This window comes from Mobula hypostoma, chromosome 3 (genome assembly GCF_963921235.1).
Source record: "Mobula hypostoma chromosome 3, sMobHyp1.1, whole genome shotgun sequence".
Lineage (NCBI taxonomy): Eukaryota > Metazoa > Chordata > Chondrichthyes > Myliobatiformes > Myliobatidae > Mobula > Mobula hypostoma.
In genome coordinates this window covers 100,062,901-100,207,079 of record NC_086099.1, presented here as the reverse complement: position 1 = coordinate 100,207,079, position 144,179 = coordinate 100,062,901, and the positions used below count along the sequence as shown (strand labels likewise).

At 40.2% G+C, this 144,179-nt stretch overlaps 1 protein-coding gene across 2 annotated transcripts; it reads right to left on the bottom strand.

Moving 5' to 3' along the window:
- Nucleotides 1–24,633: 24,633 nt before the first annotated feature.
- rasgef1ba (RasGEF domain family, member 1Ba) lies at nucleotides 24,634–134,619 on the bottom strand. 2 transcript variants are annotated; one of them, XM_063042201.1, is made up of 14 exons: nucleotides 134,329–134,619; nucleotides 111,981–112,163; nucleotides 104,642–104,764; nucleotides 103,644–103,781; nucleotides 83,106–83,318; nucleotides 81,634–81,708; nucleotides 73,155–73,250; nucleotides 72,897–72,999; nucleotides 69,574–69,653; nucleotides 64,484–64,579; nucleotides 53,449–53,544; nucleotides 43,829–43,952; nucleotides 32,039–32,111; nucleotides 24,634–29,549 (listed from the first exon to the last, which is right to left on the bottom strand). In XM_063042201.1, the coding sequence occupies exons 2-14, from the start codon at nucleotides 112,155–112,157 to the stop codon at nucleotides 29,525–29,527; spliced, it is 1,419 nt and encodes a 472-aa protein (XP_062898271.1). In that variant the 5' UTR covers nucleotides 112,158–112,163; nucleotides 134,329–134,619; the 3' UTR covers nucleotides 24,634–29,524. The 2 variants fall into 2 exon arrangements, with proteins under 2 accessions (XP_062898271.1, XP_062898272.1); XM_063042202.1 differs by lacking the exons at nucleotides 111,981–112,163; nucleotides 134,329–134,619 and adding an exon at nucleotides 110,861–110,961.
- Between the last annotated feature and the right edge of the window lie 9,560 nt (nucleotides 134,620–144,179).

The window sequence follows — 144,179 nt, the reverse complement described above, 5'->3', positions numbered from 1 at the left end:
TTTATTGCACTGCAACTCATCCCAATGGCTACAAATTTGCCCTATCACCTGCCTGTTTTTCCTGACATCTTTACTGCTCACTATCTTAGATTTATTCCTGTTTTCCCCTGTCTCCGCTCTATCATTCCGGTTCCCATCCCCCTGCCAAATTAGTTTAAACCCTCCCTAACAGCTCTATTAAACTTTCCCGCCAGGATATTGGTCCCCTTCGGGTTCAGGTGTAACCTGTCCATTTTGAACAGGTCATACTTCCCCCAGAAGAGATCCCAATTATCCAAGAATCTGAAGCCCTGCCCCTGCACTAGTCTCTCAGCCACGCTGATCATCTGCCTGATCCTACTATTCTTGCCCTCGTTAGCACATGGCACAGGTAGCAATTCCGAGATTACTACCCTGAAGGTCCTGCTTCTCAGCTTCCTCCCTAACTCCTGGAAATCTCTCTTCAGGACCTCCTCCTTTGTCCTATCTATGTCATTGGTACCAACATGTACCAAGACAACTGGATGCTCACCCTCCCACTTCAGAGTATTCTGGACCCAATCCAAGACATCCCATACCTTGGCACCTGGGAGGCAACACACCATGCGGGTATCTCTATCAGGCTCACAGAATCTCCTGTCCGTTCCCCTGACTATGGAATCCCTTAAGACTACTGCATTCCTCTTCTCCCTCCTTCTCTCCTGCACAACAGCGCCAGGCTCAGTGCCTGAGACTCGGTCACCATGGGCGTCCCCTGTCAGGTCATCCCCCTCAACAGCATCCAGATCAAGATATTTGTTGCTGAGGGGGGCAGCCACAGGTGTGCTCTCCACTATCCGGGCATTTACCTTCCCTCTCCTGACAGTGACCCAGTTTTCTGACCCCTGTAGCCTAGGGATGACTACCTCCCTGTAGCTCCTGTCTATCACCTCTTCACTTTCCCTGATAAGCAGTAGGTCATCAAGCTGCAGCTCCAGATCCCTAACATGGTCTCTGAGGAGCTGCATCTCGGTGCACCTGGCGCAGATGTGGCCATCAGGGAGGCTGGAGGTCTCCCAGGATTCCCACATCTGACACCCTGAACAAAGCACTAACCCTGCAGGCATGCTATCTAATTCTACAGGAATGAAACAGAAAAAATAAGTCTACTCACCCACTTACCTGGCCAAGCAGACAAACTTTTTAAACCGTTAGCTCATACCGTTAGCTGTGAGAGCCCTGCTGTTCCTGTCTGTCCGGGCCGATTCGCGAAAAGCCGGGGGGGGGGGGGAGAAAAAAAGAATTGGTGCTTGCTCTCGCCTCTTCCCGTTTGCCGCTGAAGTCCGTTATAGCCAAAGCCCTACACTCTGCTACCACTCACTCCACTGCCCGCTCCGACAGCTGCCTGCTGTATAGGGTGGTCTCCTTTTTAAACTCTCCGCGCTGTCCTGTTACGTCACACGCCTGAGCAGTCCCGTCCTTCTTGCACTCAAAGAAATTTTTCAAAAACTGCCTTTAAGGCAGAGAATGATAGGTATATGAGTAGCCAGGGCATCAAAGGTTATTGTGAGAAGGTGGGGGAGTGGGACTAAATGGGAGAATGGATCAGCTCATGATAAAATGGTGGAGCAGACTCGATGGGCTGAATGGCTGACTTCTGCTCCTTTGTCTTATGGTCTTATGAATCCCATGCCTCCTTACTTTCTCAATAAGCCTTGCATGAGGTACTTTATCAAGTGCTTGCTAAAATCCATATACGCTACATCTATGGCTCTACCTTCATCAATGTGTTTAGTCACATCCTCAAAAAATTCACTCAGGCTCGTAAGGCGTGACCTGCCTTTGACAAAGCCATGCTGACTATTCCTAATCATATTATGCCTCTCCAAATGTTCATAAATCCTGCCTTTCAGGATCTTCTCCATCAACTTACCAACCACTGAAGTAAGACTCTCTGGTCTATAGTTTCCTGGGCTATCCCTACTCCCTTTCTTGAATAAAGGAACAATATTCGCAACCCTCCAATCCTCCGAAACCTCTCCTGTCGTCATCGATGATGCAAAGGTCATTACCAGAGGCTCAGCAATCTCCTCCCTCGCTTCCCACAGTAGCCTGGGGTACATCCCGTCCGGTCCCGGTGACTTATCCAACTTGATGCTTTCCAAAAGCTCCAGCACATCCTCTTCATTAATATCTACATGCTCAAGCTTTTCAGTCCACTGCAAGTCATCCCTACAATCTCCAAGATCCTTTTCCGTAATTAATACTGAAGCAAAGTATTCAGTAAGTACCTCTGCCATCTCCTCTGGTTCCATACACATTTTTCCACTGTCACACTTGATTAATCCTATTCTTTTATGTCTTATCCTCTTACTCTTCACATACTTGTAGAATGCCTTGGGGTTGTCCTTAATCCTGTCCACCAAGGCTTTCTCATGGCCCCTTCTAGCTCTCCTAATTTCATTCTTAAGGTCCTTCCTGCTAGCCTTATAATCTTGTAGATCTATATCATTGCCTAGTTTTTCAAACCTTTCGTAAGCTCTTCTTTTCTTCTTGTCTAGATTTGCAGCAGCCATGTTGCTCTGGATTTCCAGCATCTGCAGGCTCTCTTGTGTTTGTAGAGGCTCCATGTGATGTGGGGTTTGCTGCCTTTGCGCTGCCCAACTCAACCCAGGCCTTTTGAGGGGCCTAAATGCCAGTGGTGGCTGTTGATGCTGCTGATGCTCTAGTTCCATCTAATGGAAAGAAGCAAGAATGCCATGCCCTATGAGTAGAGATATCTGTTAGACAACGGAAGTATCAGAGTCACAATCTAGATCAGGGATTGCCAACTTTCTTTATGCCACTGATCCTTACCATTAACCGAGGAGTCTGGGAGACCTCAGGTTGGGAACTCCCCATCTAGATGCTGCAATTAATTCTGTACTACATTACATTCCTTCAGTCACTCATATGCAACAAATTCCACTTGATATTGTTCGGATCAAAAAATATCACTGCTAATCAGTTTGAATCTGGCCAGGTCCCAACCTGGGCAGTATCTGCATGGAACAAAGGCCTGGCAATCCACTTCTGAATTTTGCCACAAAAACGCTATGGACAACTGCTCTATCCATAGGGTCGCCATCAGTCGTCGACGATTTTACGGCGCTCAACAATAATCAGAGTTAAAGAAAAAAATAATCAAAGAACAAATGTTTATTTCAGACCTGTCTTGTAGCAAAAAGGAAACTCAGTCATGCTGTGGGTGTGGGATGTGGGACAGATCACAGGAAAGCTGTAGACAGTCCATTTATAAATTTTACTACAGGCACAAGCAGAGATAGGAGCTTAAAGTTGACCTTTATAAAATTGAGCATTATACTTTTTGCATTCTATTCATTAAGTTCTATATTGGTTGGGAAAAAACCTTCTGAATTACTAATGGTATGAGAGTATAGGTGTGATGCTGTTGCATCTGGTCTCTTCACTCGATCCTGGAGAAAGCACAGGATGATAAATTTACAACTTCTTAGTGGCAAGTTGTAGAATGACCCTCAAGTATTATCACTGAAGCACTTTCAAAGTGACAGAAAAGGAGATAGTATACTGCTTCTATATTAATTTCCCTTCCTGTTAAAGCATAATGTATCTCAAAAATAGCTAATCTTTCACTTCCATTCAGATCGCGGGAAAGAAGGTTAATTTCTTTATGGACTGTTTTGTAGAGGATGGATATTGGCCAGTGACAATTTTTTTATTTATAAACAAAATGCATTGTGATTAAAAGCTGCTGCCTGTCAGAGGAGTTTCGATATTTACATTTTTTAAAAAAAACTTATTTACGGAATGTGGGTGTCACCAGCAAAGCCAGCATTTATTGCCCTTGAGAAAGAGATGATGAGCTGCCTTCTTGTACCGTTGCAGTCCTGACATGTAGATATACCCACAGTGCTGTTAGGAAGGGAATTCCATGATCTTGACCCAGCAACAATGAATTGATGGCGATATGTTTCCAAGTCAGGATGGTGAGTGACTTGGAGGGAGATTTCCAAGTGGTGGTGTTCCCAGGTATCTGCTGTTTGTGTCTTTCACAATGGTAGTGGTCGTGGGTCTGAAAGGAGCTGCCTTAGGAATGTTGGTGTGTTGTTGCAGTGCATCTTGTAGATAGTACACACTGCTGCAACTGTTCGTCAAAGGTGGAAGGATTGGATGCTTGTGGAAGGGGTACCAATCAAGTGGGCTGCCTGGCACTGGATGATGTCAATCTTCTTGAGGGTTGATGGAGCTGCACTCATCTAGGCGAGTGGCAAGTATTCCATTACACTCCTGACCAGAGCCTTGTAGATGGTGGACAGGCTTTGGGGAGTCAGGAGGTGAATTACATGTCACAGGATTTGACCTGCTCTGGTAGACCAGTTCAGTTTCTTGTCAATGGCAAACCCCAGGATGTTGATAGTAGGGGATTCAGTGATGGTGATGCCACTGAATGTCAAGGGATGATGGTTAGAGCCTCTCTTGGTGGAGATGGTCATTGCCTGGCACTTGCATGGCTCGAATATTACTTGCTACTTGTCAGCACAAGCCTGGATATTGTCCAAGTCCTGCTACATTTGGGTATGACCTTCTTCACTATCTGAGGAGTCACGAATGGTGCAGAACATTGTGCAGTCTTCTGCGAACATCCCCACTTCTGACCTGATAATGGAAGGAAGGTCATTGATGAAGCAGCTGAAGATGGTTGGTCCTAGGACACTTCCCTGAGGATCTCCTGCAGTGATTCCAGAGGATGAGATGATTGACCTCCAACCACCACAACCACCTTTCTTTGTGTCAGGTATGATTCCAGCCAGTGGAGTGTTTTCTCCCTAATTCCCATTGACTCCATTTTAGCTAGGGCAGCTTGATGCCATACTCGGTCAAATGATGCCTTGATGTCAAAGGCTATCGCTCTCACCTTACCTCTGGTTTTTAATTCTTTGGTCCATGTTTGGACCAAGGAGATGATGAGTGGCCTTGACAGAACCCAAACTGGGCATCCATAAGCAGGTTATTGCCGAGCAGGGGCTGCATGATAGCACTGTTGATGACCCCTTCCATTACTTTGCTGATGTTTGAGAGTAGGCTGATGGGGCGGTAATTGGTTGGGTTGGACGTCCTGCTTCTTCTGTACAGGACATACCCGGGCAATTTTCCACATTGCTGGATAGATGCTGGTGTTGTAGCTGTAGTGGAACAGCAAGTGGTGCAGCAAGTTCTGGAGCACAAGTCTAAAGGCCTATTGCCAGGATTTTGTCTGGGCCCATAGCGTTCGCAGTATCCCGTGCTTTCAGCCGTTTCTTGATATCGTGTGGAATGAATCGAATTGGCTGCATACTGACTGACATCTGGGAAGCTGGGGACTTCTGGAGGAGGCCGAGCTGGATTATCTTCTCGGCACTTCTGACTGAAGATTGTTGCAAATGCCTCAGCCTTATCTTTTGCACAGGTGTGCTGGGCTCCTCTATCACTGAGGATGAGGATATTTGTGGAGCCTCCTTCTCCAGTGAGTTGTTTGATTGTTCATCACCATTCACAGCTGGACGGGACAAGACTGCAGAGCTTAGCTCTGATCTGTTGGTTGTGGAATCACTTAGCTCTGTCTATTACTTGCTGTTTATGGTGTTTGGCAGGCAAGTAGTCCTGTATTGTGGCTTCACCAGGGTGACGTCTCATAATGAGGTATGCCTGCTGCTGTTCTTGGCATGCCCTCCTGCACTCTTCATTGAACCAGGGTTAATCGTCTGGCCTGGTGGTAATGTTAATGTGGGGGATATGCCGAGCCATGGTAGCCCACAGCGCTTCATAGATGCCCAGTATTGGGCTGCCAAATCTGTTTGGTCTATCCCATTTAGCACGGTGGTAGTGCCACACAACATGGTGGAGGGTTTCTTCAATGTGGAGAAGGGATTTGGTCTCCACAAATACTATGCGGTGGTCAATTCTACCAATGCTGTCATGGACAGAATCTTCCATGGCAGGCAGGTTGGTAAGAATGAGGTCAAGTATGTTTTTCTCTCTTGTTGGTTGCCTCACCACCTGCAGTAGTCCCAGTTTAGTAGCTATGCCCAGTAGGATCCAACCATCTCAGTCTGTGGTGGTACTACCAAGCCACTCTTGGTGATGGAGATTGAAGTCCCCCACCCAGAGTACATTCTGTGCCCTTGCCATCCTCAATGCCTCCTCCAAGTGATGCCCAACATGGAGAAGTACTGATTCATCAGCTGCGGGAGGACAGTACGTGGTAATCAGCAGGAGGTTTCCTTGCCCATGTTTAACCTGGTGCCATCCATGGTACTTCATGGAGACCAGAGTTGATGTTCAGAGTTGCCAGGGCAACTCCCCCTCTATTGTAAACCACTGTGCCACCACCTCCGCTAGGTCTGTCCTGCCAGTGAGACAGTCCATACCCAGGAATGGTGATGGTGGAGTCCAGAATGATTCTGTCAGTACAACTATGTCAAGCTGTTGCTTGACTAGTCTGTGAGATAGTTCCCCCAACTTTGGCACAAGTCCCCAGATGTTAGTAAGGAGGACTTTGCAGGGTCGACAGGCCTAGTTTTGCCATTGTTATATCCAGTGCCTAGATCGATGTAAAGCGTCTGATAAGGTTTCCTTTTTTTCCTCTCTTACTGTACCATTTAAATGTTTGTGGTGTGTTCCTCTTGCCGGATATTGGAGAACTGGGAGACCCAGAGTCTCCTGGGAAACTACATCTGTATAAGTACATCTGGCTGCAGCTCCTTGAGGACCATGTTAGGGATCTGGAGCAGCAACTGGATGACCTTCAGCTTGTACAGGAGAGTGAAGAGATAATCGATCAGAGATACAGGGAAGTAGTCACCCTGAAGTTGCAGGAGGCAAGTAGCTGGGTGACTGTCAGGAGAAATGGAAATAGGCAGTTAGAGCAGAGCACACCTATGGCCATTTCCCTCAAAAACAAGTATACCGCCTTGGATACTTTTGTGGGGATGACCTCCTGGGAGAATGCCATGGCGACTGGGGATGGGTCCATGTGCAGAAGGGAAAGAGAGAGAAGAAAGGAGCGGTAGTAATAGGGGACTCAATGCAGAAGGATTTAGACAGATTAGAAGAATGGACAAGAAAGTGGCAAATGAAATACAATGTTGGAAAATGCACGGTCATGCACTTTGGTAGTAGAAATAAATGTGCGGACTATTTTCTAAATGGGAAGAAAATCCAAAAATTTGAGATGCAAGGGGACTTGGGAGTCCTTGTGCAGAACACCCTGAAGGTTAACTTGCAGGTCACGTCAGTGGTGAGGAAGGCAAATGCCATGTTAGCATTTATTTCAAGAGACCTAGAATGCAAGAGTAAGGATGTGATGCTGAAGCTTTATAAGGCACTGGTGAGGTCTTACCTTCCGTATTGTGAATGGTTTTGGGCCCCTCATCTTAGAAAAGATGTGCTGGCGTTGGAGAGGTTCCAGAGGAGGTTCACAAGGATGATTCCAGGAATGAAAGGGTTATCATACGCGGAACGTTTGATGGCTCTGGGTCTTTACTTGCTGGAATTCAGAAGGACGAGGGGGGATCTCATTGAAACCTTTCCAATGTTGAAAGGCCTAGGTAGAGTAGATGTGGAAAGGATGTTTCCCATGGTGGGAGAGTCTAGGACAAGAGGGCACAGCCTCAGGATAGAGAGATGCCCTTTCAAAACAGAGATGTGGAGAAATTTCTTCAGTCAAAGGGTGGTGAATTTGTGGAATTTGTTGCTACATGTAGCTGTGGAGACCAGGTTGTTGGGTGTATTTAAGGCAGCGATTAATTGGTTCTTGATTGAACATGACATCAAAGATTATGAGGAGAAGGCCGGGAACTGCGCTTGAAGAGGAGATATGAGAAAAGGATCAGCCATGATTCAGTGGTGGAGCAGACTCGATGGGCCAGATGGCCTAATTCTGCTCCTATGTCTTATGGTCTTTGGTCTTATCCATTTGGGTTCATTCCTTATTGTTTTCTTTTTAGCCGTTGGATACAACCGAATGGCTTGTTAGGCCAGTTTCAGAGGGCATTTAAGGATCAACCACATTCTTGTGGGTCTGGAGTAACATATAGACCAGACTAGGTAAGGAAAGCAGGATTCCTCCCCTAAAGGACATTAGTAAGGGAAATTATTGCTGATCAAACTATTTCAAAGTATAACCTTTGAATCTGCAATCATATAGGCTGTACAAAGTGTTATAAAATACAATTCTCCATAATAAAGCACAGACATCTACCTATAGCTTTTGTTTAAACACCAGAAGCACCTGATAGAGATGCTAGTATTTGCCTGTATCTGTATTGAGTCAAATATGGCACTCTTGAACCTATTGACAGATTTTGGAAAACTGAATCTATCAATTCATGACTTATGTAGAGTCCAGCAAAAGAGCTCCAACTTGCTGAGGTTACCCACTACTTACGCAGGAGAATCTACCTTGTATTTTGTGACAAGAATAGGATCCTAATGCCCAAAATATGGATGCAGAAATGACAGGTAAGGAAAGAGTGAATTACAATTTTGAAATTATTTTGGTTGAATTTAAAATTTTAATTACTTGCGTGTTTTCAAATGCTTTACCAGAATTTATAGATTTAACACATTTTTGTACACCTATATTTGTTAAAAAATGTTTAATTTGAGCATCATTGGGAAGATTTTCGCCCGCGTGGTCCTGAACAGACTGCAGAAAATAGCTGAAAGGGTATATCCCAAGTCTCAGTGCGGTTTCAGGTCAAAACGCTCCACAATCGACATGACCTTCTCCCTTCGACAGCTACAAGAGAAATGCAGAGAGCAAAGACAACCACGCTACGTTGCTTTCATTGACCTTACGAAGGCCTTCGACCTTGTGAGCAGACATGGCCTGTTCAAAATCCTCACCAGGATTGGTTGTCCCCCAAGGCTCCTCAGGATAGTTCAGTCATTCCACACAGACATGAAGGGTGTCGTTCAGTTTGATGGCTCTTCTTCGGAGGCCTTCAACATCCGCAGTGGTGTGAAGCAGGACTATGTGCTTGCCCCAACCCTGTTTGGCATCTCCTTCGCAGTCATGCTGAAGCACGCCTTTGGAACATCAACTGATAGTGTTTACCTCCATACCAGATCAGACGGGAGGCTGTTCAGTCTGTCCCGGCTGAGGGGAAAAACCAAGGTTCGTGAAGTACTCATCAGGGACATGTTGTTTGCAGATGATGCAGCACTGGCAACACACTCTGAAGAGCAACTGCAACGCCTCATGGACAGCTTCTCAAGAGCCTGTCAGGACTTCAGCTTGACCATCAGCCTGAAGAAAACCAATGTGTTGGGCCAAGGCGTTGAGCACCCCCCTGCCATTACCATCAACAACTACGAGCTGGAGATAGTTCACGAGTTTACATACCTTGGCTCCACCATCAAGGACAGCCTCTCCCTAGACCCCAAGATCAACAGACGGATCAGATGAGCAGCCACAACATTTGCCAGGTTGACAAAGAGAGTCTGGGAGAAAAGAAAGCTGACGACGCACACCAAAGTTGCAGTCTACAGGGCCTGCGTCCTCAGCACACTGCTTTACGGCAGCGAGACCTGGAGCCTCTACTACAGACAAGAGCGGCGTCTCAACGCCATCTACCTTCGCAGTCTGAGACGCATCCTGGACATCACATGGACTGACCGAGTCACCAACAATGAGGTCCTGGCCCACGCCCAGATACCCAGGCTCTTCACCCTGCTCCAACAACACCGTCTCCGCTAGCTGGGCCATGTACACTGCATGTCAGATGGGAGGATCCCGAAAGACCTGCTGTACGGGGAACTGGCCTCCGGCAAGAGAGCACAAGGACAGCCCCATCTTCATTTCAAAGACGTTTGCAAGAGAGACATGAAGTTACTGAAAATGAACGTCGAGAGGTGGGAGGACATTGCAAGCAATCGCTCTCACCGGAGGCTGGAACTAGGCAGAGGTCTAAAAGAGGAGAAGAGAAGCTGAGGCTTGCTGCTGAAGAAAAGCGCACTCGTCGGAAAAACAGCACCAAGATAGCAATGGAGGACAGCGCCTTCAAGTGTAGTCGATGCAGCCGAGACTGTCACTCCCGTTTGGGCCTCTACAGCCACAACTGACGCTGCTCTAACACAGACTGAAGCAAGACTTTCCAGGCGCAGATCCATGGTCTCGCAAGACTAATGGATGCCACAAATATTTGTTTAAAAATGTTTATTTTTTACTTGCTGTTGAATGTTAGTAACTTCGCAGAAGTATTGAATGACCCCCTTCCTTAACAACTGGCAAAGGTGGGGATGATATTTTGACCTGCTGTCAAAGTTTTCAAGAATCTTTTAGACTTCCTTTTAAATTGCTGGAATCTAGGACACTTTGGGTCAGCAAAGCAGGCCTTAATGTTCAGATTTGATAACTAACAGGCATGCAGAGAACACCAACAATGATTTGAGATAGTTAGCCAATGCCAATAAAATTCCACTTACTTTTACATTTAACATCAGTTCAAATATGTATATTCCCACTTGAATGGTTAGAGTTACTTGTATTTTTGCTGTACTTTGTAAACACTTGGTGGCATGAGAGAACTCAATATCATCTCCTACAATTGAACCAACACAGGAATAGTCTAAAATATATTCTCATTATTATTGCTAATGGTAAAATTTTCTTTTCCCCACAAACTGTTCTGAAACATCCTTGTGATATCAACATAATTTCATCATGTTAATTTGTTTGATCCAGATAGACACATTATACAGGAAAAAATGTACATTATGTTTTTGGAGTATATACTTTTGTAGAATTGAATGGTCAGAATCTTTTATGGATTTTATAAATTTAGTAGGTAATCATGTAAGGTTCTGGAATGTGGCCTTCTTAAAATTCTCAAGTATTCCAAGTTCTAAACTCCACACTATAGCATCACAACGCCTAGAAATGGGTGCATTGCAACTATACTGCTCTTACAGGAAAGATACAAGCACGAATAGAAAATTTGCTCACTGGCAGGAATCAAAAAGCGGGAATAAAAAGGACCTTGTCTAGTTGGCTGCCAGTGACTAGTGGTGTTCCACAGAGATTAATGTTGGGACCGCTTGTTTTCACATTTAATATCAATGACTTGCATTACGGAATTGATGGTTTTGTGACCAAGTTTGTGGACGATAGGTGGAGGAAGAAGTGAGTCTGTAAGAAGGACTTAGATTGGGAGAATGGACAAAGAGTTGGCAGATGGAATGCAGTGTAGGGAAGTATATGGTCATGTACTTTGATAGAAGGAATAAAGGCACAAACTATTTGCTAAATGGGAAGAAAATTCAGAAATGGGAGGTACAAAGGATCTTTCAAGTCCTCGTGCAGGATTCCCTAAAGGTTAACTTGCAGGTTGAGTTGGTAGCAAGGAAGGCAAATGGGATGTTAGCATTCATTTTGAGAGAACTAGAATATGAAAACAAGGATATAATGCTAAGGCTTTGTAAGGCATTTAGCAGACAACACTTGGAATGCCGTGAGCAGTTTGGGCCTCTCATCTGTCTTTGGAGAGGTTCCAGAGGAGGTTCACAAGAATTCCAGGAATGAAAGTGTTAATATACAGTATGAGGAGCATTTGATGCCTTTAGGCTTGAACTCTGGAGCTAAGAAGAATCTAATTGAAATGTATCAAATATTGAAAGGCCTAAACAGAATGGATGTGGAGAGAATGTTTTCTGCAGTGGGTGAATCAAGGACCAGAGGGCACAGCCTCAGAATACAAGGATGTCCCTTTAGAATGGAGATGATGAGGAATTTCTTTAGCCAGAGTATGGCGAATCTGGAATTCATTGCCACAGATAGCTGTGCAGGCCCAGTCTTTGGGTATTTTTAAAAAGAAGTTGATAGGTTCTTGATTGGTAAGGGCATCAAAAGTTACAGGGAGAAGACAGGAGAATGGAGGCCCGTGACAAGTGGAGTGCCACAGTGATCGGTGCTAGGTCTGTTATTGTTTGTCATCTATATTAATGATCTGATGATAATGTGGTTACCTGGATCAACAATTTGACACCATGATTGGGGGTGTAGTGGACAGCAAGGAAGACTATTGGAGGTTGCAGCAGGGTGTAGACCAGCTGTGAAAATAGGCTTAGCATGTCTAGCCCGATTGGATTTATACCCGCTGTAGTATGTTCCTTCTGATTGGTTAGACCTCATCCAATCAGGTTTCCACTCTCTCACTTTGTTGCAATCAAGTTTCAGTTCTTACTTAGAGAGAGAAGGTCATTTTTGTTAAAAATCTTTCCCTCTAGTTTTATTTCAATGGCTTTGTTTACCAGGCGATCCCAGAAGTTTTGTGCAGTTGGAAGTCAATCCTACGGCCATTGCAAAAGCAATATTCTGCTACCGCCAATTTCTCCAGGAAACTCAAACGAATACACCTGCTGTGCTCCTTGATATGGGTTTCCACTGTCTGACTGATAGGCACTGCTCTGCATTCACAGGGAATCCTGTAAGCGCCAGCCAACCTAATTCCAGATCATCTTTGACCCGCATAAACTGTGATTTGAGCTTCTTTACAGGTTTGTGGATGGTATTAATCTGGTATTTCTTCAGGATCCTGGAGATCCTTCTAGAAACCATGGAAATATAAGGAAGATGGGCAGTGGTGACAGGTTCCTCCTCATTGTTAGGTTTCCTGGTTTTTCTGCCAGCCCTTTTAAGGGCCTGGTTGATTTCCTTCACCTTGTAGCCATTCTGTAGGAACACCATGTGAAATCATTGCATGATGTTTATGCAAGGAGCATAAGTTGCATGCTGTGGGTAAAGTGATTTGAATCGCTCAATTTCAGGGACTATAATCTCAATGCAGTTCTATGGACAAGTAGTACTTAACTATTTCTTTTTTTCAAGAAGGGGAGATGTGCTGGTGTTATTCCTTTGTCACTTAATTAGCCACTCCCATGGGGGAGAGGTTCCCTTCCCGTACAAGTAGTATTACTGATAAAGCTCAATTGAATATACTGCAAGCTGACACCTTGGAGTGCTCTGCACTATCCTTCAATATCAGACACAACTGGTGGAATAGTTAAGAACTTGAGAACTCTCTTTTAAAATAAATGGCCATAATTAAATGAAGAAATATATTTTTACACATTTGTTATGACTGGAAACGAACTCCTTGAAATGATGAAGAAAGCAGATTTTGTAGTAAATTTCAAAAGAGAATTGATAAGAAAATAATTATGCATGACAGTTTTGGTCAGGGAATGAAGAGAACAGGTCTGATTGGATACCAACCTCAATGAGTCTATGACTAAAAATTCTATGAATATGATGGGACAATTCTGAAAAACTAGTAGCTTTATTTCTAATCCGAATCAATGTTTTTAATGGCTCGTAGAGAGGAACGATGTTTGTGCGTGAGCTATTTCAAGTGCAACTCTATTGTGAGGAGTTGAATAGAGATTGGTCAATGTAAATGTGTTCTATTGTCACATTATTAAAAAATTCATCTAACAGCATAAGAAATAATAAATTGACAATCAAAAGCATAAAGTTCTGTGTAATTTAAGAGAGTTGTAGGGCTACTGAGTAAGAGCAAAGCCGCTCCAAAAGCATGCTCAGAATACTAGGAATTGTGTCAGTACGCTCTGCACTAAATCCAACCAAGTACAATGTGGCAATAAAAGTATAGTTGTTTTCTCTGAGCTTGGGGCATCAGACTTGTTTCTTCTTGTGTTTACTGCATTGCATTAAGTTTTTATACAAGGAGTATAGCTGTATTTTGCTTGGGTATAAATAAGATCACAGCATTGTGGCAACTTTCATTGCCATGCCACAGGGTATTAACATTTAAACTGAAAGAATTTTTCGTTATACGTGCAGTTGTAGTGCAGCCACCTAAACATTATTGATACTACTAGCCAAGAAATTGATTCAACATATGAATATCAAAGTCACGTTGGAAGTGTCAAAGACTTGGCTCACTATGAGAGGCAGGAGAAGGTGGTCCTGGGATGAGATCGGCAGCAGGCCCATGTGGTGCACTAGATACCATGAAAAATAAAAAATCTGAGTCTTAGTTGAGACTTTCATATGAGTTTATGGGTGTTAGCTTTCATAAGTCGAGGGATAGAGTTTAAGAGTCACGAGGTAATGATGCAGCTCTATAAAACTCTGGTTAGGTTACACTTGGAGTACTGTGTCCAGTTCTGGTCGCCTCACTATAGGAAGGATGTGGAAGCATTGGAAAGGGTACAGAGGAGACTTAACAGGATGCTGCCTGGTTTAGAAAGTATGCATTATGATCAGAGATTAAGAGAGCTAGGCTTTACTCTTTGGAGAGAAGGAGGATGAGAGAAGACATGATAGAGGTGTACAAGATAATAAGAGGAATAGATAGAGTGGACAGCCAGCGCCTCTTCCCCAGGGCACCACTGCTCAATACAAGAGGACATGGCTTTAAGGTAAGGGGTGGGAAGTTCAAGGGGGATATTAGAGGAAGGTTTTTTACTCGGAGAGTGGTTGGTGCGTGGAATGCACTGCCTGAGTCAGCGGTGGAGGCAGGTACACTAGTGAAGTTTAAGAGACTACTAGACAGGTATATGGAGGAATTTAAGGCGGGGGCTTATATGGGAGGCAAGGTTTGAGGGTTGGCACAACATTATGGGCTGAAGGGCCTGTACTGTGCTGTACTATTCTATGTTCTATGTTCTATGTATGTTTACAGCAATCATCATTTCAAAGCTTCTTGACTGGAGTGCTTAAGATTTGTCTTTACCTTGCTATCAAAACTTGTGTGCAGTATCTGCTCAAGTGTATTTGTATCTCAGCTTCAGAAGTTTATATATCCTAACAGCTTCTGTGGGACACCACGAATGAATAAAGGACACACAGCCACAATGATGATCATTGGCCCGTATTAAGCTCAATGAATTGCTGTGTGAAGTTCGGAAATCTACTGTATTATCTGTTTTCCCCAATCATATTTTTTCCAATGTTCTGCCTTTTTTTTACTACTTTATATTCTTCTCTATCCTACAAAATTGGTTTCTCTGGCATGTCTTTAATCTCTAACTCAGACCAAATTCACCTTTCTTAGTTCTATTCCTTAACGTAACTTTCTGTAAGGAGTGCTTCAGAGTGCCTAAAAGATGTCACTTCATCTGTATGAGCAACATGGCAAAGGCCAGTGATGTTGTAGGGATGGAACTGGACTCTCTCACGGTGATGTCTGGAAAGAGGATGCTGTCTAAGTTGCATGCCATCTTGGACAATGTCTCCCATCCACTACATAATGTACTGGTTGGGCACAGGAGTACATTCAGCCAGAGACTCATTCCACTGTGATGCAACACAGAGCGTCATAGGAAGTCATTCCTGCCTGTGGCCATCAAACTTTACAACTCCTCCCTTGGAGGGTCAGACACCCTGAGCCAATAGGCTGGTCCTGGACTTATTTCATAATTTACATATTACTATTTAACTATTTATGGTTTTATTACTATTTATTATTTATGGTGCAACTGTAATGAAAACCAATTTCCCCCGGGATCAATAAAGTATGACTATGACTATGACTATTAATAGAAAACACACATAAAGTCCTAGTCGGCATAGAATAGCAAAATGAAAATTCTCTGCTTTGAATAAATTGGAAGGCAACTTTTGCATTTCAAAGTGCATCAAGTTCTCAATGTGCTTTCTAAAGTATTGGCCAAGATAAGTGGGAGCCCCACAATTGTGATTTCAGCCTATTCAAATAACTTTTTCCTGAAAGTATCCATTAGCAAAGAATAATTAATTGATTTTAACCTTTTTTGAAGAGTCTCAACTGTAGTTAGTAATGTCAAAAGTAAGGCAAACTGTTCTTGTTGAATTTTTCTGAAACATTGAGAGCCCTTATCCAATTAAACTCTAGGTCAAAATATTTAGAAAATATACCTGATGCCTATCAGAATGGAACATATACAGTGGCAAAGAAATTAAAAGAGAGTATTTTCTCAGGTGATTTTCTTGTTTCTGACAGACACACAGCTTTCTTGCAGTAATAAGTATAAAATCCTGTCTTCAGTGTCCCCTGAATTTATACAATATCTGCATATGTAAAGTTTTTAGAGGGGGATCTTGACGACTGGGCACCCCAGGATCTCCATACCTTCCACCCAGGCTTGTGCCACCCATAGAGCACAGCCCATTGTCCTTCAAGACAGATGGATGCCACCAAAGATTTTAGCACCTTTAATCTTTATGTCTGGAGTTCCTTTCAGATAACGGGGAGGCACACATGGTAACTCTTATATGGTATCGTGGACCTCGGGTAGCAATTGCTATTGTTACGAGAACAGTGATCAGGCCAACAGAGACCACATGTCAAAAATGATTTTGGACAGGGAAAATTATGGCACATTGCTTTAAAACTATCTATTCAGATCTTCATTCAAGAAAATAATTCAGTGGATTAAATCTTGAGAATTTTGCTTTGCCTAAACTCAAAGTTCACAGTAAATTTATTATTGAAGTGCATATATGTTGCAGTGTACTACTCTGAGATATATTTTCTTGGCAGTCATTCACAGTTGAACAAAGTACTGCAATAGAATCAATGAAAACCCACACACAAACAAGCAATGTGCAAAAGAAGATAAACCCAGCAAATACAAATAATATAATAAATAAGTGAATACATACTACTAAGAACATAAGTTGTAGAATCCTCGAAAGTGAGTCCACAGCTTATGGAGTCCGTTCAGTGTTGAGGTGAGTGAATTTATCCACACTGGTTCAGGAGTCTGATGGTTGAAAGGTGATAAATGCTCCAGAATCTGGTGGTGTGGGACCTAAGGCTCCTGTACTTCCTTCCTGATGACAGCAGTGAGAAGAGAGCATGGTCTAGACAGTGGTGGTCCTTGATGAAGGCTGCTGCTTTTTTGTGGCAGTACTCCTTGTAGATGTACTCCGTAATTGAGGGGAGGGATTTTCCTGACAATGACTGGGCTGTATCAGCTAAATTTTTGTAGGCTTTTCTGTTCTTCAGCATGTTATATCCACAGGAGGCTGTGATGTAATCAGTCAGGATATCTTCCACTGTGCATCTATAGAAGTTTATAAAAGTTTGAGATGGCATGCCAAATTGGCACAAAGTAGAGGCACTACTGTGCCTTTTTTGTAATGGCACTTCCAGGACAGATCCTCTGAAATGATAATGCTAAGGAATTTAAAGTTACTGACCATATCAACCTTCAATTCCCTATGAGAGCTGGCTCATAGACCACCAGTTTGTCCCTCCTATACTCAATTATCAGCTTTTTTGTTTTTTCTGACATTGAGTGAGAGGTTGTTGTTCACCATTCAACCGGATTTTCAATCTCCTGCCTATATGCACCTCCCATACGTATAACTCTGCAATGTGATAACAGTTTTGACTGAATCCCAAATGGAAGGACAAAGTAAGAATTATTTTTGGTAAATTGATATGGGAAAGAAACATAAGCCTTGGCAAAATAGATCACCTGGACCCAACTATTTGCATCCTACAATCTTCAAAGAAATGACTTCAGAGATTTTAGATGCATTTGTTGCAGACTTCCAAATCAAACTTTAGATCTTGGAGAGCTACCAAAGGATTGAAGAAATGTCAGTGTGATGACCTTGTTCAAATGGATAGAACCTGACACACAGGTAACTGGAGTCAGTTACCTGAATGTCTAATAATAGGAAAATATTACCATCAATTATTAAAGAGTAAATAGCAGAAAATGTAAACTGAGTTGAATCTATTCAATCTAATGTACTTTATACTTTATTGTCGCCAAACAACTGATACTAGAACGTACAATCATCACAGTGATATTTCATTCTGCGCTTCCCGCTCCCTGGATTACAAATTGATAGTAAATATTAAAAAATTTAAATTATAAATCATAAATAGAAAATAGAAAAATGGAAAGTAAGGTAGTGCAAAAAATCCAAGGGGCAGGTCCAGATATTTGTGATGCGCTGCACTGTGTTCATGATCTTCTGCAGCTTCTTCTGGTCTTGGACAGGACAACTTCCATAACAGGTTGTGATGCACCCTAGAAGAATGCTTTCTATGGTGTATCTATAAAAATTAGTGATGGTTTTAGGGGACAAGCCAAATTTCTTCAGTTTCGTGGAATCATGTCTGACAAGTTTATTAAAGTTCTTTGAGAAAGCATCAGGCAATGTGGATGGAGAAAAACCAGTAGATGTGCATTTGAGTTTTCAAAAGATATTTGACAAAGTGAGTACAGGAGTTAAGATGTTATGTTGAATTTGTATAATTTATATGAGACCTAATGTGGAGTATTGTGTGCAGTTCTGGCCACCTACCTGCAGGAAAGATAGCAATATGATTGAAATAGTACAGAGAAAGTTTACAAGGATATTGCTGAAACTTGAGGAACTGAGTTATTGTGAAAGGTTGAATTCATTAGGACATCATTCTCTGGAGCCGAGGGGAATCAGGGAACATTTGATAGAGGTATACAAAACTATGAGGGGTAAATGAAAGCAGGCTTTTTCTGCTGAGATTGGGTAAAACCAGAACTAGAGGTCAGGTGTTAAGTGTGAAAGGTGAAATTTTTCAGGGGAACATGTGGGGCAAGGTTCTCAGCCTAAAACATCAATTGTTTATTCCTTTCCACAGATGTTGCCTGACCTGTTGAGATCCCTCAATATTCTGTGTGTGTTACATGAGGGGGAACTTCTTCACTCAGAAGATGGTGAGAGTGTGAGACAAGCTACCCGCAAAAGTGGTGTATGCAGGTTCGATTTCAACATTTAAGCGAAGTTTAAATGTGTGGATGGGTTATGGAGGACTATATTCCAGGTGCAGGTCGATGGGACTAGACAGAATAATAGTTTGTCACAGACTAAGTGGGATGAAGGGCCTCTTTCTATGTTGTACTGTTCTATAACTTTATGAAATATTACTTTGTAAGATAAGATTTTATGGTATTGGATGCAATATATTAGAATATACACAGGATTGGCTAGCTTCCAAAAAGTAACAAGTAGGGATATAGGGGACATTTTTAAGTGGCATTGCAAAGATTATTGTTGAGACTTCAGTTGTTTCTAATACATACTAACTATCTAGAATAAGGAAGTGAATGAACTGTACTCAGATATATGGATGACAAAAAGTAGGTGGGAATATAAATCATGAGAAAGATGCAAATAGCATAGAGAGTGACATTGAAGAGTCAAGTGAGTGGAAAAAGTCAGCAATGGGATGCTAATGTGAGATCATGCGAAGAATTTGGTTTGGAAGAAAGAGAAAGTCAGTATTGACTGCCTTTGCTCTTCAATAAAACATTTCTTAACAATATAACAATCACATTAATACTCTGCAAAGAATCTATCACACCAATGTATTTCATCACAGAAAACTTAATGCTGGCCATAATCTGGAACTAAGTTTTGGATCTTCTGCAATGAGTGTCCTACCCAGGAAGATTTCATCTCCTTAAGGGCCTTCATTCAGATGTTTACGTGGGACTGTTTATGTTCTTCGAGTGTGTACTGGGAATTATTTGTCAGAATACATCCAAAGCTTTGAAAGTTTAAGGAAATGGTTAATGATTGCTGCTCCTTCTCTTCTACAGCATGTGCAATTGCCACGTTTTACCCGGTTCCAAGTAATGAGTTCATCATTTTAGTCTTCATTTTCTCTCTGCTCACTGGAAGTGCCAACACCCTTCAGGGTGTTGTTAGCTTTGAGTGGGAGATATTAGCACAATGAGATTGAAGTAACTTTATTTGTTTCTCATTTATTATTTCTTAAGAAATGTCAGTAGTATTATCACTGAGTGTCTTTAAATGTTCAATAGAAATGTTTATTCTTAATAGCTAGCCCAGAAGTATGGGAATGTTTAATGGCAAAGCACACAATTACAACCTCTTTAAGTTGATCTGGGAAGCACCAAGTTTAATGCATATCAAGAGAGATGGTTTAGAATTTTGTGGATAGAAAAAACATGACCAGATTAGTAAAATAATTGAACACAACACAGTTTTTTAGATTTACATTTAGATTATGAGAACACTCAATCCTCTTTTATTGTCATTTAGAAATGCATACATGCATTAAGAAATGATACAATGTTTCTCTGGAGTGATATCACAGAAAACAGGACAAACCAAAGACTAACACTGACAGAACCACATAATTATAACATATAGTTACAGCAGTGCAAAGCAATACCATAATTTGATGAAGAACTAACCATGGCACAGTAAATAAAGTCTCAAAAGTCCCTGAGTCGATCGACTCCCGAGTCCCCGACAGCAGGCAGCCAAAGGGAGAAGCTCCCTGCCATAAACCTCCAGGCCCGTCAACTTGCCGATGCCTTGGAAGCAGCCGATCACAGCCGACACTGAGTCCATCCGTCAGAAAACTTCTAGCTTCCGACCAGCCTCTCCGATACAGCCTCACGAGCGCCATCCTCTGCCAAGCGCCTTCGACCTCGCCCCGGCTGCTGAAACACGTAAAGCTAAGGATTTCGGGGCCTTCAGCTCCGGAGGTTCCGGTTACAACACAGTAGCAGCGACAGCGAAGCGGGCATTTCAGAAGTTTTCCAGATGTTCCTCTGTGCTCTCACGTCTGTCTCCATCAAATCAGTATTGTGCACAGTCCCCTACTTGACAGATAACAGACATCAACACTGAAGTGGCTACGCGCGCTGCCGTGGCGTCGCCATCTTCTCCTCCCTCCAAATTACGGAAGAATTACAGTTAAAATTATCTTCAAGGACTGGCAAAAGTCACAATCTTCAACCCAATAAAAACAACTATTTCTGATGATGCCTCTTTTATTACCTTCAACATGTAGCTTTTTGACTTATTCTATCATTTCTTCTTACTTGCAAGCAAGCTTTTCCTTCTTCTCCGGTTTCCTTCCAGGGGTCAGTGTGAACATGGTGGAGGATTACAAATACCTGGGGATACGAGTTGACAATAAACTGGACTGGTCAAAGAACACTGAGGCTGTCTACAAGAAGGGTCAGAGCCGTCTCTATTTCCTGAGGAGACTGGGGTCCTTTAACATCTGCCGGACGATGCTGAGGAGGTTCTACGAGTCTGTGGTGGCCAGTGCTATCATGTTTGCTGTTGTGTGCTGGGGCAGCAGGCTGAGGATAGCAGACATCAACAGAATCAACAAACTCATTCGTAAGGCCAGTGATGTTGTAGGGATGGAACTGGACTCTCTCACGGTGGTGTCTGAAAAGAGGATGCTGTCTAAGTTGCATGCCATCTTGGTCAATGTCTCCCATCCACTACATAATGTACTGGGTGGGCACAGGAGTACATTCAGCCAGAGACTCATTCCTCCGAGATGCAGCACAGAGCGTCATAGGAAGTCATTCCTGCTGTGGCCATCAAACTTTACAACTCCTCCCTTGGAGGGTCAGACACCCTGAGCCAATAGGCTGGTCCTGGACTTAATTCATAATTTACTGGCATAATTTACATATTACTATTTAACTACTTATGGTTCTATTACTATTTATTATTTATGGTGCAACTGTAACGAAAACCTGTTTCCCCCGGGATCAATAAAGTATGACTATGACTTTTAGTTTACATTCACCTCATCTCTTGGATTTCCCTTTAAACAATCTACTTTTTAAATTCTCAGCCTTTGACACCACATCTGAGATCATCACTTTGATTCTTCAATTTAGCTATTCCAGTTGTCACTTGTTGCCTCTAGCCCTCTTCTCTGAAACCACCCTGGGGGAAATATAGTTGACATATATCTGGACATTTGAGGTTATGAGATTGTGTTCAGGGCAGAACTGTCTGGCAGCATCTTGTGGGACTATTATATTCTAGTTGGGGACAAGTATCTGTAATGAGTGAGCGAGAGGAGCAATTAAGTCTTAAAATCCTTGGCCTCATAAAAAGATGGTGACCATGTCAAAATTTACAAATATTTCTGATTCAGAACTCTAAAAGGTAAACCATAAAGCGTAAACCATATATTTGCCATATTTCCACACTTTTTAAGGACTCTTTTAATAATGCCTTCAATTCTGTTAGGAAAATTATTAATGCATCCCTTGAAAATGGAGCTTTTCCAGATACCTTCAAAACTGTGGCTGTCAAACCCCTGCATAGAAAGCCAGAACTTGATAGTGAGCAACGAGAGGAGTGCAGACCTATATTAAATCTTCCCTTCCTGAGTAAGATTCTTGAGAAAGAAATTTCCGACCAACTCAACAACTTTCCCAATGAGAACAATATTCTAGAAAAATTTCAGTCAGGTTTTAGAGCAAACCACAGCACGGAGATGACCCCTACCAAAATTGCCAGTGACCTTAAGCTAAAAAAAAGGATAAACAACAATTTCCTAAAACTAAATGAAGATAAACCTGAAATATTTTGATTTCTCTTTAAGCCAAAAGACATAAACTTCTTGATAAACTGGGAAACTTGTCTCTGCTTGTAAAATCAGAAGTAATGTTTCTGGGTGTTACCTTTGATTCAGATTTGAATTTAAAATCCCATTTAAAGAAAGTGATTAGAGCCCCATTTCTACACTTAAGAAATATTGCAAAGGCATGCCCGTTTCTGTCATGATGCTGAAAAGCTAATTAATGCCTTTATATTAGAGACTAGATTACTGCAATCCACTTTTTACTGAGCTTCCAATGCAATCTATTGACAAACTTGAACTTATTCAGAATGTTATTGCTGGACTTCTAACTAAAACCAGGATGAGGGAACGTTTCACTCTTGTCCTAGCTGTTCTTTATTGGTTTCCTGTATCTTTTAGATTTTAGGGTATTACTTGTTTTTAAAGCTCTCAATTGGCTGGGACAGAAGTACATCACAGAAAGCTCATTTATTTTATAACTCTGCTTGAGTTCTCAGGTCTTCTGCAGGCTTCTTAAATTTAAAGTCTCCCCTCCCTTAAAAGATAATTGGCATGTCAGCTTTTTTTGAACTATGCTCCTAAACTGTGGAACTCGATACTTAAAACTACAAGAAGTACAGACTCAGTAGGCACTTTTAAATGCCAGCTCAAAACCTATTTATTTAGCCTTGCTTTTAACTTACATTTTTGCTTTTTATTTTTGTTTGCACTTCATTTTAAACTCCCTAATTTATATGAAAGTGCTGTATTATTAAGTTATTATTATTATAACGCACATCACTAGGAGTTGAATTTATCACCTAATCTATTGTTCATCTACTCATTTCATCTATTCCTCAACCAATTCTGAATGTTCTATTATAAACAATTCTATTTTAGATGTAACAGTTCTTCTCAGATTATGTTCTCTACATTAATTACTTCCAGTTCTTTCTCATGGCAGAATGTTAACTCTAAGCTTCCTCATTTTTTTCAAGAGTGGTAATGAAAATCAAAGTTTGAATTAAATTTATTATCGAAGTACCTGTATGTCAGCATATACAACCCTGTGATTCGTTTTCTTCTGGGCATACTCAGTAAATCTGAGAACTATAATAGAATCAACAAAAGACTGCACCGAACAGTGTGGACCACCAACCAGTATGCAATGTGCTCCTTGCTTAGTTATAGACATTGGGGTGATTATCTTTAGCAAACCGAGCACTAAGCACTAATTAAGCATAGAGTACAGTAGGACAACTTGTGAAGAGAATGTGATATCCATTAGAGTATAGGGAAGAATTCTCCTGTTACTTTCAATTGATGTAAGTCAGTTTGTAGAAGCATTATTCATCTAGATGGCAAATTTTCCTTTGCTCCATCCTCTACTGATGTCTAAACACACCTAGTGAATCTGAACATTTAACCCTATGCATTACTCTTGCTTCACAATTATTTATCCTTTATGTTTTTCTTATTTTAATCACTGGTATTTGTTAACATCCGTTGGTCAAGTCCTGCTCTAATTTCAATAGAAATGCCTACTGCTTTATCTCTGCAATTACTTTCTTCACGCCACTTCTTTACTTCATAACTTTTAAAACTCTCAAGACCAGTCAACCCCATCTCTTTTTTTTCTGCCTACAGTCCTGTTACACCTGCTTAATCTTTGTGATGCTCAACAATATGAAGGCTGGCTTTCCCCTCATTTCTTGGTTTTGAAAAAAAAACATTGGTCTTTCATAGTATTGCAGTATTTTCTTAATACTGGTTTTAGCTTTTGATGGAAATTTGGGGCTTGTATATTCTACTCCATTAACGAATTGGATTTTTCTCTCACTGCACAACTGTCCAATATGTTTGCAGTTGCTCTTTGAAATTTGGCATTGGATGTTCCAATCTGCCAATAGGTGAAGTGGCCTCAACAGAGAGCCTGTTAACTGCTGTCTCACGCTAAGCAGCTATATATCTGGATCAGTATACATTGTATTAGTACTAACCCCAATAAAGCAGGCAAAGCAGGTAAACTCAGTTAGCATAAGCTATTCAACTGGAAACCAAGTACAGAAATAAATGAAGTGGGAAGTAAGGAATGGATTCAGAAACAAATTAAACAAAAACAAAAAATATTTAATTCCCATTGATAGAATAAGCCATAATATTTTCTGCTAGATTTCGTGGATGTGTATCAAGAGGCTACAAGAATTAGACAATATTCCATGCACTTCTATAGCCATTCTCTCAACAGGGAATGTTTCCATAAAGTTGGTGAAGGAGTAAGGCTTCACCAGAAGCTGCTGAATAACTGTTACCAACTAACAGTTCATCAAGCTCATTGTGTTCAGATGTATTATGCTTCAAAAAAACATGCAGGACCAGGAAAATTGAGTAAAATTCTATCAATGATTTATTTCATTGTTTTTAATTATGTCCTATAGACATACTGCTGTTCCCTCTATTTTCAACATCTCTCCTAGCAGAACATGGCCATCCTTGCATGGGAGACATCTCTGCATAATTAGACAATTAACAGCATGAGTAGCAAATGAACATTCATTACAGAATTTTTAAAAGGTAGCTAAGTTTATAGAAAAATCTTCTTGAAGTGAATTGGTATTTGGCGATAGTCAAGAAAAGTGTGCTAACAAACCATAGATCCCAAAAACAAACCTGTAAGTTTCTTTTATTAAAACTGATTTCTGAAAGCTGGGAATCTCAAAGCCCTTCTTGAAATAAAAAAAAATCCAGTTTGGAGCACTGGTTGACCTATGCATAAATTATTCTCCCAAATACAACATCAATCTTTACCTTTTGCAAATCCAAAATTTGGGTTCCCAAAATCACTTCAGAATTAAATGTGGTTTCCCTAGTTTTGGTGGTTCCTTAGGGTTGTTATAGCCGGGGGTGGTAATGGGGACAAGCCCCCACTACCTATTAAATGCTCCCAGTAGCATGTACCTCAAATAGTCTTTAACAACCAAGTCCAGCTCCTGGCCTTTACATGTGGCTTAGCTACTAAACCCAGTGGGACCTTTTCTACTGACAGGAGAAGGAGTAAAGGTCGGTTACTGGCGCCTTAAAACCAGTCGCTTTGGGCAGATGGGGCTCGTTAGACATGGCTGGCAGCTCAGCTAGGAGAAGGAAAAAACATCTCAAACCTCTGCTGCCTTGTAGCTATACCCACTCATGGGGAAGTCTTCCGTAGTAACCCCAAGGGAAAAAGTCCAGAGCTGGAGTCCCTAAGGCAGTCCTACATTGAGTTCAATGCTGACTGGCAACTCCTGCGACGCAGCTGGTACCAAACTGTATCAGTCTGTGCTGTTCCTCTGGGTTCATCAGTTGCGTGGAGAGGGGGAGCTTGCTACATGGGCAATAGCACGGTCTCCGTATCGTACTGCCCAGGCTTGTGTATCTAGACAGCTAGGATGCAATATTCATGGTCAACTCTGACTGACAGCGGACTCCGATGGCTTTGGTGAGAAATAAGAATAAATCTACAATTCAAATATTCTTTTCAAATGGGCCATTTTCAGCCTCTTCCTTGGATTATTCAGGCATAAAGGCATATATCCCATCTCAGCAAATGACCACAAGCCAGTTTGTATATGCTACTTTGTTCCCCTTTCTCTAATGTATAAGCTTGGGTAAATACCATTTCAAATAAAAACCTACCAGTTGTAAAACAAGATTCAAACCTCTTTGTTGTTGCCAGTCTAACAAGACACTCTGAACCAGCAAGACTAAGTGGATCATTTTGGGTAGATACTGAACTCGTGCTACCTTATATGCTCTTTCCACTTCAGGAATCATGATATTTTTTTAAAAGCAAGCAAAATTCCATCTAAGCACTGTGACTCACACTGACACATTTCAGCGCAGAACACGGTATAATTTACTTGAGGATTCACTGGTAAACCCCAAATCACTTCAGTTCAAGTTAATTGTTTGCATTTTGTGTCAGCATTGCCTGTTTTCTCCTGCAGTAAATATAATATGTGTGATCAAATCAGCATAAACTCAGATTACTATTTTCCACACATTTATAAATATTTACCATATTTATCTAATGTAATTAGAGTGTAAATATCTCTCTCTATGCACTACTCACAAATGATCGACACACTATTGAGCAAATCTCTGTGGAGGTTCTCCCATCTCGTGTGTTTGAAGGTGCAGTGTTTCATCACTATACAGTGTCTATAAAAAAAAGTATTCAACCCCCTTGTAAGTTTTCATGTTTTATTGTTTTATAACATTGAATCGCAGTGGATTTAATTTGGCTTTTGACACTGATCAACAGAAAAGATTCTTTCGTGTCAAACTGTAAACAGATCTCTGCAAAGTGATCTAAGTTAATTACAAATATAAAATGCAAAATAATTGATTGCTCAAGTATCCACCTCATTTAATATGACACACCAAATCATCACTGGTACAGCCAAGTGGTTTTAGAAGTCACATAATTAGTTAAATGGAAATCACCTGTGTGCAGTCAAAGTGGTTCAATTGACTGTAGTAAACATACACCTGTATCTGTAGAGTCCAGTTGCTGGTGTATCAGCACCCTGGCATAAACTACACCATGAAGACAAAAGAACACTTCCAGCAATTCTGCAGAAGGGTTATTGAAAAGCACAAGTCAGGAGATGGATACAAGAACATTCCCAAGTTGCCGAATATCCCTTGCAGTACAGTTAAGGCAATCATCAGGAAATGTTAATTTGCCTAGAGCAGGGCATCCTCAAAAATTGAGTGACCATGCAGGAAGGGGACTAGTGTGGGAGACCACCAAGAAACCTTTGACAACTCTGGAGGAGTTACAAGCTTCAGTGGCTGAGATAGGGGAGATTGCATACAACAACTGTTGACCAGGTGCTTCACCAGTTGCAGCTTTATGAGAGAGTGACAAAGAGAAAGCCACTGTTGGCAAAAAAACCACAAGAAATCCAGGCTAGAGTTTGCCAAAAGGCATTTGAGGAAACTCTGAAATCAGCTGGAAGAAGGTTCTATGGTCTGATGAAACCAAAATCGAGTTTTTTGGCCATCAGACTAAACGCTATGCTTGGCGTAAAAACCACGCATTATCAAAAACACACTGTCCCTACCGTGAAGCATGGTGGTGTCTGCATCATGCTGTGGGGATGCTTCACTGCAGCAGGCCCTGAAAGGCTTGTGAAGGTAGAGGGTAAAATGAATGCAGCAAAATACAGGGAAATCCTGGAGGAAAACCTGATGCTGTCTGCAAGAGAACTGCAACTTCGGACAAGATTTGTCTTCCAGCAAGACAGTGACCCCAAGCATAAAGCCAAAGCTGCACAGAAATGGTTTAAAAATAACAAAGATAAGGTCCTGGAGTGGCCAAGTCAGAGTACAGACCTCAATCCAGTTCAGTATTTGTGTCTGGACTTGAAAAGGACAGTTCAATTACAAGCCTCATGCAATCTGACAGAGCTTGAGCAGTTTTGTAAAGAAGAATGAGGAAAAATTGCAGATGTGCAAAGCTGATAAGAGACCTATCCACACAGACTCAAGGCTGTAATTGCTACCAAAGGTGCATCCACTAAATACTGACTTGAAGTGGGCGAATACTTACGCAATCAATTATTTTGTGTTTTATATTTGTAATTAATTGAGGTCACTTGGAGATCTACTTTCACTTTTTCTGTTAATCAGTGTCAAAAAAAAAACAAATTAAATCCACTGCGGTTCAATGTTGTAAAAGATGAAAACTTCTAAGGGTGGAAGTGGGATCATTCCTGCTACATAGTTGTAATGCTGTCATTTGATCTTTGATCCCACTATTGTGATGCACAGAAATATTGAACTTGCATAGATAGATTCACTAATACTTGCTGACACAAAACACATCTGCTGCATAACATTGTTGAACTGGTAATGCATGACTAGAATTACATCTCTAATGCATCAGTAATTTGAAGACTGAACTATGCCAAAATTTAATACGAAATTAGTCTTGCAAGGTAAAAGAAGATCCATAATTTACAAAATCGCCACCACATTTCTTTTAAATTCCTTTCTAAGCAATCTAAGCATTTAAAGTACATTCTGATGTACACAAAAGATATATACAGATAAGTTAACCACAATATTATGACTGCTTCTTAAAAAAAAACTTAATGGCAGGAAAAAGAAACTTACAAAATTCAGCCATCATTCACATGCTTTATAGAAACAAATATATTATATTGACAGCTCCATTAATGAATCACTGGCACTTTAACTTCTTGGAGCTATGTTCTTTTGTTTTCCTTTAAATAGTTCATGTGTCTTTCGTAATAGATCTAGAATAAATATTTCTAAATGCTTACAGCTACTGCAAGCAGGTCATGGATATAGGATATAGTCTTCCAATGTAGGATACTCTACAATCCTAATGCTGATGCAACTCACAGAATGCAGAATGTTGAATTCTGCGGGTTAAGTGATGGGTTACAGTTTTATCAACAAATTTGCAAGTATCCCTGTACAAAATGTCATTGTTTTTTGTGTCACTATTTGAGTATGTGGTGATTACTAAACATATTATAAAAGAATTAAAATGTTTTTTTTAAATTCTTACAAATACGAAAATAACATTCTAACATTTCCATTCTCAGTGTTACTTTAAATCTCTGGAGTATCTTAAAACCTACCTAGTAACTCATACTTAAACATAAAATATTTACATTATGTACTATGTAAACGATTTGCTCATGGATTTAACTAACTTGCCATATCATACAAATCTATTGCATTCCAGTAATGTAAATGCGTGAACATTGTCATGAACATTATTATATTAGTATTTGTTTTCCATTACACTGACCAGCAGCCATTCAGAGTTCATTTTAATCCCAATATTTATAAGGCCAGGTGGAGACCAGCACCTAGTTCTGAGGTTCTATCTGAAACAGCAGAGAATAACCAGCTGGAAATGCTGAGGATCAATCCACAACACCAGTTAAATGACCTTCAACTTGCAATAAATTTGCCAGCATCAAGCAGAACCAAAACAAAAACACACATTCACATATAGTTCTGTGACCAGTGAAACTGGTGTCTATTTATGCTTTAGTCTCATTGAGATTCATTGTCCTTAGTGCATGAATTCTACTCCACTGATGTCCAAGTCTCCTGCTCTTGAAGGTCAGTTATTGCAAAGCATCGCACATTTGTGGCCCACTATAAAGCATTTTATGTCTGGGCTAAACCCTAGTTAGAAGTGTTGATCTGCAAGGAAAAGAAATACATTACTTCAAGCGCATACATAAGCAACCAATTAGTAAAACAGGAAAATGAAAAAAAGTACTATCAAAGGTTGGATTGAGTTGTTCTCTGATCTTGGCAATTTACTTGCGAATGTTTCATCACTATGCGAGGAGACGTTGTCAGTGTGCTGTTGATGGTGGTGTGTCCTCCAAATATCTGACCTTTCTATACTTTTCAATCAGCTGAATCGACATAATTGTCGATGCCACAAAGCTGGGTGGCAGTGTGAAATTTGAGGAGGATGTGAGGAGGATGTTATGAGAATGCAGGGTGACTTGGACAGGCTGGGTGAGTGGGCAGATGCATGGCAGATGCAGTTTTATGTGGATAAATGTGAGGTTATCCACTTTGGTGGTAAGAACGGGAAGGCAGATTATTATCTAAATGGAGTCAAGTTAGGAAAAGGGGAAGCACAGCAAGATCTAGGTGTTCTTGTACGTCAGTCACTGAAAGCAAGCATGCAAGTACAGCAGGCAGTGAAGAAAGCTAATGGCATGCTGGCCTTCATAACAAGGGGAATTGAGTATAAGAGCAAAGAGGTCCTTCTGCAGCTGTACAGGGCCCTGGTGAGACCACACCTGGAGTACTGTGTGCAGTTTTGGTCTCCAAATTTGAGGAAAGACATTCTTGCTATTGAGGGAGTGCAGCGTAGGTTCACAAGGTTAATTCCCGGGATGGCGGGAGTGTCATATGTCGAAAGATTGGAGCAACTGGGCTTGTATACTCTGGAATTTAGAAGGCTAAGAGGGGATCTTATTGAAACATATAAGATTATTAAGGGATTAGACACGCTGGAGGCAGGAAGCATGTTCCCGCTGATGGGTGAGTCCAGAACCAAAGGCCACAGTTTAAGAATAGGGGGTAGGCCATTTCGAATGGAGTTGAGGAAAAACTCTTTCACCCAGAGAGTGGTGGATATATGGAATGCTCTGCCCCAGAAGGCTGTGGAGGCCAAGTCTCTGGATGCTTTCAAAGAAGAGGTGGATAGAGCTCTTAAAGATAGCGGAATCAAAGGTTATGGGGATAAGGCAGGAACTGGATACTGATTGTGGATGATCAGCCATGATCACAGTGAATGGCGGTGTTGGCTTGATGGGCCGAATGGCCTGCTCCTGCACCTATTGTCTATTGTCTAATTCAAAACTCAGTTGCGATGTGGGGAGGAAATCTCATCGCTGATTGTGTGGCAAATATCATGTGTTGTGGTCTGGAATTTTGATCGCATCGGCTTACAAGTATGATCAAGGATCAAAATCAGCCCGAGTAAACTGGCAAGATCGGAGAGCAATTCAACCCAACCATCAATCACCCCAGCTACACATCTTGCAAATTATTTCCAGTACTATCAATTTTAAGTTTTATGACAAAAATAATGGCAGAATAACACTATCATTCAAAGACTTTTCTCAGTTGAATTATTACTTCAATTACTTCCAAACCACTCATTACTGAATGCCAACATGTGTAAATTACAATGGCCCTCTTCGGCATTAAGCTGGCTAATTCACGCAATCCTGCTCAGTCTCTCAATTTTCATTCCCCACAAACTTCAGATCATCCATAATTCTGAGTTCTATTCATGCCCTTTTACCCAGTACTTCTCTCACTATCCCATAATTAAGTTCCCGTTCTCATGGTCTCCATATTTATCCAGAATCTTGCTCCTCCCCATCTGCCATCTCATCCAGTATAATGATACTGCTCGATTTCTGGACTCTTGTCTATCTAATAATGTATTTGCTCCAAATTTGGTTGCGAAGGCTTTGCCTCCCAAGATGAATACTATGATATTTCCTTCAAAATTCTGCACCTGCTTCCCTGCTATCCTCCCTTCACCCCACTCTCAACCACCATCCTCCTCAAAACCTACCATTGCTTGTCAGTTACGTTGTCATATACTTCAGAAGGTAGATAAATATTGTATCTTGAAATTGCAAAGTATGAGCTGAATTTATTTTAATGTTAAAACACTTAGCACACAGTGAATTTCAGAATAGGTATGAGGCTAATTTAAATCATCAGTCATCAGACCTCTACTTATGCTATTATTAATCCTAATACCTGAGCTCCTGAGGAAGTTCTATAGCTACCTGTCTTGCAGGCGAGCCTACACTCAAACGGGTCAAGGCAAGCAGAACACTTTACAGAAGTTCCACAGCCCACCACTTTTTATAAAGGGATGAGTGTGGGTTTATGCCATTTTTAAAGCAATTACAGGAATTCCCTTTGCCTTCTTTTGTTTTTCCAGTCTCAAGCATCTGTTATGGTTTGGCAGAAGTTCAATGGAGAATTAGCATGAAAGCTTACAATCACTAATAGATCAAAACATGCTTATCCCATCGATCCTCAAACAAAAGCATATGAAATGAAAAATATAATTATTTTGTGATTTAAGTATATGGATAACTGTGTAATAACTTGTTCATGAGGATTGGAGTTTTGATGTTTACCTTAGAGTCTTCCACCTCTCTTTTTCAACATGATTCTCTGGGCTTTCACTTTCATAGGATGCCAAGTAAAGTGCTAAGGAATAAAAGAAGAACAAGCAGCATTATATTATTGTGATTGTTATAATCCAATTCTACTTTATAAAGCTCCTGCTTATTTCAGACACATTGAGATATAGATGAGAATCTCAAAGGAGGTAAGAATCATCTCCTTTTGTATGGAAACACCAATGCCTTTGAATGGAAAATCCTACAAAAAGTCGTGGATTTGGCCTAGCATGTCACAGTCAAGTCCTTCCAACCATTGAGCACATTCATATGAAACGATGTCTCAGGAAAGCAGCATCCATTGTCACGGATATCTGCCACCCAGGCCATGCTCTCTTCCCACTGCTGCCATCAGGTAGAAGGTACAAGAGCCTCAGGACTCACACCACCAGGTTCAAGAACAGTTACTACTCCTCAGCCATCAGGTTCTTGAACAAAAGGTGGATAACTACACTCAACTTCATTTGCCCTGTCATTGACATGTTCCCTCATCCTATAGACTCACTTTCATTGACTCTTTGTCTCATGTTCTTGTTATTTATTGCTATTGATTTGTATTTGCATTTGCACTCTGATCTTTCATTGATCCTGTGATAGTTGCTATTCAATAGGTTTGTTGAGTATGCCTGCAAAATAACAGCTCAGGGTAGTATACGGTGACATATACAGTGGATAATACAATTTATTTTGAGCTTTGAAGGATGTCGGGAAAACAACATGGGATTACTTTGGGATTGGTGTAAATAAATACTGCTCAGCTGATGGGCCGAACGACCATCTCTGTGCTGGATATCTTGTAACTCTAAGACTAAGAGTACAGGATGCGCATTTGGCTCTGATGTCTCTGCCAGTGCAAGTCTTCAACCTGCAACCCTTTTTTTCATTTCATTTAATCCAACCTTTCCACAGATTTAAGTACCACAAATCGCCAGAAAGATCTTCCAAGCTTTTAATTTAAGAAATCTGGTTCTGTGGGCTCTCGGTTGGATAGATCTCCCTGTGAGCTCTATTGAAAGAGATGATTAGAAAACAAGAGTAATATTCTATAGACTTTCATCAGCCTACAGCACAGTCTAAAGAAAGGACACTTGCTCTCAAGCTGCCAACTGTTATTGTGAAGATCAACACCTGCAATGATGATCACATCCCATCAAAGCACTGATTCCAGGTGCATTTCAGTGAGGATTTTAGTCAGCAGCACAGAAGACAAATGCAATGTCAATCACTGTCATGAGAAATTCTGTAGATGCTGGAAACCCAAAGCAACACACACAAAATGCTGGAGGAACTCAGCAGGCCAGGCAGCATCTATGGAAATGAACAGTCAAAGTTTCATGCCAAGGCCTTCTTCAGGTCTGAGGAGGAAGGGGGAAGGTGCCAGAATAAAAAGGTGGGGAAGGCAGGGGAAAGAAGCTAGTTGGAAGGTGATAGGTGAAGGCAGGAGGGTAGGAAAAGTTGAGAGCTGGAGAAGAAAGAACCTGATAGGAGAGGAGAGTGGACTATGGGAGTGAGGGTACCCACGGGGAAGTAATAGGCAGGTGAGAAGTGAAAGGTCAGAGAGGGGAATACAGGAAGTGGGGAGGGTAAATTTGTTCACCAGAAGGAGAAATGCATTCTCAGCATTCATCTCAAGAGGACTGGAACATAAAAATGTACTGCTGAGGCTTCATCAGGTGTTGGTCAGACTGCGTTTGGAATACCGTGGACAACATTGGGCCACGTTTCTAAGGAAGGATGTGCTGGCCCTCGGGACAGTCTCAAGCAGGGTACGAGATTGATCCTAGAAATGAAAGGCTTGATGTATGAGTAGTGTCTGATAACGCTGGGTCTCTACTCAGTGTAGATCAAAACGATGAGGGGAATCTCATTGAAACCTATCAGGTACTAAAAGGACTCATTAGAGTGGATGTGGAGAGGACATTTCCATTAGTAGGAGCATCTAGGATGAGGACACAGCCTCGAAATGGGACACCCCTTTAAAACTGAGATGAGGAGGAATTTCTTCAGTTAGGAGGTGGAAAATCTGTGATTTGTTGCCACAGAGTGCTGTGGAGGCAAGTCACTGGGCATATTCAAGACAGAGACTGATAGATTCTTAAATGGTAAGGGGGTTAAAGGTTACAGGAGAAGACAGTAAAATGGGTAGCCATGATTGAATGGCAGTTCAAGTAGACTGAATGGGCTGAATAGCTTTATTCTTCTCCTATATTTTAAGGTGTAATAAACACTGCTAAATACTAAATAATAAAACCATAAGGCATATGAGCAGAATTAGGCCATTTGGCCCATTGAGTCTGCTCCACCATTCAATCATGGCCGATCCTTTTCTTCCCTATTCAACCCCACTCCTGGCCTCCTCCCCTTAACCTTTGATGCATGTCCAATCAAGAGCCCATCAAGCTCTGCCTTAAACACACCCAACGACCGGGCCTCCACAGCTGCCTGCGGTAATAAATTCTTCAAATTCACCACCCTCTGGTAAAGAGATTTCTCCACATCTCTGCCTTAATTGGGTGTCCCTCTATCCTGAGGCTGTGCCCTCTTGTCCATGACTCCCCCACCATGGGCAACATCCTTTCCACATCTACACTGTGTAGGCCTTTCAACATTTGAAGGGTTTCTGTGAGATCCCCACCATCCCTCTAAATTCCAGCAAGTCCAGACCCAGAGCTATCAAACGTTTCTCGTATGATAACCTTTCATTTCTGGAATCATCCTTGTGAACTTCCTCTGAACTTTCGCCAATGCCAGCACATATTTTCTTAGATGAGGAGCCCAAAACTGTTCACAATACTCAAGGTGAGTTCTCACCGGTGCCTTACAAAGCCTCTTAGATGAGGACCCTGACAAGTGCTTATAAAGACTCCACATCACAACCCTCCTCTTGTACTCTAGACCTCTTGAAATGAATGCTAACATTACATTTTCCTTCCTTATCACTGACTCTACCTGCAAGTTAACCTTTAGGGTGTTCTGCACAAGGACTTCCCAGTCCCTTTCCACATCAGAGTTTTGGACTTTCTCCCTGTTTAGAAAATAGCCTGCACATTTATTTCTACTACCTAAGTGCTTGACTATGCATTTTCCAACATTGTATTTCATTTGCCACTCTCTTGCCCATTCTCCTAATCTGTCTAAGTCCTTCTGCAGCCTAGCTGTTTCTTCAACATTTCCTGCCCCTCCATAATGGTCTCTCCTTTATGCCTGTTCTTTCTCTTTTAGACTTGTATCCCAGCAATAACTTGCCATATTATGTTAGTCACTTGAGTAAACATTCAAGTCAGCCTGGAAGATTGCTTCCAGATTTGGAGCTTGAAATCTTAATCTTAATAAAAGGTACATTTTCTATTCCGTCTCAACAACTCTTAGGTCAATATAGTGCTAACTGCTCAGTTAAACTAAAGACAAATCGGCGGTGGGGGGGGGAGTGGAATTCAAGTGTGTGAAACATGTCATTTTTGATCATAAAAAGGAGACAAAATAGGTAACACTCAATGGCCTTATAGCTATGGTAAGTCAAACCTTTGTTTCAATTTGCCCAGCCTTGTTACGGATGTTCAACAGGCATATAGTTTTAATCTGACAGTTTTGTATAATTGAGAAAGATACTCTTTTTAATCTCTTTTGTTACAATTTGAATTTCAAAGGCAGCAGGAGATATATCTCAACTCAAGCTGCAGCTGTGGTTCAGCTTCCCTCTTTTAGAATCCAATAAAGGGACCATGTTTTATTGCTTAAAATCATTTGATTCAGGAAACAATTAAACATTACAACATTTACAGCTGTAAATCAGGATACTTCCGGCAACTACCAGACAATCCAATAAAATACTATTCCTCTGTCTTTGAAGTTATTGATTAATATTTTTAGTGGAAAAATTCTTAGTACTATATCACTGAATTACTTTCTCATTTTAACATATCATTGCATTTAAGAAGTTAAAATCTCACTATTGGCAGCCTTAATCTCAGTGCTCAGAATGTGAACAGATAATTAAACTAATTGGAGCTTATTCCAATTTGTGTAATATATTCATGACTTCTAAAAATGCTAAGATAAATACAAGATATATTTTTAATTTTATTAATCCTAACTATCAAATTATGTTTTCTGCACCATACAAATTAACTGCAAGCTATCGATACCATTGGTTCAAGTGGGATAAAAGCATTATTATAATGGGAGTAACATGTTCAAGTTTAATTACGAACAGCAATTAAATTAGTATGTTTGTGGGTTTTAGTTTTAGGAAACTGATAAAAACCTTTGATTAGGTCAATTTGAAGTTCAAGTTTATTGTTATCTGACTGTACATATATACAACCAAACGAAACAATGTTCCTTTAGACCACAGTGCACCTATAATATATATCTCATGCATAGCACATAAAACAAAATATTATCAGAAATATAATTCAAAATGCATGTGAAGGGGAAAAGGGAGAAGCTCCCAGAACCTGAGATTGTTTTACAGCCTCAAGTCTTACCTGCCAGCAGAGTGACCACACCCCACCGCCCTCTTCAAGGAAGATGTTATCCCAGACGAGGAAGAAATCCTCCGCAGTGATTAAATCTTTAGGCCTCAATGGGACAATTTGAAATTTACTATGCTCTGGATGTCTATATAGTAGTACATTATAATATGTAGTACACTATATACCTAAGACGGCTGGAGAACAATGCATTACATATTTGAGTTGAGATGCATTCTATATTGAGCTGAGCAGGGAAGAGTGTAATGCATTTAATATTTCAGCAAATTTCGAGTAATATAGTAAATCTTTACTGTTTGATTAATTATTCTTTATTTGTGAGCGCTTCACCTAACAAAAAAAGGGGAAAAAATAAGCAGGCAAGTATCCTGGCTCCTCTGTTTTTCTTTCAATTGTTTTCTGGAGTCACAAAACATAACAAAAACATGATGAATATTACTGGAAGAATGAATGCTTAACAGATGCTCCTCTGGAAACTAAACATTTAAATGCAATTTGTCAGAATTATTGTTCCTGAGCAATTATAATTCAATCAAGTTACATCATTGCCACGAATAATGTCTCACACAGTGCAGCTTATGATCTGTGCCTCAAACATAACGCAAGTACTGAACATGAGCAGAAGTGCAGTGACATATTCCAAAAGAAATCAAAATGCAATATCAGTGTTTTAAAGTATCTTGCAATGAGAAATTAACTATTTTGTTCAAGGAATTCGAAGATAAATGTGTGAACAATTCACAATATATCCATCCTTAGAACAAACTCATTATCCATTTCAGTCATCACTATGGACTACAGTAGCAGAATTGTAGTTTTTTAAACTCTGTCCCTTGACAAGTCCAGTAAACACTATTAACTGTCAAATTGAAGCATTGATGAATACCACACACTTCTAAAATAAATTGCCATAAACTAATGAGATGAAGTTACTTACCAAGCCTGGTAACAGTTTTTATTTTTATATATTTATTGTTATACAGCACAGAATAGGCTCTTCCAGCCCTTCGAGCCACAACCGCTGCTTTAATCCTAGGCAACTGACAGGGCAATTTACAATGGCCAATTATCTACCAACTGGTACGCCTTTGGTCTGTGGGAGGAAACAGGAGCACACAGAGGAAACCCACACAGGCACAGGGAGAACTTACAAACTGCTTGCAGAGAGTGGCGGGAATTGAACCCAGCTTGTTTGTACTGCAGAGTGCTTTGCTAACCACTATGCTACCGTGCCACCCATCAGCCATATAATAAAAATACTTGAGCAGCATAGTAGTGTTAAAAGGTACAAAGAAATCTAAGGCAATGTGATTTAATTTTATTGGAAAAGCAATCACTTATAAAATATGTTCAAAAATGTTTTTAGTTAGTGAAGTTGAAAGTTAACATTTGGACATCAATAGCCTACCTGATCCAAGCATGTAGATGTCATGGCCAAGAAAGGTCGCTCAACAACACCTCCTCTTCTTTAGAAGGCTAAAGAAATTTGGCACGTCTCCAATTTTTAATTTTTAATCATTGCACCATGAAAAGCATCCTATCTGGATGCATAATGGTTCGGTATAGCAACTGCACTGGATGTGACTGCGAGAAACTGCGGATTTGTGACACAGCTCAGCAAATCCTCTCCATGGCCTCTGTCTATCTTTCTCACTGCCTCAGTAAAGCAGGCAAAATAATCAAAGACCTTTCAATGCACTATGTAAAGAATTGATCCGTTTGAACAGTATGCAAGACAAGCTTCTCACTGTATCTTGGTACATATGACAATAATAAACCAACTCCACTCTCCATTTCCAATACAGCAAATGGAAGTCTAATATTGGAAGTGATGTACTCACAAACATCCTACTCATTAAATCTCAGTTTCCATTCCACCGGAGATACTCAGCTCCAGATCGTATTTAATACTTGCCCTAAACATGGATAAAAATTCTGACTTCTAGAGGCAAAATCCCTGACATGTAGGCAACATTTGAGCAAGTGAAGCAACATGGAGTAAAGGATGGATGGAAAGGCTTCCACCGGCTGTGATTTTGGGAAGTTAATCTCTGCACCAAGACATCACAGTAGCTCCACCATGCGGTGTGCTAGATCCAAAACGTCTCAGCAACTTCATAAATTGGCACACTCCATCACTTCAATAGAGAATGTTGAGGACTGCACAGCAGACCACAGTACGTGTGCTTGCAACACTGTGTGTCCGACAGAGTGATCAGCAGCACTGGGGCTCCACAGGGAACTGTCTTGTCTCCCTTTCTCTTCACCATTTACACCTCGGACTTCAACTACTGCACAGAGTCTTGTCATCTTTAGAAGTTTTCGGATGACTCTGCCATAGTTGGATGCATCAGCAAGGGAGATGAGGCTGAGTACAGGGCTACAGTAGAAAACTTTGTTACATGGTGTGAGCAGAATTATCTGCAGCTTAATGTGAAAAAGACTAAGGAGCTGGTTGTAGACCTGAGGAGAGCTAAGGTACCAGTGACCCCTGTTTCCATCCAGGGGGTCAGTGTGGACATGGTGGAGGATTACAAATACCTGGGGATACGAATTGACAATAAACTGGACTGGTCTAAGAACACCGAGGCTGTCTACAAGAAGGGTCAGAGCCGTCTCTATTTCCTGAGGAGACTGAGGTCCTTTAACATCTGATGGACGATGCTGAGGATGTTCTACGAGTCTGTGGTGGCCAGTGCTATCACGTTTGCTGTTGTGTGCTGGGGCAGCAGGCTGAGGGTAGCAGACACCAACAGAATCAACAAACTCATTCGTAAGGTCAGTGATGTTGTAGGGATGGAACTGAACTCTCTCACGGTGGTGTCTGAAAAGAGGATGCTGTCTAAGTTGCATGCCATCTTGGTCAATGTCTCCCATCCACTACATAATGTACTGGGTGGGTACAGGAGTACATTCAGGCAGAGACTCATTCCTCCAAGATGCAGCACAGAGCGTCATAGGAAGTCATTCCTGCCTGTGGCCATCAAACTTTACAACTCCTCCCTTGGAGGGTCAGACACCCTGAGCCAATAGGCTGGTCCTGGACTTATTTCATAATTTACTGGCATAATTTACATATTACTATTTAACTACTTATGGTTCTATTGCTATTTATTATTTATGGTGCAACTGTAACGAAAACCAATTTCCCCGGGGATCAATAAAGTATGACTATGACTATGACTATTTAACTCACGACTATTTATGCTTTTGAAGGGATGGAGGGGGATGATGTTACCACTGACCAGAAAATTACTGATAGCAGTCATATAGATACAGTAAATCCAAGACCATTTAAGTAGTCTTGTACTTTGTAACATGATATGTTACTAAAGTTCCAACCATTCAAAGGCACAAATGATTAAAGAATTCCAAGAATGAAAGGGTTAACGTGTGAGAGCATTTGATGGCTCTGGGCCTGTAATCACCGGAGTTTAGAAGACTGAGGGAGGAAACTTATTGAAATCTATCAAATATATAAAAGCTTAGATAGAGCAGATCTGGAGAGGAGGCTTCTTATCGTGGCTGAGTCAAGGCCCAGAGGGCACAGCTTGAGAATAGAGGGATGTCCATTCAGAACAGAGATGAGGAGGAATTTCTTTAGCCAGATGGTAGTGAATCTGTGGAATTCATTAACAAAGACAGCTGTGGAGGCCAAGTTATTGGGTCTATTTAAAACAGAGGTTGGCAGATGCGTGATTTGTCAGGGTGTCAAATATTACTGGGAGAAGGCAGGAGAATAGGGTTGAGAGAGATAATAAATCAGCCATGATGGAACAGTGCAGCAGACTCGATGGGCTGAACTGCCTAATTCTGCTCCTATGTCTTATGGTCTTATGGATTGAACGTTCTCTATTTGTTCATAGGAGTACAGGTACAGCAATATTCAAACTCAGTATCATACAGTGCCCACTGTAGTTACAGCAGACATAAGAACATAAGAAATAGGAGCAGGAGTAGGCAATCTAGCCCATCGAGCCTGCTCTGCCATTCAATAAGATCATGGCTGATTTGACCATGGACTCATCTCCATCTACCTGCCTTTTCCCCATAACCCTTAATTAACCCCACTATGCATAAATCTATCCAACCTTGTCTTAAATATATTTACTCAGGTAACCTCCACTGCTTCATTGGGCAAAGAATTCGACAGATTCACCACATTCTGGGAAAAGCAGTTCCTCCTCATCCTAAATCTACTCCCCCAGATATGAGGCTATGTCCCCTAGTTCTAGTTTCACTTACCAGTGGAAACAACTTTCCTGCCTCTTTCTTATTTTCATAATTCTATATGCCTCTACAATATCTCCTCTCATTCTTTTGAATTCCAGTGAGTACAATCCCAGGGGACTCAATCTCTCCTCATAGTCTAATCCTCTCGTCTCTAGAATCAACCTAGTTAACCTCCTCTGCACTGCCTCCAAAGCCAGTATATCCTTTCTCAAGTAAGGAGACCAGAACTGCACGCAGTACTCCAGGTGTGGCCTCACCAGTACCCTGTACAGTTGCAGCATAACCTCCCTGCTCTTAAATTCAATCCCTCTAGCAATGAAGGCCAACATCCCATTTGCCTTCTTGATAGCCTGCTGCACCTGCAAACCGGTCTTTGTGATTCATGCACAAGCACTCCCAAGTCCCTCTGCACAGCAGCATGCTGCAATATTTTACTATTTAAATAATCATCTGCTCTTTCATTTTTCCTTCCAAAGTGGATGACCTCACATTTACCAACATTACTCCATCTTCCAGATCCTTGCCCACTCACTTAACCTATCTATGCCTCTCTGCAGACTCTCTGTATCTTCTGCACAATTTGCTTTTCCACTCAATTTAGTATCATCAGCAAACTTAGATACACTACACTTGGTTCCCTCTTCCAGATCATTAATGTATATCGTGAACAGTTGCTGACCCAGCACCAACCCCACCACTGATTGCTAACTAGAGTGACACCCATATATGCCAGCTGTCTGCTTTCTATTAGTTAATCAATCCACTATCCATGCTAATACATCACTCGCAACTCTATGCATCTTTATCTTATAGATAAGTCTTTTATGTAGCACCTTATCAAATGCCTTCTGGAAATCCAAGTTAATAATGTCCATCTGTTCCCCTCTATCCACTGCACTCATTATATCCTCAAAGAACTCCAGTAAGTTTGTCAAGCAGGACCTGCCTTTGCTGAATCCCTGCTGCATCTGCCTGATGGATCGACTTATTTTCAGATGACTTGCTATTTCTTCTTTAATGATAGCTACAACCATTTTCTCAACTACAGATGTTAAAATAACTGGCCTACAGTTACTTGCCTTTTGCCTACATCCTTTTTTGAACAGTGGCATGACATTTGTTGTCTTCCAATCTGCTGGGACTTGTCAGAGTGAGTTATCACTAAAGCCTCTACTATAACTTCCGCCATTTCTTTCAGTACCCTGAGATGCATTCCATCAGCACCAGGGGACTTATCTATCTTCAGCCCACAAGTTTGCTCAACTCTACCTCTTCAGTGATAGTTATTGTATCAAGGTCCTCACCTCCCACTGCATCCATAACATTTCTTTTTATCATGTTGGATGCGTCCTCCACAATGAAGACCAACACAAAATAGTCATTCAAAGCCCCTGCCATTTCCTCATTACCCAATACCAATTCCCCCTTCTCATCCTCCCAGGGACCTACATTCTCTTTAGCCACCCTTTTCTGCTTTATATAATTATAAAAACTTTTACTATCCATTTTTATACTTTGTGCTAGTTTATTTTCATAATCTATCTTCCCTTTCTTTGCTTGCTTTGCAGTTCTTTGTTGCTTTTCAAAGATTTCCCAATCTTCCAGTTTCCCACTACTCTTGGCGACTTTGTATGCACGAGCTTTTAGTTTGATGCCTTCCTTTATTTCCTTAGTTATCCGAGGCTGGATCTCCCCACCCTTACCGTCATTGCTTTTAATTGGAATATACTTTTGTTGAGCACCGTGAAATATCTCTTTGAAAGTCTTCCACTGTTCCTCAACGGTCCCACCATATAGCCTGTCTTCCCCGTCTACACTAGCCAAACCCTCCCTCATCCCATTGTAGTGTCCTTTGTTTAGTCAGAATACACTGGTTTTAGATTGAACTATTGTACCCTCCATTTGTATGAGAAACTCAGTCATACTATGATTATACTTTTCCAAGAGTGGTTATCAGCGAGGCATTCCAAGTCATCTTTCAGCAACTCACAAATGCATAACAACACCTTATATACCGTCTGGGTAGCCTCCAATCTGATGGCATGAACATTGACTTCTCAAACTTCCGCTAATGCCCCACCTCCCCCTCGTACCCCATCCGTTATTTATTTATATACACGCATTCTTTCTCTCTCTCTCCTTTTCCTCCCTCTGTCCCTCTTACTATACCCCTTGCACATCCTCTGGGTTTTCCCCCCTCCCCCTTTTCTTTCTCCCTGGGCCTCCTGTCTCCTGATCCTCTCATATCCCTTTTACCAATCAACTGCCCAGCTCTTGGCTCCATCCTCCCCCTCCTGTCTTCTCCTATCATTTTGGATCTCCCCCTCCCACTTTCAAATCTCTTACTAGCTCTTCTTTCAGTTAGTCCTGACGAAGGGACCTGGCCCAAAATGTCGACTGTGCGTCTTCCTAGAGACGCTGCCTGGCCTGCTGCGTTCACCAGCAACTTTGATGTGTGTTGTTTGACACCACCTTCCAAGTCCAGCACCTCTAATGCTGAAAGGACAAGGGGAGCAAGGATACAGGTCATCCATCCCCTCCATGATCTCATATAACCTCAAATTGGAATATTTCCATTCCCCCTCAGTCACCGGATCAAAATGAAGCTCCTCATCTAACAATACTGAGCAGACACCTTTACATTCTCCTGGCTCAAGAAGGCCGCTGACCTTCCAGCACAATCAAAAATGGGCAAAAAAAAACAGTCACGCAAGTGTGAATGAATATAACTATAAGCTTGCAATCATTGTAGGGCTGCTTACATAATGATGTTATTTGAATTTTACACATTAAATTTATAAGCAGCATCAAAATCTACATGTTGTAATAATAACATATGTAGATAAAATTACCATGAGAAAAATATTTTTGATTGGCCTAAACCCTACAGAAAATGAATTAGTCATTTTCATTATATATCTCAGTTTGCTAGAGGTTCTTTCTCTTTGTGTTCAATAAAATGTATGGATTTCATCATCTTAACAGCACAATTCAATTTCAGATGTATCTAATAACTTACTATCTTCAGAGAAGACAGGAGCTGTGAGAAGATATTGAAGGATTTTACGATCACGCTCAAAGGGACATTCCACCTGCTTCCAAGTCATAAACTCACTGACTTGCTTTGCCAGCTCCCAGAATTTCTAAAAGAAGCAGAAACATTAAGTCAAAACTGTTTAAATCATGCAACACACATCAAAGTTGCTGGTGAACGCAGCAGGCCAGGCAGCAGCTGTAGGAAGAGGCGCAGTCGACGTTTCAGGCCGAGATCCTTCGTCAGGACTAACTGAAGGAAGAGTGAGTAAGGGATTTGAAAGCTGGAGGGGGAGGGGGAGATCCAAAATGATAGGAGAAGACAGGAGGGGGAGGGATAGAGCCAAGAGCTGGACAGGTGATAGGCAAAAGGGATATGAGAGGATCATGGGACAAGAGGTCCGGGAAGAAAGACAACGGGGGGGGGGTGGACCCAGAGGATGGGCAAGGGGTATATTCAGAGGGACAAAGGGAGAAAAAGGAGAGTGAGAGAAAGAATGTGTGCATAAAAATAAGTAACAGATGGGGTATGAGGGGGGAGGTGGGGCCTAGCGGAAGTTAGAGAAGTCGATGTTCATGCAATCATGTTGGGACTATGATCTTGGAGGATATTAAAGAACATCAATCGTGCTCATTGGCAATAAATATTAAATAATTCACCAAATTGATGCATTTGGATCAAAAATATACCACTGGTCAGAGTCACAAACAAAAGAACAGTGTGAGTAAATTATCTATAGCTGAGCATACACATATCTTAGTATTACTGATTGCATTTCCTATCTTACAATCTTTCTTTGAGGGATTCAGTTTAAGAAGTCCAAACGACGTGGTAGTTGATATGTTAATGGATTTAAGGTAGGTGGACTTGAGGACATCAGAGTGGAGTTGATAGGCATGTGAGAGAGAATAGGTTCCCGAAGAAACGTGGGAGAATGGGATTGGTAAAATAGTTCTGAAAACGGGCATGAAATTGATGGGCCCAATGGCTTCCTTCAAAGTCAAAATAAAATTTACTAATAACTACACATTCAGTCCTATTATTAGAAGGTGCAATTCCAGTGTAACTCCTTCGCACACTTTCAGTCTCTCTTGTACAGGGGTGGAATCTGCTGAACTGACAATAACAAACCCTGTAATCTGGAGATATGTTAAATGAGTCCCACAAATGGTAGCAATTGTCTTGCCAGGAGCTTCTCTGAGCAGTTATTTCTGAAGCAGCACCAGTGGCACCCTTTTACGCCAGTAAGCAACCTTTTTTAAAAGAGTAAATCTCAACCCCAAAATGAATTCTGTCATATATTAACAACAGGAATTCTGCAGATGCTGGAAATTCAAGCAACATACATCAAAGTTGCTGGTGAACGCAGCAGGCCAAGCAGCATCTATAGGAAGAGGTGCAGTCGACGTTTCAGGCCGAGACCCTTCGTCAGGACTAACTGAAGGAAGAGTGAGTAAGGGATTTGAAAGTTGGAGGGGGAGGGGGAGATCCAAAATGATAGGAGAAGACAGGAGGGGGAGGGATAGAGCCGAGAGCTGGACAGGTGATAGGCAAAAGGGGATACGAGAGGATCATGGGACAGGAGGTCCGGGAAGAAAGACAAGTGGGGGGGTGACCCAGAGGATGGGCAAGAGGTATATTCAGAGGGACAGAGGGAGAAAAAGGAGAGTGAGAGAAAGAATGTGTGCATAAAAATGAGTAACAGATGGGGTACGAGGGGGAGGTGGGGCCTTAGCGGAAGTTAGAGAAGTCGATGTTCATGCCATCAGGTTGGAGGCTACCCAGACGGAATATAAGGTGTTGTTCCTCCAACCTGAGTGTGGCTTCATCTCCACAGTAGAGGAGGCCGTGGACAGACATGTCAGAATGGGAATGGGATGTGGAATTGTGGCCTTTTATATATTGGTGAGACCCGACGCAGACTGGGAGACCGCTTTGCTGAACATCTACGCTCTGTCCGCCAGAGAAAGCAGGATCTCCCAGTGGCCACACATTTTAATTCCACATCCCATTCCCATTCTGACATGTCTGTCCATGGCCTCCTCTACTGTGGAGATGAAGCCACACTCAGGTTGGAGGAACAACACCTTATATTCCGTCTGGGTAGCCTCCAACCTGATGGCATGAACATCGACTTCTCTAACTTCCGCTAAGGCCCCACCTCTCCCTCGTACCCCATCTGTTACTCATTTTTATGCACACATTCTTTCTCTCACTCTCCTTTTTCTCCCTCTGTCCCTCTGAATATACCTCTTGCCCATCCTCTGGGTCACCCCCCCCTTGTCTTTCTTCCCGGCCCTCCTGTCCCATGATCCTCTCGTATCCCCTTTTGCCTATCACCTGTCCAGCTCTCGGCTCTATCCCTCCCCCTCCTGTCTTCTCCTATCATTTTGGATCTCCCCCTCCCCCTCCAACTTTCAAATCCCTCACTCACTCTTCCTTCAGTTAGTCCTGACGAAGGGTCTCGGCCTGAAACGTCAACTGCACCTCTTCCTACAGATGCTGCTTGGCCTGCTGCGTTCACCAGCAACTCTGTCATATATTAATTTCCTTTATCCTCATCAAATGAGAACCATGGAAAAATGGAAACAACCTCTCAAATATAACAAATCTGGCTCTGTGAGCTATCTATAGATATACTAAGCATCTCCTTTATTTAATTACTGACTTAATTTCTTATGTTACAAAGGAAACAACATCACATTGTTTATCTTGTATTTTTTCATCAAATGTGCCACGTAACTCATCTATTTTAGAAAAATCTCTCACGTCAGCATTGTGTTTTTAACACCTGTTCTGTTTGGAGGTGGAATTTTCAAAGCTGATCATGTTTACATATCTGACATATTCACACATCCTTGGAATTACACATATTGGCCCGATTATCACTTTTAAAATATTTATTTTAGCCTTGCCCTTTTACTCTAGCATTTTCTATAAATGTTTAAAAAATTAATTTTTTGATTTTACAGCTTAGTATTCTCACTGCCTATCAATTTGATTGTGTCTTTCATGTTCCACCAAATCACGCTACACAGGCCAATCACTGTTCTTCATTAAGACCCTAAGACAGAGGAGCAGAAATAGGCCATTTGGCCCATCGAGTCTGCTCTGCCATTCAATTATGGCTGATTCTTCCCCCCTCCTCAGCCCCACTCTCCAGCCTTCTCACTGTAACCTTTGATGCCGCGTCCAATCAAGAACCTATCAATATCTGCTTTCAATACAGCCAACAAACAGGCCTCCACAGCTGTCTGTGGTAACAAACTCCACAAATTCACCACCAACTGGCTGAAGAGATTTCTCCACATCTCTGTTTTAAATGAACGCCCCTTTATCCTGAGACAGTGCTATCTTGTCCTAGATGCCCACACCATAGGAAATATCTTTTCCACATCTACTCTGTCAAGGCCTTTCAACATTTGAAAGATTTCAAAGAGATCTTCTCTCGTCCTTCTAAATTCCAGTGAGTACAGACCCAGAGCCATCAAACATTCCTCGTATGATAACCCTTTCATTCACGGAATCACCCTTGTGAACCTCCTCTGAACCCTCTCCAATGCCAGCACATCTTTTCTTAGTTGAGGACCCTGACAAGTGTTTATAAAGCCTCAGTATCACATCCCTGCTCTTGTACTCCAGACCTCTTGAAAAGAATGCCAACATTACATTTGCCTTCCTCAGCATTGACTCAACCTGCCAGTTAACCTTCAGTGCGTTCTGCACAAGGACTCCCAAGACCCTTTGCATCTCAGATTTTTCGATATTCTCCCTGTTTAGAAAATAGTCCGCACATTTATTTCTACTACTAAGGTGCATGACCATGCATTTTCCAACGTTGTATTTCATTTCCCACCTTCTTGCCCATTCTCCTAACCTGTCTAAGTCCTTCTGCAGCCTACCTGTTTCCTCAACACTACCTGCCCCTCCATCAATCTTCGTATCATCTGCAAACTTGGCAACAAAGTCAGTTATTCCATCATCTGTCATTGATATACAGCATACCACAAAGCAGTTCCATAACCAACCCCTGCGGAACATCACTAGTCACTGGCAGCCAACTAGAAAGGAATCCTTTTATTCCCACTCGCTGCCTCCTACCAATCAGCCAATGCTCTAACCATGCCAATAACTTTCCTGTAATACCATGGGCTCTTAACTTGGTAAGCAGCCTCATGTGTGGCACCTTGTCAAAGGCCTCCTGAAAGTCCAAATATTCAACATCCACTGCATCCCCTTTATCTATCCTACTTGTAATCTCCTCAAAGAGTTCCAAAAGGTCCATCAGGCAGGATTTTCCCTTCAGGAAACTATGCTGACTTTGTCCTATCCTGTCCTGTGTCACCAAGTACTCCATAATCTCGACGTTAACAATTGATTCCAACATCTTCATAACCACTGAGGTCAGCTTAACTGATCTATAACTTCCTTTCTGCTGCCTTCCTCCTTTATTAAAGAGTGGAGTGACATTTGCAATTTTCAAGTCCTCAAGCACCATGCCAGTCCAATGATTCTTGAAAGATTATTTCTAATGCTTCCACAAACTCTTTCAGAACCCTAAGGTGCAGATCATCGGGTCTGGTTGACTTAAGTACCCTTAAGCCTTTCAGCTTTTTGAGCAGCTTCTCTTTTGTAATAGTAATTGCACTCACTTCTCTTCCTTCACACCTTTCAACACCTGACACATAGTTGTACTATTTTGCCATTTGAGTATTTCTTCGTTTTTGAAATAACTCTATCCTGCAGCTTCCTCACTTTCCCACAAACTCATGCCATTACTGTTCTGCTGTCATCTCTGCCAGCATCTCCTTCCAATTTACTTTGGCCAACTCCTCTCTCATACCGCAGTAATTTCTGTTACTTCACTGAAATACTGCAATGTCAGACTATACTTACTCCCTATCAAATTTTAGTAAATTACTAAATTACTAAAATTAGTAAAATAACTTGTAGTTTTGAGACTGAATTCTGTTTTGCTTTTATTCAATATTTCTCCTGATGATTTTCCCATATTTAATTTTTGAACTTTCTGATTTGTCTCATATTTTCAGACCTACCATAAAATTGCTTTCAAATTTGAAGTTTTCATAATTTAACTATCCTGCATCACCATTTACGAATATTTCTTCTTCTTTTTCGTCTTGTTTTACGGCGGTTGGCACCCAGCCTAATGGTGCAATGCCATCACCTTCTGCTCCAGAGTGTACAATAGACTTACATTCTAAATCCCTTCACCCAATCACACACACACACATACCCTAACCTACACCTTATCCTCCCATCTCTGGCCATCCTAGTACTCTATTCCTGCTTATCCGTCATATCCTATAAAAAACCCCTGTACCCCTTAAGAAAGCTAAAAATACCCTGACCTTTGCTCTCTCACCTATGCCCAGCAACTCTTTTAATGTGAATTCCTGCACCCCCAGTTCCCTGAGATTAATTCTCATCATCTCTCTCTGTATCCCACTCTTCCTGCAACTCAGAACTACATGTTCTACTGACTCCTCTTCCTGACATTCCTCACACAATCCTGTCTGGTGTTTCCCTATCATTTTCAATGTTTTGTTTAATGCACGGTGCCCCAGCCTTAACCTAGTCCACACAGTTTCCTCTCTTCTGTATCCACTACCTACCCTAGTACCTGCAACACTTTTTTGTATTTGATATAAATGCCTCCCTTTCCCCGTCCTGTCCCACCTTTCTTGTCACATTTGGTTGATTTTTTCCCAGATTACACACTTAACCTCTGCTTTACTGATACTAATGTGCATTTCTATATTTTCTTTTTTAACATTCTCCTTGACAACTCATCCACCCTCTCATTCCCCTTCACCCCTACATGTGCTGGAATCCAGAGGAATTTTACCTGACCTCCCTGATTTGCAATTCTTGTGACTGACTGAAGGATTTCATAAAGTACATCTTGCCGACTGTTTGAGTGAAAAGACCTTAAACTTGCTAGGACTGAGGATGAATCTGAGCATATCAACACTTTGACTTGTCTAGCTTTCTCCACCCATTGCAACGCAACCAACACTGCTAGCATCTCCACTGTATACACCCCTAAGTTATTAGATGTTCTTCTGCTGATTCCAATTTCTTTTGCTGGTATAGCCACCCCGAACCCTGTCACTCCTGTTTCAGGTTCCTTAGCACCATCCGTATAAATCTGAGTATAATCACTATACTTTTCCATCACATGACAGTTAAATGCACTTACCAAATGAGTTTTATATTTTCCTATCCTTTTTACCTCTAACAAATGCCAGTCTACGTCAGGCCATAGAAGCTTCCATGGAGCTACAACCGGATAAACTACTGAAGGACTTATCCTTAGATCAAACACTCCACATTCTTTAGCAATATCATTCCCTACCCGACTAAAGTTATCCCTTTGAAACCTCCCATTTTCCTAGCATTCCTGCAACACTCCTTTAGCAGGGTGAGAATCATTATGCCCCTGCAAATTAGCCCAGTAGTTTGCCATCAATTGCATCTTTCTTATTTCCAAAGGTATTACTCCCATTTCTACCTGTAAGGCTGATGCTGGTGATGTTTTAAAAGCCCCACTGCACAATCTCAAAGCCTGAGCCTGAATCACATCCAGTTTCCTTATAAGAGACCTAGCTGCTGATCCATATGCTATATTTCTATAGTCCAACACAGATCTTACTAAAGCCACATACATTCTCTTCAACACTGAACAACTTGCTCCCCATTCCCTACCAGTCAAACATCTCATCATATTTATTACTTTTTTACATTTCTCCTCAACTTTCCTGATATGGTCTTCCCATGTTAATTGTGAATCAAATATTTCTAATATTTTGAAACTCTTATTGAAATGCTTCATTTTTATCTTAGCAGGAGTTCAGCTTAGCTGCTGAGGCTGTCTTCCTTCAGGCCAAAAGAGCCCAGTTCCAACTTCTTCGCCTCTGATGGCACTCAATACCCTATTGCTTCATCTTCTACTACTGATTCTAATCTGCATTCTGAAGTGACTCCTGCATCTTACCCACAGTTTCCTCTAAAATATGCCAAGATATGAAATTGATGCACTATCAATAACTCCAAAAGACTGGAAGTAGAGTAAATACTGAAAGGCTTTTATTAGCAGTAAAATGTGACCTCCACCATGCTGAGTGGAGTGAGGGGAGGAGCAGTGACACAATCGCCTTTATTCAGGGGTCTGTGGGAGGAGCCACAGGAGCAGTCAGCAGAGGGGTGTGTCCAGACAGGTAACCCAGTTACAACATATATACATGGTTTACCACAGAAATATATCTGAGTGCTGATGAAGGTCCTGGCCTGAAACATTGACTGTTCACTCTTTTCCGTAAGTGCTGCCTGGCCTGCTGATTTCCTCCAGAATTTTGTGTGTGTTGCTTTGGATTTCTGCAGATTTTCTCATGTTTATAAAATGTATTTAGGGGCTCTTGTTGTCAGTGATAGGGCAACATTTTGATCAAGTCTCAAGATGTGTGGGATCGGACTATGTCTAAGCTCAGGAAAGCAGAAAATGCACCGGCTTTTGACAGTTAAATAAAGAACTGTTGTTGGGCAAAACCTGACAGACAGAGAGTGACAGGTCACCGATGACCTGAAATGGAAGGGGAATGTAATGGCCAAAAATGCACTTAAATGAAGGATGTATGAAGTTTATTCAAAAGTACCGATGGTTTATTCAGAAGACCGCATGGTTAATTATTTATGTTGAGCTTTTAACGTGCCTTCAAGAATGTTTATTGTTGCAAAGCAGGGACAGCACACGATTCTCTTGCCCAATGGGATAAAAACATGGATATTAAGAGAAGAGGATTTCCCTGCCTAAGGATGGACTGCAGGAGGAGATACTCGAGTAGTAATTCGAATATGAATGACAAGATGTAATTAAAATATCAGGAGAAAGACATATCAAAGAAACCTGAATGCCAGAAAGCTTAAGAGTGGTGCAGAAGACAATGGAAGAGGACCTTAGTAGGACATCAGATGTGGGAAAATTGAATATATGATGTCATAGAGATAATTTCAAGACAAATAATTAATTCTCAGGATATTGGCATTTATTAACCACCCCTAATTGCTTTTGAGATGGTGGTGGTCATTCCAATTTTAATGGTTTGGGGGCTTTATCATGGACACGTATATGGCCTAATACCTTTACTTGATACTTATGGTGTTTGCTTGTTTGAAGTCAGATGGCAAAGACCAGGCATATCTCATGGTATACCACTGAGATCCTGCCTGCAGAATACTCCTAATATTATTTGTTGGAGGATAATGTTGGGGTGTGGCTTCATCTCATGTCAAAGTTACCACTGATTTTATAATTTCTTAAGATATTTCTGACATTCAGAGCCATTTAAAATATACCGACATTGAAGTAATAGACAATATAGCTAATGTATACAAAAATATCTAAAGTTAAAATAATTATAAAAATTAATTGGCATAAGACCTGAGAGGTGATTCTCCAGTGATGAAATTCCATTTGTTACTTGGTAAGTCCTGGAACACCAACACAACTCCGAGACTTATTAAAAATTTATAGAATTTAGTGCCTGATGTTTCTGATTAGAATGGCCAACACAAGCTAGCTGGACTTACTTAGGTATCTGTTCCGGCTCAGAAGGTCTTTCAGCCCCTCTTGGCCAGGCGAATTCCAGCAGCACAATTTGTTTTGTTCTCTTTAGCCCTCACTTTATTTCCCTGTAGCACGGCAATTCATCATTTTACACTTGCCCAGCATCTCCCCCTTTTAAGGAAATTTGACTATTTGGCGAAAGGCAAAAGTAGAACATGCAAACTCCACAGAATGAATCTGTATTCCAGAAGCTGTGAGATAGCAGGACTGCCTTCCTAGTGCCCCTTTGTATTGTAAGATGATAGTCTGATATAGTTGAGTGGATTGTTAGGCCACCAGGAAGACAGTTCTGGATCAACCATATCAACTGTGGTGTCAGGGACTTCGAGTGGTACTATAGGGCAAACAGAGCAAGGAAAACAGATTTCTTTCCCTGGGGGACATTACTCAACCACATGATTAAGTGTCTCTGCTTGAAACGCCGACTGTTTACTTTTTCCCATAGATGCTGCCTGCCTTGCTAAGTTCCTCTAGCATTTTGTGTTTATTGCTTTGATTTCCAGCATCTAGAGACTTTTTTGTGTTTGGGATTAATCGACCAGGTGGGTTCTTACAATGATCTGGCAGATATGCATCACTATTACTAAAAGTAACCTATTAATTCAAGCTTACTTATGTATTTCAGTGAATTTACAGTGTCTGACCAACAAAATATGAATCAAATACACTTCCACATTTTTAGTCCAGGCTTCTGTCCAGTCACATTAACACAATGCTACATTCTCTTTGACATCATTTTGTATTTCAAAAGTGAAAGTTTTGTGTTTTTATTAAGTTAGATAGATTAATTAAAAGGAATATGTGTAGGTATCAAATGGCAACTAAATGCAATTTCGTAATGTACAACTATTCCTTTCTTCAAAACGTTTGATTGCTTGCAATTTTTTATTTGCAGTTGCTTCTACTTTTTTTTGCAAGACTGCTTTATAAATGGGAAAGGAGCATCAGATTTTCTTACCTCAAAATTGACGTGTCCATTCATTAAACGATTCGCACAGCCCTCATTTAAGAAGTAAATATCCTTGATCAATAAACTGCAGAATGGAATCACAATCTGTCAAAAATGTAAGTGGATACTGTTAATTAAATACTTCATTTTCATGGTAAACTTCAGCTAAAGAATTCATTCAATTAATTATGGTATTAAATACAGATATTGACAAGCCTTAAAGGACAATCTTATCTAACTGAAAATGCAGCAGGTTACAATGTAATTGAGAAAAAGCATGTTTCTTCTAACACCATGCATATTAATTAGCAACTCTAATGTCTTGTGTGAAATTCTGTTTGCATGTTAGTAGAGGAATTTTGATAAGGATCTTCATTAGGGAGCTTAATGTAAAGGAACCCTTTGGAGGTAGTGATCGTAATAAGATTGAATTAATATTGTAATATGAGGGGGAGAAGCATAAGTCACATGCATCCGCATCGCAATGGAATAGAGGGAATTACAGAGGCATGAGAGGGGTGCTTGCCCAGGTGGATTGGAGGAACAGCAAAGCAGAGATAGCTGAATTTTCTGGGATAGTTCATAAGACGCAGGATAGATATGCCTTATAGAAGAAATTACATAGAACCATAGAAAATAGGTGCAGGAGTAGGCCATTCAGCCCTTCGAGCCATTCAGTATGATCATGGCTGATCATCCAACTCAGAACCCTGTACCTGCCTTCTCTCCATAACCCCTGATCCCTTTAGCCACAAGGGCCATATCTAACTCCCTCTTAAATATAGCCAATGAACTGGCCTCAACTGTTTCCTGTGGCAGAGAATTCCACAGTTTCACCACTCTCTGTGTGAAGAAGTTTTACCTTATCTCGGTCCTAAAAGACTTCCCCTTTATCCTCAAACTGTGACCCCTCGTTCTGGACCTCCCCAACATCGGGAACAATCTTCCTACATCTAACCTGTCCAATCCCTTTAGAGTTTTCTACGTCTCAATAAGATCCCCCCTCAATCTTCTAAATTCCAGAGAGTATAAGCCTAGTCGATTCAGTCTTTCATCATATGAAAGACCTGTCATCCCAGAAATCAATCTGGTGAACCTCCTTTGTACTCCCTCTATGGCAAGAATGTCTTTCCTCAGATTAGGGGACCATAACTGCACACAATACTCCAGGTGTGGTCTCACCAAGGCCTTGTACAACTGTAGTAGTAACTCCCTGCTCCTGTACTCGAATCGTCTTGCAATGAATGCCAGCATACCATTCACCTTTTTCACCACCTGCTGTACCTGAGTGCCAACTTTCAATGACTGGTGTACAATGACACCCAGGTCTCGTTGCATCTCCCCTTTTCCTAACCGGCCACCATTCAGATAATAAAGCAACATACATCAAAGTTGCTGGTGAACGCAGCAGGCCAAGCAGCATCTATAGGAAGAGGCGCAGTCGACGTTTCAGGCCGAGACCCTTCGTCAGGACTAACTGAAGGAAGAGTGACTCTTACTCACTCTTCCTTCAGTTAGTCCTGACGAAGGGTCTCGGCCTGAAACGTCGACTGTGCCTCTTCCTATAGATGCTGCTTGGCCTGCTGCGTTCACCAGCAACTTTGATGTATGTTGCTTGAATTTCCAGCATCTGCAGAATTCCTGTTGTTTGCGTTTAGATTCAGATAATAATCTGTTTTCCTGTTCTTGCCACCAAAGTGGATAACCTCACATTTATCCGCATTAAATTGCATCTGCCATGAATTTGCCCACTCACCTAACCTATCCAAGTCACCCTGCATCCTCTTTGCATCCTCCTCACAGCTAACACTGCCACCCAGCTTCGTGTCATCCACAAACTTGGAGATGCTGCATTTAATTCCCTCATCCAAGTCATTAATATATACTGTAAACAACTGGGGTCCCAGCACTGAGCCTTGCGGAACCCCACTAGTCACTGCCTGCTATTCTGAAAAGGTCCCGTTTATTCGAACTCTTTGCTTCCTGTCTGCCAACCAATTCTCCATCCACATCAATAACTTACCCCCAATACCGTGTGCTTTAAGTTTGCACACTAATCTCCTGTGTGGGACCTTGTCAAAAGCCTTTTGAAAATCGAAGTATACCACATCCACTGGTTCTCCCTTATCCACTCTACTAGTTACATCCTCAAAAAATTCTATGAGATTCGTCAGACATGATTTTCCTTTCACAAATCCATGCTGACTTTGTCCGATGATTTCACCGCTTTCCAAATGTGCTGTTATCACATCTTTGAAAACTGATTCTAGCATTTTCCCCACCACCGATGTCAGGCTTACCGGTCTATAATTCCCTAGTATTTCTCTCCCTCCTTTTTTAAAAAGCAGGGTTACATTAGCCACCCTCCAATCCTCAGGAGCTAATTCAGAACCTAAAGAGTTTTGAAAAATTATCACTAATGCATCCACTATTTCTTAGGCTACTTCCTTAAGCACTCTGGGATGCAGACCATCTGGCCCTGGGGATTTATCTGCCTTTAATCCCTTCAGTTTACCTAACACCACTTCCCTACTAACATGTATTTCCCTCAGTTCCTCCATTTGACTAGACACTCGGTCCCCTACTATTTCCGGAAGTTTATTTATGTCCTCCTTAGTGAAGACAGAACCAAAGTAGTTATTCAATTGGTCTGCCATGTCCGTGTTCCCCATGATCAATTCACCTGTTTCTGACTGTAAGGGACCTATATTTGTCTTAACCAATGTTTTTCTTTTCACATATCTATAAAAGCTTTTACTGTCAGTTTTTATGTTCCCTGCCAGCTTTCTCTCATAATCTTTTTTCCCTTTCCTAATTAAGCCCTTTGTCCTCCTCTTCTGGACTCTGGATTTCTCCCAGTCCTCAGGTGAGCTGCTTTTTCTGGCTAATTTTTATGTTTTTTCTTTGGAATTGATACTATCCCTAATTTCACTTGTCAGCCATGGGGGCACTACCTTCCCTGGTTTATTCTTTTGCCAAACTGGGATGAACAATTGTTGTAGTTCATCCATGCGATCTTTAAATGCTTGTCATTTCATATCCACTGTCAACTCTTTAAGTATCACTTGCCAGTCTATCTTAGCTAATTCACGTCTCATACCTTCAAAGTTACCCTTCTTTAAGTTCAGAACCTTTGTTATTGAATTAACTATATCACTCTCCATCTTAATGAAGAATTCCACCATATTATGGTCACTCTTACCCAAAGGGCCTCGCACGACAAGATTGCTAACTAACCCTTCCTTATTGCTCAATATCCAGTCTAGAATAGCCTGCTCTCTAGTTGGTTCCTCGGCATGTTGGTTCAGAAAACTATCCCGCATACATTCCAAGAAATCCTCTTCCTCAGTACGCTTACCAATTTGGTTCACCCAATCTACATGTAGATTGAAGTCACCCATTATAACTGCTGTTCCTTTATTACACGCATTTCTAATTTCCTGTTTAATGCCATCCCCAACCTCACTACTACTGTTAGGTGGCCTGTAAACAACTCCCACCAGCGTTTTCTGCCCCTTAGTGTTATACAGCTCTACCCATATCGATTCCACATGCTCCTAGCTAATGTCCTTCCTTTCTATTGCATTAATCTCCTCTCTAACCAGCAATGCTACCCCACCTCCTTTTCTTTCATGTCTATCCCTCCTGAATATTGAATATCCCTGAATGCTGAGCTCCCATCCCTGGTCACCCTGGAGCCATGTCACTGTGATCCCAACTATATCATATTCATTAATAACTATCTGCACATTCAATTCCTCCATCTTGTTATGAATGCTCCTTGCACTGACGCACAAAGCTTTCAGGCTTGCTTTTACAACACTCTTAGCTCTTATACAATTATGTTAAAAAGTGGCCCTTTTTGATTTTTGCCCTGGATTTGCTGGCAAGTTGTTCTCAAATGGCAGGGCGAGGCAACCATGGCTGACAAGGGAAGTTTAGGAAAGGGTATATAAGGTTGCAAAAGTGAGTGGGAAGTTGGATGATTGGGAAGCTTTTAAAATCCAACAAAAGGCAACTGAAAAGCTATAAGAAGGGAAAAGATGAAATATAAGGGCAAACTAGCCAATAATATAAAGCAGAATACTACAAGTTTTTCAGTTATATAAAGAGTAAAAGGGAGGTGGGACTTGATATTGGACCACTGGAAAATTATGCTGGTGAAGTAGTAAAGCAGGAAAAAGAAATGGCAGATGAACTTAATGGGCACTTTGCATCAGTCGTCACTGTGGAAGCCACTAGCAGTGTGCCAAAGGTCCGTGAGTGTCAGGAAGCAGGAATGAATCCCATTACTATTACAAAGGAAAAAGTGCCAGGCAAACTGAAAGGTCTTAACGTGGTTAAGTCACCTGGACCAGATGGACTACATCCCAGAGTCCTGAGAGAGGTTCCTAATAAGATAACAAATGTATTGGTCATGATCTTTCAAGAAACACTTGATTCTGGTATGGTTCCAGAGGACTGGAAGATTGCAAATGTCACTCCCTCTTTAAAAAAGGAAAGTGAAAAAAAGTAAATTATAGGCCAGTTAGCCTAACCTCATGATTGGGAAAGTGTTGGAATCTACTATTAAGAATGTGGTTTCAGGGTACTTGGAGACTAATGATAAACTAAGTCAAAGTCAGCATGCTTTCTGTAGAGGGAAACCTTGCCTGACAAATCTGTTCGGATTCTTCAAGGAAGTGACAAGCAGGGTGGACAAAGAAGAGTCAGTTGATGTCATTTACTTGGATTTTCAGAAGACACTTGATGAGGTGCCATGCATGAGGCTGGTTAACAGTATAAAACCCTACTGTGTTACAAGAAATATACTGGCATGGACAGAGGAATGGCTGACAGGCAGGAAGCAGTGACTGGGAACAAAGAGGGCCTTTTCTGGTTGGCTGCCGGTGACTAGTGGTGTTCCTCAGGTATTGAGACTGCTACTTTTCACATTGTTTATCAATGATTTGGATAATGGAATTGATGGTTTTGTGGCAAGGTTTGTGGATGATACAAAGATAGGTGTAGGGGTAGGTAGTGCTGAGGAAGCAATGTGATTACAGCAGGGCTCAGACAATTGGGAAGAATGGGCAAAAAAGTGTCAGATGGAATACAGTGTTGGGAAATGTATGATAATGCATTTTGGTAAAAGGAGAAATAGTGAGGAATATTATCTAAATGGGGAGAAGGTTCAAACATCAGAGGTGCAGAGGGACTTAGGAATCCTCGTGCAAGACTCCCAGAATGTTAATTTACAGGTTGAGACTGTGGTAAAGAAGGAAAATGCAATGCTGGCATTTATTTTGAGGGGAATAGAGAATCGAATATCAAAGCAAGGAGATTATACTGAGGCTTTATAAGACCCTTGTCAGGCTGCATTTGGAATATTGTCAGCAGTTTTGGGCCCCATATCTCAGAAAGGATATGTTGTCGTTGGTAAGAGTCCAGAGGAGGTTCACAAGGATAATTCCGGGAATGAAGGGGTTAATCTACATAGAACATAGAAATTTATAGCACATTACAGGCCCTTGGGCTCACAATGTTGTGCCGACCATGTAGCCTACTCTACAGACTGCCTAGTATTTCCCTGGCACATAGCCATCTATTTTTCTAAGCTCCATGTACCTATCTAAGAGACTCTTAAAAGCCCCTGTTGCCGCCAGTGCATTTCACACACTCACCACTCCCTGTGTGAAAAGGTTATCCCTGACATCTCCTTGGTACCTATTTCCAAACACCTTAACACTATGCCCCCTCGTGTTAGCCCTTTCAGCCCTGGGAAAAAGCCTCTGACTATCCACAGGATCAATGCCCCTCATCAACTTATACACCTCTATCAGGTCACCTCTCATCCTCCGTTGCTCCAAGGAGGAAAGGCCAAGTACACTCAATTTATTCTCATAAGGTATGCCCTCCAATCCAGACTACAACCTTGTAAATCTCCTCTGCACTCTCTCTATAGTAGTCACATCCTTCCTGTAGTGAGGTGACCAGAAATGAACATGATACTCCAAGTAGGGTCTGACCAAGGTCTTACATAGCTGTAACATTACCTCACAGCTCTTGAACTCAATCCCACAGTTGATGAATGCCGACACACCTTACGCCTTCTTAACAACACTGTCAACCTATGCAGCAGCTTTGAGTGTCCTACTGACACGGACCCCAAGATCTCTCAGATCTTCCACACTGCCAAGAGTCTTACCATTTATATTATATTCTGTCTTCAAATTGGACCTACCAAAATGAACCACTTCACAATTATCTGGGATGATCTCCATCTGCCACTTCTCAGCTCAGTTTTGCATCTTATCGATGTCCCGCTGTAACCTCTGACAGCCCTCCACACTATCCACAACACCTCCAACCTTTGTGTCATCAGCAAATTTACTAACCCATCCCTCCACTTCCTCATCCAGGTCATTTATAAAAGTCACAAAGAGCAGGGGTCCCAGAACAGATCCCTGAGGCACACCACTGGTAACCGACCTCCATGCAGAATATGACCCGTCTACAACCACCCTTTGCCTTCTGTGGGCAAGCCAGTTCTGGATCCACAGAGTAAGGTCCTCTTGAGTCCCAAGCCTCCTTACTTTCTCAAAAAGCCTTGCATGGGGTACTTTGTCAAATGCCTTGCTGAAATCCATGTAAACTACATCTACTGCTCTACCTTCGTCAATGAGTTTAGTCACATCCTCAAAAAATTCAATCAGGCTTGTAGGGAACGACCTGCCTTTGACAAAGCCATGCTGACTATTCCTAATCATATTATGCCTCTCCAAATGTTCATAAATCCTGCCTCTCAAGATATTCCTCAACAGCTTGCCCAGCACTGAAGTCAGACTTACTGGTGTGTAATTTCTTGGGTTATCTCTATTCCTTTTCTTGAACAAGCGAGCAACATTTGCAACCTACCAATCCTCTGGTACCTCTCCAGTCCCTATTGATGATGCAAAGTTCATCGCAAGACGCTCAGCAATCTCCTACCTCAGCTCCCACAGCAGGCGGGGGTATATCTCATCCGGTCCAGGAGACTTAACTAATTTGCTGCTTTTCAAAAGCTCCAGCACATCTTCTTTCTTAATGTCTATATGCTCAAGTGTTTCAGTCCACTGTAAGTCATCTCCACAATTGCCAATGTCTTTTTCCCTGGTGAATACTGATGCAAAGTATTCATAAAGTACCTCAACTACCTCCTCCAGCTCCATGTGTATGTTTCCACTATTGCTCCTGATTAGTCCTATTCTCACATGGCTCATCTTCTTGCTCTTCACAATCTGTAGAATACCTTGGGGCGTTCCTTAATCCTGCTCACCAAGGCCTCCCCATGGCTCCTTCTGGCTCTCCTAATTTCATTCTTAGGCTCTTTCCTAGCAACCCTGTAATTTTCTAGAGCTCTACCAGTACCTCATTTCTTGAACCTTTCATAAACTTTTCTTCTTAACTAGATTTTCTACATACTTTGTACACCATGGTTATTTAACTCTACCATCCTTCCCCTGCCTCAATGGGACATACCTATGCAGAACTCCATGCTAATGTTCCCTGAATGTTTGCAATATTTCTGCCATGCATTACCCTGACAGCATCTACTCCCAAGCTCCTGCCTAATAGCATCATATTTCTCCCTATCCCAATTAAATGTTTTCCCAAATTGTCTGCTCCTATCCCTCTCCAGCACTATGGTGAAGGAGATAGATTTGTTGTCACTACTGCCAAAATGCTCTCCTACCAAGAGATCTGACACCTAACCAAATCCATTTCCCAATACCAGATCAAGTACAGCCTCTCCTCTAGTTGGCTTATCTACATATTGCATTAGCAAACCTTCCTGAACATACCTAACAAACTCCACTCCATCTAGATCCCCTTACGTTAAGGAGAAGAATATTAGGACAGTTAAAACATATGATGAGTGTTTGGCAGCTTTGGACCTATACTCACTGGAATTTAGAAGAATGTGGGGCAATCTCATTGAAACCTACCAAATGTTGAAAGGACTAGATAAGGTGGATATATAGAGGATGTTTCCTATGGTTTGGGTATCCAGAACTAGAGGGAACAGCCTCAAAATTGAAGGGTGACCTTTTAGTACAGAAGTAAGGAAGAATTTTTTAGCCTGAGTGGTGAATCTGTGGTGTGCTCTGCCACAGACTGCAGTGGAGGCTAAGTTTGTGGGTAGACTTAAAGTGAAAGTTGATAGTTTTTTGATTGATCAGGGCATCAAAGGATATGGCGAGAGGCAGGTGCATGGGGTTGAGTGGATCCAGGATCAGCCATGATGGAATGGCAGAGCAGAATCGATAGGCTGAATAGCCTAATTCTGTTCCTATGTTTTATGGTCTTAATTTCTCTGGTTTGACATTAATTTTCATGTGGTATTATTTCAAAGTGATAGACTTGTGCATTTTCCCTAAATATTTTATACCTGAGAAAAATTAGCAACCAAGCTGGTATATTTCATAATTATCTTACAAGATATGGAGCTTCACATATCATTATAGAACAGTTTCTCACAGAGTTATTTCAGTTAAATTAGTAGAAGCTGCAATGTATTCCATTCCAAAAGACTCTAAGATATAGGAGCAGAATTAGGCCATTTGGCTCATCGAGTCTGCTCTGCCATTTCATAATGATAGGTCCGTTTCCCCCTCAGCCCCAATCTCCTGCCTTCTCCCTGTATCCCTTCATGCCCTGACTAATCAAGAATTTATCAACCTCTGCCTTAAATATACCTAATGACTTGGCCTCCACAGCTGCCTGTGGCAATGAATTTCACAGATTTACCACCCTCTGGCTAAAGAAATTCCTTTTCATCTCCGTTCTGAATTGGCGTCCCTCTATTCTGGGGCTGTATCCTCTGTCTTAGACTCCTCCACCACAGAAAGCACCCTTTCCAAATTGACCCTATCAGAGCCTTTCAACATTTGATAGGTTTCAATGAGATCCTCCGTCATTCTTCTGAATTCCAGTGAGTACAGGCCCAGAACCATCAATCGCTCCTCATATGACAAGTCTTTCAATCCCAGAATCATTTCCTTGAGCGTCCTTTGAACCCTCTGCAATGTGAGTGCATCCTTTCTAAGATAGGGGCCCAAAACTGTTCACAATACTCCAGGTGAATGTGTTATAAGGCCTAACATTCTAATCCTCACGAAATGAGTGCTAAGATTGCACTTGCCTACATCACCACCAACTCAGTTTTTTAAGTTTTAGTTTCTCATGCTTTACAATTTTCCCAGTTTTTGAGCTCTACTGTGAAAAAAGGAGCATGTGATTCACAAATATAAATTCTCAGTGAAATAGATCAAATCCTATTTGTAATATTCATGTATGTAAACAAACAGTTGTGGGCTGAATACTTTTACAAGGCACTATATCCGAATAATATCAGTATTATTTTGACAACAACATTTATCATCTGCCTAGCCTTTAAGAAAGTTGACTAAAACACCCTTAATGCCTTTCCTTTATTATCAAATAGGCTGGGCAGCTTTCATTTGACTTGTTTTTTGTCAATTACAACCAGGTAATTAGAACAGCCCTGTACTTCATTATTACCTCTGGCATTCTCCAAAGGTTCATACTCACTCTCCTCTGATATTTTATCTATTTTCTGCTCCTCAGCAACATATTTAAAAACATAACATATGGTTTCTTAAGCATTCATTCCTGAATGCACCTGACCCAATTTTCTCAGCCGTATGTAATGTGAAACAAGGAGATTAAACAAGCCATTGTAGTTATTTCAGTGCTAACTCTATTCATGAGGGTTTTGACAGCACATCATATTAAAGAAAGGTGAGTTTGATTTCTACGCATGACTATGTATGAGTATACTCTGGAAGTTGTTGTCAGCAATGAAAGGCTTCTCATTATTGTCATCACAAGTTCTGGGCCATTATCTATCAGGGATCTCTAAATTAGGACATAAAGACAGGATAAGTAATAAACCCAATCAGCATGTTTACATCTCACTCAATGATAAAAATTGGTGCTGGTTACTTGCCCTAAACATAAATGGACCGTCATGGCTGTTTTCAAATTCTGTTCCACCTACAAGAAGTGGTGGCTACAGCCCAGTCCCTCACAGGAAGAGCCTTCCCCAGCCAGAGCACAAATACAAAGTGCGCTGCCACAAGAAAGCAGCATCGATCATCAAGCACTCTCACCTTCTCCGTTACTGTCGGGAAGGTGGTCGAGGAGCCTTTGGTCCCATACCACCAGATTCAAGAACAGTTATTACCTTTCATCCAGGAGGCTGCTGAACCAGTGTGGATAACTTCACTCAGCACAACACTGAATTGATCACTGAACACAACCTATGAACTCACTGTCAAGGTCTCTGCAACTTGAATTCTCAGTGTGATTTATTATTATTATTGTTGTATTTGCAGAGTGCATCTTCTTTTGCATATTGGTTGCTTGTCAGTCTTTGTGTGCACTCTTTCATTGATTATATTGTATTTCTTTGTTTTCCTGTGAAAATGAATCTCAGGGTAGTATATGTTGATAATTAAGTACTCCAATAATAAATTTACTTAGAACTTTGAACCTTTAACCTCAATTGTTCTGTTTTGGAAATTGGTTCTATATGTTTCTATATTGAGAAAAAAAAACAGGTTATACTAAGGGTTGGGTTGAAAGAATGGGAAAGGTGGTGGTGAGATAGAACTAGGTGTCATCAGCTGTTCTATGAACACATACGTTGCTGCTTTTGAATATGCTACAAAGGAGCAACATGTAGATATAGGATCTGCGTGTCTCAGTGAGGAGTCTTCAGTCTAATTTTCAAACAGCTTCACAATCATGTTGACCCCTGCTTCACGGATGCGTAGAAATCGCATTTTGCTTGAAAGAAAGGTTTTGTGGGGAACCGTCAGCTGAGATGATTGTAACAAATCCTTGAGAAGTTGTTAATAAGTCATCAGTAAGAGCAAAATACAAAACATCAAACTGAAGAAGCCTCGATTTTATTTGTCTTTTTTTCATGTTGAGGCTTATCAGAAGTCACATGACCAAGAATTTTTAAATGCTTTTATTGTGCATGATCAACCCTTACCTTTTCTCTGGTGCTATGGGCTGTTGTTGATCTCTGGGCTGCTCCTCGCAAAGCCGTCCTGTAATTGTAGAAATTACTAGAAGGATCCATTTGGTGCTTAGAAGGAAAGCAAAATCAGTGATTATTTTAAAGTTGAAAAGTATACATGTTAGAATTATTTTCTACAATATGAATTTAATTGACTAACTTGAAAAAAAGTTTCTATGATTAATCACACTCCTATAATATTTATTTCAATAAACTTCAGATCTTATAGACAAACAAAGAACATTCAAATTCCATTAATATTTAATTTAACAACACAGTGGAATGGATTTTCTGTTTTTCCTAACTATGATTTAATGTAACCTGATCTCAATTAGATTTGTTGCTTGAATATAACGTGAAACATAAAGGAAAGCTACCAAATGATACACTAACAAACAAAGAAGTCAAGGAGAGTTCTGCCAAAGGCAAACAAGGAAATACAATTGAAAATAATGTCCATTAATCAATATGATATTTTACCTGTTCAATCAACAGAAATAAATAAAGTGACTTGTGTATCAGCAAATCAATCAAAGTATGAAATGATTTGATATTACACATTACAAAATATAAGAGCAAAGATTTGGAAAATAATAATGTCAATAATTTATTCTAAATGTACCAAATACAGTCCTTTGGCTCATCAAGGCTGTACCATCTCAGCGACAGAGCTATCCAAATAGTCCAGTCCCTTGCCTGCTACTAGAGTCCTGTCAATACTACTCTTTCAGACATGTATCATAAGAACATAAAAAATAGGAACAGGAGTAGACCATCTGGCATGTTGAACCTGTTCACCCATTCAATATGATCACAGCTGATCTGGCTGTGAACTCTGCTCCACCTACCTGCCTTCAAGTTTAAGTTCAAGAATAATTATCATTCAACCATACATAAATACCCATGAATAAAGCCAAACGAAACAGCATTACTCCAGGGCCAAAGTGCAAAACATAGCACTAACAGTCAGACACATACAAAATATCAATAAAATCCAGTCACACAAAAATGTATATAGTCCAAGACCCTGAGTCCATGAATGTTTCAGCAGAATGCAATCAAACACAATACAGCTTGACTTCCTGCCGAACGAACACTGGGGGGCCACACTGACTCTAGCATGGACGCTATGCCACACTGTCCCCGACACTCCGGTGGAGCACACCGACTCCAACGCCTCTCTCCTGGGTGATTATAACCAGGCATCGCTGCGACTTGATGCCTAATCCTCACTACAACCGTGGCCATGCAGCTCCCCACCGCCCACCGCTCACCGCTCCCACTGCCCGTCAATAAATCAGCGAATCAGACTTCCAGCATTCCACATTAACAATGTCCAACAGGGTCTTGCGATCACAAGAGAAGTGACTAAGATTATCACTCGCTGCTAACTGCACACCGACTCCTCCCCCACTTCTCGGACACAGGCAGCAGCACAGTCTGTACCAAGTCCAACTCCTTCAGTTTCTCTGCCAATGAGCAACTTGTGGATGGGGTATACCTGCAGTACTTTAAGTTCCTAATGTCCAGCAGGGTCTTGCAGTCGTATCACATGTGTATAAAAGACAATAGCAACTCTGGTTGACCCTGTAGAAGCCGCTGCAATTGAATGTCTTTTCCACAATTATCAAGGATTCATTTAACTACGCTTAAACATATCTTAATGTTGAGGTAGCATCTATTGCTTACTTGGGTAGAGTAGTATCCCTGCTCCTAAATTCAATTCCTCTAGCAACAGGCCAGCATCCCATTTGCTTCTTGCTAACCTGTTGCACCTGCAAACTTCTACGATTCAAGCACAAGCACTCCCAAGTTCCTCTGCACAACACCTTTTGTCATTTAAATAACAATTTTATCTTCTATTTTTCCTTCTGAAGTGTAAGACCTTACATTTATAGCATTGTACTCCATCTCCCAGACCCTTCCTACTCAAAACATATATTTTCTTTCTGACCCTCTGCATCTTCCTTTTAAATATGACCATATTTCTTCATAGAATGATTTTTGTTCGATCAGTTGTCCCTTGTTTTCCGACTATACCATAAATAGTAAGTTTTTTCTCTCTCTCTCTCTCCCATATTTCTATGTGTTTTATGACTTTACCTATGTCAGACATGTTAGGAATCGCCTTTGTTCCATTGAAAATAGCACCACATTTTATAGTCTGTTCAGATACCTAAGGTCTTTTTTTCCTGTAACCCTTTCAGCAAAACTCTTATGTATCCTCTCTGAAACTTTTACACATTGTATTTGCTGAGCTATGGTTATAATACCACAAGACACAGGAACGGAATTAGGCCAAACAGCCAATCCAGACTGATCCGACATCCAATCATGTCTGAATCATTTTCCCTCTCAACCCCATTCTCCTGGCCTCTTCTCGTAATCTTTGATACCTTTACTAATCCAGAACCTCTCAATCTCTGCTTTAAATATACCAGTGACTTGACCTCCATGACTTTCTTGAGGTAATGAATTCCACAGATTACAGAACCCCTGGCTTAAAGAAATTCTTCTTCACTTCTGTTCTAAGGGGAAGTCCTTTATATTCTGAGGCTATACCTTCTGGTCCTAGACTCTCCCACTAATGGGAATATTCTGTCTACATCCACATTGTCTAAGCCTTCCTTCTAAATTCCAACGAGTACAGGCCCAGAGCTAAACAATACTGCCTAAAATCTATCACGTATTTACATGTATTGTGTTGTTTTATTACTGCATTCTTTATCTCACTGTACATTTCTTTGTGCTGTATCAGATGGGAAGTAACAATTCATTCTCCTTTACACTTTTGTACTGGAAATGATATTAAACAATCTTGAATAAAACACTCCTCGTGTTAACCCTTTCATTCCCTGGAGAATTTTTGTAAACCTCCTCTGGACCCTCTCGAATACTACCACATGCTTTCTTAGACATGGGGCCTAAAACTGCTCACCATGCCACAAATGTGGTCTGTAGGATTGCCAACTTTCTCATTTCCAAATAAGGGACAAAGGTAGCAGTCAAATATGGGACACTCGTGTTTACCACGAGAAAGACTACCATGACCATGAAGCCTTGCGCGGGCACCTGTGTGTGCATACGTGACATGCGCATATGTGTACGTGCAGATTTTTTTCTACAAATCGGTTTTGGCTTAATCTTCCCGATACTGATACACTGTACATACATTATTTCTACTTTATATAGGCTATGTATTTATCATATCATTCCTGCTTTTACTATATGTTGGTGTTATTTTAGGTTTTATGTGCTATTGGTATGATTTGGTAGGTTATTTTTTGGGTTTGGGAATGCTCAAAAAATTTTCCCATACAAATTAAGGGTAATTGCTTCTGTGCTTTATGCCATTTCGGCTTACGAATGGTTTCAAAGAAACGCTCTACCTTAGCGGGGGAAATACAGGACAAGGGCGGTCCCGTATGGGACAAGCCAACTTAGCCCAATATACGGGATGTCCTGGCTAATACGAGACAGTTGGCAACCCTAGTGGTCTGACCAGTGCCATATAACATCTCAGCATGTACGGTATCATCCCCAGTACTGGAAATACCATACTGGTTGTGATCAAACCAGTCTACCTTTTATAAAGGTTCACTGCAACACCTCCATCTTATGGATTATTTGCAAAATTGGAAATGGATCTCTGTTAATCCAAGTCTAAAGTATTAATAAATGTTAAGTAAAGCAGTCTTCCCAGTACTGACCCTCGGGAATTCTACCGTTCACTTTCCTCCTGTCTGGAAAACAACATTTCACTGCTCTTCATTTCCTGTTATTCAGCTAATTTCCTATCCATGCTGCTAGAGCCAGTTTTAATTCATGGGCTTCAGTCTTGATGACAACCGTAATTTAATGACACATTACCAAGTGTCCTATGAAAATACTTGTACGCCAAGTCAACTACTTTTCCTTATCAACTCATCATTACCTTACAAACAAAACTCCGATTTTCCCCATCTTAAGCTCACTTTGTTGCGCAGATTTTTGAAGATCAGATATAGCCGACTGATGTTCCGCAATGGATGTTTGCATCTTATCGATTGAATCGGCAATTTTCTGGAGATTAATTGAGATCTCCGTATGAATCAGGTCCTTAACAGAACCTGCAATTTCCGTACGAATCATCTCCCTAACAGAGGTTGAAATTTCCCTCTGAATTAACTCCGATATCGCTTTCAAAGTCACCAGTGATTCAGTCGGAGGAAAATCCATGCCTTTCGGTTTAACCGGAGGTTTACCATCCTTGCCGTTTTTCCCGTTCTTAGACATAGCAGATCTAAGTTTCATCCAGTTATCAGAGAGTTCAATTTAATTCAAAGTATTGTAAGAGTTGATACCTTAATGGTTAATTAAAGTATAGCTGATCATAGAAAAAAAAACTCAGAGGTAATGGAGCGAGTCAAGAACGCGACTTCACTCCATGAGCGCTACCGGAAGTCCCCCTACAAACAAAACTCTACCGAGTTAATCAGTCAGAAATTGCCCCTAATAAATGTATATTTAATTCCTCTAAGAAACTATCATTTCTGTGCTGATGATTGTTTTTAAAACTTCCATTACCTAATTTAAATTGGCTGATACGGGCTTGCTCAATTTATCCTTACACACTGACTTAAACAAGTGAACAACACTTGCAATTTCCAATCATCAGACATCTAGATTTATCTGGGAAATTATAGCCATAATCTCAGCAATTTCCTCATTTACTTTCCTCACCAAATTAGGATGCATTCCATCTCAACCAAGTGATTTATTGTCTCCAACTTGCTTGTTCAAACCTCCTCTAGTCTGACCAAGTCCTCAATTACATCTTCCTTTCCTTAAGCTCCAGTAGCATATCTGTCCTTGGTGAAAGCTCAAAGTACCTCAGTCTAGCACATCAATCATGTCTACTTCCTCCATAATCAGATTTCTTTTTTAAGTATAATTAACCAATACAAGATATTTCTATTTTGAAAATGAATACACCATTGTCTTGCCCATTGTAGTACACTCTGTATCATCAGGATTCAGGATAGCTGAATCACAATAATTAATTTTGTGTTGGTTGTACTCACCTCAAGGATATGAAATTTGGCTGTTTTGATTTTGGCCCATGTTTTCTTTAGCCTGGAAACTGGGCTCATGTTCATGCCAGCTGAAAACAGACAAATTGAGATTACTCTGTTTATGTAATGCACTGCAGAGTAAAACATGGTGACTTAACTTAGCTCTTAGAAACCCCAGCTACGAGTGCCAAAGTTGATCTGGGTTTTGAATAAGTATTCAGATTCAGTTCGGATCAACCTAGCTGTGTATTTATCCAGATCAGAGTAATTCTATTTAGTATTATTCTCTTGTTTGATCAATAATGGTTCAGGTTGGCATAGCATGTCTTTTCTACAGGTCTTCCACAAATGCTTCTGGATCTGGTTGAGTCAGGTATGGGAAAGAACAGTCTCATTGCTGTCAGACTGTGGTGGTTGGTTTATACCAAAATTATTCTCTGTAGATCTCAACTGCAGAGACCAAGCTTCTTCAGTGATATTTCCCATGACTCTTGTGAAATAGAAAGAAGGAATAAATAAGTAGTTCTACAAATAATTGAGATATACTCTTCTGATAAAGGCTAGTCCAATAATATGAGTGAGAACACTACAGTGGCTACTAAGCTTAACAACACCCATATGAGTACAGTTCATCCAACAGAGTAAAGCATTCACTGGAGAATTATCAAACAAAAATCAGTATGAATTGCATATTAGACCAAAATCTCAACCAATGAAGTCAATTTTAAGAACTCTATTACAAAAGAAAAGTGAATCAAAAACTATTGGTGGAGAGAATTCAGAGCATAGGACCTTGGAAACCCAAAGGCATAGCCACCAATGTTAGAATAATTACATTTGGGAATGATGAAGAGATTATAAACAGAGACAGTTATCTGGAGGATAATAAGTTTGAAGGAGCTTAGAGATAGGCTGAGGAAAGACCTTGGAAGGACTTGAAAACAAGATAGGAATTTTAAAGCTAAGTAGGGCATATACATAAGACAATGCAGGTGAGCAAAATCCAGGGCTGTAATTGAATAGAATTTGGATTCTCAGGAATGTTCAAGAGCATTGTTGAACTCATGGATGAGCCATGGATGAAATGACCTGAGAAGAAAGTAGAATCTCATGATTTTATAGATATGGGAACACATGGTCTTACTGAGGGCACATGATGCTCACTTCTGGTTAAATATAAAAAACCTGGTCTGTTGCCAATGAGAGTCATGATTAAGGAGTGGAAATTGAGACTGAGATAAAGGACAATAGCTTCAGTCCAGAGGGGATTTCTTCCCATCCAGTACAGTGTGTCAGACAAGCAATCAAACAACATAGAGACCGCATGGGCATGGCCAAGCTGGTGGCCATTAAATTGGCCAAGCCATTATTAGGGTTTGCCAAACAATGCTGACAAGAAGTAGCAAGAAGTTGAGAAGGGCAGATTCTCGGGAGATAATGGTGTGGATATGAGAAGAGAAACTTATTATTTTTTAACAGATTATTGTGTATGGTTCTTTGTACATTTTTTACATTTAAAACAAATGCTCATTGCTGTTTTTCTATGACCTTTGATAAGAATAAGCAAGCTGACTACAAGGATCCTTGACTAGTGCTTTAGTTTCACTTGTAGCATATGCTGTATATCCTGCAGGTTACTGTGTGCGTGTGTGTGTGTGTATCCAAAATGACACAAGATGATTAGAAATTATTCATACATTTATCAATGTTGGATAGAGCCATGAACAGAGACCTGCTATGATGTACTATTGTTCAGAAATGTATTTTTATAATAAAAGATAATTTAGTCAAACTTGTAAGCTGTTCAATATTACTTTAGTGATTTCTGGTTGTAAATACAATTATGCTTGATTCAATGAATTTAGGTTGCATCAGCAAACCCATTTGTCAGCACATGGTTGCTGAACATTTCTCTTTGACCATTTGCAGATTGAATATGAAAGCAGAGATGTTGCTGTTGTGCACATACTGCAGAATCGCTTATAGCATTGCCCATAAGTACATCTTTGATTTTCATCTACTAACAGCAATTGCGTCTGTAACAAACATCATTTAAACGCACCCTGATTGGAAATGCTAACAATAAGCTTAGGGGTTCATGCAGGCATACAGGCTTCAACTTTAAACATGCAATAAAATGTGTGGTAACTTTATATTTAACCAGGCATTGTAAGGAGACAAGTTAAAAAGTGATATATCATAAAAATCCTACATGGACATTTGACAAAGCTACAGAAACATTTTAAATAAGAAATCACCAAACAGGACAAAAACACTTGCTTCTCCAGATTCCTTACAATTTGTATGTCAACCTAATCTCTATTTATTGCCTTAAAAAATATTTTCAATGCTTTTTCCTGTTTATACACAAGTCAGATATAGAGATCCTAAAATATTTTTATTTACTGTACCTTTGACCTGGTTGGACTGGTACTCCTACCAGTCTCAGGAACAAATTGTTCAATAATATAGCATTTATAATCCTCATTCACAGTTCTAATCAGACATGTCTTTATCAGCCCTTTCATGGACATTAAAGAGAGTCATTTGTATAGGCTTGTCTTCTAATTCATGCAAAATTTATTCTGCTGGGGAAAACATTTATTTCATTGCCTTTGAGATTGTTCATTTTATAATGTGCAACTTGAACCACAAATAAATAAAACAAGATATCTACAATGGCATTTATTTCAATGTTTTGAAACTTGGATTGAGTCTACATTTTTTCTATTTTGCAATGAAATCATTTTTCCAATGAAAATAATCAGTCCATTGAATCTGGCTTCATATCAGAACCCCCTGAAGCCCCAATCACGCCTGCCACTCATTTCTTGGACTGTTTCCAACGCACCAATGTCATTTTGAAGGTAAGGTCTAACAATCTCCAAATGTTGTTTCATTTGTGGTTAAATCAATGATCTCTAAAATTTAGTACAATTTGTTTTGACTGATACGCAAATGTCCTTGAGAGTCAGTCTAGTAAATAGTTAGCATTGCTAATAACATTATATTAACATTTTTCAAAAGACATAAACGGTAATGGGGCATTTTGTTTACGGTCTGCAATACCAACGTGACAACTTAAATCTAATAAGGTTACACAAAGTTTTTTTTCCATTTATCCTCTGGATATTAAACTCCTAAATCAATAGCTTATCTACAACTGGGAAATAGGACTGCCATGTCTAGGGACCAGTGCTGCTGACTGAATAAAATTTAAAGGTAATATGGATATGTTTTACAAACAATATTGTTTGAATTTAATGAGAAGCTACTAACATGATTGATCTGTCCTGTATCTCATTAAATCTCATTTTATGAGCAATACTCACAAATAATTGCCATCAAGGAATTGAAGTTGCCGATGTTAAAGCACTCGCGAGCAACATCTATGAAATATTCTATTACCCGTGCTCTGTGTTTCTTCTTTACTGGCTGTGAATGACAGGTGAGAAAATTAGACTTTAGGTGGAAACAGCGCCTTTCACTAAAAGGAACTGACAGTTGAAATGCATAATAATGAGAAACAATTATTGTGATAGACATAATGAAAGGATTCCAGTGTCGGAACCTGGTAGGTTCTGACTCACCATACAGATTTCTGTTGCTACGAGATAGCTCAGCCTGTTAAACCACTCTACATAGGCTTCCAGGTTGCTTGTTTTCTTCATATCATTAAAGCAGGTCTGAAAGAAGAAAAATGGGAAAACAAACATGAAGTACTAACTCATTTCAAGAATAATGAATTCAAAAAATAACAGATAAAAACCACAATTATGTGATGTTTTGTTTGAAAACATAAGGCTGACAATTCAAAGCTAGGTTACGGTCTTTACAGAAAATAAGACACTTACATTATACGATTGCCAATGGCATATTTCACTGTAATCGCTGTTGGTTATTTTTAATTAAACTGCAGAGAAGCAAAGCATGTGTGTCTAGAAAGTGAATTTATTGTGGCCTGGGCTCAGTTCTCATAAAATATTTCCCATGTGTTTCAAGTAACATCATCTAGTGCACGGTGGTCATTGTTGTGGATGTAATATTAAAGTAATATCCAAGTAATATTGTAAATATATTCTTTGATTAAACATTTTTTGTTTGTTTAAATAATTCATTATGGTTATATGTTTGAAACTATACGTAATGTGAAAGCTTTCAAAGGTTCATTTATTATCAAACTATGTATCCATATACAACTCTGAAATTTGTCTTCTCCAGATAGCCACAAAGAAAGAACATGAAAGTCATTCAGAGAGAAACATCAAACCCCTCCTTGTACAAAAAGAACGGCATCCCGATCATCAACCCCCTCCTAAAAACACAAGCCTTTCCCAGCACAAAACCTAACAGAATACAACAGAACATCAACCCCCAAATAAGCTTTGCTGAAATCATGAAAGTAAGGCACATCTTGCTTGAAGTAAAAAGAAAATTAGACCCGCATTCCGGACTCCCTTTTCTTCCAATTAGTTTTATATTTTAAGGGTTACAAGACACACAGTTATTTCCATCTTTGCCATCAGATACAGTAACCTACCACCTGGGTACAACTCTGCAGCTATAAACAATGGCAGATCTCAGCCAGTCATGCAGCATCTGTGGGGGGGGGGGAAGGAATTGTCAACTTTTCAAATTGAAACCTTGCACCAAGACCCTGCATTCGTCCTGATGCAGGTTTTTGACTTGAAACATTGAAAATTCATTTCCTTTTCCTTTCCTGATTCTGCTCAATCCATTAAATCCCTCTAGCATATTGTTTGTTGCTCTAAATTCCAGCATCTGCAGGTTCTTGTGTCTCTACTCTAAAACTCTGTAGTGTTGGTAAAGAGACAAAAGCTAAAAGTCTTCTACTGGAACATTAATGCTCTGCCCATAGCAAATGCCAGACTCATTTTTCTCTACTCCATTACCTGGAATGACTACTGAACCTCCATATTTAGCACCTAAAATAAAGAGGCTTCAATCAATGGCCCATTTTGATCTGCTCTTTTTTTTTTGCAAAACTACTAAAGTTTACTCACAATAAAAATACATGAAATACGAACAGCAAGTATTTAGGAGACAGTAAACACATTCAAATTAAATGATTATTACTGTCTATAGACAGTCAATTCCCTGGGGAGGGCCTATCATTCCTTGAAATCCCCCACCGTATATATGGTGACAGCACACCCCTCTACAGGGACAGCTGGGCACAAAAGCACCCCTAGAAGAGGGGTAGGCAGTCAGCACAGGCAAGGCCATCGTCTGCCCGCCGCTTGGACCTGTGAATAGCCATCCCGGCCCAGCTCAGGAGCTAGCTCGACAACAGATCCTTTGAGTGACCAACTCCGTTCCATACTGTGTGTCTGCCTATAAATCAGAAACACAGGGCTGAAGTGCAACAAAAATCTGGGGAGCGACCCCTTCAGGTTTTCAAACGGGGGCTTTAATGTACTCCTATCTCACAGTGGCTTGTAGCACAATTCAAAGAGGGGAATGGTATCAGTCAGGGCCAGCAATCATGGCAGCTCATCACATGTGAGTGGCCTGATGTACAAGAGGTCACATGATGGGTGGTGGGAATGCTGATACGTTCTGCTAGAATAATTTGTGGGAAGTGGAGGAGAGAGGGTTGATGCTACTTGCGCATGGGTAGGGGCAGGGGGCTTTGGGGTTCTTATGTTTTTTTCCATCATACTTTGTTTGGGTTTTTTTTTTCTGTTTCAAGGATGTCTGCGCTGCGTAAGAACTTCAGGTTGTGTACTGTATACATTCTCTGATATTAATTGGAACTATTGAACTTTTGAACCACCTCTCTATTTCTCCACATCAAAATGACTATCATTGATACTGGTGTATCCTGTCTGCCATGAAGGCTTCTAGTGCCTGACTCACATTCCAGCATACAGCACTGCAATGGTGTGGTAGCCACAATGAATAGGTAGCCACAATCAAGACTCCGCAGGTAAAGGTTTAGCACATCGTTTGAGTAAAACCAACCTAAACATCCTTGAACTTTTTTTTCATCAATTTCCTTTTTTGTTTGAGAGTCATCAAAGTGTATGCCAGCACTACATTTACACAGCAGCCCCACCCAATATCACGCAGTCAGTGAACTCTGCTTCCTAGCCGTTACCTTGTACCACCAAAGTAAATCTATAGTGCTTTCTGATTTTTTTTACATTATAATATTATGCCTATAAAAATTATAAATTTGCTCTGGTAGTTTTCCATAAAACTGTTCTAAAAATTGCACAACTATAGATTAAAGATGTATTTATTCAACAGTTGCCGACTTTTCTTTAAGAAAACACCACTTTGGAATTTCATGTACAAAGCAATGAGTGGTTTAAGCATTCTATTGAAAATGCATATGTTTGCATATCATTAAGTAATCTCATTACATAACAGGTGAGCTTTGCTCTGCAAAGAAAATTAACATAGCGACTGAATGTCAGAAGACCAGAAAACTAATCAAGAATCCAGAAAATGTGAGCACACACCTGAGAAAAAGAACTCTGGCCCTGAAACAGCTGCAGTAATTGAAAAACAAATGAATTAAACAGACAAGTGATCCTGGCACATCCGTGAAAAGCATGAAGAAAGATCCCTTATAGCTCAAAGCTAACAGGAAGAGAATCAAAGTGTGCCAAAAGCAGCAAGTGAGCAAGGAACATTTTCTGCAATTCCCATTCATAGGGCAAGACCTTGAGAACTCTCAGGATGGCACTGAAACCTTCAAATATTTCATAAAACGAATAAGATGTTTCAGAAAATGACACTGCAAATTTCATCAGTTGAATACATTCTCTTTCCTTCTCTTGTTTGGGACATGACAATAATACTTGGTACTATTCCATATTCAGCAGTCCAATAAATTACCCTCATTTTCCCTCTGTAAAAGAGCTTCAGTGCTTTTGACTAGTTAGGTACCATATTAGATGTCACGCACCCTTCTGGTTTGGAAGTATAATGATCTTTCACCGTCACATGATCCAAATCCTCAATTAATCAACAAGCTCCAAAACCCGGGCCTCTGTAGCTCCCTCTGCAACTGGATCCTTGACCTCCTCATCGGGAGACCATAGTCAGTGTGGATCAGAAATATCATCTCCACCTCACTTGCAGTCAACACTGGTGCACCTCAATGATGTGTGCTTAGCCCACAGCTCTACTTTCTACACCCATGACTGTGTGGCTAGGAAAAGCTAAAATGTCATCTATATTGGTATGAGCGATTGGCTATGGCACACATCAACCACAGCCTACCGGTCAACCTCGACGCTTTGCAATTCGCCTACTGAAGCAACAGGTCAACGGCAGATGCAATCTCTCTGGCCCTACATTCCTCCATAGAACACCTGGAAAATAAAGATGCATGCGTAAGGCTCCTTTTCATTTACTACAGCTCTGCCTTTAATACCATCATTCCAAATAAACTGATTCCTAAGCTCCAGAACCTGGGCCTTAGCAGATCTGCAGCTGGATCTTCAACTTCCTCACAGACAGGACCCAGCCTGTAAAAATAGGGGACAAGCTCTCCTTTACAATCATTCTGAGCACCGGTGCCCCACAAAGCTGTGTACTCAGCCCCTTGCTGTACTCACTGTACACCCATGATTGTGTAGCCAAGTTTCCATCAAACTCAATATATAAGTTTGCTGATGACACAACAATTGTAGGCCATATCTCGGGTAATGATGAGTTTGAGTACAGAGAGGAAATTAAGAACCTGGTGGCATGGTGCAAAGACAATAACCTATCCCTCAACGTCAGCAAGACGAAGGAATTGGTTGTTGACTTCAGAAGGAGTAGCGGACCGCACAACCCAAATTACATCAGTGGTGCACAAGTGGAACAGGTCAAAAGCTTTAAGTTCCTCGGGGTCAATATCACAAATGACCTGACTTGGTCCAACCAAGCAGAGTCCACTGCCAAGAAGGCCCACCAGCGCCTTTACTTCCTGAGAAAACTAAAGAAATTTGGCCTGACTCCTAAAACCCTCACTAATTTTTATAGAAGCACCATAGAAAGCATTCTTCTAGGGTGCATCACAACCTGGTATGGAAGTTGCCCTGTCCAAGACTGGAAGAAGCTGCAGAAGATCGTGAACACGGTGCAGCACATCACACAAACCAATCTTCCATCACTCACTTGACACTGCACGCTGTCGGAGCAGTGCTGCCAGGATAATCAAGCACACGACCCACCCAGTCAACACACTTTTCATCCCTCTTCCCTCCGGGAGAAGGCTCAAGAGCTTGAAGACTCCTACAGCTAGATTTGGGAACAGCTTCTTTCCAACTGTGATAAGACTGCTGAATGGATCCTGACCCAGATCTGGGACGTACCCTCCAAATATCTGGACCTGCATCTCGGTTTTTTTTGCACTACCTTACTTTCCATTTTTCTATTTTTCTATTTATGATTTATGATTTAAATTTTTAATATTTACTATGGATTTGTAATCCAGGGAGCGGGATTACAGAATCAAATATCGCTATGATGAATGTATGTTCCAGTATCAATTGTTTGGCGACAATAAAGTATAAAGTATATATTTGCTGATGACTCAACTCTGATCATACTGGAAGGACACTTTAAACAGATGCACAATACCAGATATATATTATTTAATTGAACAATAGTTAATTGGGTATTATTCATGTCACAAATGCCAAGCAGTGACTATCACTAATAAAAATATTTAGCTGCCTTTTCTTGCAGTTACATAATTGATTCTCCCACCATCGATATTCTGGGTGGACTAGTTACACTGACCGGACACTTAAATACTATTGCTACAAGAACAGATTGGAAACATAGTATCTTTACCAAATGATCCACTTTCTGGAGTCTCCACAGCCTTTTCACATTTCATACTGAATAGTCTGGGGGGAGGGGATGTGATTGGACTCATTTTCCTTACCAGATAAGTACAACTCTGACAATAACTGAGAAACTGGAAGCCATCCAGAATAAAGCAACCTGTTTGATTGGCACACACTATACCACTCTAAACACCCTCTGACTATCCCACTACCAATAATGTCCAGTTTACAAAAGGCAGTGCAGCAAACCAACAGGATTTCTCACAACTACAACCCCTGGAGTCAGGAAAGCAAGAGCAGTAAATGTATCAGAATGCTACCATCAACATGCTCCCATTCAAAACACATGTAATTATGACGACTACATACATCAGTGTTCTTTCATCATCACAAAGTCCAACCCTGACAGTCCTTATTAATAGACCCGTGGAGCTATCCTCAGCATAGAGGATAATCAGGGATGGGCAGCAAATGTTTACCTTGTCAGCCATACTCACATCACATGAGAGACCGAGAAAAGAACTGTCAATTTTGCCGCAGTAAAGCAACATACTAATTTAATTTATTTGATCATTTTTGCACATTATGGGAGTTTTAAGAGTTGTTTTTATCTAATTACCAATCTAATGCTCAATAAATCTTTTAATATTCTCTTTACTCAATTAAAAAAAATGTACAGAACAGCCTGGGCTTGGTAAGCACAAACTGTGGTATGGACAGGCCAGAGCTAAATAATCCAAAAACTTTCTGTTCCGGCCTCTATCTGAAATTAGTACAAGTTTCTATGATAGCACAGCTTGTTGTGAAGACTATTTGTTTACATTCAGGAGCATCTATTCACCTAACATTAGATAAGAGGACACAGATGCAAGAGAATTGGAAATTTTTGGATGAAAGTTTGATAAACAGAGGCATAAGACCCCAGTCAGGTTAAATGCACATCCTTGTGTGTCCTAGACAAAGACATTCACTGGAGATATCAACAACCCATGCTCTGGATGGCTGAGGAGTAGTAGAAGCTATATTTTGGGCAGAGATTACCCCACAGCTGAATGCTTTGCAGTAGGAGAAAGAGTGGGTGACTACTGAACTGACAAGGAGAGCCAGAAGGTGATGCAGGAATTTCCCCAATGCATCTTAGTCATGACCTGACATTCTTTTCTGAACACAGATGAGGGTGAGGGTCATGGTTTCTCTGGGAAGTACAATCAAAATCATAGCTACATAGATACCTCAGGGTGTGGAGAAAGTGAAGTGGTAGTGATATTGGTGGGGTGGGGTACGGTTTGCTGTTCACTGACATTGCGAGAGACAGCACAGCAAGAGATAGAATTAAAATGATACCCACTTTCCAATAACAACTCAGTGAAATAAAAATGTACATAGTAATACTTCAAAGGGCAAACAGGAAACTATCTCTAATGCAAAGAAATGTCTTGGCCATTACACTTCCTGTCCATGAAATGAGGAAGGTACGTTGCTGGATCCAGTTCTATAGGATCAGTTAGTACCAGTCCAAGAACATTAAGGGAACAGAGATCGTGTACTCATAAGGTTTATATTAATGAAGGAAAAGAAAGAGGAACAATTTAAAGTAAAAATGCTTAATTGGCAGTGGATCAATTTCAGCGTTTTGAAAATGGATATGGCTACAGTAAAATGCAACCAAAAATTGGCAGAAAATGCTATAATTAAACAATGGGTAGTCTATAAGGAAAGACTGGTTTGAATATAATTTAAGAATATTCCCATGAAGGCAAAATGTATAGCAATGAAAACAAGAGCATCCAATATGATAAAAGGTGGGCATCTTGCCAAAGAAGGCATTTCAATTATTTGAGCTTCCATTAAGTATTTTGCAGCAGCTCAGATCCTTTCACACGATACTCCACCTAGATGTATCTTCATTAAGTGTTACTGGATAACAAGCTGGAGTCAGAATCAAGGCTGATTTCTTTCCCTCCCCAGCTTACGGACAAACAGTATCCCTTGTACCAAGATCAATTAACAACAGGGATTGAACATTTGACATATTGGATTTTGTATTTAGTTTCAGCTTGCGTCTTTTTTTCATTATCCATATCAAAAAGCTTTTACAAATAAATAAAACATTTATTATATAAACCGTCTAGCAATAAGGTGAACATTGACTATAATTGTTGTCATAATTTCTCAGTCTTTATCATTTTAAGAAATAAAATGCAACTCTTAATTGACCACCTTTTTTGTTGCCCTCTTCTCACTGCTACCATCAGGAAGGAGGTACAAGAGCCTTGAGGCAAAATGTCAACAATTCAAGGATTGCTCCTTCCCTCCGCAATCAGATATTCTAAATAGACACTGAACCCATGAACACTACCTCACTACTTTTCGTGCACTACTTACTTAACTACTTTTCTCACCCCTTATTGGTGGTGTGAATGTGTATTTTTCCCTCAATCTTGGGTCCTCTATAAGAGGCCAGGGAGCCTGAGGGTTCAGCATGGTATTCTTGCTGTCCCTAGTAGTGTGCTCTTCTGGACTGTGATCTCAGATGTTGTTCCTGGGATTTGTTGGAGCCACTCTCCCAGTCCAGGTTTCACAGCTCCAAGTGCTCCTATCACCAGCGGGACTGCCCTGGCTTTAACCTTCCACAGCCTTTCTATCTGCTCTTTCAAGTCCTGGTATCTCTCCAGCTTCTCACATTCTTTCTTCCTGATGTTACTGTCATTGGGGTTACCATATCTATTACTATTGCTTTCTTCTGTTCCTCGCTACACATACATACATAAATATATATATATTTACTGTAATTCAGTTTTTATTATTAAATATTGAAATGTACTGCTGCCACAAAAACAAGCTTCACAAAAATTCTGGTGATATTAAACCTGATTCTGATTCTTATTATTGGATAGACTCCTGAGACTTTATGTCAAGTACATTTTAAAACTTGCCTTCAGGCAGTTGCCTTTCTGAGCAAAGCCTGTCACTTGTGTGACAATGGTGATTTGAATTCCTGACCTCAGGGACAATTAGACTGTGGTAACAGTAGATGAGAATTTATGCAAAATTTCTGTTTTATCACATCTCTTTTGAAGTTAATAAGCTCTAAAGTTTGTCTGGCAAGCGCTGATTTCCTTGTATATTAATGTGTGTGAATTGAAGTATTGTTGAAATGTTAAAAATCAAAAGAAATTTTAAAAATAGAGCCTGCATTTTAGGTGACAAACATTAAAACCAACATTAATTTGTAACTGGAAACAAAGCATACCTTGTTATTGTCTAAAGGGTCTTTGTGAACAAAGGTCTGGACAAATTCTTCAGGTCCAATATGACTGAGCCGTTCCTGCAGAAAACAAAAAGAACAAGTCAAACTTAAATTATAAGTCTACTTATAATTAAGGCACTATCATTGAGGAAGGAAATTCGCTCTTCAATCTATTATAGCTTTGAATATTATGTGCATGTGCATGAGCAGAGTTCACAAATCTTATCTGAAAAGCAACATTCCCGATGGTTCAGCAGTTCTTAAGGACTGAAGTGTCCTTGAATTATCTGCTCTTCCTACTGGAGAAGATCTTGAATGACAACAAGGCAATGTTAGCAGAGCTGACAAAACTCATAAGAATTACTGTTCTGTACAGGGGTAATTAGGAACAGATAGTAAATGTGACAATGCTAGTAATGCCAACATCCAATAAACTATTGAAGGACTTCTCCTCAGGTACTAACTTTATAGCAAAACACTAAAAAAGCTTTCATAATTACTTTTTCTGTGAAGTGATTGTTTGCTAATTTGTGAATATAATAACTTATTTCTAATTTATACCTATTATTTGTCCATTGTATCTTGGAGTGAATCCAGCCACCATACTTTCAATGTTATCTCAACCATTAGATCGGAAAAAAATCTAAACTTTACAAAAGAATCTACTCAACTGGAATCTCAATGAAGAGAAAATATTACAGAGTACTCAGTACATCAGTTACAAGTCCTAGTGCTTACTGGAGAGACTTCTGTAAATTTATTTTGAGAAATTATGAGGATTAGGAATGTTGCTTGTTTGGTGGCACAACCAATCAACGAGGCAGCTGTGTGGATGTGGTTCTTGCAAGGACTAGGCCTCAAGCCGAGGGCTTGCCTGCTGCTGCAATCCAGGCAAAGAGAATCCAGAGGCGGTGTAGCTTGGCGTCCATGCTCAGTTGGGGGCTCGCCTCTTCCAGTGGTGCTGCCCTCCAGTGCTCGATCGGTGGAGTGACAGGCTGGATTGTGTGTGTCTGTGCACTGCAAAGAACTGTACCAGCAATTTGCGGGACATGTCAGTTTGTCAGTCAGGGACTTGGGCGCTATATACCTGGGTGCTGATCAAGTGGAAAGAAATCGGGATTATTTATTTTAGATTGGACATGGTGATAATCTGCAAAAGTTCCTTATCTTCTACCACTCACACTCCAAAGCCAAATTAACTCCTGAGGTTGCAAGTCCAGCTGCTCTGGATGGCATTTCAACAATAATTAACATAATGTGCATTTTCCCTCGCTAAAAAATTTAAACAATGTAACTGGTATCATTAACTGTTACACCAGCACCATGAAATCCCAAACATAAACTTCTAACACTTGGGAAATGAGTACCTTCCAAATTGAGTGAGTCATAAAGAGCATCATCACAATAAAATTTAAAAATGCATAGAAAGCGCTATAAATAAGCCATAGATATCATGCTAAATATAAGATACTAACCAGTTCAATGTGTGTTAGTTGCTGAGCTAAAGTGTATGGATCATTGCAGATGATCACTATGTCCCTCTGGATGGACTGTGGTTTGGTCCTTAGCACTGTCAACCGGTCGCTGACTGATGTATTTAATTTTGTAAGAACTTCTTCGTACTGGTTAAGAGTAGCGAGCTTCCTGATCAACTTCTGAGTCAATTGCTGCACGGGTTTCTGATGTAGCTGTCAGGGAGGAGGAAGGGAAAAAAACACATGTAAAGATAATGTCCGGACAAATCCCGATATGTGTATCAAATACTTCTTTCAGAACTCCTGTCAATTAAATTACAGGAAATGTGCCTTCTCAATTCAAGTGTTTTCTGCCCACATGTGAACAGCCAGTTACAATTTGTCCACTTCCGAAAATGGAAGGTTCTGTAAACTCCAAAGCCAGAGGATAGCACACGTTGCTATGCAGCAGACAGCAAGGCAAATTATCACCACAAACCTCTGAGGAGCTGTTCAGGAAATATATCAAATACAATAGCCAATGTTATGGTCACAAAAAGAGCCAGGGATTAATATTTCAACCTCTATTGTAAACTGGATGATGTTTTACAATAACTTGCAACTATATAATCCTACATGCTTTAAACTTAGTATCTGCCATATAACCATTCAGATAAAGCATTGAGCTTTCACTACAGCATTTAATCACTACACTACATATAGTGAGCAATAAACAAAATTAGATGAATGAAGCAAATTTAGAGACCTAAAAACTGCACGTGCCTCTCAAAGTCCAACCCCACTTCCCTTCGTGAGAGTGGAAATGACTAAAGCCAGCCAACAGGGCTCTGGTGAATTGAATAAGCCAATCCCATGTACACTGGATGCAATGGATTGCAAAAGCATTGAAGAACTCCAACCATACCATGGACTTCAGAGGGCAATGGAGGTGGGAGGTCATCGATGGCCTATGCTCTACCTGGAGCTAAGGGCCCAAGTGAGTAAATAAGTAAAGACTGCATGTAGATTACAGAGTCATTCACATAACTGTGATGTTAAACCCACAGACAAGTTGAATCCTATCTGCACTGTCAGCAATGCAGTGGTAATTCTGACTTGGAGCAATAACATATTGGCCAATCATTATACAGATAGCTAAAGTTTGGATTACGTGAAAATTAATGGTATTTATAATACTGGAAATCTGGCGCAAAACAAAAAAATGCTGGAGATATTCAGCAGGTCAGGAAGCGACAGACCTAATGTTTCTGGTTAATGAAAACTGAGAACTGAGACAAGTTAAAAACCATACACATTTTGAGTCGTAAAGAAGGGGAAGGGATGGGAAGAACAAAGGAACTATCCATAATACAGTGGGGAACAAGAGACATTAGTGGTGATGGCACCAGCTGAGAGACAGTCATTAGGATTTTTGATCATTGCTGATCTCTGGAGGACATATAAGAGAAATGATTTGACTGAAAACAGAACAAGAAAGAGAATACAGTGCTGGAAATGTGAAGCACAAAACACTGATGACACCAGAAATCAGAAATAAAACAGAACATTCTGGAAATACTTGGCAGACCAGGCAGCTTTTGTAGAGGGACAGAGAAAAACATAGTGAGCATTAAAAGTTGATGCCTGCCATCGGAACTAGTCTGCTCTGATACAATCTGCTTAACTAAAATTGTTGAATTCTGCGTGAATTCCTTTGTGTGGTTACATGCCTAGTCAGACCATGTGATGATACTTCTTGAGTTTGCATTGAGCTTTGTGGGGGCAAACGTCAAAGGCATAGAGGTCAGAGTGGGAGTGGAATAGACAACAATGGAAGCAATCACAGGACATGCAGCAGCTGCCTGTTTAGCTTTTATCTTCCCATCTTTGAGGGACACAGATAAAGCAATGACTCACGCGCACTCTGGTGGGGAATGTACTGCATTCAGTGCTCACAATGTGGTCCCCTCCACCCTGGAGAAACCAAATGCAGATTGCTACCCAGAATGCCTCTGGTCGGTGCACACGAATAACCGAATACTTCTGGTTGCCTTTTCCACACGGCAGCCGCCTTGCCAAGATTGCTTAATTATTTTTCTGGTTATTCAATGGTCAGACATATAAATTGGAGCAGAAGACAGATTCTGCATTGCTTAGAGTTAGGAGCACTGAGCCTCAGGAGTGGATCTCCTGTCAGCTATGTTTTGTTCCAAGATCTTCTAAAACTGTGTTCACTTCTATCTAAATCTTACTCACACATCACCCTTGCTGCACTTGTCACTTAGATCGCACTTTAATTTGCCACCCCCTCCCCACACCACTACCATTCCCTCCCCATCATTAGATCCAGCACTTGTGTGTCTTCAAACTGCTCCCACCCAATACATCACTTTGAGACAAGTTCTTTGTATGTGTTTGTAAAAGCAAGGCTACTTCCTTCACAATGTTTTGACTATGTGGAGAACAAAATATTGCTGACAGGGCTGTGCACAAAGCAACAAAGCCCCTCAGTGCAACTAATTAATGCCCTTCTGAGGCACAGGAGCATTTCTGAGGCTATTACTCATTAAAGTCTTTCAAAATACCTCAAATTATGGTGGTACCTATGGACAAAGCATCACCGACAGTCTAACAGTATCTTTAGAAAAACTTGAGCCTCTTGTTTGCTTTTGTTTCATTGCAAACAGCAGCTATAGATGTATTGCTTTCATAATAAGGAAACAAATGTTATTGATAATTTTACAGAAATGCTGACACAGTGAACAGATAAGTATTTCTATTCCTGGATAGTTTTCCAAGATCATCAACAGTATCCAAAAGGACCACATGGCTAATTTTGCACTGTGATCAAACTGCCCGTGAGGCTTTGTTAACTTCTGCTTGCTGCACCTGAAAGAGCTAACTAAAGCTGCTTTAGTTGACTTCTAAGCACAAGAGGTAGGAATCAGTCACCATTCAGTAGAACCCCTCAGTATGAAAGGAAATAGACGTGTACAAAACAGGATGAGGTGAGAATAAGGCAACAAAACTTAATCAAAATGGATAAATGATAATACAAGTCAAACATCATCACTAACCAATACAGTATAAAGTTCAAGGGTAGCATATTTAGCACTTCCAGTGGCCTGACCTCAATGCTGTGTGGACTGTGTCTGTGTATTCTGTAACCATGTGAGTTTTCCCCAGAGGGCCCCAGTTTCCAACCACAGCCCTCTCCCGTCAGGAATAAGATACAAAACTCTGAAAGGATGTATTAAAGGCTCAAGAACAGCTTTTATCCTGCTTAGACCATTGAATAGTTCTCCAGTATTAAAGATCAGCTTTATTTGTCAGAAATACAAACCTCATTTCCAGAAAAGTTGGGATATTTTCCAAAATGCAATAAAAACAAAAATCTGTGATATGTTAATTCACGTGAACCTTTATTTAACTGACAAAAGTACAAAGAAAAGATTTTCAATAGTTTTACTGACCAACTTAATTGTATTTTGTAAACATACACAAACTTAGAATTTGATGGCTGCAACACACTCAACAAAAGTTGGGACAGAGTTAAAATAAGATTGAAAAGTGCACAGAATATTCAAGTATCAGTTCAAACGGAACATTTCTCAATGCAAGATTGCAGAGAATTTAGGTCTTTCAACATCTATTGTACATAATATTGTGAAAAGATTTGGAGAATTCAGAGACATCTCAGTGCATAAAGGGCAAGGTCGGAAACCACTGTTGAATGCACGTGATCTTCGAGCCCTCAGACGGCACTGCCTAAGAAACCATCATGCTACCGTGACAGTTATAGCCACCTGGGCTTGGGAGTACTTCGGAAAACCATTGTCACTCAACACAGTCTGTCACTGCATCCAGAAATGCAACTTGAAACTGTATCATGCAAGGAGGGAGCCATACATCAACTCTATGCAGAAACACTGACGAGTTCTTTGGGCCCGAGCTCATCTCAGATGGACCGAAAGACTGTGGAACTGTGTGCTGTGGTCAGATGAGTCCACATTTCAGCCAGTTTTCGGAAAAAACGGGCATCGAGTTCTCCGTGCCAAAGATGAAAACGACCATCAAGGTTGTTATCAGCGAAAGGTGCAAAAGCCAGCATCTGTGATGGTATGGGGGTGCATCAGTGCCCAAGGCATGGGTGAGTTGCATGTATGTGAAGGTACCATTGACTCTGAGGCGTTTATTAGGATTTTAGAGAGACATATGTTGCCATCAAGGCGATGTCTCTTCCCGGGACGTCCATGCTTATTTCAGCAGGACAATGCCAGACCACATTCTGCACGGGCTACAACAGCGTGGCTTTGTAGACACAGAGTGCGTGTGCTTGACTGGCCTGCTGCCAGTCCAGATCTATCTCCTATTGAAAATGTATGGCACATCATGAAGAGGAGAATCAGACAACGGAGACCACGGACTGTTGAGCAGCTGAAGTCTTATATCAAGCAAGAATGGACAAAATTTCCAATTGCAAATCTACTACAATTAGTATCCTTAGTTCCAAAACAATTAAAAAGTGTTATTAAAAGGTGATGTAACACAATGGTAAACATGCCTCTGTCCCAGCTTTTGTTGAGTGTGTTGCAGCCATCAAATTCTAAATTTGTGTATGTTTACAAAATACAATTAAGTTAGTCGGTAAAACTATTGAACATCTCTCTTTTGTACTTTTGTCAGTTAAATAAAGGTTCACGTGAATTAACATATCATAGATTTTTGTTTTTATTGCATTTTGGAAAATATCCCAATTTTTCCAGAAATGGGGTTTGTACATTGAAGCATACAGTGAAACCAACAAAGATTGTTCTGGGGGCAAAACTGTCACCACACTTTTGGCACCAACATAGCATGCTATCAGCTCACTAAGCCTAACCCTCTTTGGAATAGGTAACCAGTGCTGAGTACCACATGGCTGTTGCCCTCAATAATAAGTATACCAAGTTAGATACCATTGAGGTTGAGGGGGAACGACCTACAAGAAGAAGCCACAGTGACACTAAGTCTGGCTCTGTAGCTCAGAAGGAAAGGGTGGAGAAGAGGTGTCCGATAGTGATAGGGAATTCGATAGTTAGAGGAGCAGACAGGAGATTCTGTGGACGTGAAGGAGGCACCCAGATGGTATTTTGTCTCCCAGGTGCCCAGATTAGGGAAGTCTCAGAATGGGTCAATGGCATTCCAGGGGGGAAAGTTAGCAGCCAGAAGTTGTGGAACATATTGGCACAATGGCGTGGGTAGGAAAAGGGAGGACGTCCTGGAAAGAGAACGTAGTAAGTTAGATAGAAAGATAAAATGCAGGACCTCTGGGTGTGTAATCTCTGGATTGCTGTCTGTGCCATGCACCAGTGAGGTAAAAATACGATGATTAGGCAGATGAATATGTGGATAAGGAATTGGTGCAGGGGTCAGGGTTTCAGATTTCTGGCTCATTGGGATCTCTTCTGGGGAAGGGATGACCTATACAAAATTAATGAGTTATGGTTGAACTTGAAGGGAACCAATATCCCTGCAGGCAGGTTTGCTAGAGCTATTGGGGAGGGTTTAAACTAATTTGGCAGGGAGATAGGAACCACAGCTGCGGGCAGAGCAGTTGATATACAAGGAGAAGCATTGTGTAATGAGACTGTGAGGTAAAACAGGCAGATGATAGGGCAAAATTGCAGTTAGTGGGATGAGTTGAAGTATAACATGGGGGCAAAGCTGAAAAGGGTGATGAATACAGGCCTGAAGGTGATATATTTGAATGCACGCAGTTTATGGAATAAGGTAGATAACCTTTTAGCGCAGTTAGAGAATGGCTGGTATGATGTTATGGGCATCACTGAAAGATTATAGTGGGGAGCTTAACATCTAAGGATATACATTGTATCAAAAGGACAGGCAGGTAGTCAGAGGAGTTGGGGTAGCTCTGTTGGTGAAAAATGAAATCAAATCCTTTAGAAAGGACCAGAAGATGTAGAATCTTTGTGGGTAGTTAAGAAACTACAAGGGTAAAGAGATCCTAATGGGTGTTATGTACAGGCCTCCAAACAGTAGCTAAGATGTGGAATAAAATGAGAGATAGAAAAGGCATGTAAAAAGGGCAATGTTACGTTAGTCATGTGAGATTTCAATATGCAGGTAGATTGGGAAAATCAGGTTGGTGCCTGATCCCAATAGAGGGAATTCGTAGAATGCCTATGAGATGGATTTTTAAAGGTTTTAAAGTATTCTGGAGACTTAAAGCACATGTTCTATTTTTATAAGAGACCAATGTGCAGAGGGGGGACAGATTACGTTTTTTCAAATTCTGGAAGGGTCAACACTTCCATTCAAATTCCAATGCTAAGATTTGTGGGGGGGTTACTATTTTTATAGATCCCTCAATCACTTTTGTACAACAGGATATTATTTTTGATCCGAATGGTAGATTTCTATTGGTTAATGGTTTGCTCTTTAATAAAAAGGTAGTTTTGGTTAATGTTTACGCTCCTAACATGGACTGTCCGGAATTTTATAAATCATTATTTAATTTGTTCCCGAATTTGAATGAATTCTCACTAATTTGGGGCAGGGATTTTAATACTTGTTTATCTCCATCTTTGGATCGTTCAGCTCCTTTACGGACCTTACCCAATAAATCTGCAACCTTGATTAACTCATTCCTTTCAGATTCCGGGTCGATGGACATTTGGCGTTTTTTGCACCCTCAGGAAAAAGATTTTTCTTTTTTTTCACATGTTCATCATTCCTATTCAAGAATTGATTTTTTTTTATTGACTCTTGTCTTATTCCTTCAGTGGTTAAATGTGAATATGACTCTATAACCATTTCGGATCATGCTCCACTTAAGCTTTCCAGTAAAATATCGGCCAACACACAAAATAATAGACAATGGTGTTTTAATTCGATGTTGCTTCAGGACTTGGATTTTGTTAACTTTATGAATGAACAGATTGATCTTTTTTTTTACAATCAACTATACAGAAGATATTTCTATGAATATCTTTTGGGACACTTTTAAAGCTTATATTCGTGGTCAGATATCTTGTATTCTGTTGCTTTGAGGAAGAGGTTGAAGGATGAGGAATTGGTTATTGTAGACAAGATTAAGGAAATTGATAAGATACACGCTACAGCTCCCTCTGAGAACTTGTATAAACAAAGAACTGAACTCCAAATGGAACATAGTTTATTACTTTCGTCCTCGATTGCAAATCAATTAATGAAAACAAGAAGTGAATTTTATATACATAGTGACAAAGTTGGTAAACTGTTGGCTAACCAGTTGAAGACTAACTATTCCAAATTTCAAACTAATCAGATTCATAATCAAAATGGTCAACTGGTATCTGCTCAAGCTGAGATTAATCAATCCTTTTTTGATTTTTATTCCTCCTTATATCAATCAGAGTCTCCACGAGACTCTAAACATATGTATGACTTTTTAGATAATCTAGATTTCCCTAAGATTTCACATGATATATCTTCTATGCTTGACACATCCTTTACTACTGATGAGATTAAGAAGGCTATTTTCTCTATGAGTCCAGGGAAAGCTCCTGGTCCTGATGGGTTTACCGTGGAACTTTATAAATGTTTTGCATCTTCATTAATTCTTTGGTTATTCAGGGTTCTGGAGGCCTCATTAAAACTTGGTAAACTTCCTGAATCTTTCTATAGAGCTTCGATCTCTTTAATATTAAAGAAGGATAAAGATCCTACTCAATGTGCGTCTTATAGACCGATATCCTTATTAAATGTTGATTCTAAAATCTTTTCTAAATTATTAGCAAACAGATTAGAAAAAGCACTTCCTTATATTATTTCTGAAGACCAAACGGGTTTTATTAAAGGTCGTTACTCTTTTTATAATATTCGTACACCGTTAAATATTGTTTATACTTCCTCGCAAAATGATCCTGAATGCGTCATTTCTTTAGGCGCTGCAAAAGCCTTCGACAGAGTCGAATGGCCTTATTTATTTAAGGTGCTTGATATGTTCAATTTCAGCCCGAAATTTATATCCTGGATCAAATTGTTATATCATTCTCCTATGGCCTCAGTCCATACCAACTCTTTAAGCTCACCTTTTTTTCCTCTTTTCCGAGGTAGCAGACAAGGTTGTGCTCTTAGTTCTTTATTATTTGATATTGCATTAGAACCTCTTGCAATTGCTATCCGAGAATCTCCAAATATTATTGGGATAACTCGGGGCTTAAAGTCTCATAAAGTATCACTTTATGCTGATGATTTACTTTTATATATTTCTAATCTTCAAAAATCTATTCCTGCTGCTTTAGATTTATTAGCACAATTTAGTCTTTTTTCAGGTTATAAGTTAAATCTCGGTAAGAGTGAACTTTTTCCGATTAATAAGCAACTTCCCTTCTATCAGAATCTTCCATTTAAATTGGTTAATAATCATTTTTCATATCTTGGGATTAAAGTTACCTGTAAGCATAAAGATTTATTTAAGACTAATTTCCTACCCTTAATCGATCACATTACTCAACTTTCATTTAAATAGTCTCCATTTTATTTAACTTTGATTGGTCGTATTAATGCTGTTAAGATGTTTATTCTTCCAAAATTTTTATATGTATTTCAGGCATTACCGATTTTTGTTCCCAAATCCTTTTTTGATAAAGTTGACTCTAAACTTTCTTCATTTATTTGGCAAAATAAAAACCCGAGATTGGGTAAAATACATCTACAGAAAGCTAAGAGAGATGGAGGTTTTGAATTACCTAACTTTAGATTCTATTATTGGGCAATTAATATTCGACATATGAAATTTTGGTTATTTGATCAAGATACACTATCCATTCCTAAATGGGTAGTATTGGAATTACAATCTGCTCAAGGTTATGCACTTGGCTCCATTTTAGGTTCTTCTCTTCCTTTTGATTTGAAACGCTGTAAACTGGTTTGTAACCCGATAGTTAAATATACCTTACGTATTTGGTTTCAATTCCCAAAATTTTTCGATCTCAGTCAATTTGGGCTTGCGATTCCTATTTTAGGTAACATATTTTTCCCTCCATCTTCCACTGACCGTGCCTTTTAAATTTGGAAGACTAATGGTATTTCACGGTTTTTGGATTTATTTTTAGATGGTTCCCTTATGTCTTTTGAGCAATTATCTAATAAATATAACTTACCAAGAATACATTTTTTTAGATATCTCCAAGTTAGAAATTTCCTAAGTACTATACTCTCTTCCTTTCCAACATTACCTTCTACGTATATTTTAGATACTATAATTAACCTTAATCCATGTCAGAAAGGTGTAACGGCTATTATTTATAATACTATTATGAAATTTAGGAAAGCACCATTTGATAAGATTAGGTCAGATTGGGAAAAGGAATTGGGTCTTACTATTCCGGTGGATGACTGGGCGCGTATTTTACAACTGGTTAATACTTCCTCTATTTGTTCTAAACACTCCCTAATTCAATTTAAAGTTGTTCATAGAGCACATATGTCTAAAGATAAATTAGCTTGTTTTCATTCTCATATTAACCCTTTATGTGACAGATGTCACGGGGAGATAACTTCCTTAACTCATATGTTTTGGGCCTGTCCTACTCGGAAACTTTTTGGAAAGATATTTTTAATATTATTTCAAAGGTATTGAACATAGATATTTCTCCCCATCCTATTACTGCTATCTTTGGATTACCTAAAATTTCCAGTAATCTTTCCCCTTCAGGCTGTAGATTGATTGCATTTCTTACTTTAATGGTGAAAAGATGTATTTTACAACATTGGAAGGAGATTAATGCTCCAACTACATTCTTTTGGTTTTCCCAGACGATACTATGCTTAAATCTGGAGAAAATTAGAAGTAATCTTTATGATTCTTCAGTTAAATTTGAACAGACTTGGAGATCTTTTATTCAACATTTTCATTTAATGTAACTTTTTTTTCTTTCTCTGGCCATATCTACATTCCCTTCTTGCTTTTTAACTGTTTTTGATGGAGGTCGGGTTTGAGGACGTGATTGTTTTAAGTTGTTTAACTCTACTTGATACCTAGTTAGCCCATTGCTTTGCTTTGCTTTTTAGTTTAGTTGCACGGTGGGTTTTTTTGGGGTTTTTTTTTTCTCTTATTGACATGTTTGAAAATTAGTATACTATTATATTACTTGGTTATTTTATATTTAAACTGTACTGTCTGTACTAATTTTTTTTGTATTAGTATCTCTTGTAAATTTATATTGTAACTGTGTATCAGTGCTTATATGGTTTACCTTTTGTGTACTAATTCAATTAAAAGTTTTAAAAAGAAAGAGATGGATTTTTGGAAGAGTGTGCAGTTGAGCCCACTTGCACAAATGCAGTTCTGAATTGGGTGCTGTGTAATGAACTAGATTTGATCAGGGAGCTTAAGGTAAATGCACCTTAAAGAGGCAGTGGTCATAATATGATAGAAATCACCCTGCAGTTTGGGAGGGAGAAGCTAAAGTCAGATGTTTCAGTGTTACAAATTCAGTTCTATGAAATTATGAGTGTAATAGATAGGGTAAATGTAAGCAGACTTTTCCCACTAAGGTTGGGTGAGACTACAACCAGAGGTCAAGGGCTAAGTGTAAAAGGTGATGTTAGAGTGATTTTTGTCCTTAGGACATACACATTTAGCAATTGACTTTGGCTACCAGTCTTCACATCTGAATATGGATTGTACATTTAATTTGGAGTACAGCTCTGAACAATGGGTTCCTAAAAGCTGTGAATCTCAGACCAGACAATGCTGATTAAAATTCACTTAGATGTCTGTGGTATGGATGCGAATCAGGAGGTGTGAAGGTTGTACGTAGTTTTAAATATGGAATTGTCCTTTGATGTTTGGCACATAAAATATCGAGCCCCATGTTGGGCCAGCAGACCTTTCCACCGAAAGCGTCTCCATATGATGCCTGTGGTACCTGGTTTTGTTGAATAAAGAAACTGCTTTGATCCACCAGTAATTTCCTCTGGTGACTTCAATCACACAACAGGTGACATGCTTAAGGGGAACACGAGGAGAAACTTCACTCAGAGCGTGGTGAGGGTGAGGAACAAACTGTCAGCACGAGTGGTGGATGTGATTTTGATCTCAGCATTTAAGAGAAGCTTGGATCGGCACATGGGTAGTAGGGCTATAGAGGGCTATAGTCCAGGTTCAGGTCAATGGAAGTAGACAGTTTACGTGATTCAGCATGGACTGGATAGGCTGAAAGGCCTGTTTCTGTGTCATAGCTTTCCACGACTCGACAGTGGAGTAAAGGGAGTTACAGAGGCATGAGAGAGGAGTCGGCCAAAGTTGATCTGAAGGGGACACTAGCAGAGATGACGGCAGAACAGTAGTGGCTGGAGTTTCCCAGGGTAATTCAGAAGAAGCAGGATAGATACATCCTAAAGATGAAGAAGTGTTCTAAAGGGAGGATGATGCAACCATGGCTGACAAGGGTAGTTAAAGGCCACATTAAAAGGGAAGAGAGAGCATATACTATAGCAAAAATTAGTGGGAAGTTAAAAAATCGAGAAGCTTTCATAACCAACAGAAGGCAACTAAAAAGCCATAAGGAGAGAAATGATGAAATACTGAGGTTAGCTAGCCAATAATATAAAAGAGGATACCAAATTTTTTCAGATATATAGAGTAAAAGAAAGGTGAGAGCGGAAATCAAATCACTGGAAATTGACACTGGGAAGGAAGTTATGGAGGACAAAGAAATGGCAGACATACAGTATTTAATAGGTATTTTGAGCCAGTATAATGTCACTAGCATAATGCTGAAAACCATGTCATGGGACAGAAGTGAGAGTAGTTGCTATTACTAGGGAGGAGATGCTTGGGAAGCTGAAAGGTTCAAAGGTCGATAAGTCACCTGAACTACATGGACTACACCCCAGGGTTCTGAAAGAGGTAGTTAAAGAGATTGTGGAGGCATTCGTAATGATCTTTTAAGAATCACTAGATTCTGGAATGGTTCCAGAGGACTGAAAAACTGCAGAAGTCACTCCACTCCTTAAGAAGTGAGAGGCGGGGAGGCAGTTGAAGTTAGCCTGACCTCTGAGGTTGGGAAGATGCAGCAGCCTATTACTAAGGATGAGGTTTTGGGGTACTTGGAGAAAATGGGCTAAAGTCAGCATGGTTTTGCAAAAGGCAAATCTTGTCTGAGAAATCTGTTGGAATTCTTCAAAGAAATCAGAGGCAGGATAGACAAAGGAGAATGTGTGAATGTTGTTTACTTGGATGTTCAGAAGGCCTTTGACATACATAAGGCTGCTGAACAAGATAAAGGTTCATGGTATTGCAGGAAAGATACTAGAACAGATATAAGATTGGCTGATTGGCAGAAGGCAAAGACGCAGAATAAAGGTTTTTTTTTCTAATTGGCTGCCGGTGACTGGTGATACTCCAAAGGGTTCTGTGTTGGTTCCACCTCTTTTCATGTGATATGTCAACAATTTGCATTACGGAATTGACAGTTTTCTGACCAAGTTTGCAGATGATAGAAAGACAGGTGGGTGGGCAGGTAGTGCTGAGGAAGGAGGGACTCTAGAAAACAGTTTGGGAGAACAGGCAAAAAAGTGGAAGAAGGAATTTATTGTAGGGAAGTGTATGGTCATAAATTTTGGTAGAAGGAATAAAGGCATAAATTATTTTCTAAACGCAGAGAAAATTCAAAAAACAGGGGTGGAAAGGGACTTGGGAGTCCTTGTACAGATTCCCTAAATGCTAACTTGTAGGTTGAGTTGGTGGTGAGGAAGGCAAATGTAATGTTAGCATTCGTTTCAAGAGGAGTAGAATATAGGAACAAGGATGTAATGCTGAGGCTTTATAAAGCATTTGTGAGGCCACACATGGAGTATTGTGAGCAGATTTGGTCCCCTTACCTAAGAAAAGATGTGCTGGCATTGGAGTGGGTCCAGAGGATGTTCGCAAGAGTGATCCTGGGAATGAAAGGGTTAATATATATGGAGAATTTGATGACTTTGGGCCTGTACTCACTGGAGCATAGAAGAATGAGGAAGAATCTCATTGAAAATTACTGAATACTGAAAGGCCTAGATAGAATGGATGTGGAGAGGATGTTTCTTATAGTGGGGGAGTCTAGGACCAGAGGGGACTGCCTCAGAACAGAAGGACCATCCACATACAACAGAGATTAGGAGGAATTTATTTCACCAGAGGGTACAGATTCTGTGGAATTTATTGCCACAGATGACTGAGGATGACAAGTCTTTGAGTGTATTTGCAGTAGGGGTTGCTAGGTTCTTGATTAGTAGGTGTCAAAAGTTACAGGGAGAAGGCAGGAAAATGGGGTTGGCATAGATAATAAATCAACCACGATGAAATGGTAGAGCAGATTCAATGGGTTGAAGGGCATAATTCTGCTCCTATCTCTTAAGTTCTACAATTCTGTGGATCTTTTTCGGGTCTCTCCACAGCCTCCTCCACTACAAGAAAAGTATATCTTCATTTCAATTCTTAGCAGTGGTTAATAATTACATTTGTTTCTTTTAGAGATTTGAACAGTTCTTCTAATGTAAGCAATATTTATGTGAATACTGCTTGTTCCCTTAGCTATAAATTCACCATTAACAGTTCATTATGGCCATTTTATTTATTGGTTCTAAGTGTGTGTTTTAAAACCTTAGCTGAGTAAGAATGTATGGAAGATGAACAAGGTGAGGCAATCCAGTTCAGATGAAATAAAACTACATTTTAGCTACCTTAGGGTGGATTTTATGAACATTTGTAAAGAAATATTCCATATTCGAAACAAATGGAATAATACCTGGTTCAATGGAGTTACTTTAATTACTTTGAAGGATTCTGTGCATACAATTATATAATTTGTGCTTTAAAATGCAGTACCATTATTCATCATGTGCAACTTTCTCCAAACATAAAGTATTAAGGTTCTGCTTTTATTGATACAATGTATAATCAATAAGTGGCATAAGTTTCTTGTAACTTCACTTTTGATCCAATTTCCATCTCAATTTGGATTACACATTTAACAGAGAGTCTGAGATGATCAAATTCTACTGTTGTTCTGGCATTGCCCAATTCTTTTGCTAGAATATTTCACTGATTAAGGAATCTTGACATTAACCCAAATCTATCAGTAACATGGAGCAGCTCTCTGGATTGTATTTAAAATCAGGATAATCTAATTGCCAGTTAGCCTTATAATTGAATGATGTCAACTCTGTGATCATCCACCCAACAACTCTGTGATAAGAGTTTATCAAAATTAAGACCTGATTCTCAGTAGGCAATATATTGCTTATGGTTATTCAGAATGGCATAAGGAGTACTGTATTACGAGACTAAGCCAGATTCCTTTTGTTTTGATAAATGTCCAGTGACCCCTGCTGGAATGGGACAGTGTCTTTGTGAAGGACCTGGTCCCACTAACCGATTGTCCATACTCAAAAGATCAGGTAGCTTGGATTTTAACTCTTGTTCCATAGCACCATAACCCAACAAGAACCGATGCTTTAAAAGTCATGGGTGACAGGTGGGGAGAGATGGCAAAGAAGATGTGCCACTCAAATGCTGCTCCAATGCAGGAATACTCATGAAGCAGTACACCACTGCTGAATGCTTAACCATGATAATCTCATGGCATTTGTATGAACTATTAGAGAAAGTGAATTCATAGCATGTCAAGTGCATAAAACTCAAAGTAAAACAAATTACATGAAGCAAAGTAGAAGCATAATCTGCATTGTTGAAGAAACTCTTCAAAGAATGCCTAATTAAATTTAATTTAATCTGAATTGGATGTTGAGGTATTCATAAAGTGGAGACCAAAAAAAATGCAATCTATTCCTGAGAATATTCAAATTCTGCCCTCCTCGTGGCAGCAGAATTAAAAAAAACTGGACTAAACAATCAGGAGAATTTTCAACTACTGCAGGAAGATTTAACACGTACATAACAGATGGGAGTAGGTGTATGTGATATACAATGGGAAGCCAATCCAATTTCATCCATTCTACATCCCTGCATAATTGAGAGTTTCAGTCACTAAATGGCTTTTTTAAAACGGACAGAAAACTGCAAAATAATGATATGACATACCAACATTACTGTTGAACCCAGGGTCATCCATTACAACCTCCGTCATTCTGTATCACAACTTACATCAGTTTTCAGTTTACACTTTCACTTCATTTACTGGCTGCACTTTCACTGGTGTCAGCAATTTGAAAATAAGGAGGAAAATAGGCGAGGAGAGTATTTTCAATAAAGGAATTGATGCATGAAACTTCAGTTAATGCCAAGGTCACTGAATAATAGCCAGTTTTCTTTTGAACATCTTTAATAGTCTGATTTCTGAACACACCGGTTTGGTTGTACAGTTTAGGAATTAGTGTTCCAAACAACTTCATGCATAGAAGATGCATATATTGTAAATTTTATATCCAACAAAATGAATAAAATTCTATGAAATTCAGCCTCAAATTATTTAATCCATTTATTTTAAACAGAATAGTTATTACAAATTATGATGGAAAAATCTGTTCTAATTCTGATCCTGCCTTTTGTTCATTTTGGACTTGACAATTGAGGCTTTATGTGAGCAGTCAACCCAGCCCGAGGTCTCTTCTCTGTGTGCCTGCTTTTCATCAGCCCATGTCATGCCAGAGGAATCAGCTGACAGAGAATTAAGGACAACAGTTGTAAACTCCAGGACAGGACAAAGAAAATGCTCATGAAGCTATTCCATCATCTCAGGGCTCCACTGTCATTAGGTTCTGTTTGAACTCGACAACATTTCGTGGCTGCCAAAAGGTCAACAGTATAGCAAAATTCATATTGGAGGAACATGCCTAAGATTAGCCAATTGCTCCAGGAGATTTAAAGACTTATTTTTTGAAGTTTTGACACTTGCTTCTCCCCTGTCCTTTTCTGTGGAATGCTCTGCCTCAGAAGGCAGTGGAGGCTAATTCTCTGGATTCTTTCAAAAAAGAGTTAGATAGAGCTCTTAAAGATAATGGAGTGAAGGGATACGGGGAGATGGCAGGAAAAGGGTACTGATTGTGAATGATCAGCCATGTTCACAGTGAATGGTGGTGCTGGCTCGAAGGGCTGAATAGACTACTCCTGCAGCTATTGTCTATTGTCTATTGCCCAAGCAATTAACCCAGAATCTGTGTCTATTAGAATTCAACCAAAGTTATAATGACAACAACACAATGGAATCAGCTGGTGTCATGTCCAAAGGCCAAGTGCAGGCAGAAGCCCTATCCCATCAAGTTGTAAAATAATGGTGATACTAATCACCAGAATATGTCATTATATATTATAATCATCCTATTTAGTATACTAATAATTATAATCCATTTTTAGAGTCATGGGATCCTACACAGAAGCAGGCCTTTTTGGCACAACATGTCTACAGTAACATCAAGTAGCCATCAATACTAATCTCACTTCCCTGTACTTGTTCCACAGCCTTCATGCCTTATTGATTCAAGTGCTCATCAAGATACTTGTCAAATATCATGCAAGTACCTGCCTCTGACACCTCAGGCAGTGCATTCTAGACTGCAACTACTCTCTGGGTGAAAACACTGTTTTTTTTATCTCAGATCTCTTTCTTTCTTTTTAAATCTTTTTATTGAGTAAGTATACAAAAAAGGTAAGCCATATAAACATTAATACAATGTTAAAGTATAATAAAATTCCAAAAGATAACAATACCAAAAAGAAAATACTACAAACAATGTAATTTAAGCATAAGAAACCAAGATAACATAATAGTATACTAAATTTTATATATATCAATGGAAAAAAAAAGAAAAAAAAAACCCCAAAAAAAAAACCCACCGTGCAACTAACTAAAAGCAAAGCAAAGCAATGGGCTAACTTGAAACCAAACAGAGTTAAACTTAAAATCACGTCCTCAATCCCGACCTCCATTAAAACAGTGAAGAAAAAACAAGAAGGGTAAATATTACATTAAATGAAAATATCGAATAAAAGGTCCCCAAATCTGTTCAAATTTAAATGAAGAATCATAAAGGTTACTTCTAATTTTCTCCAGATTCAAACATAAAATCGTCTGAGAAAACCAAAAAAAGGTAGTTGGAGCATTAAGCTCTTTCCAATGTTGTAAAATACATCTTTTCGCCATTAAAGTAAGAAATGCAATCATTCTACGGGCTGAAGGGGAAAGATTACTAGAAATTTTAGGTAGTCCAAAGATAGCAGTAATAGGGTGAGGAGAGATATCTATATTTAATACCTTAGAAATAATATTGAAAATATCTCTCCAAAAAGTTTCCAAAGTAGGGCAAGACCAAAACATATGAGTTAAAGAGGCTATCTGCCCCGAACATCTATCACAGAAAGGATTAATATGCGAGTAAAAACGCGCTAACTTATCTTTGGACATATGTGCTCTATGAACCACTTTAAATTGAATTAGGGAATGTTTAGCACAAATAGAGGAAGTATTAACTAATTGTAAAATCTGCCCCCAATCATCCACAGAAATGGTAAGCCCCAATTCCTGTTCCCAATCTACCCTAATCTTATCAAATGGAGCTTTCCTAAGTTTCATAATAATATTATAAATCATAGCCGATGCACCTTTCTGACATGGATTAAGGTTAATTATCGAATCTAAAATATATATAGGAGGAAGCATTGGAAAGGAAGTAAGTATAGTACTTAGGAAATTTCTAACTTGTAAATATCTAAAAAAATGTATTCTTGATAAGTTATATTTATTAGATAATTGTTCAAAAGACATAAGGGAACCATCTAAAAATAAATCCAAAAACCGTAAAATACCCTTAGTCTTCCAAGTTTGAAAAGCGCGATCCGTAAAAGAGGGAGGAAAAAATATGTTACCTAAAATAGGAATCGCTAACCCGAATTGATTAAGATCAAAAAATTTTCTGAATTGAAACCAAATGCGCAAAGCATATTTAACTATCGGGTTAGAGACCTGCTTAAGACGTTTCGAATCAAAAGGAAGAGAGGAACCTAAAATAGAACCAAGTGTATAACCCTGAACAGATTGTAATTCCAATGCTACCCATTTAGGAATAAATAGTATGTCCCGGTCAAGTAACCAAAATTTCATATGTCGAATATTAATAGCCCAATAATAAAATCTAAAGTTAGGTAATGCTAAACCTCCATCTCTCTTAGCTTTCTGTAAATGTATTTTACCCAGTCTCGGATTCTTGTTCTGCCAAATAAATGAAGAAATTTTAGAGTCAACTTTATCAAAAAAAGATTTAGGAACGAAAATTGGTAATGCCTGAAACACATATAAAAATTTTGGCAAAAAAAACATCTTAACTGCATTAATACGACCAATCAAAGTTAAATATAAGGGAAACCATTTAGATGAAAGTTGAGTAATATGGTCTATTAATGGTAAAAAGTTAGTCTTAAATAAATCTTTATGTTTACAAGTAATTTTAATCCCAAGATATGAAAAGTAATTATTAATCAATTTAAATGGAAATTTATAATATAAGGGAAGATGTTTATTAATCGGAAAAAGTTCACTCTTACTAAGATTTAATTTATAACCTGAGAAAAGACCAAATTGTGCTAATAACTCTAAAACAGCAGATCTCCTCTAACCTCTTACTCCTCACCTTACAGTACTTCGTTGTAGGGGTCCTCGAGAGAGGGATTTTAACATATTTAAAAACCTGACCTTGTTCACAAATATCTAACCAACTTCAACTCTGAAAGATACTACCTTGTTCTGTTTAAGATAGGTGGGATCCTGTAATTTTAGATGGCCACAGTCGGGGTTAAAGAATTAGACTGTTGTTCATTGTTGTTCTTCCAGGCCCAGAGGAGGTTACAAGAAGATCTGATAAAAATATTCAAAGCTACAGTGGGTTTGGACAGAGTAGATGGAGAGAAATGATTGTATGGTGCCACAACAACAACCTCTCACCCAGCATCATTAAAACTAAAGAGCTGCTTGTTGATTTCAGGAAGTGGAAGGAGGGCAAACATGTGCCAGTCTAGACTGGGAGATCAGCAGTGGAGAGTGTCAGTGCCTTTAATTTTCTGGGCATTGACATTGGGTGATCTATCCTACAGATACATCACACGTAAAGGGTATCAGAATCATTACTTTTCGAGTTTATGGTGGTTCGGTTTGTCACTGAACACTCTAACAAACATCTACCGATGTACTGTTGAAAGCATTCTGACTGGTTGCATCATCGTCTGGTACAGCAATTCAAATGTGCAGAATCATTAAAAACTGCAGAGTGTAAAGGACTCTGGACATGGCATCAAAGGTAATGGGGAGAAGGCTGGGAACTGGGGTTGAGGAGGAGACAAAAAAAATGATCAGCCGTGATTGAATGGCGGAGCAGACTCGATGGGCCAGATGGCCTAATTCTGCTCCTATGTCTTATGGTCTTCATATATCATGGGCACATCTCTCCCCACCACCTGTAGTATATACAGTTGGTGCTGCCTCAAGAAGGCAATATGTGTCGTCAAAGAACCCTGCCAGCTGGGCCAAGCCATCTTTTCCACAACCCCCATCAGGCAGGAAGTAGGGAAACCTGAAGGCTCACACTACCAGGTTCAAGAACAACTATTTCCCTCCAATCATTGAACCAACTGGCAAAACCCTAATCATTGAAGTAACACTATCACCAGTTTGACCACTTTGCACTAAAACGGACTTTTTCCTGTTTGAATTGTATTCTTTCTTGTAAAAATAGTATTGGTTTTTCTTGTGCTTGCTGCTTATATGATACTCTCTTCCTGTGATGGTGCTGACAGTAAGCTTTTTTTTGCATACATATATTTGTAATTATAACAATAAACATGACATTAACTTTGTAATAATAATTTCCATCACAAATTATATGAAGTGGAATCATATCCTCAATTTAGAGTGATTTTATAGTTTTCCAATCATAATGCCATAATTCTCACCTCAACACCTCCAACCTGCCTCTCTGACCCAATGGTCTGCACCTATGCAGTCAACATATCAAGTCGGGAGCACAAAAGTTACATCTGAAATCTGTATTGTAGAAATTATACCAATGCATATTTTTCCCAAAATGGTGACTGAAAGAATTTTGAATAATAAAAATGTAATTGTTCTCTAAGTTATACATTAAAGTTTATACAAATGAATGCCACATATTAAAATTGCACAATAAACTAATTACATTTGTGAACAAATTACAGAATTTTTAATAGACTGTGTCCATTGTGGCATTTAAGAGGCATTTAAAAATGCCAATGTATATGCAGGAAATGGAGGGATATGCATTGTTTACAGGCAAAAGAGATTTTGTTTAATTTGACTCTGTGTTCTGCACAGACTTTGTGGGCCAAATGGCCTGTTTCTGTGCTGTGCTGTACTGTTCTATGTTCTGTATTGGACAAGAGATAAAATACTGTATCTAAGTTGGATTCAACTCCCATTTCATGTCTCTTTTTAATTCCTTGTATGAGTTTTCTTTTACTCTTCTCCAGAAGTATTATTCAATCAAAATTAATTATTTTTAGGTAGATAAGCAGAAGAGAGTTGCTGTTTTAAAATAACTGACCTCATCCATTGTCACAATCTTGTGGGTCATGTCATTTAAATTTCTCATCATCCGCTCATCTCGAAAATCATAGGGAAATGTTTCAGTCCAATCAGACAACAGCTGTACTATTTTAGCTGCAAATTTCCCGATCTTGGCCTGGAATTAGTCAGAAAATTGCATTAGTTATCAAATACTACAGTAGTAATAGATCTGAAGTAAAATATGTAACATCTACTTAACCTAAAGTACAACGTGTGAGGCCATGTGAATGTGTAGACATCCGAACAGGCCTTCTTCCAATTATTAAGATTAACAAGGGAAAAGAAAACAGTTTGTGTTAATAATGCAGCATCCATCACAACAGGACTTCCCAGTGGCCAAACATTTTAATTCCGATTCCCATTGCTGTTCCAATGTGTCAGTCCATGGCTTCGTCTTGTGCCACAGTGAGGCCACCGTCAGGGCGTCAGGGTGGAAGAGCAACACATTGTATTCCATCTGGGTAGCCTCCAACCTAATGTCATGAATATCTATTTCTCCTTCTGGTGAACAAATTCTCCTTCTGCTCCCCCCCCCGCCCCACTTTTCCCTACTCTGACCTTTTACCTCTTCTCGCCTGCCTATTACTTCTCCCAGGACCCTTCCTCCTTCCCTTTCTCATTCCTTTTCTTCAATGGTCCACTCTCCACTCCTGTCAGATTCTGTCTTCTCCAGCCCTCGTCCTGTCCCACACACCTGAGTTCACCTATCACCCTCCTGCTATCCTCCTTCCCCTCCCCCAACCTTCTTATTCAGGTACCTTCCCCCTTCCTTCTCAGTCCTGAAGAAGGATTTCGGCCCAAAACATCAAATACCTATTCATTTCCATAGATGCTGCCAGACCTGCTGAGTTCATCCAGCATTTTGTGTGTGTTACTTCACATAACACAAAGCTGCAGTTGCTCTAATTATGAATGCCTCAAAAATTGTTCCTTTATTGATATCTGCAAAATCATTTGGCTCAAGATCAACCTTACCTTATCTAAAATGGTCTCGTTCAATCTCTGTTGTTCAATGCACATAAGGCAAACCTTTGCTAGAAGCTCATAAGGCCGAATGAAAATTCGGGAGCTTAGCAGAAAGGTAAATATGTAGGTCCTCTGTAAAAGAAAAACAAGACCTCATAAAAATTGTCACCTCAATTACTTTTAAATATTTACACCTACAACTGGTCTCTTTTAGAGACTCCGATTCACAGAGCTTGCTGCTCTAAATATTCTTTCACAAAAATAGTATGAATGAAAAATCCTTATCAAAAAGACCAGAAGAGCTAAAAGCTCAATTTTTAAAGGAATTTTGTTTATTTTTATTCCTTCCCATCTCCTTCTTTGGTCTTTTTACAATGTTCACCTGAAATGATGGGCATGTCTACTCCCACATTCCAAGCCTCTTTCCATATTTCCACTGAATTTTATTGGGAAGCATGTTACTATTAACTTGTCCCATTCAACAGTGTTATGATGTGCAACTCCAGAAACTAATCAAAAAAACACAGGAGCCAGGATGAATTTGTCTACTCAGTTTCTTATTAGTAAGGCACACATATATGACATGGTGATGTAATAACACATGCCATTCACGTACTTATTACATAAACTCATAATGTATTATGAAAACAAACAAGGAATGCTTAATCAAACAATATTTTTACCGTATTATTCAAATATTGCTGAATTAGTAAATATATTACACTTTATGCTGCTTAGCTATAAATTCCAACTAATATAGAATCCATAAAACTCAAATATTTAATGTTTTCCTCTTTACTCATTTTATACACACACATACACACACACACCAATGAACAGCATAGCTGATGAGTTGTCAGCTGTGGAGTGTTCTGCTTTGCAATATGCAAGGGGGAAATTCACAAGCTTCTGATTCAATGTTCTGCTGACAATGCTCAGAGTGAATTCTTCAGACTCTGGACCAACCCTTCTGCCAAGATGTTTGTAGCTGGGGTGGTACAATGCAGATGTAATACATCTTATTCATTTTCAGGAATGACAAACTGTTTTGTAACAAACTGTGGTCTATTGTCACCAAGTGCTGTGGAACATCAGTCCTTGAGAAGAGGCTTCTCAACACACCAGCAGAGTGCAGGGCTGAAGAGGAGGCTATTGGGAACACTTCTGGTCACTTTGTAGCGGCATCCACTACGACTAAAAGATTTGTGTCTGGCAAAATCCACATCAATCCTCTACCAGAGCAATGCAAGCCATTCCCAGGGAAGGAGAGGCACTGCTCTCAACATGTTCCGGACATGTTGGCAACCCAAACAGTGCATGGCTTCACACAAAGAGTTTCATTTCGACCACACCCAGCTGACTGGCATGTACTGTAGCTCCTCTAACACTCTAGCTCTCAGCTTGGATGTCACAATAACTCTCAACCCCCACATACGGCAACCCCTGTCAGGGGCAAATTCATCCCGGTGCTGGTAAAAACGGGGGAACGAGGAATTCTGCTGCACATTCCAGCCATTTTGGGTGGCCATGTAGATCTGAGACAGCATGGGGTCTTTTCTGAGTTTCCTCTAGGTCATTTTTGCCCTAGTGGAGATACTTTTGATTCGCTTTAGGAAGAATACATCAAGAGAAATGTCCTCTTTTGTAACTTTTTCAGGCATTTCCTTTCCAAAGAATAGACGGGACAATCCATCAGTATTTCTGTGATTAGCTGTTCTCTTTAATGTGTATTTACTTATTAAGATACAGCATGGATTAGGCCTTTGTGGGCATTCGAGGCGTGCCACTCAGCAACCCCTCAATGTAATCCTAATCCTAGTCTAATCATGGGACAATTTACAGTGACAAATTAACCTACTGACCAGTACACCTTCGGACTATGGGAGGAAACCCACATGGTCATAGAGAGAACGTAGAAACTCTATACAGGTGGCAGCAGGAATTGAAAGCGGGTGACCTATACTGTAAAGCATTGTGCTAGCCACTATGCTACTGTGTCTGTCCCTCCATGGGTTTCTCTATCAATCCTCCACGGAGCCCATCTCTGCATTTGAGCTGCTGCTGTTAGTGGAACACCAGTCTGTGGACCAAAAGTAGACACTACTGGTTGATGATCAGTAGGGAGGGTAAACATTCTCCCGTACAAGTAGTGGTTGAAACGCTTTACACCCCAAACCAGACTCAAAGCCTCTCTATCAATCTGTGCATAATTTTCCTCTGTAGCAGTAAGGGATGTGATTCAAAGGCTATGGGGCGATCACTTCCATCACTCATGACATGTGACGTGACTTGCACCTATACCATAAGGTGAGGCATCACAGGCAAGCTTCACTGGATAATGTGGATTATCATGTGTGAGTAATGTCTGATATTGCCATTTTCTCTGCCCTTTGCAAAGTCATCTAACACCACTCTGTCCATTCCCATTTCTTCCCGAACTGTGGTAATGAGTTCAATGGGTGGAGCACAGTGTCCAGGTTTAGCAGGAGCTTGTTACAGTAACTGACAAATCCTAAAGAACTGTGACACATCCTCTAGCTTTGGGGCATCCGCCAATGCTTGAATTTTCTCAGTGCACTGTGTAATCCTTGTGCATCAATGGTGCGACCACAATAAGTAATGCTTCATTTAAAGAACTTACATTTGTTGTGCATTGTTCTGAACCCATAATCTTCTAATCTTTTTAACACTCTCTTGCGATTTTGGAGATGTTCTTTGTCATCCTCACTGGTAACAATGATGTCATCCAGGTAACACTGAGTGCCTGGGCAGCCTTGTTCCACAGATTTCTGCCAGAATGCAGGTGCAGATGCTACTCCAAAAACAAGCTTATTATTGCAATAAAGCCGTTTGAGAGAGATGATGGTGAAAAACACTTTGGACTCTTCTTCCATCTCCACCTCTAGGTACGCCTCAGCTAAGTCCACTTTTCTGAAGTGTTTTCCTCCAGAAAGGTTTGCAAAGATATTCTCTCTGTCCTGGGCAGAGGCCGTTGATGGTTACCACAGATCCTGACAGACCCATGGTTCTTGGCTACAGGGACCACTGGCATTGCCCAGGGGCTCCACAACCGTAGAAAGAATTCTGTCAGCCTACACGTGATCTAGCTCATACGCTACTTAATCACAGATGGTATAAGGAACCAGATGGACCTTGTAAAACTTGGGTGTGGAATTTTCATTGAACTCTATTTTACTCTCGATATGTTTTGAGTTTTACAATGTTATCCTTGAACACTGCTGTGGCATCATCCAGAACTGTTCCTAATTCACTCTCAGTTGAATCTATGGCAGCGGATGTGGCATGTAAGTGGTGGATGGAACTCCAATCAAGTTGTAGTTGTCTCAGTCAACCACACCCCACAATGGTGGCTCTCCTGTTTTTACCACATACAAACCCAACGTGACTTGTTGATTGTTTTATTTTACTGTTATGAATGTCATTTTCAGTATCTTTTTTTCAGTACAAGTTCTTAGTTGGATACCTGCAGCTCAGTATCTTTGAAATGCCATTCAAACTCATTTTGTGGAATGACTGAAGCAGCCGAGCCAGTATCCAATTCCATTTTAATTAATTCGTCATTCACTTCTGGTATAAGCCATATTACTTGTCCATTGTTAGTTTTCACATTGTAAATCTCAAGGTTACGCAGTTCTATGTCTCTCTCATCATTATCAGGTTTTTCATCAACAACATGCAGATTAGTGCCCTTTTTGAAACTGCGACTAGATTTTTTATCTTTTTCTCTTCCCTGTGCAGTCCATCTATTTTTTCTACCCAACATGCTCTTTACATGTATCCTAATTTGTTCAATTTTTGCAAGTTTCACCTTTAGACCTGTGTGAGACCTCCTGCAAACAGTAACACAATATATTGGGCCTGGTATTTTTGTTCATGCTCACTTTTGTTTCTGCCTTCAACTCAATTGTGGCTCTAGCTGTTGTTTCCATTGATACAGCAATCTCAACTGATGTTTTAAATGTGAGTTGTGCTTCAGTTAGGAGCAGTTTTTGAATGCTTTCTTGTAAGATTCCACAAACTAAGTGATCTCTCAGTGCATCATTAAACCCATCACTGAACTGACAATGTTTGAACATTTTTTTCAATTCAGCCATGTAAGCTGAAACGGACTTCCCTTCCTTTTGATTCCACTTATGAAACTTAAAGTGTTCTACAATCAACAATGGTTTTGGTTCAAATTGTTCCTCCATTACTTTCAAGATATCAGCATAACTCGTTCTGGCTGATTTGGCTAGAACAGTCAAACTTCGAAGCAAACTGTAAGATTTTCCACCAATTGCACTCAGTAACGCTGGCACTCGCTTATCTTTGGCCATTTCTTTTGCTTCAAAATTAGATAATGAGGACACTCAGTCCTCGTTTATTGTCATTTAGGAATGCATGCATTAAGAAATGATAACGATGTTTCTCCCGAATGATATCACAAAAAAACAGGACAAACCAAGACTAAAACTGACAAAACCACATAATTATAACATATAGTTACAACAGTGCAAAGCAATACCATAATTTGACAAAGAGCAGACCATGGGCACGGTAAAAAAGTCTCAAAGTCCCGATCGACTCATCATCTAACGCAGGCCGCAGAAGGAAGAAACTCTTCCTGCCATGAACCTCCAAGCTCCAACAACTTGCCAATGCATTGGAAGCACCCGACCGCAGCTGACTCCGAGTCCGTCCGAAAATTTCGAGCCTCCGACCAGCCCCTCCAAGCACTATCCTCTGACAAGTGCTTCAACCCCGCCCTGGCCGCCAAGCAACAAGCAAAGCCGAGGACTTGGGGCCTTCTCCTCTGGAGGTTCTGGACCACACAGTAGCAGCAGCAGCGAAGCAGGTTTTTGAGAAGTTTCTCCAGATGTTCCTCTGTGCTCTCACGTCCGTCTCCATCAAATCAGGATTGTGCATGGCACCCTATTTGACAAATAACAGACATCACCACCAGAGTGGCCGCTGCGAGCTGCGTCGCATCACCACCTTCTCCTCCCTTCAAATACTGCTCAATTCATTCAGCGTATATCATCCAGTTATCTATTGTGCAATTGAACGCATTGAACTTTCCGATGTAGCCAGCTTTTTATTTATTATTGTTATCACCAAGTCCTCACTGTTTAAGAACCCATGAATTTTGTCCATTTTCTGCCTTTTTTTTCAACTCTAATGTCTATCTCTCCTTCTAAAAAAACATGCTGCACTTCAGCAGATAGGTAGTCGTCTCAGGTTCATTTTAAAACTACTTCATCACCACTGTTATGTTTTGTAACTGCAGAATCTGATCAAAAGAAAAATACAGGAACCGGGATGAACTTGTCTACTCGGTTTCTTTTTAGTGAGGCAGCACACACGACATGGTTGCTTAATGACGTATGTCATTCATGTACTTTTTACGTAAAACCCATAATGGATCATGTAAACAAGTGAAAAATGCTTAATCAAGCAATATATTTACAATATTATTCAAATATTACTGAAATATTAAATAGATTGCAAACAATTGGCTTGGTAACTCTTTCTTTGTAGAATTTCCAATGTAAGCTTAGCGTTCATCATTCAGTGGAGTTTTGAAACAGCAAACTTTTGTTTTGGTGAACTTGGTGTCTCCATTTGTCATTTTGTCCATGTACTGTCTTCTTTAACCTCTGCAAACAATGGTATGACTATACTTCCACAGTGTTGTCAGTGTTGTCCAAGATACTAGCCCAGTGATGAAGAGGTGATGGCAGTAAATTTCCATATGCTAGGAAAGTACATCTTCAAACTGAATTTTAAGGAGGCTGTATTTTCATGTGACTGCTACATTTGGTCCTTTTTATTTGGCAGAACTCTCAGGGTTGGGAGGTGCTATTATAGTGACCTTGGTGAGAAGCAGACATGCACATGGGGAGGGAGAAGGGAGTGAATCTCCACAGACAACACTCTGAGGTAAACGAGATGACAATCAAAAAAATGCCTTGGTCCTGGAAGACACTGAGTTGACTGACTGCATTTGGGGCTTAAGTCATTAAAGTAACTGGAATGTAATCCATCATCTTCCTGAATCGCAGGTAGAAAAATGCCTTCAAGAGGCCCAGAAAAGTAACGTATATCTTGCTTTTGTTGTTACAGAATTTATGCTCTGTTAGCACCGTTTCTGCTCAGTTGTAACTTCTATAAAAACCCATTATCATCCACCCAGAACTGTGATTGAATGGAAGACTGCAATGCACTCACTGAATGTTAACAGGAGTTGTCTTGAGTGTCTCCAGTAAGAGACAGCGTGAGCCTTCACACATATGTGCTACATCTTTTACCTCTGTATCATTGCATTTTCTCCAGAATCTCCTATTTAATGTTAACATAAACCACAAAATTAATAAAACTTGGGGAGCAGTAAGTCAAACTAACAACAAACATTAGAAATGATAATGCTGTTACCTATAATATTTCCCCAAAACTCCTCAGTATTTTTCTCACCTTTCATTCTATATGTCCTAAGGTTGTCAGTCATCATATAAAATAGTGCAATTTCAGAAATAATGAATTGTTAACAAATGTAGATAAAAATACCATAACAACAGCTGAATACCAATCTAACTTAGAAATGAGCATGTGTAATTTTGGCATTAATCATTGGTGCTTAATATTGTAATAAAACAAGCTTGCTAACTCTCAGTGTTCATTCTGTGCTGGTGAAGTTTGAATGAATGCAGTTTTCCCCTTTCTTTCAGCAGCTTCCCTCTCATATTTTAATCACCTTCCTATCCACACAATCCTATTAATTTTTTCTTTCTCACCAAAGCTCCCTGCAGCCCAAACAGGTAAAAAGCATTTTGACTGGAGTGCTCGGAAAGCAAAACAACTTCTTGTTTCTGTATGAAATTTCTGATCAGCTGCCAGAGAAACACCAGCCAACAGGTAGAAAATTTCAATACTTGCCTGAAGAAAAACTCATAATTTCCCGGCATAATATATCTTGCTTTTGTTTTATTGGAAATAAAAAGTGTGTGCTGTGGCATGAGTAAGGAATGTCATTCTTGCCTATCTATCTTTATTTTACATTGACGTATGTTGAAGTGTTATGTGCCAAGGCCTGTCTTTTAAATCGGCAAACAGCACCCTCCTTTATGAATTGCCAGTTTTTTTTAATGCTCTCAGAGATCAGAATACTTATGGTTAGTTTGCTCCTGCACATCCTCTACTCTGATCAGTGCCAGAGGCCACACTATTTCCATGTCATTGAGTTCCATTGAAGGCTTAGCCAAACGAATTGTCCTGTGACTTACAATAACATACTGTCTTCATGCAAAAAAATCTGTTGTGAGGCATAGGCAGACAACTAAATTATACATACGTCAGGATAGTAGTCTACCGTTGGCACAAGGTGCTGGATGAGTGCCTCCAGAGACCCTGACACAAGATTGTTGTCTTGGTAGAACAACCCTCCGCAATTATCTTCTCGGGATGAGTATAGATGTCGGCTGTAACCACTGCTGTTAAACATGGCAGCAAATGTTGGTGTTTGTGGCATGGTTTCCTGTAATTTAAAAAGAAAGTGTCTGAAGCTGATCCATATATCAGTTCAACAAGATGGTAAACTGTTTATGAGTGAAACTATAGTCAAGCTAAAATCATTCTGGCGTCTGGTTGACATTTTCAGGTCATTAGTGTCACCTCGAGAGTTCTTCTCAGTGTTGCCTCACTTTTCCAAACAGGATTTATTTTTCTGTTTCTCCACTGAGAACTGGAAGGAGACGGCTTCATCCTGGACACATCCCCCTTGTTCAGCCCCGTTACTACTACTTTCTGTTTTAGCAACAAAGTCCATGGGCCTAGAAACTTAAGAATGAGGGGAAGGTCCTTAACCTCTCAAGCCTGCTCTAATATTTACTGAATTCATGCCTGATCAGTATCTTAACTCCACCCCCTGCCAAGGCTTTATATCCATAGAATGACAGATTTAAAATTATTACTTAAACTACAACTTACTACAACTAGAGTTCCAGCCTTCTGTAACTTTTTGTGTCCAATTTTTTTCTTCCCAGTCCACTGCATCTGATTTTAACATCCTCAACGTGAGGTGAAAGTGATACCAAAACCAATCCAAGGATAAGTATTGCTTTGCAACATCCTTAACTCCCCTCAGTCAAATCCTCACTCCCTTTTGGTATTGTTGCAGAATCTGTTGATAACTACCAGTGTGTGCTAGGTTTAGTCATTAATGGTTCTTCCACCAACTTCTCTGTTTGCTGCAGCTCTGATTCACCCATTGTCTAAGGCTGGACAAGGATAGGTTCGACGTTCGCAACAAAAGGCTTGATAATAACATTGCTCTGCATACTCAATGTGAACCCTCAACTGGGTCTGTTACTGGGGGATAAAAGATGAAGCAGAAAATCTACTCTGTGGCCACAGAACCATTAGAAGGACAATACCGACAACAACTGCACTTCTTTGGGGTGAAGTTGTTTTGAAGCAGTTGAAATTTCCCACAGGCACTGAAATTTATTCAATTCTAGCAAATATTGTGCAAGTACTACAAGCATGTAGGTAGAGTGAAATCCATCTAAATTCCCTCACATTGTTTTGCTAATTCCCTTATTCAACATCCCGTCAATTATATACTATGTCCCTATACTTATCAATGAATCATGTTTTTCTTTAAATAAAGCTCTGTGATCTCTACTGTAGCTAATTATAAGTAAGTAACATTACTTGGACTTAGACAATGCTAGAAGCACTTGGCAAGTCAGGTAACATCTGTGGAAGGAGAGATACTTATTTACTTAGACACAGCACAGAACCTGGTCATACCGGTCTTGTGAGCCTATGCTGTCCAATTAAACCCATGTGACGAATTAATCTACTAATCCATAAGTCTTAACATTTCAAGTTCAGGACTGTGTCATAACTAGGGGAGAGAAAAATAAGTTGGTTTGCAGTATCATTTTTACAGTTTTCAACTGCCTGATTCCAACTGGTTTATTTTCACCAGAGACATACAATCCCCAAACATCTTCATCAAGACAGTCTGAAAGCCATCACTTCTCCCTCAACAAGGGCCCAACCAGTTCCCCATGACCAACACACTATATTCTCTGTTACTGTTTACTTACAGGCATTCTGGCCATGTAGTGTAACACTCCAATGTCAGGTCAGCAAATTCACCATCCACTGAGACTTAACTTGCAGCAGGTGGTATATTTAAATGAAATTAGTTTTATTGAACACCACACATCACATAATGCATTGGCTTTAAGACAAAAATCAAAAAAAACAAATTTTGGAAATACTTAGCAGGTCAAGTAAAATCTGTGGCAAGCAGAAGCTATTGGTTGTTGTTGGGTTGCTGTAGACATGTTTATAATAGAAAAAGTTTTAACTGAATGCTGAGAACCCTTTTTTTGGTACTTTTAGTGACATCTTGCTAAGTTATTTGTAAATAAAATAATAAGCAAGTCAAATGAGTAATTAATTGAAAATCATCTTAATCACTCTTTTCTACCCTCTTAATTTTATAAACATGGTTTTGGTTTAAATATATCATTATAATTTCATGCTTACCAGTCATAACAATGGATGTCACACAGTATCCAAATAAAATCCCCAGCTCCAATAAGTTTTTGATTTCATCCATATTAGGAAGAAGCGAAGAAGAAAAAGCTAAATATTTCTTCATAAAGAGAAAGGAAAAAGAGGAGAATTTCCAGATTTAGCCCTCCAAGGAGAGCAGTTCATACAAAACCTATGAAGATGTAAAACACTGTAGACAAATCGAATCCTGGAAAATAAATCAAGTTATTCAGGACGCAAGTTGGGTCACAAGTTTACAATGGTAAAGATCAAGCTCGAGACCATTATTGGAAAGTCCTGCTTCCAATAAGAGAGGATTAATATTTGAAATTTACTGGCGTTAGTCAGTGCTTAGGAGCCAATTAAATATTAGAAACATAGAAACATAGAAACATAGAAAATAGGTGCAGGAGTAGGCCATTCGGCCCTTCGAGCCTGCACCGCCATTTATTATGATCATGGCTGATCATCCAACTCAGAACCCAGCCTTCCCTCCATACCCCCTGACCCCTGTAGCCACAAGGGCCATATCTAACTTCCTTTTAAACATAGCTAATGAACTGGCCTCAACAGTTTGCTGTGGCAGAGAATTCCACAGATTCACCACTCTCTGTGTGAAGAAGTTTTTCCTAACCTCGGTCCTAAAAGGCTTCCCCTCTATCCTCAAACTGTGACCCCTCGTTCTAGACCTCCCCAACATCGGGAACAATCTTCCCGCATCTAGCCTGTCCAATCCCTTTAGGATCTTATACGTTTCAATCAGATCCCCCCTCAATCTTCCAAATTCCAACGAGTACAAGCCCAGTTCATCCAGTCTTTCTTCATATGAAAGACCTGCCATCCCAGGAATCAATCTGGTGAACCTTCTTTGTACTCCCTCTATGGCAAAGATGTCTTTCCTCAGATTAGGGGACCAAAACTGCACACAATACTCCAGGTGTGGTCTCACCAAGGCCTTGTACAACTGCAGTAGTACCTCCCAGCTCCTGTACTCGAATCCTCCCGCCATAAATACCAGCATACCGTTCGCCTTTTTCACCGCCTGCTGTACCTGCATGCCCAGTTTCAATGACTGGTGTATAATGACACCCAGGTCTCGTTGCACCTCCCCTTTTCCTAATCGGCCACCATTCAGATAATAATCTGTTTTCCTATTTTTGCCACCAAAGTGGATAACTTCACATTTATCCACATTAAATTGCATCTGCCATGAGTTTGCCCACTCACCCAACCTATCCAAGTCACCCTGCATCCTCTTAGCATCCTCCTCACTGCTAACACTGCCACCCAGCTTCGTGTCATCCGCAAACTTGGAGATGCTGCATTTAATTCCCTCATCCAAGTCATTAATATATATTGTAAACAACTGGGGTCCCAGCACTGAGCCTTGCGGTACCCCACTAGTCACCGCCTGCCATTCTGAAAAGGTCCCGTTTATTCCCACTCTTTGCTTCCTGTCTGCTAACCAATTCTCCACCCACACCAATACCTTACCCCCAATACCGTGTGCTTTAAGTTTGCACACTAATCTCCTATGTGGGACCTTGTCAAAAGCCTTTTGAAAATCCAAATATACCACATCCACTGGTTCTCCCCTATCCACTCTACTAGTTACATCCTCAAAAAATTCTATGAGATTCGTCAGACATGATTTTCCTTTCACAAATCCATGCTGACTTTGTCCGATCATTTCACCGCTTTCCAAATGTGCTGTTATCACATCCTTGATAACTGACTCCAGCAGTTTCCCCACCACCGACGTTAGGCTAACCGGCCTATAATTCCCCGGTTTCTCTCTCCCTCCTTTTTTAAAAAGTGGGGTTACATTAGCCACCCTCCAATCCTCAGGAACTAGTCCAGAATCTAACGAGTTTTGAAAAATTATCACAAATGCATCCACTATTTCTTGGGCCACTTCCTTAAGCACTCTGGGATGCAGACCATCTGGCCCTGGGGATTTATCTGCCTTCAATCCCTTCAATTTACCTAACACCACTTCCCTACTAACATGTATTTCGCTCAGTTCCTCCATCTCACTGGACCCTCTGTCCCTTACTATTTCTGGAAGATTATTTATGTCCTCCTTAGTGAAGACAGAACCAAAGTAATTATTCAATTGGTCTGCCATGTCCTTGCTCCCCATAATCAATTCACCTGTTTCTGTTTGCAGGGGACCTACATTTGTCTTTATCAGTCTTTTCCTTTTTACATATCTATAAAAGCTTTTACAGTCCGTTTTTATGTTCTCTGCCAGTTTTCTCTCATAATCTTTTTTCCCCTTCCTAATTAAGCCCTTTGTCCTCCTCTGCTGAACTCTGAATTTCTCCCAGTCCTCAGGTGAGCCACTTTCTCTGGCTAATTTGTATGCTACTTCTTTGGAATTGATACTATCCCTAATTTCTCTTGTCAGCCACGGGTGCACTACCTTCCTTGATTTATTCTTTTGCCAAACTGGGATGAACAATTGTTGTAGTTCATCCATGCAACCTTTAAATGCCTGCCATTGCATATCCACCGTCAATCCTTGAAGTGTCATTTGCCAGTCTATCTTAGCTAATTCACGTCTCATACCTTCAAAGTTACCCCTCTTTAAGTTCAGAACCTTTGTTTCTGAATTAACTACGTCACTCTCCATGTTAATGAAGAATTCCACCATATTATGGTCACTCTTACCCAAGGGGCCTCTCACGACAAGATCGCTAATTAACCCTTCCTCATTGCTCAAAACCCAGTCCAGAATAGCCTGCTCTCTAGTCGGTTCCTCGACATGTTGGTTCAAAAAACCATCCCGCATACATTCCAAGAAATCCTCTTCCTCAGCACCTTTACCAATTTGGTTCACCCAGTCTACATGTAGATTGAAGTCACCCATTATAACTGCTGTTCCTTTATTGCACACATTTCTAATTTCCTGTTTAATACCATCTCCGACCTCACTACTACTGTTAGGTGGCCTGTACACAACTCCCACCAGCGTCTTCTGCCCCTTAGTGTTACGCAGCTCTACCCATATCGATTCCACATCTTCCCGGCTTATGTCCTTCCTTTCTATTGCGTTAATCTCTTTTTTAACCAGCAACGCCACCCCACCTCCCCTTCCTTCATGTCTATCCCTCCTGAATATTGAATATCCCTGAACGTTGAGCTCCCATCCCTGGTCACCCTGGAGCCATGTCTCTGTGATCCCAACTATATCATAATCATTAATAACAATCTGCACTTTCAATTCATCCACCTTATTACGAATGCTCCTTGCATTGACACATAAAGCCTTCAGGCACTCTTTTACAACTCTCTTAGCCCTTTTTAATGCTTGCCCTGGATTTGTCGGCCTGCCACTTTTACTTTTCCCCTTTGTACTTTTTGCTTCTACGCTCACTTTACACCCCTCTGTCTCTCTGCACTGGTTCCCATCCCTCTGTTGTGAACTAACCTCCTCACACCTAGCCGCTTTAATTTGATTCCCACCCCCCAACCATTCTAGTTTAATTACAATTACATTTAATTTAATTACAAAAATTACACATTGTTCTACATAGATGTACTAATGAGAACTTGCTTGAAAAGGGCTTCTTTTGATCGAGAGAGACTAAAAGATGATGGCAAAGTCCTGTTTGAACCTCCGCCACCCAAAATTGTCATCATCAAAATTGTGCTTGCCAATCAGACATATTAAAAAAATAAAGTTAAGTGTTAATATGTTGAGAAATATGCAAATATAGAGTTATCACATTAAGTTAATAAAAACAGCAAGAAAATTATCTCCTCCTTGGCACAGGATTTGAGAGGTGAATCCCCAGTGTCAAGCAGAAAGTCTGAGCTGCATCAGTAGACCATATGTGGAGTAAAACTGACAGCTCTGGCATCCCCAATCTGTCAGAGAATCCTGGACTTCTATATTTGACAATGTACTGCCTCTAGGAATTACTGCCATTTAAATGACAAAACATTGGCAGGTCTATTCTGAACCACCAGCATTAAAGTTCAAAAGTACAAAGAGGTCAGTGAGACCCAGCTAATAATTTGTTCTCTTTAAGAGAATCTATTTCACTATCATAAAATTTAAACTAACTGTACTTTAAATTACAGGTGGAGCTTGGCATCTTTATTTTAAAAAACTGGTTTCTAGATTCCCCTTTGGGACTCATCTATACTGAACAGATGCCTAAAATACACTTTCTAGAAGTCTCAGCAATTTCATCCATCAACACAAACAGGATAGGGCATAATGATATAGGACCCAGTATCCAACTAAATCCTTCTTCAATCAATAATAATAACATTCATCTTGCTCTCTCTTCTCACTTTTCTGATACTTCCCTCAAACCTCAAGCTGAAGAAACTATTAAGTACCCCTGTTAATTTGATCATCATCTCAATAAGAGTCCTCTGTGCTCTTCACCCACTCTTAAGATTGACTTCAACACCTTCTGATGTCATCTTACATATTTTCATTTTTTTCCTTTGCTATTTTAACCCGCTTCTATTTTCTTGTCTTATTTTCTCACATTCATCTTCAACTATGTTCATTATCATGATATTCACATTTCTTATAAGGACTTCCCAAAACTCCATTCAATCGAACATGCTATGCAGGTTTATCCTTTTTTCATTTAGATACCATGCTGTGATCACTACTCCCAAGATAACTGCAATCAGCTCATTTCATTCCAACAAAATGCATCCCTTCCTTTGTGTTTGAGAAAGGAGCTCTGAGAAATATTTTGGCAACTCTATTTCATTTCCAGTAATTCATTGACTTGAGAATTCAATTTACTCATTTTCTTGATATGGTCATTGACTATTTAGATACAGTCATAGAGTCAGAAAAGTACAGCACAGAAACAGGCCCTTCAGCCCATCTAGACTGACCTAAACCATTTAAACTGCCTAATCCCAATGACCTGCACCAGGACCATAGCCCTCCATATCCCTAATGTCCACGTACCTATCCATGCACCGCTGGCAGCTCATTCCACACCCTCACAACCTCTGAGTGAACTTTCTCCTCATGTTCCCCTTAAGCTTCACACCTTTCACCTTTAACCCATGACATCCAATTGTATTCCCACCCAATCTCAGTGGAAAAAGCCTGCTTGCATTTACCCTATCTATACCCTTCATAATATGCAATTCAGAAAGCTGTTTCTTGCTATAACCAAAATGACTACACATATGAATGAAGTGCAGCAAAGCTCCGAAATGCATTTCTGCAGGCATCCCATTGAATTATTCACTTTTCAGGAAAACATCCCTTTTGTAAATCAAAGAATTACCATAAATAATTAACATTGTCCAAAAATATGCCTAATCATATCACTAATCTGATGGCTTACACTTCAGCATTCCTTCTTATTAATTTGTTCAAAATAATTCTAATGTAAATAGAGCTTTTTATAGCTTTTCATTTTAACTCCTGTCATAACAGTAGGGGTTCAGGAGAATTTTGCATTGACGTCTGAATCAAAACAAAAAATATTTTGAAAGCATCATAAACACAAGAGATTCCACAAGTGCTGGAAATCCAGAGCAGCACATACAAAATGCTGGAGGAACTCACCAGGCCAGGCAGCATCAGTGGAAATAACAAACAGTCAACATTTCAGGCTGAGACACTTCTTGAGAAGTGGAAGGGGGAAAGCACCAGGAAAAAAAGGTGGCGGGGGGGGGTGGTGGAAGAGGACTAGCTAGGTGAAGCCCGGTGGGTGGGAAATGTAAAGGGCTGGAGAAGTAGGAATCTGATAGGAGAGAAATGTCTACCGACATCTTTTATAAACCTACCAATTTCCATGGCTATCTTGACTATACCTCTTCCCACACTTCCTCCTGTAAAAATGCTATTCCTTCACCTATGCCATAGTTGTTCCCAGAATGAAGCTTTCCTTGCCAGAACATCAGAGATGTCCTTCTTCAAATAGGACTTCCATTCCTGCACCACTGACACTGCTCTGACCCACGTCGCCTCCATTTCCTGGACATCCACACTTACCCCATCTTCCCACCATCTTAATAGGAATCGAGTTCTTCTTTTCCTCACCTACCACTCCATGAGCCTCCACACCGAACATATTATTCTCTGCAACCTCTGCCATCTTCAGCCAGATCCTACCAGCAAGCATCTCTTTACCTCCCCTAATTCTCTGCTTTCCGGAGGAATTGTTCCCTCCGTGATTCCCTTGTCCATCCCTCCCCACTAATCTACCTCCTGATTCATAGTCCGGCAAGCGACAGAAATTCTACATCTGCCCATTCACCTCCTCCCTTACCTCCATTCAGAGGGCCCCAAACAGTCCTTCCAAGTGAGGCAATACTTCCTGTGTGAATTTATTTTTTTTTGTGTGCCATACTCTGCCAGAGCCTCGGCGACCACTTTTTCAAGTGGTTGTCTTGGAGGAAAGATTCTGTGAGTGGTCCCCCACGTCTTTCTCACAGCGCAGTTTTTTTTTTACGAGGCCGAGTTGCAAGCTCGACACTCAACCCAGCAAGGAAGGAAAGCATGCCTGGGAGTGGCCCCACTGCATTCAAACTCAGGAACCTTCTCTCCAGAGTTCAGCGCTGATCTCGATAGTGAATCTATTGGGGTCGTCTATTGTATCCAGGGCTCCTAAAGTGGACTCCTCTATATTGATGAGATCAGACATAAACTTTGTTCAGCTCCTCCACTTCTTCCACTAAAAGCAGAATTTCCGGGTGGCCAACCATTTTACTTTCTATCCCTATTCCAACATGTTTGTCCATGGCCTCCTCCCTTGCAACAATGATGTCCAACCTGATGGCATGAACATTGATATTTCCTTCTGTTAGTTTAACCCTCCCCCTCCTCTCTTCTTCTAGTCCTCACTCTGGCCTCTTACCTCTTCTCCTCACCTGCCTATCAACCTTCCCTTGGTGCCCCTCCTTCTTCTCTTTCTCCCATGGCCCACTCTTGCCTCCTATCAGATTCCTTCTCCAGCTCTTTCCCTTTGGCATCCCCTGGCTTCACCTATCCTCTTCTAGCGAGTCCTCCTTCCTCTCTCCCCACCTTTTTATTCTGGCATCTTCCCCCTTCCTTTCCAGCCCTGAAGAAGAGTCTTAGCCCAAAACATCAACTGTTTATTCATTTCCATAGATACTGCGTAATCTGTGGAGTTCCTTAAGCACTTTGAAGGCATCAGTTGTTTTCCCTATTATCATTGTTCACTCAAGATATTAATAAATTTAAACTAGCTAAGAGATTGTTAGAATACAAGACTGCTTCAACACAGTACAGTGCAGGGCACTGCAAAGTTAAAGCTGCTCTACCTCGCTGTTATTAGAATCAAGTCATGATCAATTACATGCTCAATGATATTACTGTAAGTCCAACAAAACCTGGCACAATTCATGCTGCAAGCCCAACTATTTCCTGTTTTTAATAATTTTTGGTTCATCCCTATGTCAGCCGCACTGTACATGCGGCTTTTTTTTACCTCAGAGATATACTTTCACAATGATGCCTTAAAAACTAGTGTTTCAAATGGCACTTCAAACACAATGCTTCAATAACAACTATCAGTCTATTTGTATCAATACCTCCAACAGCAGCTGGCTTCTAAAGGAGGCTTTTATAAATTATAAGATTTCAGATGGACTCTTCAGGGAAGTGAAGTTGATAGATTTTGCAATCTGTGGTACAATAGTAGTATTCAGGATAATACAGAGGGATTTGGAAGTAAATGGTAATAGTGGAAAATTGCATCCCTACTGAGAAAGAATAATAGAGAAGTAAAAGAGAGTGCATTTCAATCTCTTGAAATCCCCGCTAATACTTTCTTAATGCCAATAAAATTTACATCCAAATGAACAAGTGAGTCCACTAAAATAACAGAGACAATTTACATATGTTTTATTTTGTGCTGAAGTTCTGGCAGCAAGGATTGGAGAGAAATAAGTGGGCAGTGGAGTATATGCAGGCCGAGCATGTGTTCACCACCGCAGAGTCACATTCACATCTTACAGACCACATTGTCCAAAGACACTACACCACATACACTGAGTGGCACTCAATGTCAACCTTCTTTTCCTTCAGGAAAGGTGGAGCTTAACTCAAGCCGGCAGCCACTAACCTGTGCAGTCAGAGCACTTACAAAACCTAAGCTACATTGAGAAGATGGTGGTGACCTCGTCATCAGCAATCCCTGGATGGGAGAATGACCTCCTTCATGGTTCAGTGATGGACCCTCATGTGATCGGCTGTTTCTTAACTCACAATTCCACAGAAACTGCAGATGCTCTATACAGCAGAGTTGTTTGCTGGTCTGGCTGCAGCACAGCCTGGTATGTAGCCTCCAAAGCACCTGCAATATTCTTGCAGACAGGTTTATTAGAGCATTTGGGGAGGGTTTAAACTAATTTGGCAGTGAGGGTGGGAACCGGAATGATGGGATGGTAAAAAGGCAAAGATAGCATGCAGTCAGACTATCAAGAAGAGCAGGCAAATGATACAAATTGCAGTCAGCAGGGTGAGTATCAGTGTATTAGGAATGCAGGATCAAAAGAGTAGCAAATACAGTACCCAAAGTGTTATATTTCAGTGCATGGAGTATAAGAAATAAGGTGGATGATCTTGTTGCACTATTATAGACTGTCAGGTATGATGTTGTGATCATCACGGAATCATGGCTGAAGGATGGTTGTATGTGGGAGCTGCACGTCCAAGGTTGCACGTTGAATCAGAGGGATAGGAAGGCAGGCAGAGGGGGAAGACATGCAGACTTTAGCCTATTTTATCATCTGCATGCATGTGACAAAATAGGCCAAAGTCAGCATGGTTTCCTTTTGGGAAAATGTTGCCTGACAAACCTGTTGGAATTCAAGCATGATAGGCAAAGGAGAATCAGTGGATGCTGTGTACTCTCGAACCATGCCAGAATCCACTGATTCCTGAAAGATCATTACCAATGTCTCCATAGTCTCTTCAGTCACCACTTTCAGAACACTGGAGTGTAGACCATCTGGTCCAGGTGATTTATCTATCTTCAGACTTTTCAGTTTCCCAAGCACCTTCTCCCTAGTTATGGCAACTTCACTCACTTCTGCCTCCTGACACACTTGAACTTCCAGCATTCTGCCTGTGTCTTGCACAGTGAAGACTGATGCAAAACACTTATGTAGTTCGCCCGTCATTTCAATGTCCCCCATTACTACCTCTCCAGCATCATTTACCAGCAGTCTGATATCTACTCTCACCCTTACTCTTTATAAATCTAAAAGAAACTCTTTTGGCATCCTCTTTAATATAATTGGCTAGCTTGCATTTGTATTCCATCTTTTCCTTCTTTATGACTGATGATGTTTTTTAAAAGCTTCCCAATCCTCTAACTCCACTAATTTTTGCTATTATTTTATGACTTCTCTTTGGCTTTTACGTTGGACTTGACTTCCTTTGTCAGTCTCAGTTGTGTCATCCTGCCTTTTGAATACTTCTTCCTCTTTGGGATGTATCCACCCTGTGCCTTCCAAATTGCTCCCAGAAATTCCAGGCATTGCTGCTCTGCCATCATCCCAGCCAGTGTTCTTTTCCAATAAATTCAGGCCAATTCCTTTCTCATGCCTCTGAAATTCCCTTTACTCCACTGTAATACTGATACATCTGACCTCAGCTTCTCCCTCTCAAAGTGCAGGATGAATTCTATAATATTATGGTTACTACCCTTTGCTTAAGGGGGCCTTTATCTTAAGGTCTCAAGTCAATTCCGGTTCATTGCACAACACCCAATCCAGAGTTACTGATCCCTTACCAGGCTCAACCATGAACTGCACTAAGGTGCTATTTTGTAGGCATTCTACAAATTACCCACCTTGGGATCCAGTACCAATCTGAGTTTCCCAATTTATCTGCACATTAACATTCCCCAAAGCTATCATAATATTACCCTTTTGACATTCCCTTCCTATCCGCTGGTATAATTTGCAGCCCACATCTTCGGACTACAAAGATGTGGGAAGCTTGTATACAAGTCCCATTAGAGTCTTTTTACCCTTGCAGATTCTACGTCTTCCATTCCTGTCACCTCCTAAGGAGATGATTTCATTTTTTTTTACCAACAGGCCACCGCACACCCTCTGCCTACCTGTAGTCCTTTCAATACAATGTGTATCTATGGATGTTAAGCTCCCAGCTATAATTGTCTCTCAGCCATGATTCAGTACTGCCCACAACATTATATCTGTACCCTCTAACTGGGCTACCAGTTCATCTACCTTACTCCATTTACTGCATGCTTTCAAATATAACACCTTCAGTCCTGTATTCATCACCCATTTTGATTGTCGCCCTTTTTGATTTTGTCCCCCTTTTAAATTGACTGCAATTTTGCCCTATCATCAGCCTCTCCTTGCTATCAGTCTCACTGTAAACTACCTCTGTTTGTAAACCAACTGCCCCATTCTCGGTCTTATCAGGGAGCCATTAAGGAAAATGTCCCTGTGAAATGCTGCAAGGGGTCAAGGGAAGACATTTCTGGTAGTGGAATTTCTGTAAAGGTGGAGAATAATCTGTCGAATTGAGAGGCTGGTGCGACAGAAGGCAAGAACCAGCAGAGAACTCTATGCCTGTTCTGTCATGGAGGAAAGAAGGTGACACGAGAGACACGAGAGGTGGACTCAATATCTGAGTAGGCAGCACAGAAACAGCTTGTACTGATGAAGATGTCCCATCAGCTCACTTAACAGAGAGTAGGATAGAGGCAAGAACTTTGAATGATGGAGAGTGGAGAAACTAGTGGTCTGCAGTGTGGAGAATCAGATAGTGGATGCGTCAGCTCAGAGGACGAGCTTCTATGACACGCACAGTCGGTGAAGGACAAATGAGGAAGAGTAAAAGACAACTAATAGTAGAAGGCAGCTTCTTCAGATACCAATTACAAAATACCTGTAACAAAATACTTGAGTAACTGGAGAGGCTGAAAGAAAGTCTGTGGTCAATAAGAATCATAGAGTACCACCAAATAAAAAGAAAACCCCAGCCAACACCCAACCCAGGAAAAGAAAAGCTGGTGATCAGTGCAACAATTGGAATTACGGCAAAGAATCTCACTGAACTGCTCTGAAGAGTGTACAGAAGTCACTTACTAGGATGGTATCTGGAATAAAACATCTCGGATATAACGAGGAATGGATAGGCTAGTATTTTTTCCTCGGAGTGGATAGAGACCTGATAGAGGTACAGTATCTAAAGCTACAATGGGCATAATAAGGTCGATACTGAGAAACTTTTTCTTCCTATAGCAGAGACCTTTTAAATCAGAGAACAGTTATGGTGAAGAATAGCCATTAGAGGGGATTTGAGGACTTTTTATACCCTGAGAGTGAATGCCTGTGAAGGTGGTGGAAGTGGACACTCTCAAAACATTGAAATGATCTAAAGGTTCAAAACATATTTATTATCAACGTATGCATGCAGTATATAATTCTGGGACTCATCTTCCTGCAGACAGCCATGAAACAAAGAAACACCAGGGAGCCCTTCAAAGAACATGCAAAAAAAAAGAACAAATCTTGCAACTGGCAAAACTGAGAAAATAGCACACAATAGTAAGCAGTCTAAGAATGTTCCATTTAGTTCAGTTCAATTCATGCTGTATCGTTCATTGACTGCAGGCTGCAAAGCCAGTCTGCCCTGATCAAAAGCGCAATAATAAAAAAGGAGTAACCAGAAAACAGAAATATTACTTGAACTGCACCAATCAACCTTGCCCAAGGCTCCTGCACTTTTCCTCCAGCAGCATCAAGAGAGGATGAGAGGGAGACTATTCAAATGCAGGCAAACAGCACTTAATGGCCACTCACCTTCCACTCTCATCCTCAATGATTTCAATTTTGCTCAATGGTTCAGTTGGCAAGTTGATCAATAATTGGAGCCAATCATGGACTTGCACTCCACCATTGGGCCACAAACACTGAGTTCCCTCAGAGACAGCAAAAGTGCCAGATTGCTCAGTCGGCCCAAAAACACATTACCAAAATGTAAATTACAAGCTCAATCACACACATATCCGCAATAGAAGTATATTGAAAAGGAGGAAAGGAGGAGAAATGTTTTGTGAACTGTCTGCAGGACATCACCACTAGTCATGTTGGTGCCAGCCTGCAATTAAATGTTAAGACTACTGAACAAGCTAATATGAGATGGACATAGACAGGCCACATACACAGTGGGCTGAGAGTCTGCTTCTGTGCTGCAAAACTATTGCTATGTAGTTTATTGTATGAAGTTTACATTCCATAATAACTTTACAATGAATATTTATCTATAATGAAATAATGAAATTTTCAAAGCAATTATACTAATAGTCTCATTTCATAAACATATGAACTAATAATAGAATTACCAAATATTCTAGTTTCCTTTCGATTTGCATCCCAGTATCGGAAAAAGAAGACAAGTCTGATTTAAGTAACTATGTTGGATCTATTCTGAGGCAGTATGTGATGACATGGAACTAATTAACAGTCTTTTTGGAAAACAAGGAAATCTGTGCTACTTTTAAATAATATTATTAGGTCTATAAGTTGTTTGCCGGGATATAACACTTTAATCAAAAGCATTTTGTAAAAGGTTTCTTATTTATTCCACTCCCACAAAAGGATTTGTTTCTGCTGTAAGCAAGAACCTACAGCACATTTACAGCTAAGAACCCACTAGTCGGGGTCAGTCTCATTTGGATTTGGGATGAACAGAAGCTGCAGTGAGTGAAAAACCTTAAAGCACATCTTTTAAACACATTATGCAAAATCTTGGCAACTCTATGCTATTCATTTGGTCAATATAATTTTAATGGTGAGCCTACCGCCCTCATATACAAGCACCTGTAATAGCATGCTGCGATGCTCTGCCTAGGGAGAATGTAAGCTGCTGAAGCAGTTTGTCAGCACTGAAGATGACTATAGACTGTGTAAGACAAAAGCTGCACTGAACCTGCGCCTCTTATGATCCAATATCAAAAGTTAATCAACTTTGACTCATTCTCATTCACTATGAAAAGCTGAAATAAGTGAAATAAATGCATATACTGTAAAGCATAATGTGTGAAGTATGGCTGAATATTGTGCCATATAGGAAAGCAAGAAACAGGAGCAGGAGTAGGTCATTTAGCCCACCAAGCCTGTTTTAACATTGAGATCATGGCTGATCTGGCCATGTTCGCAGCCCTACCTACCTGCCTTTTCTCCAGAGCCCCTCTGGTGCCCCTCCCCTGCTCCTTCTTCCATGGCCTTCTGTCCTCCCCTATCAGATTCCCCCTTCTCCAGCCTTTTATCTCTTTCACCAATCAACTTCCCAGTTCTTTACTTCACCAGCCCCCCTGCCCCGTTTCACCTATCACCTTGAGTTTCTTCCTCTCCTCTTCCCACTTTCTAACTCTCTAACTTTGACTCCTCATCATTTTTTTCTCCAGTCCTGAAGGGTCTTGGCTGGAAATGTCAACTGTACTCTTTTCCATAGATGCTGCCTGGCCTGCTGAGTTCCTCCAGCATTTTGTGTGTTGCTTGGATTTCCAGCATCTGCAGATTTTCTCTTGCTTGCCTTTTCTCCATAACCCCCACCCCTCTAATTGTGTCTTAAATGCATTTAATGAGGAAGCCTCTCTTGTTCCCTTGGGCAGAGGATTCCACAGATTCACTACTCTCTGGAAAAAGCAATTCTTTCTCTTCTTCTTTGTCTTGTTTTACGGTGGTTGGCACCCAGTTTAATGGTGCATTGCCGCCACCTTCTGCTCCGGAGTGTGCAATAGACTTCCATTCTAAATCCCTTCACCCAATCACTCACACACACACACACACACACACACACATACCCTAACCTACACTTTATCCTCCCATCTCTGGCCATCCTAGTACCCTATTCCTGCTTATCTGTCATATCCTATAAAAAACCCCTGTAATCCTTAAGAAAGCTAAAAATACCCTCACCTGTGCTCTCTTACCCATGCCCAGCAACCCTTTTAATGTGAATTCCTGCACCCCCAATTCCCTGAAATTAATTCTCATCATCTCTCTCTGTATCCCATACTTCCTGCAACTCAGAACTACATGTTCTACTGACTCCTCTTCCTGACATTCCTCACACAATCCTGTCTGGTGTTTCCCTATCATTTTCAATGTTTTGTTTAATGCACACTGCCCCAGCCTTAACCTAGTCTATACAGTTTCCCCTCTTCTGTATCCACTCCCCACCCTAGTACCTGCAACACTTTTTTGTATTTGATATAAATGCCCCCCTTTCCCCTCCCTGTCCCATCTTTCTTGCCACATTTGGTTGATTTTTTTTCCCCAGATTACACACTTAACCTCTGCTTTACTGATACTAATGTGCATTTCTATATTTTCTTTCTTTAACGCCCTCTTTGCCGACTCATCCACCCTCTCATTCCCCTTCACCCCTACATGTGCTGGAATCCAGAGGAATTTTACCTGACCTCCCTGACTTGCAATTCTTGTGACTGACTAAAGGACTTCATAAAGTACATCTTGCCGACTGTTTGAGTGAAAAGACCTTAAACTTGCTAGAACTGAGGATGAATCTGAGCATATCAACACTTTGACTTGTCTAGCTTTCTCCACCCATTGCAAAGCAACCAACACTGCCAGCATCTCCACTGTATACACCCCTAAGTTATTAGATGTTCTTCTGCTGATTCCAATTTCTTTTGCTGGTATAGCCACCCCAAACTCTGTCACTCCTGTTTCAGGTTCCTTAGCACCATCAGTATAAACCTAAGTATAATCACTATACTTTTCCAGCACATGTCAGTTAAATGCACTTACCAAATCAGTTTCTTTCTCATTCTTTCTCATCCTCATCATAAACCAACTTGCCCAAATCTTGAAGCTATGTCCCTTAGTTTTAATCTCATCTCCTTGTGGAAATAACTTTCCTGCCTCTATCTTATCTATCCCTTTCATAATGTTATGTTTCTATAAACTCCCCTCTCATTCTTCTGAATTTTAATGAGTATACTCCCTGGCGACTCAATCTCTTCTCGTTGTCTAACCCCCATTGTCATCTCTGGATTCAGCATGGTGAAGCTCCTCTGCAACACCTCTAAAGCCAGTACATCTTTTCTCAAGTAAGGTGACCAGAATTGAATGCAAAGCTGCAGGTGAGGCCATACCAGTAGGTGTACAATGAAGCCTAACCTCCCTGCCTTTAGTTTCAATCACTCTAGCAATGAAGGCCATTATTTCATTTGCTTTCTTCATGAACTGTTATACCTGTAAACCAATTTTTTGCAAATCATGCACTATAGTTCTTTGCCATCTTTCACCATATAAATAACCTCTATTATTCCTCCAAAAATTGATGACCTTGCATTTATCTACATTGTATCCCATCTGCCAGCCTTTGCCTGCTCATTTAACCTATCTATATCTCTTTGCAGATTCTCCACAATCTGCTTTTACACTCAATTTAGAATCATCAGAGATACTACACACACACACCCCTCTTCCAAATTGTTCATGTACATCATGAACAATTCCAAGCCCAGCACCGACCTCTTCGGCACCCCATTTACCATTGACTGACAATCAGAGAAACACCCATTTACTCCAACTCTCTGCCTTCTGTTGACTAACCAATCCACTATCCACGCCGATATATTACTCCCAATTTCATGCACCCTTGTCTTACGGGTAAGTCCTTTACGTATCACCTTATTAAACACCTTTTGGAAATCTAAGTATCCAAGTTCTCATGTTCGCTTCTATCCACGGTGCATATTATATTCTCAAAGATCTCCAGTAAGTTTGTCAAACAGGATAATACCTTCCTAAATCCATGCCGAGTCTGCCAGATAAAAACATTTCTTTCTATCCAGATATCTTGCTATTTCTTCCTTAATAATGGCTTCAAGCATTTTTTTCTGACTACAGATGTTAAGCTAACTGGTCTTTAGTTATCTACTTTTGCCTACATCTTTTTATTTATTTGCCATTCAGTCCACTAGGATATGCCCCAAATTGGGAGAACTTAGGCAACTTACCACAAACATCACTATTATAACTTCCACCATTACTTTTGATACACTATTATGCATTATCTTTTATTCAAAAGGATAAACAAAGATAATGAAAATTAAATTTTTCTGAGATACCCATTAATGTTTCCGAATAGACCTCGTGGTTAATTTGAAGTACATTCAATGCACGTCACCTCTATTTGTCCGCAATTAAAATTCTATCTGCATAAGTGTGGCTGACTGTATTTCTCAACATCATTTCAATTATGAATTAGTAACTGATTTATTAAAGCCAATAAACAATGACTGTTAATACTGCATCAAAAGTAGTTTTATTCTACAATTTGATTATTTTGAAACGTGAAGTTTCCATGTAGCAAAATAATGCCTGGATTGGTAACCTTTCATGAACAACTCACTCACAACACGCAAGTGTTATCCTGTCGCCTAATTATACCTTCCGAACCATTGCTGCGGTCTAATTCACAAACCTACCTGTCATATAATATAGGATCCCATATATTAGAGCAAACAATAAAACTTACAATGCTACAATTCTAACCCAAGTCTTTCGCAGAGAATACTGCAGTGTACTGACTATAAAGCTTTAATTACCTTGATAGTGAACTCATGGCTTCAACCAGTGAGGTGAAATGCAAAGCAGCAACTAAACTTATCTCTACAAGAACAAAAAGGTAAAGAAATGCTATGGGACCAGCAATTGATTTCAGAACCTTAAGCACGTTTTAGCAAAAACAGAATATTTGATTGATTTTACCTTAACAGGACCATTTGATTTGCCTTGGGGAAGATAAGAAGCCTTGCCTCCAGGTGTATATGTTTGCTGGCTATGGCAGGAGGACAAAGGTACAAAAACACATACTGAATCCAGCTAAATTAAGAAATCTTGGACAGGGACTTTTATGCCTTTCACCTCTAATAATAGTTTCATGTACCTTTGACCTTTGCCATGTTATTATTAGAAATTAAACAGCTTCTTGTCAAAGAAGCCGGACAATTTTGGAGGCAATCAGAAATACCCTTCTTTTGGCACCCAACAAAGCAATGATATAACAGGTCTAATGTTTAAGAAATCACTTAACACAGAAAGCAAAAACAAAATAACTATATCACTACCTTGATCAATTATGAAAATAACAAATTCTGATCATTTGTAATGGCACACTAACCATTGTGAAAAGTAGAGATATCTTGAGAGTCAATATAGGGTAAAGAGCATTTTGCACAAATAAAACTCCAGTAGGTATGGAAGTAAACAGTGGATATATAAACTTGTTATTCAGAAATTGCAGCAGGACTGATAAAAATGCTTGAACCAGGAAAGGAATAATAGTGCACAAAGATGAAAATCAGTAGGCACGGCTCAGACACATCTGGAATACTGCGTATAACCCTAGCCACCATGAATGCCATTTTCGAAAAGTTCAACGTTACTGATATAATTAACCCATTGCATTTACTATAAGATGAGAAAGCCTAGGGTTAAAGTGAAAGCATTTGAAATACGCATCAGGCTAAGCAATATCTGTGGAGAGTGAAGCAAAGTTATCAGGTCAATGAAATGTTAACTCTACCTCTCAGCAAATGTTAACTGGTCTGCTGGATATTTCCAACATCTCTGCTTTTATTTCAGATTTCCAGTAGCTGTATTTGTTTTGATTTTGAAGAACCGTGTGTTGTCTATTGAGGAGTACAGAAAGTTCAGAGAAGATACTATTCAATTAGGTAAGACACTTAGTGGAATAGGTAACTCAAACCCTGAAAACAAATCCAGAACTGCACAGTAGTTATGGGTAGAATGTGAACAGGCTGGGTGTGTTTTCCCAACAGTGAAGAGGGGAGGGTGCCCTTACAGACATAAATAAAATAAAAAGTGGCTTAGATACAGCAGACAGTCAAATCTGTTTCTGATGGTAGGGGTATCAGGAAAACAAGATGTATAGTTTTAAAGTGAGAGGTAGAGGTTTTAATTGGGATCTGAGCTGCAGGTTATTATTGCAGAATGGTTGCTATCTGCAACATGCTGCTAAAGGTGGTGGAATCAGATACAAATACTATGGCTCACAAGCCCATATTCAAAGGAGAAAAGGTAGATTACAGTTAACCACTTCAAACAAATGATGGTAAATATGTAAAAGTGGACAATCCATGGAGGCAAAGCAAGGATCAAATAATATCTTGCCAGCCAGATGGATTTCCCTATGCAATTCATTAGTTTTAAATGTTTGTTATGGATTCGTTTTCCTTGGAACAAAGAAGTTTTTTTTGTTTTTAAACTTCTGGCATGGTGCCAGAAACCTGCGTTAAAAGTGTCTCAATAAACTTTCCTCCTTCCACTAGCCTTGAGAATTTAATCAACATTTTTGAAAGCCACCACTTATTGCAGCATTCAGATCAAATATCGCTTAATGTGTGGACTCAAACGACTGATAACGACAGCTGGCATTTGATTAAAGCCTTTGGCGTAAGAAAATGTCCCAAGACACCACCTTATTAAAACATGAAGTTGTTCACATTATCACAAATTTAAATGACTGTATATTGATTTAAGGATATGTAAGAGAATATGAAAATAGGTAACATAACTGGAAAGATGATGGATGGAGACTTTCTTCAATTTATTATTTACATTTGAAGAAACGAATTGTACTGCTGCCTGAAGTAAGTGATGTTAGTAAGCAGAAAATAAATAGGAAAGCCAATCACTTTAGGCAGTAAACTTAAGGAATCGATACAACTGGTGGTTCTCTGGAACATAAGACCGCTCCTGAGGGGCTCCCACCTTTCCTTAGCCGTAAGCCAAAACGCACATGCTTCATATTTCACCCAAGGTATATGGCGTTCAAGTTTAAATATTAAATCAAGTTCTTACTCTCAATAGGAAATGTTGCAGTTTCACTGTGGATATGCTGAGGACTCATTCCTGCTATGCTTCCAATTGTTTCGCCCGAGCAGGTTTGTAAAGGTTATTACTCTACTAACAAGCTTTACCTGTTGGTTTCTTGTGGCGGAAACCGCTACCACAATATCTTATCATTATTATAACCATTCAGTAAGCGTATTAGCTCTTAAAATATTGGTCTCCACATTTGCTGCATTTTGTTCAATGGAAAGAAAAAAAATTAATGCCCTTATCTATTTGTATCCCAGCACATCTGTCAGAGACATTGCAAAATGTTAAATAGACAATGAAATACTTCGAAACTGCAGCCCGATGTTACAACAAGGTCGAAGAAAGGAATGAGAAGAACATTTCATCCCTTTTTAGATTGCACGTGTGTAAGAAGTAATTTACTTGTATGTCAGGGAAAAAAAAATAGCAGCTCGTCATTTTATACAGAGCTGTGTCTTCTCTAATGCCCAGCAGATACACGCAGCTCCGGTGTGATGCATGGTCCAAAGGACAGCATCCGTGACAATGCAATGCTCCCTCAATTTAGTATTTCGAGTGGTAGCCTAGATAAAGAATTGGGGTTTGAATTCTTAAAAAGTGTTAGCAACTAAACCAAGCTAACAGAAGACTGAGAGAGAGAAAAAATGTGCCGAAAATAATGAACCATACTTATTTGTTGTATCCTCTGGTTATAATCTAAATTAACGGAGGGGGTTTAACATCTTAGTCCCCGCTGTACGTAGACCCTGGTTCCGCTTCTCTTCCTCGGGCTATTTGCTCCGAACTCCTCCTACCTACTCCAATTAAACAATCTAACTTAATGTCATCATATAGGTATCGGTCTAAAATAAAACTGCAAAAAATACAAAGCGAGGAGGGCAGTGGGTGTGCGGTGGTGAGGGTCGAGGTGTCTGAACTAGGCGCTGATCCTTTTAACTGGAGAGCGCGTTACGATGCAACTGTTGCTGAACAATACCCTTGCCCCCGATCTGCCAAATGCAAGCGTTGAACAAGAAAACGGGGGGGGGGGGGGGCGCTTGCAAACAATTTTACCTTGCCTTACTTAGCCTTCCTCTCCGTAAACCCGCACTGCACAGAGCACTGTGATCATTTTAACCAAGCAAATCCCGCCTGCAGTCATACTGAACCACACGAAATAGGAGAGAAAAAAATCAATTAGACAGAGACTACTTTAAGTTGCAACCTATTTGATTCAATCACAGGAAGAGAAAACATACCTTCAGGAGGTGCACAGCTATAACTAATAAAGAATGTTACAGAAACCAATTTTCAAGGCTCCCAAGTAAATGAGGCAGAAAACCAATGTTTCATTTCTCGCAGGCACAGCCAGTTCCAAAACAGTCCTTCGTTTACCCGAGTCTTCTCGTAATTCAGACCAGCAGTTTGCAACAGAGCTTTCACTTTCAGCTTCACAAATAGCTGCAACCCGTCTTCACGGAGCTCAGCAGACTGCGACTTCGGTAGTTTTTTTTTCTCCGAATGCACATGTGCCTGCTCCGAGCTCCCCACATGAGTGACACACGGGCGTTCAAATGGAATGAGTGGCCCCGGAGTATGCAGAAGCCAGCCTCCTCAAGTATGTAAGCGTTTGTGCAAATCAGAAGCACAACTGCTCCGGCATTCAGCGGATCTCGGGTGTCACCGCATTGATACAGCTGTGACTCCTTTTTCAGGGCTGCTCTAGCTGCCTGTGCTTGAGGAAAATATAAGTTCTAAGGATATGGGGTGTTCCTCATTGGTTGCTATTTTCTCCGTACAAAACCGTTTTTACGTGCGGGTAGAATAATATTTGCACACAAATAGGAAGGAACACCCCGGCATCAAACAAGCGCTTGAAATATAAAGTGAGTAGGATAAATTAATTACTAAAGAGTGGACTTGTTAGCAAAAGGGAAGATCTGTGAGGTCTTTGATCAAGAAGGTTTGATGAGGCTTTTAAAACATGTCAAGATAACTGATGAAGGGGATGAGGGAGGGAGCAGCATTCTGTGGGCAGTCAGTAGACCAAAGTCAGACCACACATAATGGGGTGAAGCTCCGGCTGGGATGGGGAAAGCAGGTTACCAAAATAAAGAGGAACAGAAGTGTGGGGTTGGGATAGGAGGTTATATAGTCACAGCAAAGAGGAGTGGAGAGAATTCTGTATTAATTCAGTAGCGGTGAGAATGCCAGTGAGAGTAACATAATGACTATGACAATGCTTAAAGCAGCTGAGTTTCAAGCTGAGTGAAGTTCACTGGGGCAAGGAAAAAGTGTGTCAGCAAGAAAGAAAACAGGTTTTATTTTCAGAACATGTATAAACTTTTCCTTTTGTTTCACCTAAGGCCAAGAGAACAATATTGATTCTATGGATAATGTAATAAGAACTTTGCACACTGTTTATTTATTGCTGAATCTAATGTTACTTTTAGAGATTTATGGTTATTAATTAAATGCATAATGTTTTCAGCATTTTTACGCCTCTGTTGGCTAATGCACAGGGCTCACTGAATGGCTGGCCTGTGCTGTGTACACAAATCTCTTGTTGAGGTATCAGTAAACCTGTACACCCATCAAAACATAGGTAAGAAAATAGATAGCCAAAGTTTGCTGCTCTTAAAGCAAGAGTGGGAGAAATTTATTAACATTGCTGTACTGAATTTGAACAAAGTACAAACAAAAGAGAAAAGAATTTTATGATTGTGACCCCCATGGTGATCTCTACAGTTTAAATGCCTCCAGCATTGGATCTGCTGTTAGTAAAGTAATTTGCGTCCTCAAAGGCCACTTTGTAGCATTTGTAAAAGCAATATTAACTGATTGGCTGTGCAATTTTCCTTGAGCTATTGGTCAGACAATCTTCCTAACACAAGTTTGAAGCAAAGCAACAATAATATTTCTCAAATAAACTTAGCCAATTGTAACTTAAGTAATAACATTACTGTGAGCCTGCAGTATTTGTGCTAAGTTTGCTGATCCTCGCTTTTTAGACAATCTGCATGACATGCGTACAAATCCCACCTGACAGACCATGAAAATCATCCTGTGAAAGCCAGTAATTTAGCTATTGACAGATTCCTATTTACTCTGACATCTGCCAGTTTTCTTCAATACTTGAATAAGCATTAAGATTTAAAACTGCACATAGACAGTCACTTTAAAGTTAGGCAGTGACTTTTCACATCAAACTTCAAAGTTCAATATATGAACAAGTATTGGCACCAAATCCATTTTGTTCAAATATATCTGGATTTTACCAGCAATTACTTTATTGTTTGGAACAAAACCTCTTAAATAATTTCATGCCATTAAAAATTCTCTTTTCAAATAAACAGCTGGGAGCTCAGTGTTTCTGTGTGGAGGCAACAAAAGAAATGAAAAAAATGGGATTTTAAAGTGCTATTCTGTCACAAAGAAGCAGAATAGGATTTCAAACCTTTTCTGCAGGATTCTTCTTGAGACATAGGGGACCAACTTACTACTTTAACCTGCCAGCTGGAGGATGGCATTTCGATGAAATGAGTCGAAAATGGAAGAAAAGTTTGAAGGAAAGCAAGTGTAAAAATAAAGTATATGTGTTAATTTATGCTTGGTAAAGGTACCAAAATTCCCTTTAGGTTAATTATCACTGCTGATTATTAAAGGACTTAAAAGAACTTAAGTGGCTTCCACTAGTCTTTCCAATGGGTTTTGGATGTTTAATTTAAAAATGTAACTTCAAACAGAGATGCAGAAAAACATAGCAGCTTAACACAAAACTCAAGAAGCCCTGGCATCTTTTACTGGTATTAGATATAGCTTTACCTCAGGAAATTTTCAATTATGAGTACCTAATCATTACTTTCCAGGGTTTTTAGTCATTTCATTGCATGTATCACGTTAGATATTACATCCACCTCCAGCACAACACAACGAGGTCCAAAGATCTGTGTGAGACAAACTCTTGCAGTTAAGTCACAGAAGTCGAAGGATGACCTTACACATTACTGACCTTCTCGGCATGGTTTAATGTCTCACACTTCAGAGGGACTTAGTTCATAACTGATTTATGTCAGCGTTTCACTAGATCAGAGCAAGCTTTTCTAGGTAACTTGAGGGCCAAAGGCAAAATATTCAGAGATTTCAAAGCTGGCAGTAAAGTCAGATGCGTTTTCACCTGTCACTCATTCTTCAGTTATTTTTACTTATCCTCTGAATTAAACATACAGCTATAAGCAAATGGGGACTGAACATTTTCACAGATTTCTCTCCTCATCTAGAGCTGAAGACCTACAGAATCCCTAATTAATTATGGTAGGTGCTAGGAAAATTGTCTCCTGAAAATGAGAAACACAAAACAGCTAGAGCAAATAAATCGATATTCTTACAAACAAAATGTAATCATTATTTCATACAAAAGTTCTTCACAGGAAACAAATGAGTTGAATATCAAGGCAATCTGGAACTGTAACCTGGATTCCTGTTGCTAGCTGAAATCACCTTTGCTCTTTTTCAATGCAAAGAAGTGCACCCGGGAGGTACATCGGTGTGAAAGGCTTAATTTGATGTTATGATGAGATTAAAGAAAGCTTAATATATGGGAATGTGTAGAAGCAAAGAATCGTGAATGTGAACAGGGAATCAGTAAACTAAGGGGAAAGCAACAGATGGAACAAAAAGATGAACACGATAGGAAAAGCAGCAAAATATTGAAGTGGCAATTTACCTTGAGGAGGAAAAATTATTGGAGCATCAGCTCATAAGGAGTAACAATGAAGCAAGCCAACTTGGACTGAAGTGCTGTCGGAGAAATTGCAACTTAGAACATGGGATTGATCCCAGAGGAGGCTTTGTTCAACACACATCAAAGTTGCTGGTGAACGCAGCAGACCAGGCAGCATCTCTAGGAAGAGGTACAGTCGATGTTTCAGGCCGAGACCCTTCGTCAGGACAGTCCTCGGGTCTCGGCCTGAAACGTCGACTGTACCTCTTCCTAGAGATGCTGCCTGGTCTGCTGCGTCCACCAGCAACTTTGATGTGTGTTGCTTGAATTTCCGGCATCTGCAGAATTCCTGTTGTTGGAGACTTTGTTCAGATTGGTAATGTCAGCACAAATTGGAAGAACCTATTTATAATGGAGGGATGGGAGAGGATAGGTGAAGGATCAATACCCAGGTGCCACTGATTAAGGGATAATTGACAAATGAACGAGACGGGTGATGAGGACACCTTCGACATTATATTAGATACTTCTGTGACAAGGCGTGCCTGAAAGAATGGTGGGAAGATATTCAACTATAGTTCTAAAAAGGAAAATTGATACATACTAAAAAGAGGAAATATTCAGTGAGAATGTCTAGGGGATTGCAGCTTGAGGAAGGATAGCTTGCTGAGTTGAAAACTGATGAATCCCGTGCCGTACAATTATAAACACAAACATGAAGAGTTTTGGCTTAAAACAGCGGCTCTTTATTCCTCTCCATAGATGCTGCCTGACCTGCTGAGTTCCTCCAGCATCTTGTGTGTTTTATGCCATATAATAATTTTAGGTTATGATCTGTATTGGAAAAATAATTAAAATGCATTGATGAGCAAACGAATTGTTTGAGATAAAGATGAAGGATTTGAGGAGCAGATCGTGCAGTAGTACCTTTGTTTCTCTGCACTAAGTCTGGAGAAGATGACCTCCAGATGCCCTTTGTTAAATGGGTATAGGGTAAGTGACAGATGACATAAATTGGGAAAGCAGTGGCTTTGGTTGATCCGTTGAAAATGCAAATGCTACTTATGTTGCTCTTTTCTGCCAAATGAAAGATCTAGCTCATAATGCACCCATGAACTATTACAGAAGCACCACCAATTTTTCACATACAGTATTTGCATTTTCAGCACCCGTTTGCGAGAAATAAGTATAGTTACCACAAAGCCTATGTATAATATTTTGTCAAATTATCAAAGGCACATTCTCAAGTTATCAATGTTTTGGTTTTTACAAAGCTGTCACCAATTTGCTAATTTTATAATTTGTCATCTATGTTTGCCTCAGAGCCTTTTTATATTACATTGCTTTAGCTGCAAACAGCCTCGACTGGAATGCAAATGGCAAGAGAACAGCTCCTGATGCCATAGGGCAAAGTTTGTTCAAGCTGATGCTACTCGAAGAAATCTAAACAGATACATAATTTATAAGCAAAAATAAATCTTATGAAGCTTGCTGCAAGGAGGGAGGCATATTGGGCATGATACTATCACTAGAAATGCAAGGTTTGGTACACAGCTATTAAATTTCTCATTATAATCATGATAATCATTACCCCAGTGTGGCAGTGACATTTGCCACTCTCACAGCTAGAGCAGAGAATCGCAATTCCTGTGTCTTCTTCAGAAATGTTATAAGGATAGCAGGCTTAATGAGGCTAGCCATAATTCCAGAGATAAACACTTTGAAAGGTACTTTATTTCAGATTATGCGGCAGTGTATATCATAAGGGAAATTAGTTAAGACAATTAGAATGTTCATTTGATTTGACTACGTCAGATTGCAATGGAGAAAGATGATCGAACTAACCCTACACCTTAGGATCAAATTATCTCTCAGACTGCAGAAACATGCCCACAAGCAATTCAACATAATTACTTGAGGGAAATAAAATCACAAAAACATTTACATTTGGTAATGGAAGAGCACATCTGACAGATTGATTAATAAATACCGAATATCCTAAGTGACAATAGAGATAAATTAGGGTACAGTGTCAGAGTAAACCTATGATAAATTTAAGCACATTATACATTTTTAGGGAATAACTTAGCTAAGTACGCATCAAATGGCAGCTGTACACATCCCCCACATAAAACACACAATAATTCTCTATCTGTGCATTACTAGCCAAAAATTCTGAACGGCAATGATAACTAGCCAGTATTGGAAAGACAGGGATTCGAGAAATAAGAATGGCAAAGTGAAAATACTGCAGATATTGAAATCTGAAATATAAACAGAATATATGTGAAATTCTGATCTGGCCAAACAGCATCAATGTTAACAGAGTTGACATTACAGCTTATAACTAGGGTTCTCTATTCGAAGCAACATCACGGTAAATCACTTTGCACTCTCTCTGTTGCTATCATAGCCTTCCTTAGCATAGTGACCAGAACTGTACATAAGGCTCAAAGTGCAATCTAACCAAGGTCTTGTACAGTTCCAATATGTGATACGTTATAATATCTGTTATATATCTCTATACTATTACATTGTATGGAATATAATAACAGAACTGAATGGCAAGTGTCTACATCTATCTCATTGTTAGAAAACCAATAAGAAAAAAGGCAAATTGTTGTGCCCAATCTTTAACGTTCCCAGTTGAGGCAAATAAAGATCTATAGAAACCAATGACGCACGCAGAGGAAATCAATGCTATTTTGTACATAGCTCAGTCATCAAGAAGTCAGTCCTCTCTGCATATGCCTTTATATCTGCTGAGGAATTTGAACTTGGACAAGGAGACATTCACAAATTTAAATTTACTGGTGAATAAATATCAGGTCACAGTGACAAACGACATTATACTTCACACCAATAATGAGAAGCCAGTAACCCTGAAAGTTACCCTATGTCTACTTGTGTCCCTAAGTGCTCCTCCACTAAACAGAACCAGGAGGACATTTCACTTCCACAGATGGTGTCTGCCTTCACTGCCATGATGATATCTCAGAAACTCACTTGCTTATTCACAGTGGTAGTCACAGTCAAAACAAAGCTGCAAGGGATATTGATCAGACATTGGAATCAACATAATAGTGATTATCACCTATCCCGATCTGTCGAGCATTAATTTTAGTACACCTGTTCCAGCTGAATAAGACTTGCCTTTAGTGCATTAATCTCTCCTTTAGAGAACCATGTTCGTTATCCTGCAGACCAGAGATAGTCCGCTAGTTCATTTCCCCACTGCCCTTCACCTCTTTAAACCCATTAATTCTCCTTAATCCTCACCTCCGACAATTTAAAGGGGTTCAGGACATTTTTGTCATAAAGGTAATGTTCATCTGTACAGATAGCTCTATAAATTCTCTACTATTTCTCTTGTCCACCAGGCCTAATTTATACCCAAGATCTCTCTATCCTACCTCTGAATGCCACTTTGGTTTCCCCCTCTTCTTCCCCATTCCCTCTTTCAAGAAACTCATCTTTTGGTCTATTAACCCATATCCCACAACTGTTGGTTACCCTGTACCCCTTCCTGACCTTCCACTTATTTACAATGACAGTGGTTCCCAACCCCCTCTTACAAGTCTGGTATTTCCTTCACAAGAAGCCTTTTGAATAGTCTATACATGAAATCTTCCGATTAGCCATTGACTTCCTCTATATCATTAAGGTTCTTGAAAAATTGTCATCTTCAGGATTTATTATCACCTCTCCTAGTGCACTATATAAAACCTCTCCGACGCTCTTTATGATTTCATCTCAAGATCATAATGAAATACTAAAAGAAGATGTCCAGCAGATCAGGCCGGATGCATGGAGAAAGAGTGATAACCTTTCATAAGGATAGGATAGTGGAAATTATTAGGTTTTAGGATGCTGAGTAATACCAAGAGAAGAAAAACAAAGAGCAGCTCTGTGATAGGGTAGAGTGCAAGGAAAATTGAATAGTAAAAAGAGTGATATTCAGCGTAACAAATGCCAAGGGGGAATGTAAGTGTAGAATGATTTTGTGAAACTATACAAAGAATGTGGAGGATTGCTGGAAATCTGAAATAAAATAACCAGAAATGTCTACAACTAAAATAGTTAAACTGCTTGTTAAGTCTGGAAAGCTACAATGTAATGTATCTAATGAGAGGATGAAGAGTATTCCTTGAACTTGCATTGAGCTTCCTTAGAGGAGTGTAGGACTCCAGCGATTCAGATCTGGGAGGTAAATCACTATAATCAAAATTACTGAACTGATCATCAGCACTGTTTAGGGTCTTGCCCCACCAAGGTGCAACTCTTCACATTTAGACGGGTTAAACTCTATCTGCCATTTCTCTGCCCATATCTGAGGTTGTTCTAGGCCAGTCTTCTATGCTATCAACACCACTAATCTTCATATCATCTGCAAGCTTACTAAGCCACCTACCTACTACATTTTAACCCAAGTCAGTTATATACATCACAAACAGCAGAGGTCCCGGTACAGATCCCTGTGGAACACCACTAACCTCCAGCTAGAATTAGCCCCTTCAACCACTACCTGCTGTATTCTATAGGCAAACAAATCTATTCTTTGTTTGTAGCCTCCAGTTAATAGTTAGCATCCACCAGCACTTGATTGGCTGGATGCATCAGTGTATATCATTAATCATTACAAATGGCTACCTTCATTTAAAGTAAGCCTGCACCGCTTGGAGCTAACCTACACCTTTCACAGGGCTTGCATCTTATAGCTAGAGTACTATTTGCAGATTGACTCGAATCTGTTGAGCACTAGCCCAGATTTTGCTGGCTTAGGGGTTTTGCACTTTGAACGAGCTCTGAGCCATCCACATTTGCCAAGAAATTCTGGGCTGCTGAAGAAAAACACAACTTGTAATACTGCAAGCAACATGATCTGATTATACTACACTGGAGAAAGCACACCATCTGGGATATGTCCTCTTTTCTTTACTTCTATCGGGAAGGAGATACAGGAGCCTGAAGACCCACACTCAAAACTTTAGGAAATGTTTCTGCCCCTCCACCACTGGTCCATGAACCTATGGGAACTATTCTGTTTAAGGTGGCGCTACGAATGATGTGTGTCAGCTTACTAGTGGATTGTAAGGCAAGAGATTCGACTGAAAACATTATATTTATAACATCTTTTCTGAGGCACTATCACTGCAAACAGTGAGGAGGCAGGTTTGGGAGATGAGCCATGCTGGGGCATTGCGAGGTGCAACGTGTTCGGGCCGGAGTCACAGACGGAGCTTGTCTTGCTGCCAGAGATGGAGTGAGCGTTTCGGAGTGGAGGAGTGGAGTAGGTGTGGAAGAGATTTGATGCCCATCTACCTAACCCGGGTGTGAGGTTGGATCACACTCAGTGGCGAGCCGATTTGGTGAGATCAAGAACGGCTCCGGGCTGGGTGGCCCAAGTGTATCAGGGCACCGTGATCCAGGTGCCAGAACGCGGCACTGCTCGGTGCTTGGACAATGTAAACATCAGCCCAGACAGACTGGAAGCCCGAGTGTTGGGATTGGAGGCGAGGGACAGGTTGATTTTGATCGCTGTCCTGCGAATGTTCATTCCCTTCTCCGTGGAACCGAGGCTGTGAACTGATTTGGCTGCTGTACGTTTTTGCCCCGCTGGTGTGACGGAATGGGACCGAGGCTTGGACCTACACCCGCTGCTCCGGGAGCGGACCTGGGGGTTCAGTCTGGTTCGGAATGCCATTGGCTTGCTTCTATGGGTTGTATGATGTACAGTATGCTATTTTGACTCTCTCTCTCTCTCTGTGCAGTGGTTTTCGGTCTTTATTTAAAATTGGGTTATCTGAGTTTCTTGCTTTGTGCCTGCCTGTAAACAGACAGATTTCCTGGTGTATACTTTATACATTCTTTGATAATAAATGTGCTTAGAATCTTTGAATCTTTGAACTACCTCACTATTCCTATTTTGCACTATTTATTTGTTTGTTTAGTGTAACTTTTAGTAATTTTGATGTCTTGCTGTAAAACAACAAATTTCATGACATATGTCAGTGTTAATAAACCTGATTCAGATTCTGATTCTGAAGGATGTGGAAAACAGGAATCCTGTGGCATTCCACAGGGGAACAGTAGCCCTTCCAGAGACATTATTGGATAACACTGGGATTAACTACTGAGAAACAAGCTCAAGGAACCTGGATGAAGCTGTACACAGAAGTTCAGTCACGTAACTGGAGTGGCCAGTCCCGAAGAATGCACCTTGAAATTGTACCCGTTGTTCAACTAACTGCAGTTCAGTGCTCAGTTATCAGTCACATAACAAAAGTCTTCATCATCCAGGATTCATAACCTTACCTTTACCCTCATATGCACTTAAGTGTGCTGCAGGCTCTGTTTCTCACAATGTGCACGTGCACACGCTCCCAG

Coding starts and splice junctions, on each gene's coding strand:
- rasgef1ba (XM_063042201.1), bottom strand. CDS start 112,157: ATGCCACAAACACCAACATTTGCTGCCATGTTTAACAGCAGTGGTTAC. Junction 103,782..104,641: donor ACGAGACCATTTTAGATAAG/GTAAGGTTGATC, acceptor GACTAATTCCAG/GCCAAGATCGGGAAATTTGC. Junction 53,545..64,483: donor CCCATAGCACCAGAGAAAAG/GTAAGGGTTGAT, acceptor CATTTTTGACAG/ATTGTGATTCCATTCTGCAG.